Genomic DNA, 125,470 nt, shown 5'->3' with positions numbered 1-125,470 from the left:
GCCAGGCTCTTTCCCCTTCTATACCACTGCCTAGTTCCTTACAGTAGTCTAGCAGCACTCAGAACGCGTCCACAAATTGGAAAATTGCACTAGAAAGCACGTCATCACTTTGAAACACTAAACAAAAGCAATATGTTAAAAATCCTGCCTCAGGAAGAAAAACATCAGTAACAAACAATTTTGAGGCTGATTCCTACGTTAGGGGCTTCGACTTAAGCCATCGGCGTTACCGTTGAGACTCCCCTTTTTGTAACGCACCTCAAAGGAATATTGTTGCAAAGCGAGGCTCCAGCGCAGGAGGCGGCCATTTTTGGGAGAGATGGTCTGCAGCCATTGGAGAGGGCAGTGATCCGTCTCAATGATAAACCTCGAGCCGGCTAGATAGCATGACAATTTCTGAACGGCCCACACGAGACACGCACACTCTTTCTCGGTGGCGCTATACGCCTGCTCACGACTGGTCAGCTTACGACTAGCATACAGGACGTGGTGTTCTACTTCTCCATTTTCCCGTTGGCACAGTACAACGCCCTTGCCTCGCTCACTAGCATCGCACTGAACAACGAACCCTTTTGTATAGTCTGGCGATCGTAGCACAGGCTGGCTTGTTAGGGCACTCTTTAGGGCGCTAAAAGCTCTTTCCTTTGTCTCGTCCCAGACGACTGTTTGCGGCTCTGTCTTTCTTAGAGCATCTGTCAGGGGAGCCGCGATATCAGAGTACCTGGGGAGGTACCTCTGATAGTAGCCGGCGACACCTAAGAACGACCGAATATCGGTCTTCGTGCGCGGTTGCGGGAAGTCTCGCACAGCGGCCACCTTTATTTCAGAGGGGCGGCGACGACCCTGACCAATCACGTGACCGAGGTAGACAACCTCGGCCTGTCCTAACTGGCACTTAGGAGCCTTGACTGTCAAGCCCGCTTCGCGCAGGCGGGTTAGCACTGCCCGCAAGTGTGCCATATGCTCAGACCAGGATGCGGAGAATATCGCTACGTCGTCTAGATACGGTAAAGCGAATTCTTGCTGTCCCCGCAACACTTTATCCATGAGGCTTGAAAAACAGTATGGCGCGTTCTTCAAACCAAAACTCAACACTTTAGGACGGAATGTTCCCATTGGTGAAATGAACGCCGCATACCTACTAGCCTCTTCTGTAAGTGGAACCTGCCAATAACCCCTGACAAGATCTAGGGTTGAAATAAACTGAGCGCTACTAACTTTCTCAAGGCGCTCCTCCATGTTAGGGATCGGATAAATTTGATCCTTAGTGATGGAATTAAGCCTGCGGTAGTCGACGCAAGGACGAGGTTCCTTGCCCGGTACCTCAACTAAAATCAAAGGGGAGGTATAATCACTCTCACTAGCCTCAATAACACCGAGCTGTAGCATTTTCTTTACCTCAGCCTCCATAATATCGTGCTGGCGGGGTGACACCCGATACGCCTTGGATCGTACTGGCTCAGGGGAGGTAAGTTCTATATCATGAGTAAGTACAGAAGTCCTACCAGGCCTCTCAGAGAACAGACCTTGAAACTCTTGTAAGAGCTGGTGTAGTTCGGTTTTCTGCTCAGGCGACAGCGGTGCTTTACTGATAAGGTCACTAATGACTTGACCGGTGTCTTCCCTGTTCGTCACTGAGCCTAGTTCCGGAAGCTCGACCGGAAGCTCTTCAGGAACGTTTACCATCATGCACACCACTGCTTCCCTTTGTCTATAAGGTTTGAGCAGATTACAGTGGTAAACTTGCTGTGCTTTCCGCTTTCCTGGCAGACTCACCACGTAGTTAACGTGCGACAGTTTTTGAACAATCCGTGCTGGGCCCTCCCACTGCACGTCGAGTTTGTTTTTTAGCGATGTGCGCAATATCATGACCTCATCGCCCACCTCAAAACGACGGGCCCTGGCTGTCCGATCATAATAAACCTTGGCCCTCTGCTGGGCCTTTGCCATTGCTTCACCTGACAACTCCTGTGCCCTTCTTAAGCGTTCGAGGAGCTTAAGCACGTACTCCACCACGACTGGGTCATCGCCCCTGCCTTCCCACGATTCTCGAAGCATGCGAAGCGGAGACCGCAACGAGCGACCGTACACCAGCTCAGCTGGCGAAAACCCCGTAGCCGCATGCGGCGCGGTCCGTAATGCAAACATCACCCCAGGCAGACACAGCTCCCAGTCAGTTTGATGTTCAAAACACAATGCTCTCAACACGCGCTTCATGACGGAGTGGAGCTTCTCAACGGAATTCGACTGTGGGTGGTACACTGAGCTGTGTAACAGCTTTACCCCACACCTTTCGAGAAAAGTTGTCGTCAAAGCGCTAGTAAACACTGTGCCCTGATCTGATTGGATTTCCGCAGGAAAACCAACTCGCGCAAATATGGACAGTAGTGCATTGACTATCTCAACTGAGCTGAGTTCTTTAAGCGGCACTGCTTCAGGGAACTTTGTCGCTGGGCAGATCACAGTCAAAATGTGTCTGTACCCCGTGGCTGTTACCGGCAGAGGTCCCACTGTATCAATAACGAGCCGTCTAAAAGGCTCCGTAATGATAGGTACCAATCTCAACGGCGCCCTCGATTTGTCCCCTGGTTTGCCCACCCGCTGACAGGTGTCACATGTCCTCACGAAATGGTCTGCGTCCCGAAAACACCCTGGCCAATAGTACTCTTGCAAGAGACGGTCCTTAGTTTTCTTAACTCCTAGGTGTCCGGACCACGAACCCCCGTGCGACAAGCGCAACAGATCCTGACGATAGCATTGATGAACGATCAGCTGATCGAACTCCACTCCCCTGCGGTCTAGATACTTCCGGTACAGGAGCCCACCTCTTTCCACAAAGCGAGCATTTTTCTTGGCGATACCTTCCTTGACAATGCAGCGTATGTTTTCTAGGCTGCCATCCTTCTTTTGCTCGGCTATCAAAGCCGACCGGCTCACTTTTAGCAACCTATTAAGTCCGTCTGACGTAGGCGCGATGAGCAAATCTGCAGATAGTTCTTCTAACTTTCCCGTGTCGGGCATTTCCTCTCCAGTATCTGGTGCCTTCAACGCTACAGGCTCAATTTTATTCAGTTCAGGCGTGCTCTGAATATCAGCTTGCTGCCCCTCTGACCCTTTCTCATTGTTCGACAACGTCGGCCCCGCAACTACCGCCTTTGCAGCGAGCTCCCGAACCTTCGATCTGGTTAAGGCCTGAACGCTAGCCTCACCAAACAAAAGCCCCTTCTCGCGCAGGAGGTGATCGGACCTGTTCGAAAATAGGTACGGGTACTGGGGGGGCAGCATAGATGACACTGCGGCCTCCGTCTCAAGTGCTCCGAAAGGTCCTTCAATAAGCACTTTTGCTACGGGCAGACACACACTATGAGCTTCCACGGCTTGCTTGATCCATGCGCACTCGCCCGTGAACATATGGGGTTCTACGTAAGAGGGGTGAACTACATCCATTGTAGCTGCGGAATCGCGAAGCACTCGGCACTCTTTCCCGTTCACGAGGAGGTCTCGCATGTAAGGCTCGAGAAGCTTCATGTTCTCGTCAGTGCTGCATAATGACAAAAACACAACTTTTGGTTTTGTTTCCGGACACTGCGCCGAAAAGTGACCCGGCTTCTGGCACGTATAACACACGCGCGCTTGCCTCGTCTCGAACCGCTTTCTGCGTTCGGCTTCGGCTGCCGCCGTCTCCTTAGGTTCGGTCGGACTGCTTTCACTCGCATCCGCACTACGTGTGTTCCCCTTTGCTCTCATGGGTGTGAACTTTGGCCTCTCAAACTTGGAGCCAAATTCACCTTTTTGACCGTCCTTAGCTCCGCGAGCCCGACGCGTCACAAACTCCTCGGCTAGCTCGGCGGCTTTAGCCACTGTACTAACGTCTGGCCTATCCAAGACCCAGTACCGCACGTTCTCAGGTAACCGACTATAAAACTGTTCTAGCCCGAAACACTGCAGAACTTTCCCGTGGTCACCAAACGCTTTCTCTTCTTTGAGCCACTCCTGCATGTTTGACATAAGCCTGTAGGCAAACTCTGTATATGACTCACTTTTGCCTTTCTCATTTTCCCGAAACTTCCGACGGAACGCCTCCGCTGACAGCCTGTACTTCTTTAGCAGACTCGATTTCACTTTGTCGAAATCCTCTGCCTCCTCTCTATTCAAGCGAGCGACTACGTCGGCCGCCTCGCCGGGTAACAAAGTGAGCAAGCGCTGTGGCCACGTTTCCCGAGAGAACCCCTGCTTCTCGTACGTTCGCTCAAAGTTAACCAGGAACAAACCAATGTCCTCTCCAAGCTTAAACGGCCGCATCAGGTCAGTCATTTTGAACGATACTCGTTCTCGTGCACCGTGTGCCTGACTTCCATTACGAGCGCGTTCCATCTCTACCTCAAGACGCTTCATTTCCAAAGCGTGTTGACGGTCGCGCTCTTCTTTTTTCTCTTGTTGCTCTCGCTCTTTTTGTTCTTTAAGTTCGCGCTCCTGTTTCTCTTTTTGCTCTTTAAGTTCGCGCTCCTGTCTTTTTGCCCTCTCCTCAATGGTCTCAAGGCATTCCGACAGCTCGTCATCCTCAGCCTCTAACTCAAGAATAGCCCTTAGCAGTTCTGGTTTTCTGAGTTTGTCTGAGACATCCAGACCCAACTCTCTTGCAAGCTCCAGCAATTTCGGTTTGCGCAACGACTTCAAATCCATGGCTGCTCTGAATGCTGCTTTCTCTACTGCCTATTATTGTCTTGCCGCAAACTAACCCGGCAGCAACGACAACCACAATTACCAGCTCTGTTTCTGACACTAACAAAAAGCCTGGCAAAACTCAGAAGAAGAAAGTCCCGCTCTCACCAAACCTCGCAGCCAAGAATTCAGCGCAGTCGTTCCGCTGCAGGCAACCAGTCATCACACAGGGCTCGTTGCACTGCTCCCGGATGGTCGTTGTGCTGCTCAGCATACAGTCAACTGCATATCGTCGCTGCTGGCCTCCGTTGTCGCGATCTCACCGCTGGCAGACAGTTGTTGGGACCTCGGCGCTGACACCCGTTGTTGCACCTGGGTCGCAAGCCCCAAGGGTAGCGTTGGCCTGGCGGCCTGGGGCACAACTGGAAGCATCCGAAGGTCCCGGCAAAGCATGAGTCGACTGGTAACAGAACAACTTGTTTATTCTAGCATCGCATAAGAGTGGGTGGTCAGGCCGACCGAAGTAGAGAGACGGGAGAGCACGTTACTCAACAGAAGAAATCGGAGCCTCTCTCTTGGCGTCCGGGGCAGCTGCTTTTATACTCTCGCAGTTGAGGGCAAGAAGGAACGCCTCTATAGACGCGCACGTGACTGTGCCGCTCGGGAACGTTGGGAAGAGTAGGTGACGCAGCCGCCGGGCCGGCGCCGCTCGGCACGTTGGGAAGAGTAGGTGACGCAGCCGCCGGGCCGGCGCCGCTCAGACCTCCTCGCCTCACAGTTGGGGGAGCTCCTCTCCCCGGCTGCCGCGCTTTGACAGGCGTGGGCACCAACATGCACACACACACACACGCACACCGAAGACACGTGGCATTGGAACATGCCTGGACGCGCGTGGCGGGGAGGCGTAGCCGCGACGCCGAACGGGCCAAAATGTCTGCCGCTTTGACCGAAGCCCCAGCGTCCGTTGCATCCGCGCCGGCTATACCGCGCGTCGTAGGCGAAACGTAAAAACAGCTCCGATAAGTGCGTTTTGGCAAGAAAGTTTGGCAGCTATCCATACCACTTCAATCTTCGTATTGTGTGGGACCAGTGTATACTAAACGCCCGTTTTAGCAGAAGTGCCACTTCTTCCCCTCTTGAACAGCGACAGTGACGGACTTATCTAGAGGCACTTGTGCTGTGACCTCGACTCTCTTGAAAGCGGGGGCCCTATGAGAGGATGGGCGTGCGGGGTTTAGTTTGAAATTTTAGCTGTGTTCGTGCCGTGCAGCCATTTTCTAATTTGCAGAGAGCACTGCGATCCACCGCACTTGTCACTTTGCAAGCTGTGTTCTTAAGTGTGTGAAATCAAACTTGTAATAGGCTATGTCAGCAGGAGAGAGGGTAGGGTGTGGGGAGCCGTTCTCATGCGTTCGCAGGTATGTTATGTCAGAGTGTTCTGTGAAATGAGGCTAAAAACGTTATGGGGTTTACTATGTCCGGAACTGGACATTGGGTAATGAGAGATGCTGCAGTGCACGTCTCACAACTAACTTTTACCATCTGGGTGTAGCATGCACTGAAAGCATGCTAAATTAGTATTCTTGCATTGTGCTTCCATTGAAATACACCTGCAACAGCCAGGGATAAATGATTAAAAAGGCATAGTGTTATTCCTGTCATTATGGGCCTACTCTTATTTTGAGTGCATATATTTCGCGCAGGCGGGTCCATGCAATAGCGCAGAGGTTTAAAGGATAAAGATAAGGTATGGCTCTTGTTATCCACTCTTCTATTTCCTTTTGTAATGTGAAATTGACATATTTCAACGGAAAGTGATACTTCTTGTGCTAAGGTTGTCATTTCATTTCCATCAGTTTTATTTTACTCTTGTATCAGGCTCTAAGGGTGCGCCGCGTTGCAAAAAGTTTGTTTGTAAACTTTAATGGGTAGTTCGCTACATGTAAGTGTTTGTTCCCTTTCGTGTCCTTAAGTGGTGCTGCTTGCAATGAATGCTACCAACTAGCCTATCTTGTCATCCTAATAACTTTATGCAGTCAGTAGCGTAGCCATGTTTATATGGAGACATGACAATCGGAACTTTTGTTTCACGCTGGTCACGTGTAATTCTTTTTCTTTTTGAGGATGGTTTTGTGATAGGCACTGCTAGAACTTCAATTTTCTGACCCTTAAATTATTCCGCTTGAGCTCACTGTTGCCATGGCTGTGCCCTTACCCGGACTGGAAAAATTAAACTGTCATTGTTCGTTTCGCATCAAATACTTTAAATAATTCGTAACAAAAGGTACGGTAAGCATTCGGATGTATCCACGCTTTGAAACCAGTGAGGTGTGACATCAAAATAAAAGAGTGTTTATTTGTGTACAATTGTTGTAGGAAATCCTTATATTGTGCTGTACACTTATGTACAATATTATGCAATGACATGTTGCTTCCAGCCAGATGGTCGAATAGGAGCCTTTTTTTTCTTTTTAATTCTTATTTTTGTAGTGCCCACAAGCTTTGAAACTATTCAGGTCTGACATTTGCATTTCGTAAAATATATAATAAAATCCTGAAATAGCATTTGCATTTATTATGCAATTTTCAGCACGGACATGTTTCAGCTGAACAGTGCCTTAACTCCTTGATGGACAGAGAGACGTATTGTTCTCACTTTTCTGGGCAACTTTACTGCCTTTTTGTGGTGAAATACAACTACGATTGTATTTTTCTGTGTTCTTTCTAGATCTTGTCAGAAATTGTGTGTTTTTTTGTTAAATTTCGTATAGATGAACAAGACGGTATGGTTGCACTGATTACTTGGCTAATTCCTTTACTGCTGTGCTTTTTTTTATACTTTCACCAATTTATTCGTTAAATTTCTTGCTCTAGACGCTGGAAATAGCCAAGCCTGTTTTCCGCATAAGACAGGGCGTATTATTTTATTTATTTGAATTTTTTAAATAGTTTTAGACCTCTGGGTGTGCCAATGAAATGGTTACCTTTTTATCTTCGTTTGTTGCTAGGCTCTCTTATTGTTATTTTGCTATTTCCTATGTTTGCTTTCATCTCCTTAGTGTGGAAAAGATATATATTGAAGAGAAAGCCTTGAGGAGGCTTGTTTATGCATACAGTGCTTGATGCAAAACAATGTTCGGCATTTTCATGTTGTCCAAGTGCCTTGAACTTAGAAGATGGGAGAGTTCAGGATTGCCATTACCTGGCGAATTTATTGCAGCTACCACTAGATGAAACTGCACAACATGAACCCCGTACAACTTCTTGTGTTATGAACTATCCAGTAGCACCACCACATCGCAGTAGACTACTTTGTAAATAAAACTGCGACTGTGCAAAGCAGCAAACAATAGATCACTTGTACATGTTCTTGTTATCTAAAAGTTAACATCAGCCATAATGGTAAATGTTTATTTGCAGGAATCAACCGCAACGTTACACATTTTGGTACTTTGCCAATAATTTATAGCTCCAATAATTCTGCTCGAGATGATTCGATAACTGCGTAGCTTCTCCCTACACTAATGGGGCTTTTAACATTTCGCTATCGTTCTCTTAGCGCTTGCAATACAGTATTTCTGATTGCCATTTCTTTTCAGTGTTTTCAGTGCCAATAAAGCACTGAAAACAGCAACATAAGCTGTTGTTCATTTGTTATAACAAGCTTCTTTTCTGCAATTACATCAACCCGACACAAAATCAGTAAAATCTAGGGATGTTCGCGCATTGAATCGATTATTTCCAATACCTAAGCAAACTGAAGTAGTATCAGTGTTGCACGGAGTCGCTTTGGCAAAACAAGCTTACTTCCGTTAATTCAAACATGTGATACTGTTACTCTAGAAGTCTGGTCAAATGAGAAGGTTGCATATATGAAACAATTGGCACCTGATTGCAGCTGGTGCTTCATGACACCGATAGTAATTAGAAAAAGAACACCACACGCATGTTGTAGTGTCGAGTTACTTGAAGGAACTAAGTGTAGTACTACAACACGGCACGCCTATTTAGAGGGGCTCTGAACAACTCGTCGGGCTTGGTGAAATAGCATAGTCCGCGGGTAGCACACGCTTTTTTGAACATCTCAGCCAAGTTTTGCTGTCGTACGCGGTGCTTTGAGCCCGCAAGCGGAACGCGAAGTGACTTTTCTGTCAAATGCTCTCTTTTGAACAGAATCCTGCTCTTCATGTTCTCTGACGTAGTAGTTCTGCGGAAGCCCGCAAGGTGGAGAGAAGTAATGAATAAATAGGAGTCTCGGGTTCGAATCCCGGACCAGGACGACTTTTTCTTCAACTATGAAGCTTTTCTTTCGAGGAACCCGTATGGGTTTTCTTTGTAGCAATTGCTACGAGCGGGTGGATGTCTGATTTTCCCTTTATTCATTACTTCTCTCCACCTTGCGGGTTTCCGCCGAACCACTACGTCAAACACTTGCCTTTGCTTCGTGTTGTCGACAAATTCGACTTCGCCCTGCCATCTGCTAGCCGCCTGGTTAGCTCAGATTGTAGAGCGGCTGCCCCGGAAAGGCGGCGGTCCCGGCTTCTAGCCCCGGACCAGGACGAATTTTTCAAATTTGAAGCTTTTCTTTCGAGCAATCCGTATGGGGTTTCCTTTGTAGCGACTGCTACGAAGGCGTTTGGCTTACGTTTAGCGCTGTCGTAGGCACCGAAATCGGAAGTCGTGGTGTCTACGTTACCATCCAAAATGAAATTTTAACTGCGCACACGGTGACATTCACAAGGCGGAACGTTGTCGGCACACCCCACTCCGCCGTAGCCTTCGCAGTGCAAGGCATTGAAAAAAGAGTGGAAACACAACGTAGGCCGTGTTGGATTACCAATAACTCCGCTTTTGCTGAACGCATGGAGTACTTCTTGCGCAAACTTTTTCTGAAATAGCCTATTTTCACTTCAAATGCCTGTCTCCACTTCAACAAAAAGTGGTTCAGGGCCGCTTTAAAGAAATACAAACATGGTGAGGTTGACCCAACAGTAAGTCGCTGCGCCTACTTATTTGATGAATGGAAATAATTGCGGAAGTGACTTGGTCCATACATCTGCGCATAATATGCTGCCTCTGATTAGCAACTGCAGCCGCTCTGCGGCAAATTCACTCTGATGGGTCTTTATGTGCATCAGACTTTCTTCCTATCTACTGCAACAACGCTTGTCAGCCCTGTTAGAATTCGGTAGAAATAAGTATTTGACAACCTCAGATAAACGTCAAATCGAATAGCATTTCAAAGACTTGCACACCCAATAGAACGAAATGTTCAGAAATACACACAATCACATATTCAGAAAAAGATGCCCTGCGTGAGAATAGCCCATCAATACCAATACAGGAAAAAGATTACATGCAAAACGCATTCCAAGCACACATGCAAGACAAGCACAGACAGACAGATAGCCCAGGAAAATGCGTGAAGTGCCCTAAGAATGCTAACGCACCAAAAACCTTACAATCAACATAGAAATATAACGGGAACAAAGAGTTGACTGTTATTCACAGACGTCCCCGTATCACCAGGACAAGCTTTTGTCTTTCACTTGTTGCCATGTCGGACTGCTCTTGCTGTAAAATTGGCTGTACCAATTTCTGAATTCCTTGATGTTGTTATCTTCATCCAACAAAGCAGGCTCCTTAAAGGTCTTCTGATTCCATACAGCGACGTCTCTGTCCATCTGCGAATGAAGTTACGAGGAGGATTTGTAGTCCTGCGAGCAGCGAAGACATGTGTAAGAGTTTCATTAACTGACTAGCCGTTGAAGTGAAAATGCAAGCGCTGGTTTGTTACTTGGGACACGTGCTCCAGTTATACAGTTGGGGGAATTCCCATACATTGACTTTATGCGGCGTCTGTACATGAGCTACTGTAAGCCCTCTCGTGGTTGCTTTCGGATGCATGTGAAGAATACTACTGCCTGCTACCAAATTATGCTATCTTCAACTTGCGCTCAGTCAAAGTGAGCCATGAAAGTGCCATAGAGTTCCATAGAAATGATTACAGCTCTTATTATAAATGCTGTTAAGTGCAAGTAAGTCCAAGTTATAACGCATTCAATTGCAAACACAAATTCAAGGAGTTACTTTACAATCTGCGCTATTGTTTGAAAATTATGCTCCTTAAGTCTGCACTCTAATGATACATGGTATTTTTAATTTAATTACCTTTTTATTCGAGCCCTCGGGGCAGTTTTATATACGGCTCATTTGGAGACAGTCACATTTCAATGCACCCCAAATTTTTTTTATCTTGAAAATCGCGCCTAATTCCAGATGTTCACAATCTAATTACAACACTCAATCCAAGCAATAGTAGTCATGTGAGTTTGTAAGAACCATGTGAGGCCTTCTTCAACAACGCGCGCACCACACTCATATAGATTTTTTATAAAAAAGTTGTTAGTGTAGCGTAAGGGGTAATTTTGCAGGTTAGTTTCACGTCAAGGCAGACATACTTCAGTTTCAGTTTTTTATTCTGTAAATACAATGCATTGGTAAGACACAATATACAGACGAGGGTCCCAAAGTCAAAGACTGCAACGTCGGGACCCTCGGTCAATAACAATGTAGAGATGCATTAAAGAAGAGCAAGCTAATTAAAACAAACAAACACAATCGCGAAAATACAACCTAGAAAAATAATATAAATGAAAACAAATTGTATGTATATAAGCCTATACTGTATAAAAAAAACTGTCAATACATACAAATGACAAATATAGTGTAATGAATGACGTAAACTTAGTGACACATATAAAACAGCTTAAAGGCATGACTAAATGTATGAAAGCATGAAGATTTAACGCTAACGGGTAAACCAATCCACAGCTTTAGAGCAGCGAATGATGATGTCATTTTTCCATAACTAGAATGAACCACAGGTAGTAGAAAATTAGTTATGTGCCGCTAATAACGTGCGAGAAGAATAATTAACGAGCAAAATTAATTTAACCATTTTTATGGTCCTCGCCTCAGGGCAGTTCATATGGGAAAGTTAGAGGCAGTTACACCTTATATGTGTGTGTGACAACTTTATTGAATATCCTGAAAATTGATGGCCTGGGTTTTCAGTCACTAGGAGCCACCCATCTATAACAACCGAGGCACAGACTTACCATGTTGCTGATACCATGTTCTGCAGCGTGACACCAAAGCCAAGACAAGAGCCCAGGTCTCCCATAAGAGCGGTGAACAATGCGCGTTCGAAATGGAGCCTCCGGCGTCGCCGAAACCACCGCAACGAATTCTCCGAAAATGTTGCGGACCGTGACAATGGTCAGAGCCGGGCCTACCTGCCTCACGACGCCTCGACATTGAGCGAACTTGGGCTTCCATCCCATCAGCGACATTTGTATGGACAACGACGCGGAGACCTCCTCACCGGCCACTGCGAATTTCGCGTCCCACTTGAGCTCCATGAGGCGACACAGCCACGAATCTCTGGGTCGACTCGTGAATTCCTGCATGAAACGCAGATAGCGTTTGTTACAGAGAACATGATAAGAAGACCAGTAGACGGCGTATATATCGGGGGGCGCTCCAAGCGCATTTCTGCCGTCGCCCTGAAATTTCGTATAAAGTCCAAGGGCGATAAAATCGTCGTCGCACGCCGTATGCTGTATGCGTGAGTGAAAGCTTGCGAGGGTTAGCTGGCGATTGCGCCTCAATCTTGCGCACGAGAGAAAGGAAAGCGGGGAGGGAGCGCTCCCTCTTCTGTCGCGCTCAAGGCTCCGGGAGGAGGGTAGGGAGGGGGGGCGCGCTCTGCTCCAGGTGGCTGTATCTTGAAAACCAGCTGCGACGGGGACAATATACGCCGTATGTGGGAGGGCGAGGGGGGGGGGGGGGGGCTGCGTTCTACTGCGGGCGGCGCGGGCGGCGGCGCGCGCACAGACCTCTGTAGCTTCAAAGCTTTCTGCGACGGGGACAGAGTCCACCACGCGCTGCGTTTTCGCGGCTTAATTTGCGTTCGCAGCCATACTTCTGTTCCGGATACGGTGCAAGTAGCGCAGCCAGCAGAATTAGGCACCAAATCCAGCAAAAAGTGACAGCAATATGAAAATGCATATGCCAGACTCGCTGGCTGCTCTTTTTGGTATTTTTCGTGATTGGTGGAACGCCTCATCAATTCACTTATCGAAGAATTGTGCGCAATGCATCGCCACTAATCAGAGTCGACTGCCTGTTCTGCTGCGGCGTTATAGAAGCAATCTTTAGAGCAGCCATGGGACATTACCGCCATAAACAGAGAATAGGGGAATATGTTACGCTGGTATAGCAATCACCTGTTTAATGTGTTGAAGTAAACACCATATTCACAATTTCCAGCCCATGTAGAACCCAGTACCTCGATGTTATGTCGCAACAAGCGGCAGCATGCAACAATTCTGAACGTGTCGAATGCGTTCGAACGGGTCGTGTGGCAAAGAAAGCTTGGTCTTAGCATTTGAGAACCTCTAAACGACCTACTAGTGAAACTGTAATCTCAGAAGAAAAGTTTTGATTGAAATAGACAAACACGCCAGTTACTGTTTACTGTAGTCAACCTTTCGAACAAAGAGTCAGTGCTCTAAAAGAAGCTATAACAACGGCCTCACCAATCGCCCCATCAAGAGCCAATGTAAGCACTGGTGCGCCTGCTATCAAGCGGCCCGTGTTCGCATGCATGCAAGGCTACTACGTGTCCTACCTGTCTTTTTCTTTGCTCGCAAGTGTTTACAATATTCTCTTGCCGCTGCCGAACGCTCCTACCATGCACCGCCGTGTATTTCTAAAATGCAACATAGCAAACGAGATAATGCCTTCCTGTTGACCCCTCTACATTTTCTCTTATTAACATGGTAATAATGATTTTTTGACATCATCTTCGAAACGGGACGGCGACAAGAAATCACCAAGGCTGCTTTAGGTATTCAGGTTTTAGTACATATAGTGCTGTCAAGCATTTTGCCCATCTCTCCTTGATCTTTCCTTTCTTCGTTAAAACCTCTCTATATAACGACCCCCGCTCTGTCTATCTCTTTGTTACTTTTTATCTACTGGCGGTAGTCTGAACTAAAGTCCGTTTATGAGCTTTAAAAGCTAAGTACCGAAAATGTTTGCGGTGCCGCCGACGCCCTTTATCGGACAGCGCCCACTTCCCGCTGGAAGCTGCTTCCGTCCGCCATGTTCTTCCTGGGCCACTCCAGCTGCTGAATTAGGCGACGCTAGCACGCTTGTTTTCTTGCTTGTACAGTTGTGTCGGCTGCAGATTTGCAGCGAAGGTTACTTCTACATATCTGTCGCTGTTTACTAAATGTCTGCGCACCTTTCCCGATGCTTCTTGCTGACTGCTGCTGCGGTGATTCATAGTTCGCCTCAAGACAATTATTTACGCATATTAAATCACAGATAGCACAACTGCGGGCGCAATGCACGTTTCGAAAACCCAGCATCAGTCTGAATAGCGCCAACCAGATTCAGCTATGACCGGCAAATTCGGCTTTGTGATCGTGGGTTCGTTCCCGAGCGGGAAGGACGCGTAATCGCGCAGCGCGACATCCTACTTAAAATCGCTTAGTTGAGCTATTGTTGAATATTTAAACAGCAGTGTACAGGAGATTTGATAGTGGTTTTATTAGAGTACAAAACGAAAGGGAAAGACGTTGCCGGCCGCGGCAATTGCTATCTGAGGTTGTGCGCACACAAGCTGGCGGCCAGAATAAATAAAAGGGATAGGGAAAAGATGGCAAGGAGAGAGACTGAAGAAGGCGAGCAAGGACAGGGAAGAGCGACGCGCTCTGCTTACTAAGTACGAAAATAAGTTTGCACCGCTTGCATGCGAGTGTTAAGGCCCAGTTCTGAATTGTACCACGGGCGAGTGACCATTGCAAACATCTCCAATAACACACCTCTTATACAAAGCTGCAGGCGCATTACTGAATTGTAGTACGTACGAGCGACTGATCGAAACATCGGCAATAACACTCTGCATATACAAAGATGCGCGCGTGCACTCTTCTCTCGCTAACTAGGCAGCCGCACTACGACTACGCAGTTTCATCGCTCGCACCGTCTACAACAAAACAGCACGTAGATAACAACTGGAACGTATTACTGGCACGTTTCCCTTCTTGTCAGTACCTAACTCATTTGCCACGTTTCTTTACTGCCTCTCACAGCAAAGCCGTGACTGCAAATGCTGCGTTAATGTGCATACAGCGCGTACAACCGCGGCGCCGGAGCGCGTTAAGAAAAACATGGCAGCCGACTCGAGCCGCAAGGGAAAGCGTAGTAGGAGAGGAGGAACTTTTCGCTACTTAGCAAAACCCGATCTAGGGATTTTAGTCTAAACGTCTCTTGCTTACCTCGACCGCTGACCGAACGGTCAGCCGCGGGCGGCTGACGGTTCGGCGCTGCCTAGGTGACTCGCGTGAGGGGAAACTGAACGGAAACTGACCGCGCGTTTCGAACAACCATCTCCGATCGCTCACTAAATAAAGTTCGCGTCAGCTTTCAATCCCAACACTTGTGGAAAATGGACGTTCCCTACGTGTACTGCTAAGTGAACATATCGGCATTCCATTATGACGCGCTGAAACGTACCTGGACCCTTGCTGCAGTCGCAAATGCCTCATCCCGTTTCGAATAATTGATCCTGTATGTTTTCGTCTTCGGGCAGCACGGGCGTCAAATAGCGAGGCACTTCCCGTTGTATTGTCGTAGAAATTTCCTCCTCTCCTTTTTCTTGAGTATTTGTAAATTTTCAGTCACTTTTTTGTTTCCATCGTTTGCATCCAGCTTACTATATCTCTTTCTCTCGCTTTCTACTCATGAGTCCAATATGTCCATTTACACTTCCACTTACCCTGTACTTGGTTGCCAGCTTTCTTGACCTCTTCCTCCATGCTGAGATACGTGTGCACTTTAGCCTTCGACTTCTTTTCATCCATATTCCTGAGTCTTTCTTCAAAGCTAATTCTGCTCTGCCCTTCTTTGGCTACAAAAGAGGACCAACCCATGGAACCCTGCGCTGCCTCATGTGTGGTTTTAGCGTGGGCCCCCGATGTAAGTCGGCCCACCGAGCTTTGGTTACTTCCCAACCACGACAATATCTCTGACTTTAATCACAAAATGTGATTCGCAAGCATTTAGCGCTGACACTATTACTCCTTTCCGAATTTCTCGCACCAGCTCATCTTTATTGTAGGCCCAAAATGTTCTATGTTTCATTATACCTGCACTCCTCTTCCTCTTCATCATCATATTATGTATGCGGATATACGGGTATATGTTTCTTTCGTTTATGAATACACCCAACTATTTTATCTTAGACGGCTCATGGAACGAAAAATCCGGTAACCGGCGTTACGTTATGACAGGCGTTATGGCACCAAAATTCATGGCATCAAAATTCGGAGGGAGTCGAGCTCAATACCTGTGCTGTGAATTAGGATGAAATTAATTAAGACCCACAACCTTTAGTGGCAGTCGAACCCATGACCTTTGGTGTTAATCAGGGCGAATTAGGCCATCAATTTCTTTATAAGAAAGCGTGCAACCGAGGCGAAGGAGAAGCATTAGCACGACCTGTGGTGTTAAGGCAAATTTATTTAAGGCACTAGGACCAGCGACCTTTGGTGAGAGTCGAACCTTCAACCTTCGCTGGAACCAAAATTGAATGGCACGAAAATTGGTCGTCCCACCATTGACTCCCGAGCGAACGACCATTGATAGAAGTCGAACACCGGACATTTGGTGTTAATCAAGACAAAGTTAAGGCACAGTTAATTAAGATATAGTTAATTAAGGCACACGCACTCACGACCATTTGCGGGGGTCAAAACCACAAGCTTTGGTGTTTAAAAAGGTAAACTTAATTAAGCCACTCCAACCCACTACCTTTGGGGGACTCGATCCCGCGACCTTTGAGGGGACCAAAATCCAATAGCACCAAAATTGATGGCGCCACCATTGATGGCCGAAATCACGACCACTGGGAGGGAGTTGAACCTACGAGCTTTGGTGTTTGATAAGGCAAACTTAATTAAAACACAGTTAATTAAGATAGAGGCAATTAAGGCACTCGAAGCCACGACCTTTGGTGGGAGAACACAAGTTATAAGAAGTAACAACGCATTCGAATGAGAATGTCAAGCAACTTCATTAATCTCTCGTGAGCGCTCAGGCTTTCGCCTTCATCCTCTTTAGCGTATGCATATACAGTGCTAAAAAGCGGGCACGTCCTGTGCTACGGGGGCTTAACGGAGAGACGAGAACTAGGAGTCGGATTCCTGACTAATAAGAATATAGCTGGTAACATACAGGAGTTCTATAGCATTAACGAGAGGGTGGCAGGTCTTGTTGTGAAACTCAATAAGAGGTACAAAATGAAGGTTATACAGGTCTACGCCCCTATATCCAGTCATGATGACCAGGAAGTCGAAAGCTTCTATGTAGACGTGGAATCGGCGATGGGTAAAGTCGAAACAAAATACACTATACTGATGGGCGACTTCAATGTCAGGGTAGGCAAGAAACAGGCTGGAGACAAGGCAGTGGGGGAATATGGCATAGGCTCTAGAAAAAGCAGGGGAGAGTTATTAGTAGAGTTTGCGGAACAGAATAATATGCGGATAATGAATACCTTCTTCCGCAAGCGCGATAGCCGAAAGTGGACGTGGAGGAGCCCGAACGGCGAGACTAGAAATGAAGTAGACTTCATACTCTGCGCTAACCCTGGTATCATACAAGATGTTGACGTGCTCAGCAAGGTGCGCTGCAGTGACCATAGGATGGTAAGAACTCGAATTAGCCTAGACCTGAGGAGAGAACGGAAGAAACTGGTATATAAGAAGCCGATAAATCAGTTAGCGGTAAGAAGGAAAATAGACGAATTCCAGATCAAGCTACAAAACAGGTATTCGGCTTTAACTCAGGAAGAAGACCTTAGTGTTGAAGCAATGAACGACAATCTTGTGGGCATCATTAAGGAGTGTGCAATAGAAGTCGGTGGTAACTCCGTTAGACAGGATACCAGCAAGCTGTCGCAGGAGACGAAAGATCTGATCAAGAAACGCCAATGTATGAAAGCCTCTAAACCTACAGCTAGAATAGAACTGGCAGAACTTTCGAAGTTAATCAACAAGCGTAAGACAGCTGACATAAGGAAGTATAATATGGATAGAATTTAACAGGCTCTCAGGAACAGAGGAAGCCTAAAAGCAGCGAAGAAGAAACTAGGAATTGGCAAGAATCAGATGTATGCGTAAAGAGACAAAGCCGGCAATATCATTAGTAATATGGATGAGATAGTTCAAGTGGCTGAGGAGTTCTATAGAGATCTATACAGTACCAGTGGCACCCACGACGATAATGAAAGAGAGAAAACTCTAGAGGAATTCGAAATCCCACAGGTAACCCCGGAAGAAGTAAAGAAAGCCTTGGGAGCTATGCGAAGGGGGAAGGCAGCGGGGGAGGATCAGGTAACAGCAGATTTGTTGAAGGATGGTGGGCAGATTGTTCTAGAGAAACTGGCCACCCTGTATACGCAATGCCTCATGACTTCGAGCGTACCGGAATCTTGGAAAAACGCTAACATAATCCTAATCCATAAGAAAGGGGACGCCAAAGACTTGAAAAATTATAGACCGATCAGCTTACTGCTCGTTGCCTACAAAGTATTTACTAAGGCAATTGCAAATAGAATCAGGAGCACCTTGGATTTCCGTTGCGATTCGCTGATGATATTGCCTTGCTTAGTAACTCAGGCGACCAACTGCAATGCATGCTCACTGACCTGGAGAGGCAACGCCGAGGGGTGGGTCTAAAAATTAATCTGCAGAAAACTAAAGTAATGTTTAACAGTCTCAGAAGAGAACGGCAGTTTACGATAGGTAGAGAGGCACTGGAAGTGGTAAGGGAATACATCTACTTAGGACAGGTAGTGACTGCGGATCTGGATCATGAGACTGAAATAATCAGAAGAATGAGAATGGGCTGGGGTGCGTTTGGCAAGCATTCTCAGATCATGAACAGCAGATTGCTATTATCCCTCAAGAGAAAGGTTTATAACAGCTGTGTCTTACCAGTACTCACGTACGGGACAGAAACCTGGAGGCTTACGAAAAGGGTTCTATTTAAATTCAGGACGACGCAACGAGCTATGGAAAGAAGAATGATAGGTGTAACGTTAAGGGATAAGAAAAGGGCAGATTGGGTGAGGGAACAAACGCGAGTTAATGATATCTTAGTTGAAATCAAGAAAATGAAATGGGCGTGGGCAGGACACGTAATGAGGAGGGAAGATAACCGATGGTCATTAAGAGTTACCGAATGGATTCGAAGGGAAGGGAAGCGTAGCAAAATATTATGGGGTTTTACGTGCCAAAACCACTTTCTGATTATGAGGCACGCCGTAGTGGAGGACTCCGGAAATTTTGACCACCTGGGGTTCTTTAACGTGCACCTAAATATAAGTACACGGATGTTTTCGCCCCCATCGAAATGCGGCCGCCGTGGCCGGGATTCGATCCTGCGACCTCGTGCTCAGCAGCCTAACACCATAGCCACTGAGCAACCACGGCGGGTGAAGCGTAGCAGAGGGCGGCAGAAAGTTAGGTGGGCGGATGAGTTAAAGAAGTTTGCAGGGACAACATGGCCACAATTAGTACATGACCGGGGTAGTTGGAGAAGTATGGGAGAGGCCTTTGCCCTGCAGTGGGCGTAACCAGGCTGATGATTATGATGATGATGATGAAAGTTACTCACTTTTTATTCTTTCACTAAGGGGATAACTTCCTGTTGAATTTACCACGTCATTAGTCGTCTCTTCATTGAAGATCATAATTCCCGATTTCTCTGTGCTAAACATAAGGCCTAGATTTGAAGCTCCGTTCTGACTTATATTTGCAACTCTCTGTAAATCCCTTGCATCGTCTGCTAGTAGCGCTATGTCATCCGGATACATAAGACAAGGGACCCTCTGTTGCACCCTTTGCCCATTGCCCACCGCTGTGAGATAAATCAGAAGTTGATTCGCTGTTTTCCAGTCGTCTTTCTATGCCCTTAACACAAAGCGTTAACAACAGCGGAGATAGAAAGGAACCTTGCTTCAATCATCGGTGAATTTCCAGAACTTTATTACATTACCGACCTTCCCATGCGATTTATACTCGGTTGTCTATACATCTCCCTAAGTAGCTTCAAGAAATAGTCTTCTATACCCCCATGCTTGAAAATATCACGTAGAAATTCCGAGTCTATGTTGTCGTAAGCTCCCGTAATATCTATAAATGCTATCCATAAAGTTGATTCTGAGCTACTGAAAACTTTATGCACTGATTCAGTACAAAGATACCATCCTCTAAGCGTCTGCCTGGCCTGAAGCAATTCTGTAGTTACACAATTCTCTAAGCGTCTGCCTGGCCTGAAGCAATTCCGTAGTTACCCAATTTATGACTGTTCTCCACCGACTTCAACAACATTAATTTTATTGTTCGCATTGCCAATCTGTATATCACCAACGTTATTGTAACTGGTCTGTACGAGCTCGCCATATCCTTATCACTTTACTTTTATAAATAAGGTTCATTCTGCTCTCACTTTCGCGACGGCACTAGTCAGCTGGGCATTGCTGCGTTGCATAGCCCGAAACGTTGGTGTCTATAGCGGGCGTATAGCGTTTTGGAGCAGTCGCACTTTCTGTCACTCATGCATTGTGCCATGGTGCGCCTATGTGTTTCGAGGCCTTCCACGGTGTTACGCACCTGTAGAGACAACAGGCAAGTGGCTGCGTGCAGGCAGTTTAGGTGAACTCCGTCGGCCACCTTCTGGGCAATGTCCTGGATGTGACCCGAACAGAGCGCCTCATAGCGTGCCATCTGTCGCATCGTGCCGTTGGCCACATCAGTCGGAGCGTCAATCATCCACGAGGGTTCCTCTCCGTCCGCATGGAACCAGACGACAATGAGGCCGCACGATTCTCGACAAGTCCATGCTTTCACCGACACGAATGACGGCGCTGAAACAAGCGAGTAAGTCATGAGTATGATCGACCGCTCTTCAGTCGAAGAAAGTGAGCGACCTATCGGCTTTCTTTCTAAACCGCTTTCACGGATGCTTCGTTACTACTGATCCAACCCAATTGCACGCACGCGATATGGCGGTGTTCTTAAGCAGCATTTTGAAACCTCGGCTTGTATAATGCCACAATTCACCTCGCTCGAGGAATTCGCCCATCGCTAACGGCCTGCGCACTCTGGTGATAATGTAGGCGGAGCGCCACTCAGACGATTGGCGAAACGTGAAAAGGAAAGGAACTGGAATAGAATCGTTACATCATTCTGGACCTGCATGTATTCTGCGGCTATCACTCTGAAAACTTTAGCTCCTACATGAATGCACCTATACGTGGTCCCTATGCTTATATGGCAAAACTTTTAAAGATAGCAATGTATGACGTTTTCTTCAGCCGTGCTTCACATGAATAAGTCACGCAACTCTAATTTCCGAAGGTTTATACAGCATGAAGTTAAAGAAACAGTGATATTGTTTATAAGTAAGGGCTCCAGATCTCACTTTTCCTGGCATACGGTACATATGCGCATGCTCCGTTGTTTCCTCGGAACCTCCACCCATGGAACGGGCACTCGATGCAATCCCCTACCACGCGCCCCAATACCCCCAGGTGGGCGCCCAGGTGCGGGCAGTAAGCGTCCAGAACGTGCGCAACGCCGTCCGCGGTGCGGAACGCCACCAGCTCCTGGCCTGCGAATAAAAAAAAAGGAGCTCGAGCAGAATAGCTACCTGTGGTACAGAAATAATTGCAGAAGAATTGCCTGTGGAACAAGGTATGTTTATAGGTATGCCTAGGCAGAACATTTATTTGCATCCGTCCAGATTTTTGTGCACGCCATCTAGCCACCGTACAAGGCCGCTTTGCTATAATATTCTATACGCATGTTATGAAGCAAATATATTTGAGTGCTTCTGAATTCGACAAAGGGGTGAACACTGCAGAAATCAAAATGTCAATTTGCATGCGCCATGCTACCTTTCCAGCGGTATTCACATCATCCCGTTTGAGCACCGTTCTCCTCTCTCGTTTGCCATGAACTTCGTAATCGTAGTGGGAAATTACGCAGCAGGTAATGACCACTTGACAGATGATAGTAGAAAAGCATTCGCCAAACAGCATTAGTCGAACGCACAAATAATGCTTGCTACCGCCTCCAGCTCTTCCCATCGTTCGCATTACCGCTGCTTTGTCCTGCGGTGCCCGCGCACTCCTTTAAAACGAGGCTTTCTTTGGCTATCGTCCTGGGTTTGCCATCATTGCTGGCTCGTTCACTCCACATCTCCTCGGATATAAAGTAGCGAACAAAAAAATGATATTTTGCATTTGGATACTGTGTGCTTACTGTTAAAGGGACTGGGAACCAATTTTTATAGTGCCCGTGTTTCTTTGTTTTTTATTGCAACAGGAAGCTTACTGGCCACAGTGTCCAATCCTACAGCCTAACGTAGGAAAACGCCGTGCAAAATTTTTTATCAGATTTTTCCGATCTGCCTAGAGGGTGTAGTCGTGATGCACAAACATGCCAGAAACAGTGACAGGTGAGCTACATAACGATTATACGCCGCCATTGGCGGGAAGCAGACAAGTGCGGCTCTAACTGTAAGAAAGTAATGTTACAGTGAAGCTCTCTATGGCTAGGACCCCAGGATTTCTTCGTGGCGTAGCGTCGAGAGAAAAACTATCATCATCTATGGCTCATCCCCCAAATGCAATGGCTCAGATCCCCGTAAGGCAGAGGATACAAGCACTCAGCAAAGCGAAGTGAACAGTGCATACATTCTTCGTAATCACGCACGCAACATACAGAACAGCATATATTTCAATAAAGAACAAGCTCCAAAACAAGCATCCTAACTACATAATTGATAATACGGTGCTCCTGCGCCTACATGGAATACGAAGCACTTAGCGCTCTCCGCATACGTTTGCCCTTAAAGATTACTGTTGCGCAAGCTGCCACGGCGACGGCAACTTGACTGCAGCACACGAAGCAAGGAGTGACGTAACGACACTTTCTTACGTAAAAGAAGAACCGGCCTAGCAACTGATTTGTGTTCTAACAGTGCTATGGGAGGGCCACGTATGGTGAGGACTCCTGGACAGCAGCGCGCATACGAGGCGCGGCCGAATTTCTCTTCTCCCTGGTCCACTCTTTGTAGGTGCAAGAAGTCGCGGCGCATGCCAAGTCGCAGGCCATCAAAATGTCTTACTCTAATAATTAGATAAAGTACATCCCAATGCCCCAACCCGAATAGTTTCAATCTATATCGCAATGGGTACGATAGTTTTAGTTGTGGTTTACAGCTTCGCTGTAACCATCTTCGCAACGTGCATTGGTGGCCATTTTTTTTTGCTTATGAAGTCGATGTTCCTGCCTTTCATGCTTTGTGAAGCATGAAACTCTCTCACTGAAACACGCATGAAACACTCTCACATTTACAATAAGAGGTGGTGTCCGAATATACGCCTCAGCGACGGCTCCCTCCAACTAACAGAAACCGATACCGAAGGCCATGCTTTTGCTCGCTGCATGCACCAGGCTTTCTTTAGCCAAGCCAAGCTAAGCGGTAGGATATGACAGTAGTGCTATAATTGCAGTGCTGGCACCTACTCACGTCACTACTCGTCCAATGCATTTTCTATCTCAAAGAGACCACAGAACAAGGGGTACTAACTCGCAAACTAGGGCGCGCACAACAACCCTCACGTGCACCGCGGTGCATTGTACAGCTGTGTCAGCTCTGACTCCACTCGTTGGTACCAAAGCAGCGTTGCTCGCTAGCGTTAACTTTCTTTTACTTCGAAATACGTGTAGAATGAAGCGCAAACGCTTAATAATATCCGAAGTGCAATCTTAAGCAAAAAGTATGCTGTACTTTATAACAGCGGACTTATATATATACTCATATACTACATCCTAAGCACCAAGATTTCACCACCAGGAAATTATACGTAATTCCTACATAGCGCACAACGCGCTGGATTCTTATCACTATGAATCATGGTCATTTCATTTCCATCAACACACTTCGGATGCTCCTTCTATCCATCTGTCATAGTAAGGTTTCATGAGCACAAAATGTACGTGCTATGTCAGTTTGCATTGTCTTGAACACTCCAGTCTGGCAGGCTTCTTTTCATAAATAAGGTCACTATGTCGGCGAACTACTTCATAGGGCTCCAAATATCGGCAAAGAAGTTTTTCGAACAGCCCACGACGCCGTGCACGAGGTGCAAATCCCCACTTTCTCATCCGGCACATGCTTCGTTTCACGATGTCTCCAGTTGTAATGTCTTGCGTTGATCCGTTGTTAATGACGTAGTTGGTATCTAGACAACTGGCGGGCTTCCTCGGCTCTTCGAAAGAATTCGTCTAAATCTGGAGTGTAATCACCTTCATCTATCGGCAGCATAGCATCCAATGTTGCAGTAACTGCACGGCCGTATAAAAGCTGGAATTGTGTGGCTCTAGTCTCTTGTACGCCCGTATTATAGGCAAAGGTGACGTAGGATAAAATTCCATCCCGCATCTTATGTTCAACATCGATATACATAGAGAGCGTGTCAGCGAAAGTTCGATTCAGGCGCTCACTTCGGCTATTGCTTTGCAAATGTCAGGTGGTAGTTTTCCTATGGTGCGTATTAGTCAGCCGCAGGATGCATTGTTCCGCTGTGATGGCTCTTCCGCGATCAGTAAAGACGACGGTTGGAACGCCATGCAAGAGAAGTATGTTGTTTCCGAAAAACTTGGCAAATTCAGCCACCATCCCTCGGTGCAGGGAAAAAATTGTTGTGGGATTTTCCGTGCCAAAGATACGTTCTGATTATGAGGCACGCCGTAGTGGGAGACTCCGAAAATTTGAACCACCTGGGGTTCTTTAACGTGTACCTCAATCTAAGTAGACTGCTGTTTTCGAATTTCGCGCCCATCGAAATGTCGCTGCCTTGGCCGGAATTCGATCCCGCGACCTCGTGCTTAGCAGCCCAACACCATGCATAGCCACTAAGCAACCACGGTGGGTTCGGTGCAGGGAGCCGGTTTCAGCGTATCTGGCTAAGTTTATCTGTAACAATCATGATACACTTTTTCCCAAGTGAAGAGATGTAGGGAAACTTTCTTGGCACACCAAGAAAGTCGATTCCAACTTGTTGAAATGTTTCTTTCGGCTGATCTACATGTTGTTGAAGGCCTGCCGGTTTCACAGACGGCGATTTCGCTTTCGACATTCGCGCAAGACTTAAGATAATGCTTCACTGAAGCCAACCATTTGGGCCAATAATAATTCAAAGTAATCCTGGCGAATGCTCGACTCACGCTCAAATTTCCAGATGTGGGTGCATCGTGACTTTCTTGGGAAATTTCTTGCCGCATATATAGTTGTAGGCACTACAAACAAAACCTTTTCGCTTTTTGGCTGAAGTTCCTCTTGTATAGGACCTTCCCTCCGAGGCAGAACGATGACAGGCCTCTGGAGAAAATTTGGGGTACTTGGATGTGGAATCCTTCAAATCGTTTAATGAGTGGTAGTAATTGTTCGTCAGCGCGTCGACTTTTCGCGATTTGTGTCGTTTCGACAATGCCTAAGAACGGAAAGTCATTTCCTTGTGATAGTGCTGCGTCTACAGGTGCGCGTAACAAGCTGTCGCCATCGGTGTGGTTTCCTCCAAATCTGTATACCACCGTGATGTCATAATCTTGCACTCGGAGGCTCCATCTCGCTATTCATCCAAATGGATCCTCGAGGTTCACCAGCCAGCAAATTGAATGGTGATCACTGACTGCTTTGAATGGTTTGCCGTGTAGGTATGTACGAAATTTACTTATGGGCCAGAAAGTTAGGCATTCTTTTTCTGTTGTTGGATAGTTGGTCTCTGATATCGATAAGGTCTGGCTACCGTAGGCTATAACCTATTCGCTATTTTGCCACTGGACAAGGATGGCACCGAGGACGACATTACTGGCGTCCGTGTGCATTTCCGCGTCAATTCTCTCGTCAGAATGAGCAAAGATTTGAGGCGCTTGCAGGCGTTTTCTTAACTCAATAAAGGCGCTCTGTTCCTCACTTTCCCACACGAAGGATATGTCTTTGTTTTAAGTTTTCTTAGACGTGCCGCTATTTTTGAAAAAAAAATTTTGACGAATCACCTATAGTAAGCGCATAGACCCAAAAAAGCGTCGTTCTTACTTTTTGTCTTTGGCCACTAAGAACCTTGAGACGGCCGCTATCTTTTCGGGATACGGTCGAACAGCTTGAGCGCTGATGACCTGTCCAAAGGATGGAAGTTCTTCAAAGCCGGATTGGCACTTTTCCGGCTTGATTGTTACGTTCGCCGAACGGATTGCCTCTAACACAACTCCAGTCGCTCCATGTGCTGCTCGAATATTGCGGAAAAGATGACCACTAGGCATACTAAGCGAGGCTGACATTTCCAGCTGGAAAGTCAGCCTCAGTATCCATCATGAGCTGCAACGTTGCCGGCGCAGAAGAGAGACCAAGTGGGGAAGTCCTTGAATTCAGAGTCCATCTGGGATGACAAGTGCAGTCTTCTCGCGGTCTCGATCATCCACTTCAATTTGCCGATATCCGCCTTTCAGGCATATGGAGGAGGAAGATTTTGCACATCGTAGCCGACCTAAAGCCTAGCCCTGCTTAAGGAGACGCGTGGGCTTGGCGAACAGTAACGGATAGGGTATGGCGACCGTGGTTAGTGATGACGAGGTGAGCTGAAACTCTGACGCCTACATAAGTATTATTCGATATCGGATGGTTTTTCGCCCTTCTGGGGGCATAATGACTACATGGAAAATCCCCTAAGACAAGCTTGATGGCATGGGCGAAACAAGTGCAGGTGACCAGCCTCCCCACAGTGAAGACACAGAGACCTACGGTCGGCGTCACGCCACACGTCCCTTTTTCTGGGTGCGCGGTATGATTTCGATCACCACACGAGCGATCTGCGTGGTACTTCATTGAATGCAGGCTACGTGACAATATATTGTCGGCTCACATGTATCTCTAAAGCACACCGGCGTGTTGATGGAATGATGAATTATATTGTCACGGTGCACCGAATGGGAGATGCGAGGTCACGTATTACAAAAACAGCCTGATTAGAATATCAAGCATAGAGCCGTCTTTTTCGTCTTTGGACCTTCCACAGTATACAAGACGGAGTTAGGTAAAACTCCCCGTCTTCGCCTTTGTCGATTGCATAGAGCGAATATGGCAATATTTAATGGATTCTTTCATTTACATTATTTTCCTTGATAAAGTCATTGCCCCTTCTTGGCCAATCCTCCAGAATTACGTATCTAACACATGAAAACAAGAGGTACAGATTTTTTAAATGTTGCTAGACAAGCATAGTACTTTTCCGCACATTCAGCTGTCATCACCATTCTTCCCTCGAGAAGCATCATACATCGTGATAGTCCTCGTGGCATCGTTCTGCAGACGTCTCACACAGTGCGTCCGACTCATTGGAAGTTTGCATTTCGAGTAGCATGTGAACGATGTAGTGCATAAACATAAAAATTGTATGATAAGAAAGTTGTGACCTTTGTGGTGAGTAAACAAAAACAGTGCATAACATTAAACGTTGCGTGGGATGAAAGTAAATAAAATTGTACGCAACACCGTTAGTTGTAAAACATCCAATTAACAGCTTTAGAAAAGCTTCGCTTCACTTAGATTGCAACTTCTGCACTAGGTCTGCGTATTTATCTCTCCTCAGCTCATTGCGCAAACCTTTTAAATTATGGGGTTTTACATGCCAAAACCACTTTCTGATTATGAGGCACGTCGTAGTGGAAGACCTCGGAAATTTCAACCACCTGGGGATCTTTAACGTGCAACTAAATCTTAGTACGCGGGTGTTTTCGCATTTCGCCCCCATCGAAATGCGGCCGCCATGGCCGGGATTCGATCCCGGGACCTCGTGCTCAGCATGCCAACATCACATTGCGCAAACCTGACACATGAGGCAATTCACATTTCGCCGTGTATTGATAGCAGTCATTAGCCATGCTTACATGGATGCAACAGTGGCGCATAGCATCGCATCGTATTTCTAGCACATCGCATCCAAGCAAAATGCGGTAATGCGCCGGGGAGGCGAATCGCATTGATATACTTCGATATGGTAGATCGAGTCTGGGTAAGTCAACTCACACGGTTCTGGCGTATCGCATTGAGGGAAAGGGCACACATTGATACAACGGGCAGCGTGTGCTCTCCTCCGCATTCACCGCCGAAACGCCCTATAGCGGACAGTTTCAGGCTTGTTTCAAACGAAAGGGGATGCTTTACATGTAAAGGCTGTCGCATAGCAATATTTCTAAAGTCCGTCACGAGAACCATTTCACACGGAATGCACAGCAATCTCGACGTGCCCCAGAGAGCTCTCATAAGCATGGCACGCTTATTTACACGTGAAATACTGCCAATTCCACGACTGACGCGACCAAACAATCAACGCCACAGGCTATAACAACCGTGATTCCCTCATTAAATCTGTTCAGGACGCTTACACTTACCAAATGCATGCAGCGGCATTACGTCGTTGACACCAAGCTCCGACGACTCTAGCACCGGAATCCAACCATTTGGGAAAACTGGCGGCAGATGTTCGCTATCGGCAATGTGATTGCGCCTCCAATGTTTACTGCGTCTCTGGAATTACGAGTTTATACTAATTGTTAGCTTATGTTTAACACTTACATGCAGATATAGTGGGCTGGCGGAGGTACCGACATACGGCAGATTATACTTAGCAATGCGCAACATTTCACCAGAACCACAGTAATGTTCAGCGAAAATGACAGTTAGATCGCAAAGCAATCTGCCGGCCACGAAAGAAAACGTTGGTGTAATTTGTATAACATTCTCGGTTTATCCCACATGTAAATGTGAAGTTCACACTCGTAGCGCAGCAATAAACGCATAGTCTGCAGAAAAAACAACTATCAGCAGTTTCGACCAATGATCGAATCAGTGACAACGATAGCTTGCGCAACCCTGGAGAGGTGCCATAGCGAATCTTCCAATCTATATTCCTTGGTTTCGCTTTTCACTTGAAGAGTGTTTAGAATAGCCGACTCGTGAAGGGTCTATTTGTACTGAGCAAGAGAACTGAGTGCACAGTGGTTTGTTGTACTGCCGCCCCCCCCCCGCCCCTTTATTCTTTGAATAGCAAAATCCCTATCTACTTGGCCCTTCTGTACCCTTCCCCCTCCCTTCCAGAGTAGCACATACGGGCCGGTAAAGATCTCTGCTTTTGAATGAAGAGCTCTCTCTATCTCTTTCTCAAGCAACTAAGTTTGCTCTCACCAGAGGAGCAGTGCGACCGGAGGCACGTAGCAAAATGGATAGCAGCCTCTGATTGGGTGAAGATGGTCGTGACGTCTACACTGGTGTATCCAAAATCTGCATGCTCCTGATTAGAACGCAATGCGGTGCCGTGCGCAAGCCAGTACTAGTATGGTACTAGAGAGCATATACAGTAACTCTAGCCACACCGAGGCATACTATTGGTTCACGTCTGGCAGCACCACCGTTAGGTCAAGAACGCCCACTTTCTGGTGAAATAAATATTTTGTCTGTGCAAATTACATAATTTCAAGACACTCAAGTATGAATTTTACAACTCTGTAACTCATCATTAAAATACGGCGTTATAACTCTGTAAACCGCACCCAGAGTAGACAAAATTGATGATTGCAGACCACGCAGATATATACGAATAAGTTGTGAGCTGAAGTTTTGGAAAACTGTCGTGAATATCGGAGCAATGTTACGTAGGGGGTCAATTATTATATCAAATGTGTACGCTCCAAATGCTCCAACAGATGCAGTTCACATAAATGCAATGTCCGTGTTTGGTGCAGTGGTACGTTTTTGTCAATGCCTCCTTTACTAGATGCCCGCCGCGTTGCTCGCTTTCCCATTGTGGCGGCGGTTCCCTTAGTTGAAATTAGTTCAGCATAAATTCCGTGAGGCGACGCTCGTTACCTTTTCAACTTCCGGCGGATGTGGCAGCGGCGGCTGAATGCATCCGCCGGCGCGTTATATGGTTATATGCACGGGCTTCTGTTAGCAAGCGTTATCGCGGGCCTCCGAGACTGTGACAGATGCCATGTTAATCTCAGAGGCCGCAGCACGTGATTGCAAGTTGCAGGCGTTCGCCATGAGAGGCGCTCGTTGCCTTTTCGCGGAGGAGAGAAAAGGGAGAGGGCCCGGATCCGAGCTACCCAAGGAGGATATATAAAATTTCCTCCTGGGAGCTACCGGACAACGCGGCAGGCATCTAGTAAAGGAGGCATTGTTTTTGTAAACTTCATATCACAATTTCTTTTTGTTTAACAACTATCGAGAATTCCTGTGAAATATTCCAAGCCATGAATCAAAATTCTGCTTCTGATTCAAAATTCTCATTCCCTCGAATTTGACTTTTTCTCTCAAATTACAACAAATATAATTCGAATCAGTCCAGGGGTCGCTTCATCAAATCATTCCTGCGTTTCACGTGTATTTGAATTAATTAAATTATGGGCTTTTGCGGGCCAAAACCGCGGTCTGATTGTGAGGCACGTCGTAGTGGGGAACTCCGGAAATTTGGATTACCTGGGGTTGTTTAACGTGCACCTAAATCTAAGCACACGGGTTTTTTCGCATTTCGCGCCCATCGAGATGCGGCTGCCGTGGCTGGGATTCAATCCCGCGTCCTCGTGCTTAGCAGCCCAACCTTATAGCCACTAAGCAACCACCGTGGGTACATGTATTTGAGTAGGCAAAGTGGAGTTAAGGATAGTAATCGGAGCCAAACAAAAATTTCATACAAGGAATAACCCATTCTTATGGAGCTCATTTTCTTTAATGCAATACAAAGCTGCAATGGTGCAATGGTAAGAATGTCGAACCATGATGCGGCACCACAGAAAACGCGGTAGGACATTTTATATCAGAATTTTCTATATGCATTGAGGATGTAGTCGTTCACTGGAAGCATGCTAGAAACAGTGATAGATGAGCGCGATAGCAATTATACGCCGGCATTGGTCGAAGGCATACAACAAGCGTGGTCGGAGCTGTGAGAAAGTGTTATTTTGTTCATCAAGCCCACGTTCCTGCGATTCATGTTTCCCTAAGTGTTAAATTTTAACGCGATAGCGTTGAAGGCCCCGTGTCGCAGAAAACCCGGCGTCCAGCTTCGGATGTCGTTGCAGCTAAAGGAATTTCTAACCATGCGGACCCAGGCCCTCCATGTGGCGCAGGGAAGTTGTCGAACTAATTGAACTTCTTAAGCTAAAATACGTAGAAAAATCGTAAAGTATGATTTACACACATCCTACAGAGATGTTATGGTCGGATTGTCATTTGAATATACGACAAAACTTAATTGTGTTACGCGAAAACTAAGAACATACACAAACCACTTTTTCAGCGCCTTTACCCTCTATAGCGGCCATGGCCTTCCCGATTTGCTCGCGAAGTCTCAAAGGCCATAAAGCGGCGCCCTTGTTCCTTGCAACACTTCCAGATGGCGCTCGCCTCCGCTGCATCGCGGCCCACGCAAGAGGCAGCGTTTCTACCAGAAGGCTCGCCTTCGTGCCTAGCGTTCGCCGCCAGCGCTTCCCGGTAAACATCACGGTTACATAAGCTGTAGTTGCCAAATGGCATGAGAAACAGTCAGGGATCTTTTAATGCTATCGCGTTCCACTCTTAAAGGTGAAGCTAGGCCAAGCTAATGCGTCCTCCAAATTTTTCTTTAGTAATAGGTACGTGTTTCATGGTTTCCTGTTGAACAACTTTGGTCATTAATAAGTCAAGGACGTTTTTAGCCAAGCCAAGTTCTCTAAAGTGAAACGACGCTTTTACACGTAATACGCAGTTAAGCGAGCTGTCGTAGCCGCGCATGCGCTTTTGATTTCCAAAGCACGTCGTCTCTCGAAAATATAAGTGAGCTGGAGCAAAGGATTCTATTAGTTCGCATGCATGCTCAGACTTTCGCGCTTACAACAGCAATCATGTGCGCCACCAAGTGTTGAGTGACGCGAGCGCCGCTCCTTAGCATGTACATGTTTTTTTTTCGTGATACGTATGGAATAATGCACAAAGGCATAATAATATACGAACTGCAATTGTAAGCAACAAGTACGTGGTGCAAAATAACAGTCGACGTATGTACTCTAGTAATCTCATATACTACATCCGAAGTACCAAGAGTTCACCGCCAGTTCGCGCCACTTAATGGCTTTCAAGACTTTCTTTGGCAATTTAAAATGTAATTCCAATTAAATCGCCAAAAGCACGATTGATTCTATCAATATAAATCAAGGTCCCTTCATTTGCATGAACGTTTCACAACATATTCTTTCCAGTTGTCAGTTCCTTTAAAGCACATATTTTTTTTATTATCATCGACGATTTCCAAATTTTCTCAGCTCTGGTGAGTAGAGCACATGTAGAAACGAGGATATAAACCTAGGACGCGCATGCATGAAAAGACGCTTACAAGATGTAGAGAAATAGACCGGCAGCTCATCCTGTTTTGTACCTCTTTCGGTGCGCGTACCCGGTTAGCAATGGTGCATGTGTTAGCCATCCATGAACCACCAATGATGCCATGAAGAAGTCTGGTAAGCTTACCTTGCTAAATTTTTTGGAAGCATGACGTGGCAATATAATCCACCATGCACCGCACATCAACGCAACCACGGATACCGCAACTCCGATCTTCCATGTTTGCGGCCACAGCCAGACCACAACTCCGTTTCTGTTCATATCGTAGCGTCTTCAAGCGCGCTGTCGAGCAGAAGGTGACCTGCAGATCATACACCACTGCAGACATAAGTATAATAGCAAGCAACTAAATACACTCTCAAATGAGATTATGGCCTTTGGAGCCGAGTTATCGGCTCCGAGATCAAGCGGTGCGGGGGCGCGCCATCCTGTCTCTGAGGCTGTGGCTGCGTTTTTTGTTGGTCTTAGAGTCATGGTTCACAACAGCGGCACTGTAAGACACAAAGAATGTGCTACTGGTACTACTGAGCTCAAGCGGAGAAACCGCTGATTTCATGCACAAAATCTCACAGCTAACTAATTAATAGGGAAAAATGCAGCTTACGGAGTTGGTATTGAGAGATACCCGTGCTTGTAGAAACGTGAGCTAGCGGGGTTAACATGGAAAGCCACCTAGCCACGGCCCTTGGGCTCACCATACTAGATGAAGCGGGCCAATCCCAACAAAAAGACCACTCCACCAACGGCTTCATTTCTATAGTTAAATACTTCTCAAAGCAACGTTTCATGTCAGCTAGACTATAATGGCTACGAGTCAACAGCCTCTTTGAGCGACTGTATAGTTCCGTTGTGCACCTCAGGACGAAGCGACACCACCAGTGTTTTTATTTCTCCTTTCATTCTTTCTTCTCCTAAGTCCCGTTATCTTGCGTAGAGTAGGAAACTGGAGGTGCGTTTTGTTTTCCTCCCTGCTTCCCTTCACTAATCTTTTTCTCTAGGTGAAAGGGAATATAGCTAACGCCACCTTGCTAGGATCCAGTTTACCTAGTTTCACGCGGAGGTGTTCCAGAATGTACTTAGAATTGCACGATTTGAATTATTCTGGCCATCGCTGAGCGGAAACCACAGTGGAGAAAAAGAAACATCATCATAATCAGCTTATTTTATATCCACTGCAGGACGAAGGCCTCTCCCTGCGATCTCCAATTACTCTTGTTCTGCGCCGGCTGATTCCAACAGGCAACTGCGAATTACCTCATTTCATCGCTCCACCTAGTCTTCTGCCGTTCTTCTCTTCTCTTTCTCTTGGGACCCATTCTGTAACCATAATGGTCCACCGTTATCTAACCTACACATTACATGACCTGCCCAGCTCCATTTTTTTTTTCTCTTAATGTCAATTGTAATATCGGCTATCCCCGTTTGCTTTCTCACCCACACCGCCCTCTTTCTGTCTCTTAACGTTACGCTTAATATTGTTCGTTCCCTCGCTCTTTGCACGATCCTGAACTTGTTCTCAAGCTTCTTTGTCCGTCTCCAAGTTTCTTGCCAACATGTTATCTTTGGTAAATTGATTGTACGCCTTTATTTTCAATGGTAACGGTAACCTTCCAGTCAGGATCTGACAATGTCTGCCTTTTGCGCTCCAACCCATTTTTATTCTTCTCTAAATTTCCTGGTCATGATCAGGGTCTCCTGTGAGTAATTGACCTAGGTAAACATATTCCTTCACAGACTCTAGAAGCTCACTGGCGATCCTGAACTCTTGATCCCTTGGCCCGCTATTGATCATTGTCTTTGACTTCTTCATATTAATCTTCAATGCCCCTCTTACACTCTCTTTTAAGATCTTCAATCATTTGTTGTAACTCGTCCCCAGTGTTGCTGAACAAGACAATGTCTTCTGCAAGCGGAAGGTTGCTGAGATATTCGCCGTTGATCCTTACTCCTAAGCCTCCCCAGTTTAATAGCTTGAGTACTTCTTCGAAGCATGCAGTGAATAGCCATGGACAGATTGTGCCTTTTTGTCTGACCCCTTTCTCTATAGGTATCTTTCTACTTTTGTTTTGGAGAATTAGGGTAGCTCTGAAGATATTTTTCAAGATACTTACGTAAGCCTCTAGTGCTCCTTAATTATGTATTGCCTCTAGACTGCTGGTATCTCTACTGAATCAAATGATTTTTCGTAAGCTATGAAAGCCATATAGAGAGGCTGATTGCACTCTGCAAATTTCTCAATTACCTGATTCCCTGATAACCTGATTTATTACCTGGATGTGATACATTGCACAGTGTCCCTTCCTGAAGCCACCATGTTCTCTTGGTTGACTGAAGCCAAGTATTGTCCTTATTCTATTATAAATTATCTTGCTGTATATTGTATACGATACTGGAAGTGAGCTAATAGGCCTAGAATTTTTCAATTGTTTAGCGTCTCCCTTTGTGTGGATTAGTATCATATTGGCATTCTTCCAGTTCTCTGCTACCTTTGAAGTCGATAGGCACTTCGTATAAAGGGCCGCCAGTGTTTCAAGCATTATGTGTCCGTTATCTTTGATTCAAACGACTGTTATTCCATCTTCTCCTGCCACTTTTCCACGTTTCACATCTTGCAAGGCTCATCTAACTACATCGCTGGTTATAGAAGGAGCATCTGTAACCTGTTCGTTACTACCTCGAATGGAGGTATTGTGCCTGCTCTGGGTACTGCACAGGTCAGTATAGAATTCTTCCGCTGCTTTTACTATAACTTCATGATTGCTGATGATATTACCCTGATTAACTTTCAGTGCATACATCTTGGTTTGTCTTATGCCAAATTTCCTTTTCAGTGATTTTATACTGCGTACATTTTTTACTGCTTCCTCAGTCTTTCTCGCGTTATACTCTTGAATATCCCTTATTTTCTCCTTGTTGATCAGTTATGACAGTTCCGCGAATTCTATCCGCTCTCTTGAGTTGGACAGTTTCATTCTTTGTCGTTTCTTTATTAACTAAACATGAGGATATGATTAAAATAAACCATAACGCCTACAAAACAACCAAGCAAGATAGCAGGACTAATTTAAACATTCATGATGCTCTAAATGTTCTCACACAGGTAAGCAAAAAAAATGCACCGACGATTACAATACTCCGTAATACGAAATTTAAGCGCAGTTCTACACATGTTTTCCTTTTGCGATATATTGGCTGGCACATACAATCTGTCTCTTGCAGTACGTTGCAAACGGAGCGAAGTGTGACGCGACTGTCTCGTTAATCGGGAGACCACGACGGGAGCGCACGGGTGACTGTGAATGTGTGCGATTCACAGCTGCAGCCGCAGACTGGCTTCCGCTCATGCAGCGCGTCGTTTCCATATATGGTATCCTGCGACGCGCTCGCCGCATGCCATTGGTGAACAGACGACAGTGCACTCCTCTGGCCCCATCTCGTAGTGGTCGTCGCAAGTGTTGCGCGGAACTATGCTTTTGTTCTCACGCTGCGCACCGTGTTAGAAAATTAAAGTATGGTGTTTTACGAGCCAAAACCACGATATGATTAAGAGGCACGCCGTAATAGGGGACTCCAGAAATTTGGACCACCTAGGGTTCTTTAACGTGCACCCAAGTCGAAGTACAGGGGTGTTTCCGCCCTCATCGAAACCCGGCCGCCATGGCTGGGATTAAATCCAGCGACCTCCTCGTGATTAGCAGCCCAGCACCATAGCCATGGAGCAACCACGGCCGGGTCGCTTCGTGTTCGCTTTCATCTTTCGCTGTGCTACATCGAGGGACAACGCCGATGCTCGCCGAAGGAACGGTCGCCTAAGAGTTGCGCCCTAATGTAAGCTGCGTGATTGGCCACAATTGCTTGTCAAGCATCTTGCTGCTGCAAGACTTCGGTCGCCTGATGATAAGCCGCTTCTTGCTCTTGGGAATTATCCGCAGCTCGACCATAGCGTCGCAAGAGGAGTGGGTGAAGTTATTCTTGCCTTCAGCCCCCTATTTGCTGGACCAGCGAACACCACAGGCTGGAAGGTAGGACGGAGGTTGGATCGTTTCGAACAAGCTCCCAAGCAGTTATTTCTGGTCCCGCTTACTCTTGAAGCTCGGGCTCGCAGCCCGACAGCGTCGATTCTCCGCCCGGCACCTCAGTAGTCTTGATGATGATGTTGACGTTCTGCTTTAATGTCGCGTAAACACTAAGCGGGATAGGCCAAGAATCAGACGGCAGGAATTAGCTTCAGAGAGTTCCTATTACAAGAGGAGAAATTGAAATTAAAATGAAATACAAAAGGAAATATAGGAAAGACTAGAATAGTACGCGAGTGAGAAGTCAGACTAACTGAATGAAAAATGTGAGAGAGTTAATAGGAGAGTACAAAGGAGAGTATAAACACAACCGCCAGTCTTCTTAAAGCCTTGTTTTTCTTCCTTCTTATCTCTCTTCAAGAATCCATGTGATTGACTGTTGGTATAAGTGCCGCGGCCGGCGAGCTCGCACCGTATATAGCCGCTCTTTCAAATGCGTAAGCATTTTTATGCTTACACAACGAGAAAACCCATCCATCCCTCACGTAAAGCGATTCGCTATGAAGAAATTAATGTTGACGAGGTTTGCAGCATTCAAAACAAATAACTAAAATCTAGTGATTGTTGGTAGCGAATTCTTTATTTAGGCCGTCGATTTTTTAATAAAGCTTGTTGAACATCGCACATCTAGAGAAAACGAAACTAACAAATTTACAACTCCGTAACTCAGAGACGAAAACAGATAGCACAATTCTGTAAATTAAATTGATAGTACATCTAAAGCAGACAAAATTATTGCCAAATTGGTGCCACCGCTGTCAAATTGACCCTTAATGGCTTAGTTGGACTTTTGCAAAGCCATTATAAACAATGTAACATATCCACGTAAGATATAAATTGATACAGCAAATCCACTTGAATTATCCACTTGAATGATCTAACGAATGCAGCAGACAGTACTGCGATATATCTGTTTTTAGTGCAGAGCTACGAAATTAAACGTCGTGCTTTCATTTTTTTAAATCTTACCTTCTTTTGGAAGTTCTTTTTGAAACAATCGGGCCCTAAATCAAAATACCGCTTGCAACACTCGCTGTAATTTACCTTTATTTTTCGAATGCAACAAATTTCATTAAAGTAGGCCCAGTGGTTTGCCGGGAAAAGCGTTTCTGCGTTTTACTTCTACTTGAATAGGCGGTATCGGAGTTCGGCACGAGCTATAGGTTTAGCTGGGGGCTCCTATCTACATACATGCGAAATCGGCAATAATTTTTCATAGCAACCCGTGCATCAACTCTTATGAGTTATGTTGAATTTAAAAGAAAACGTTAAAATGTACCGATTTTGGAAAGCGATATTTTATTTAAGCGGCCTACTTGCTTTACGTAATTTTTTGTTAATTCCAAAGTTTTAAGACAGAACTTGACGTGTGGAATTCAACCTCAGACACTAAAAACGATATCGCAATTCTGTAAACTGCACTAAATAATACAGCTAAAGTGGACAGCAATAATATATCATATGCCACCCTGAAGTATACCACTACCTTGTGTTTGAATCCCACCGATTGCAACGGTTGTTGTGGTCGCACCGATGGTACGACCTGTTGGGAACTCGGCGCTGACGCCCGTTGTTGCACCTGGGTCGCAAGCCCCAAGGGTAGCGTTGGCCTGGCGGCCTGGGGTACAACTGGAAGCATCCGAAGGTCCCGCAAAGCATGAGTCGACTGGTAACAACAAAACAACTTGTTTATTTTAACATCGCAAAGAGTTGGCGGTCAGGTTGACCGAAGTAGAGAGACGGGAGTGCACTTTACTCAACAGAAGAAATCGGAGCCCTCTTTTTGGCGTCCGGGGGCAGCTGTTTTTATACTCTCGCAGTTGAGGGCAAGAAGGAACCCCTCAATAGACGAGCACGTGATTGTACAATGGGATAAGGTGACGCATACTGTCGTAGCGCCGCCGGTCGGGCACAAAGACTGGGAGGAGAAGGTAACTCCTACTGTCGTAGCGCCTCCGGTCGGGCACAATGGCTGGGAGGAGAAGGTGACTTCTGCTGTCGTATCGCCTCCGGTCGGACACAATGGCTGGGAGGAGAAGGTGACCCCCTGCTGTCGTATCGCCTCCGGACGGGCACAATGGCTGGGAGGAGAAGGTGACCCCCTGCTGTCGTATCGCCTCCGGACGGGCACAATGGCTGGGAGGAGAAGGTGACCCCCTGCTGTCGTAGCGCCGCCGGTCGGGCACAATGGCACATACACTCACACACGCACATGAAGACACGTGGCATCGGAACATGCCTGGACGCGCTTGGCGGGGAGCGTAGCGGCGACGCCGAACGGGCCAAAATGTCTGCCGCTTTGTTGCAGTCGCGCCGGCTAAACCGCGCTCATAACCGAAGTCGGGCGTCCCTCGACGTTTCTTGAGCGCAGCGCACAGAGAAGGCCTCGTTCTCTCGTTCAGGTTCGCACGGGACACTGCAAAGTGACTTCGGGAGAGTTCACATTTTTGTTCTCGTTCCCGGCAAGCGTTAGAACTACGCTGAAACTCAACCGCTCAGTCAGCAAGCACGGCACAACCCTCACTAAGCCCTGCCAGGCTCTTTCCCCTTTTTATACCACTGCCTAGTTCCTTACAGTAGTCTAGCATCACTCAGAACGCGTCCACAAATTGGAAAATTGCACTAGAAAGCATATCATCACTTTGAAACACTAAACAAAAGCAATATGTTAAAAAATCCTGCCTCAGGAAGAAAACATCAGTAACAAACAATTTTGAGGCTGATTCCTACGTTAGGGGCTTCGACTTAAGCCATCGGCGTTACCGTTGAGACTCCCCTTTTTGTAACGCACCTCAAAGGAATATTGTTGCAAAGCGAGGCTCCAGCGCAGGAGGCGGCCATTTTTGGGAGAGATGGTCTGCAGCCATTGGAGAGGGCAGTGATCCGTCTCAATGATAAACCTCGAGCCGGCTAGATAGCATGACAATTTCTGAACGGCCCACACGAGACATGCACACTCTTTCTCGGTGGCGCTATACGCCTGCTCACGACTGGTCAGCTTACGACTAGCATACAGGACGGGGTGTTCTACTTCTCCATTTTCCCGTTGGCACAGTACAACGCCCATGCCTCGCTCACTAGCATCGCACTGAACAACGAACCCTTTTGTATAGTCTGGCGATCGTAGCACAGGCTGGCTTGTTAGGGCACTCTTTAGGGCGCTAAAAGCTCTTTCCTTTGTCTCGTCCCAGACGACTGTTTGAGGCTCTGTCTTTCTTAGAGCATCCGTCAGGGGAGCCGCGATATCAGAGTACCTGGGGATGTACCTCTGATAGTAGCCGGCGATACCTAAGAATGACCGAATATCGGTCTTCGTGCGCGGTTGCGGGAAGTCTCGCACAGCGGCCACCTTTATTTCAGAGGGGCGGCGACGACCCTGACCAATCACGTGACCGAGGTAGACAACCTCGGCCTGTGCTAACTGGCACTTAGGAGCCTTGACTGTCAAGCCCGCTTCGCGCAGGCGGGTTAGCACTGCCCGCAAGTGTGCCATATGCTCAGACCAGGATGCGGAGAATATCGCTACGTCGTCTAGATACGGTAAAGCGAATTCTTGCTGTCCCCGCAACACTTTATCCATGAGGCTTGAAAAACAGTATGGCGCGTTCTTCAAACCAAAACTCAACACTTTAGGACGGAATGTTCCCATTGGTGAAATGAACGCCGCATACCTACTAGCCTCTTCTGTAAGTGGAACCTGCCAATAACCCCTGACAAGATCTAGGGTGGAAATAAACTGAGCGCTACTAACTTTCTCAAGGCGCTCCTCGATGTTAGGGATCGGATAAATTTGATCCTTAGTGATGGAATTAAGCCTGCGGTAGTCGACGCAAGGACGAGGTTCCTTGCCCGGTACCTCAACTAAAACCAAAGGGGAGGTATAATCACTCTCACCTGCCTCAATAACACCGAGCTGTAGCATTTTCTTTACCTCAGCCTCCATAATATCGCTCTGGCGGGGTGACACCCGGTACGCCTTGGATCGTACTGGCTCTGGGGAGGTAAGTTCTATGTCATGAGTAAGGACAGAAGTCCTACCAGGCCTCTCAGAGAACAGACCTTGAAACTCTTGTAAGAGCTGGTGTAGTTCGGTTTTCTGCTCACGCGACAGCGATGCTCCACTGACTAAGTCACAAATGACTTGACCGGTGTCTTTCCTGTTCGTCACTGAGCCTAGTCCCGGAAGCTCGACCGGAAGCTCTTCAGCAACGTTTACCATCATGCACACCACTGCTTCCCTTTGTCTATAAGGTTTGAGCAGATTACAGTGGTAAACTTGCTGTGCTTTCCGCTTTCCTGGCAGACTTACCACGTAGTTAACGTCCGACAGTTTCTGAACAATTCGTGCTGGGCCCTCCCACTGCACGTCTAGTTTGTTGTTTAGCGATGTGCGCAATATCATGACCTCATCGCCCACCTCAAAACGACGGGCCCTGGCTGTCCGATCATAATAAACCTTGGCCCTCTGCTGGGCCTTTGCCATTGCTTCACCTGACAACTCCTGTGCCCTTCTTAAGCGTTCGAGGAGCTTAAGCACGTACTCCACCACGACTGGGTCGTCGCCCCTGCCTTCCCACGATTCTCGAAGCATGCGAAGCGGAGACCGAAGCGAGCGACCGTACACCAGCTCAGCTGGCGAAAACCCCGTAGCCGCATGCGGCGCGGTCCTTAATGCAAACATCACCCCAGGCAGACACAGCTCCCAGTCAGTTTGATGTTCAAAACACAATGCTCTCAACACGCGCTTCATGACGGAGTGGAGCTTCTCAACGGAATTCGGCTGTGGGTGGTACACTGAGCTGTGTAGCAGCTTTACCCCACACCTTTCGAGAAAAGTTGTCGTCAAAGCGCTAGTAAACACTGTGCCCTGATCTGATTGGATTTCCGCAGGAAAACCAACTCGCGCAAATATGGACAGTAGTGCATTGACTATCTCAACTGAGCTGAGTTCTTTAAGCGGCACTGCTTCAGGGAACTTTGTCGCTGGGCAGATCACAGTCAAAATGTGTCTGTACCCCGTGGCTGTTACCGGCAGAGGTCCCACTGTATCAATAACGAGCCGTCTAAAAGGCTCGGTAATGATAGGTACCAATTTCAACGGCGCCCTTGATTTGTCCCCTGGTTTGCCCACCCGCTGACAAGTGTCACATGTCCTCACGAAATGGTCTGCGTCCCGAAAACACCCTGGCCAATAGTACTCTTGCAAGAGACGGTCCTTAGTTTTCTTAACTCCAAGGTGTCCGGACCACGAACCCCCATGCGTCAAGCGCAACAGATCCTGACGATAGCATTGAGGCACGATCAGCTGATCGAACTCCACTCCTCTGCGGTCTAGATACTTCCGGTACAGGACTCCACCTCTTTCCACAAAACGCGCATTTTTCCTGGCGATACCTTCCTTGACATTGCAGCGAATGTTTTCTAGGCTGCCATCCTTCTTTTGCTCGGCTATCAAAGCCGACCGGCTGACTTTTAGCAACCTATCAAGTCCGTCTGACGTAGGCGCGATGAGCAAATCTGTAGATAGCTCTTCTAACTTTCCCTTATCGGGCATTTCCTCTCCAGTATCTGGCGCCTTCAACGCTACAGACTCAATTTTATTCAGTTCGGGCGTGCTCTGAATATCAGCTTGCTGCGCCTCTGACCCTTTTTCGTTGTTTGATAACGTCGGCCCCGCAACTACCGCCTTTGCAGCGAGCTCCCGAACCTTCGACCTGGTTAAGGCCTGAACGCTAGCCTCACCAAAGAAAAGCCCCTTCTCGCGCAGGAGGTGATCGGACCTGTTCGAAAATAGGTACGGGTACTGGGGGGGCAGCATAGATGACACTGCGGCCTCCGTCTCAAGCGCTCCGAAAGGTCCTTCAATAAGCACTTTTGCTACCGGCAGACACACGCTATGAGCTTCCACGGCTTGCTTGATCCATGCGCACTCGCCCGTGAACATATCGGGTTCTACGTAGGACGGGTGAACTACATCCATCGTAGCTGCGGAATCGCGAAGCACTCGGCACTCTTTCCCGTTCACGAGGAGGTCTCGCATGTAAGGCTCGAGAAGCTTCATGTTCTCGTCAGTGCTGCATAATGAAAAAAACACAACTTTTGGTGTTGTTTCCGGACACTGCGCCGAAAAGTGACCCGGCTTCTGGCACGTATAACAAACGCGCGCTCGCCTCATCTCGAACCGCTTTCTGCGTTTGGCTGCCGCCGTCTCTTTACGTTTGGTCGGACTGCTTTCACTCGCATCCTCACTACGCGTGTCCCCCTTTGCTCTCATGGGTGTGAACTTCGGCCTCTCAAACTTCGAGCCAAATTCACCCTTTTGACCGTCCTTAGCTCCGCGAGCCCGACGCGTCACAAACTCCTCGGCTAGCTCAGCGGCTTTAGCCACCGTACAAACGTCTGGCCTATCCAAGACCCAGTACCTCACGTTCTCAGGTAATTGACTATAAAACTGTTCCAGCCCGAAACACTGCAGAACTTTATCGTGGTCACCAAACGCTTTCTCTTCTTTGAGCCACTCCTGCATGTTTGACATAAGCCTGTACGCAAACTCTGTATATGACTCACTTTTGCCTTTCTCATTTTCCCGAAACTTCCGACGGAACGCCTCCGCTGACAGCCGGTACTTTTTTAGAAGACTCGATTTCACTGTGTCGAAATCCTCTGCCTCCTCTCTATCCAAGCGAGCGACTACGTCGGCCGCCTCGCCGGGTAACAAAGTGAGCAAGCGCTGTGGCCACGTTTCCCGAGAGAACCCCTGCTTCTCGCACGTTCGCTCAAAGTTAACCAGGAACAAACCAATGTCCTCTCCAAGCTTAAACGGCCGCATCAGGTCAGTCATTTTGAACAATACGCGTTCTCCTGCACCGTGTGCCTGACTTCCATTACGAGCGCGTTCCATCTCTACCTCGAGACGCTTCATTTCCAAAGCGTGTTGACGCTCTTCTTTTTCTTTCTGTTCTTTAAGTTCGCGCTCCTGTTTCTCTTTTTGCTCTCTAAGTTCGCGCTCATGTCTCTCTTTTTGCTCTTTAAGTTCGCGCTCATGTTTCTCTTTTTGCTCTTTAAGTTCGCGCTCCTGTCTTTTTGACCTCTCCTCAATAGTCTCAAGGCATTCCGACAGCTCGTCATCCTCAGCCTCTAACTCAAGAATAGCCTTTAGCAGTTCTGGTTTTCTGAGTTTGTCCGAGACATCCAGACCCAACTCTCTTGCAAGCTCCAACAATTTCGGTTTGCGCAACGACTTCAAATCCATGGCTGCTCTGAATGCTGCCTTCTCTACTGCTTACTATTGTCTTGCCGCAAACTAACCCGGCAGCAACGACAACCACAATTACCAGCTCTGTTTCTGACAGTAACAAAAGCCTGGCAAAGCTCAGAAGAAGAAAGTCCCGCACTCACCAAACCTCGCAGCCAAGAGTCCAGCGCAGTCGTTCCGCTGCAGGCAACCAGTCATCACACAGGGCTCGTTGCACTGCTCCCGGATCGTTGTTGAACTGCTCAGCATACAGTCAACTGCATCTCTTCGCTGCTGGCCTCCGTTGTCGCGATCTCACCGCTGGCAGACAGTTGTTTGAATCCCACCGATGGCAACGGTTGTTGTGGTCGCACCGATGGTACGACCTGTTGGGAACTCGGCGCTGACGCCCGTTGTTGCACCTGGGTCGCAAGCCCCAAGGGTAGCGTTGGCCTGGCGGCCTGGGGTACAACTGGAAGCATCCGAAGGTCCCGGCAAAGCATGAGTCGACTGGTAACAACAAAACAACTTGTTTATTTTAACATCGCAAAGAGTTGGCGGTCAGGTTGACCGAAGTAGAGAGACGGGAGTGCACTTTACTCAACAGAAGAAATCGGAGCCCTCTTTTTGGCGTCCGGGGGCAGCTGTTTTTATACTCTCGCAGTTGAGGGCAAGAAGGAACCCCTCAATAGACGAGCACGTGATTGTACAATGGGATAAGGTGACGCATACTGTCGTAGCGCCGCCGGTCGGGCACAAAGACTGGGAGGAGAAGGTAACTCCTACTGTCGTAGCGCCTCCGGTCGGGCACAATGGCTGGGAGGAGAAGGTGACTTCTGCTGTCGTATCGCCTCCGGTCGGACACAATGGCTGGGAGGAGAAGGTGACCCCCTGCTGTCGTATCGCCTCCGGACGGGCACAATGGCTGGGAGGAGAAGGTGACCCCCTGCTGTCGTATCGCCTCCGGACGGGCACAATGGCTGGGAGGAGAAGGTGACCCCCTGCTGTCGTAGCGCCGCCGGTCGGGCACAATGGCACATACACTCACACACGCACATGAAGACACGTGGCATCGGAACATGCCTGGACGCGCTTGGCGGGGAGCGTAGCGGCGACGCCGAACGGGCCAAAATGGCTGCCGCTTTGTTGCAGTCGCGCCGGCTAAACCGCGCGTCGTAGGCGAAACGTAACACTTGTGAACATTGTATTTGCCAAACCCTTCCAAACATTGTAACCAATTCACACGAGTTGTAAATTCGTGCATAGAATTTCTCCGTTTTTGATGTTCCAATGGATGCAGTTTATAGAAAAGCGTATCTGTTTCGCAGGGGTAAGTTGCAGATTTGCAAACTTCATGCTTCTTTTCTGCAAGTTTACCGATTTCCTGAAATTGTAGTGAAAAATTCCATTCTCTAAATCAAAATTATATTTGCTATAGTGACTGCAATTTTACTTTCTCTCTTAAATGCAACAAATTTCATTCAAATCGGTTGGGCGGTTTTCTCATAAAAGCATTCCTGCGTTTTACATCTATTTGAGTAGCCGGCATCGGAGATAGGCCCGAGCTAAATCTTCTCGTTCAACAGTGGGTCACGGCGGTTCTATAGAAAATCCATGAAACAGAAGCCTGACGTATCCGCAAGCCCGTGGCCACTGTGGTGTGGAAATTAAAAAAAACGCTCAAGAAAAAACATTCATCGCAAGCGTCCCAGGGGCCGTTATCCAATCCAGACATCTATCTGGAATAAAGACCAACTGTTTGGCCAGGTGTCCAAGATCGTCGATTCATTGATAGTAGAGCAAGTAGTTGGCCATCTTTGAGATAACGCTGATACATAAGCGCACTCGTTTCCAGGTGCCGAGGGGAAGAGACATTCCCAGGGTGAGTGAGTGAGTGAGTGAGTCAGTCAGTCAGTCAGTCAGTGCGCGCGCGCGTGTGTGTGTGTGTGTGTGTGCGTGTGCGTGCGTGTGCGTGCGTGTGTGTGTGTGTGTGTGTGTGTGTGTGTGTGTGTGTGTGTGTGTGTGTGTGTGTGTGTGTGTGTGTGTGTGTGTGTGTGTGTGTGTGTGTGTGTGTGTGTGTGTGCGCGCTTCTTCTTATTGTGTTTTATTTAGTTCTGCGGCATGGCATACGTCATGGCGCGATTTTCGAAATCTTTAAGGTCGGTACGCCACGTCGTTGCAAAAAAGTGAAATTGAACGAAATGCCTCTAATTCCTGGGTACGTGGTCTGTCGAGCGCTTCACAGACCTCGTCTGATAATGTTGCCATTAATGGCATGAAGTCGGTTCTTAAACATTCAATATCACATGTCTCTTCCCCCATCAAACTTTCATAACAAGACTCAAATGCGTGCTCTACTGCTTCAACATCACTAAAGACTTTCCCGTGATACCTTATTTATTTTATTTCTTTATAAACCGCATATTTCTTCTCGTCGCTTATTGCTCGGTTTGCCCCATAAACCCTCGGCCCATCTATAAACTATCGGCCCGTGCCCTTGATACCGCACCCCCGGTACTTTTGTTCATCCAAAACTTCAAGCTCAGCGTTCTGTGATTTGTTTAGAAAATAATCCCCGCGTAGAGCTTTCTGCACAGAGCATGTATTTTAACCTAAGATGCAATTCCTCCTCACGCTCTTTTTCTTTATGCTGGACTACGCATGCTCTTTCGATTGCGGTGAAATTAAGGTCTCTTTTGAAGAGTTCCCATTGTGCAATGAATACGCAGTTGTGCATGCTACCCATCCGTTTCTGCTAAGCGGCGCAAAACCACGCGTCTATCGTGTTTCGCAACCATAGTAACGCGGAGGCGCAGGTGGCGTGACTTCGCTACCGTAGCAAACATGCCGAGCGTCAGCGGCAGAACAGCGTGCTAGAAGGGGCGAGTGTGTTCAGGGGCGGCACGGGCCAAGCATTGCAGTGAGGCCGACAGTGTGCATGAGTCCGGCACGCGGATGCCAGCCTATGTGACATCAGGACCGCCGCCAACATCCGTCATTTCTGCTGCTGTCAGCCGTGCTGGTCGGGCGCCGCTAGCGTGTGCGTTCAATTTTGCGTGGTTTGTGATTTTTTGTATTTTATGTAGTTCAAACGACGTATTCGTTTAAAAGGAAACCTTGCTTTTTCCTCAGGTGTTCCCGTTTAAGTTATACACAGCGGTTGTCGCCGCAATATAAAGTATGCAATGACTTGTTTGTATCCAACTTTAAATGAAACTTATAATTATTAAATAATGAAAAACTAATGTAAAATAAATCAGTTCATAAATAATTAATTACATACGGATTAATTAAATAAATAATAAATCTAAGCGTTCTCTTGGCTTGTATTGCTCATATTACATAAAAATTCAGCAATATGGAAAATAATTTTGTTATTAATTTTGTTCTCTCGAATAGAGTGTTGACCGTGGGAGTTTTAGAAATTAAGGGGTCAGTCTCTTGGTAGAATGTCAGTGCATTGTTTGAGTGATATCTGCATACGAAGGAGTAAGTTTTCATTGATAAATTTTTTCATGTGTGGCACGTGATTGTAAGAATCGCATGCACATTTCCACCGTTGTTGATTTTCTGCAGCCTAACTACGTATAAGCAACAATTGTGACTTCTACGGCTAACTGTTGTATAACACTTGATTTCATACTACCAAATTTTATGTAACGAGTTGGCTCGCTCACCTTTTTGCTATGCTTAGCCTATCTTAGAGCCCCTCACGCAATACTCCACCTCGGAGCTTGTGAAGACCTTGAATAAATAAAAAATTAAGTTACAAACCTTCACAAGTGCAACCGGCGCCACGAGCAGTCGTTACAGAGCGTCTCGGGGGAAACACGGCGGCTTTCATACATGGATGGATGGATGGATGTTATGAGCGTTCCCTTTGGAACGGGGCGGTGGGTTGTGCCACCAAGCTCTTGTTATTATACTGCCTAATGTCCTACCTAGGTCAAACAATAAAAAACAGAGAAAAAAAAACACCATGAACTACCACGCCCAAATTTTCTGATCCCCTATTTCGAACTGTGCTTTTGTACTTCTCCGTTTTTTGTCGTTTCCCTACTTTTCTTCCACCAATCCTCCAATCGCCTCTTACTAATGCCTATTGCGGACATGTTTACTTTTAAACTGCTCTCGCTGAACCCAAGTGCTTCAAGGAGGCCAGTGGCGTCTAAATCGACCGTTGGGTAGACGTCTTCACAACCCACGTTGAGCGGCACCACCTGGTGACGTTTATAAAAGGAGCATCAGGCACGGGCCCACCTTGAACGCACTACCCCCTTCGAGTACACTGTAGCGGCAGTATAGGTTATAGCACAAACAACTTGAGGAAGCACTTGGGACGAGCGGGGAACAACAGCATCAAGAGTTAATGGATGATGATGTTGACCAAGAGCTACAGCAACGGCAGCAGAAGAAAGAAGCTCATGCTGTCCTACAGCGACGCTACGGGCCGCATGACAGCATTGTCTAATTGAATGATTTATTTATTGAATGATTTCTTTCTTAACAGCGACATAAATCGAAGCAAAAGCAAAAGGCTATACAGCCTGACGGAGGCTTTTGCTCAGAGATACAGTTCGGCACGCATACATAATACAAGTAGGTAAACATCAAGAATATACAATAATTAAAATCAGGTAATTATTCAACAATCTAAATTGTCTTTATAGATATAAAGAATAATAAAAAATATCAACACAGAGCGCAAAACAGAAGCAAGTCGGCATAGATACACCATCACAAGCGGCAACAGAAAATGGTAGGCGACCCTAATCTTTGACTTAGGTGTCTCTTAGCGGCGCTCGCACCTTGACGTTGGTGTTCTATAGGTGAAATTGAGGCGAACGCAACACACGAACCGAACTCGGAAGCAACTGTTTGCTATTAATTAACCGATTAAGTATAAAGAAGAACATTATGGGGTTTTACGTGCCAAAACCACTTTCTGATTATGACGCACGGGGTAGTGGAGGACTCCGGAAATTTCGAACACCTGGGGATCTTTAACGTGCACCTAAATATAAGCACAGGGGTATTTTCGCCTCCGTCGGAATGCGGCCGCCATGGCCGGGATTCGATCCTGCGACCTCGCGCTCAGCAGCCCAACACCATAGCCACTGAGCAACCACGGCGGGTAGCCGATTAAGTATCGTGCCACCTTCTTGTGTGTGACCTAGTGACGTCCTTACTTCCGCTTTCTACTTCCGGGTTTCCAGGAATTTAGCCAAAGTCGTGCTCAAGTGGCGAGTGTCTAAAGCCTTCGATTCTGTGATTTGGCGTGCGGTAATTAGCAATTTCTAATTAAATATAATTATTTCAGAGACTTCAGTAACCCAATTCGTAACTAAACCTCTGCTCTGATATCATATATATAATGAAACCCATGAATTCTGTACTGCACTATTTTTTCTCTTTTTGCGAACTTATTAGGTGTTTCGTCCCATCGTCTCAGTGATTTCTAATTAATTCTAATTATTCCAGACGCTTCAGTAACTAAACTTGTAACTAAACTTATGCTTTGATATCATATGTATAACGAAAGCCATGAATTTCGTACGGTACAATTTTTTTCTATATTTTGCTGATTTATTTTGAATTTCCTCTCAGGTCGTCTCAGGAGGGGAAACGGAAGTGATGCGCAAGAAACAACTGTGTCACTCGATGCTCGTGCCACTAAAAAGAAACAAATGTGCGCTCAAAAGTAAAATAAAACACAATGTGAACAATGAGCAAGATGAAAATCGAGACAAATGGAGGTTTAATCAACACTAAAACTGCACTTAGACATGATCAATGCACTTTTCTAGAAGAACTTGTTTAAACCTATTTTTGGAATTTTTTTTATTTAGGTCTGAAATGTTGTCAAGCTTATTGAGCAGACTATGTATTTGGTGTTGCATGTGCTGCTGTTCATAGGTAGTTATAATTTTGGGGGTTCCTATACTTTGTGTACGGAAGCAGTATTGAACACATGGAAAACTGTACATGGGGTATAGCTTGTTGTTTTGGGAATACAAAACCTGCTTGAGATAATAGAGTTGGTTAGCTTGCAATGTGAAATGGTTTGAAAATAGCGGATGCGTGCTGAGACCTTGCGAGTGACCATAATATCCCTCAAGTTTTCGTAGTGCCGTTTTTTTTTTTTTTTGTAAAGGGAGTAATGGAGTATAATTCTGTGCACTCATTGTGCCCCATATCAACACGTAGTAACTGATCCGGGAATAGAATACTGTATAATATAACGCTTTCGTGAGCCAAAGTAGTAATTACGGAATTTGTAAATTTTGACTTTGTACACTGAATTTGTATATACATCCGACCCTTTTACTTAATTCTACAGCTAATTTATTTTTATGATCATTCCAGGGCAAGTCTTCCTGGAACCACAAGCCCAGAAATTTCTGCACCTTAACTTGCTGCAGCGTCTGGCTCTCAAAGGAAACACTTAAGCTTATATTTCGTTGCTTATTGATAGGTGGAAATAATATGTATTCAGTTTTACTCGCGTTTAGCCGCAAATTGTTTCCTTTAAGGCAACCAGACAGATTACTTAGATACGTGTTGACTCGCCCCTCAAGGTAGGACAATGAAGCTCCAACATAAACCTATTAGCGTCATCGGCATGAGGAATTAATTTAGGAGAATCCGGTATATGACACAGGTCATTTATGTAAATTATGAGTCGCAGTGGTCTCGTGGGACACCTTTATTAAACTTAGCCCGCGAGGATGTCTCCTGATTAATAACTACATATTGGTAATGGTCTGTCAAGTAATTTTCTAGTAACCTATTGGCAATACCACGGACGCCGTAATTACCAATTTTTCTAGAGGAATGTTATCACACACGGTATCCAATGCTATATGGAAAGCAACAAACAGTCCGAGCGTGTATAGTTCTCCCTCAAAATTATGTAGTATTTCATTTTTACAGCGAAGCTGTATACCTCTACCATCCAAGGAATTTTTCGTGTCGTTGTAATTAAAAAACTGCCCATAGGTGGGCCGATCCCGGAGATAGTGCAACACCGGCCCGACCAGCGGCGGAGGTGAAGCAGGCGTTAAGCGCTCCCCATACGTGGGCCGATGCCGAAGATAGTGCAATACCGGCACGACCAGCGGCGGAGGTGAAGCAGGCGTTAAGCACTCCCCATACGTGGGCCGATCCCGAAGCTAGTGCAATGCCGGCCCGACCAGCGGCGGAGGTAAAGCAGGCGTTAAGCACTCCCCATACGTGGGCCGATCCCGAAGGTAGGGCAATGCCGGCCCGACCAGCGGCGGAGGTAAAGCAGGCGTTAAGCACTCCCCATACGTGGGCCGATCCCGAAGATAGTGCAATACCGGCACGACCAGCGGCGGAGGTGAAGCAGGCGTTAAGCACTCCCCATACGTGGGCCGATCCCGAAGCTAGTGCAATGCCGGCCCGACCAGCGGCGGAGGTGAAGCAGGCGTGAAGCACTCCCGATACGTGGGCCGATCCCGAAGATAGTGCAATACCGGCACGACCCGCGGCGGAGGTGAAGCAGGCGTTAAGCACTCCCCATACGTGGGCCGATACCGAAGATAGTGCAATGCCGGGCCGACTTGCGGCGGAGGTGCAGTTCAGAATTAAGGGGGCCACATACACAGCTTCGCTGGTCATCCTTCTTAATTAACAGAGTGGAAGGAGCACTGAGGTTTTTTTATATCGGGCAATGCATGCTTGGTGGACTTGTCTTTCTGAAAGCCAAACTGGGCCTCACTTATGATATTGTACCTAATGAAAAACTTCTGTAATCTAAAATTAATAGTACTTTCAAAGACCTTGGACAGATTTGGGAGCACCGATACTGATCGGTAATTAGCGATTTCTTGGTCATTACCACATTTAAAGACCGGGCACACACGAACTACATTTAATTGACCACGAAAAAAACGACAGTAGGGAAGGTTAAATTAATAATGTGTGAGAACGCGGGCGATATCACATCAGCAACGTATTTTATTGGCATAGGTTTAATTCCATGATGTGCGACAGAATGTTTTTTAATCTTCGTTATTAATTCTGCACTTTCACGACATGAAATAGTATTCAAAACTATGGAGTTAGGTAAAACACGGCCATTTAACGATAATTTTGGATCATCGTCAGCACATATCTCATCGCCATCATAACTTGTAACGAAGTAATTATTCATTGCAGTTGCAACCTGCCTTATGCCAAGGCCGCTAGAGTTTGCCAGAATGTTAGGGATGTGGTTTTGTTTTATGCGACAGGAAAGATTTCTAACGTCGTACCAAGTTCTCCTGGGATAATTACTTATTTTACAAAATAAATTCTCATGATATCAGAACATAGCATACCTTAGTTCACCATTTAGGTGGTTTCCGTACTTTTTGAACTCAATGAATAAATTCACGCCGCGTGTCCTTACGAATTCGTGGTACATATTGTTCTTTGTTATTTTTTTAAAGGCACACTAAAGGAAAATACTAAGTCGAGGTGGACAATTTAAATATCATTTCAGAGACTTCGCAACGCTTGTTTCATGCCAAAAAAGACTTCGTTTACGAGGAAATGGCACCTGAAGGGCTCGAATAGCTTTTTCGAAATTGAAATCTCCCGCCACCGAACCGGCGTAGTGGTAACGTCACATACGCCATACAAAGCGAGCCAAGACAGAGCGGCGGATTCGCCACTGCAGTTGCTTTTTGGTCAAGCGGCGTAGACCGTTCCGGCACTCCGCGACATCACATGGAAGTTGAATTCTCTGCTACTTAAAGTTTGTGCGAGCTTCGCGAGCCAGCAAAACCAGCGCAGCACTACGCGATAACGAAACCACTGAAAGGCGAAAGCGTTGGCGGCGCTGAGTCGAGCGAAAACGAAACGTTCAGACCGCCCACATCATTTTCAGGGTTATCACAGTGAGTTCTTTTTTCTAAAGGTGAAATAGATCTGGACAAGCAGCATTTTTTTCGTCTAATACTACAATAAAGGATGTTTTGTGCGACGAGTGGTTGAGTACTAGTGATAGAATTTAACTGAGGAGTGGTTTTGTCATCGGGTAAGTACTTGAATGTCCCGGGGGAGTCTCTAATCGTGTCCGGCACTTACCTCAATTTCTCGATTAGTAAGGCTCTGTGCGCGGTAATATTGATGCCTTAGAGACTCCCGAGCATTAATCTATCACTTTAGCTTGACTTAGTATTTGCCTTTAGTGTCCCTTTAAGTAAGGTATCAGTGATCCATGCTTTTCTAATTTTATGACGTTATACGTTCTCCAGAGATGCCGAGAAAGCTTCATCATAACATTTCATAAGTTTAGAGATTAGTAGGTGCTAAGCCAAGTTAGGATTCCTTTCTCTGAACGCGTGATTACAATCTGTTTGAATAACCCGATGCCGGAATATTTCTAGTTTCCTAACGCTGATCTGACATGACCGCACTTTTTCATTAGCTTCGCGACCATCATAGGAAGAAGGAAGGACACAAAATATCGGCAAATGATCGCTTACGTCTACTGCCCACGCTCCAGCAGCGCAATGCATCGGTTGTATGTTCATTAAACATATATCATGTAAAGTCGCAGTCTGTGCAGTCAGAGGGGTTGCCTTAGAAATTACGTTTTTCTAAGCAAAATAATTTGCTCGTACAGTTAACTGACATGACGCTGCATCCTGTGATAACGTATCGATATTTACGTCACCCATTACCACAAATGAAAAGACAGTGTAACACAAGTATTCCAGAGCGTATATATTCCACGAAGTTAGCAAACCCATATTTACTCCCTGAGGGTGGTCTATAAACGAACGCAGCAAATGCTTTATCTGGGCATATCATAAGACACTCTACAACTTCGTTAATAATAGAAAATTGTGAGATAATTTCGTATTTGAATGATTGCTTAACCTAAACAGCCGGACCGCCTCCTCTTCCTAACGGATGCAGTAAGTCGTTGTAAATATAGTCTTAAAGTTATGGTGGAACTTCGCTTACAAATAGCCATGTTTGCGAGAACAAAGTAAGTCAAAACTAAATGAAAAGGGGCCAAATATATCAAGGATCATATCTGTCTTGTTGTGCATACTGCGGGAGTTTAGATAAAAGTCCTTTATGCGCCTGCGCGCATCCCGAAGTAGTCTGTTTAAAGAACAGTTATCATGATAATCATCGCTAGGCACTGCGCTAACAGTGTTCATGAAACTTACGCGAGCGTCTGTCAGTTTGGCTTCTTCCCATACTCCGTTTATTCTCCAGCAGTTTTTCCCGCTTCTGCGGTCATCTTATCGAGGTCGTTTGCGTTTCTCATTTACAGTACAGGTGAGCCCTCGCTTCTACGCGCAAAGACCTTGCCCCAGGATGTGCAAACTTTCCACCGCATTTCCTTCTTTCTCGGTATAGCTCACCCAAGAAGCTGGTCTAATTACCATAACGACGTTGCAACCGCGTTTCTCTATACGAGTTTCGCGGCGTTTCTCGCAATTATGCCACCCACAGCAGCATACAACGAGGAAAACCGGGCCAATTTTTTTTTTTTAACCAGTGGCCGTCCACCGCTCCATACACGCGCACATTAGTATTTATACATGGCCCATCTAAACGTGCAAAGATATCCTAAATGTCATATATTAAGAAAATTGCTCCAGCGGTATATGTATGCAGTTTCATATTTAGTTGATATTTAGATACACGGATATCAAAAACACATCTCTTTGGACTCCAGGACTAAAAGCTGCAATCAGCAGCTTGACAAAAAAAAAGTTATGCTTGATCCCTCTTTCAATGGAATCGGTAGAACACGAAAGTAAAACATGTCTTCCCCGAAACAAGCTGTATCACCCCCCAGCGTGGCTTAGCGGCTATGCTGTTGCACTGCTAAGCACAAGGTGACGGGATCAAATGCCGGTCGCGGCGGCCGTATTTCGATGGGAGCGGAATGAAAAAAAAAAAAAGAGCCCGTCTCCCATGCATTGGGGGCACGTTAAAGATCCCCTGGTGGTGAACATTAATCAGGAGTCCCCACTACGGCGTGTCTCATAATCGAATCGCGGTTTTCGCACCCGAAACCCCAGAATTCAATTCAAAACAGAAGCTGTTGCATGTTTGCTTCGTGAACTCACAGTTCGCTGCAGCGAAAGGCGAACGATTTGCGGGTCGGCGGCCGTGTCGCAAGTTTACTTAAAGGGACACTAAAGAGAAAAATGATTTCTTCCGCATCATTAAATTACCCTTCTACAACACCAAAAACACCAACCTTACCACGATAAGACGTTTAGTAAGCTATAAAAAGCGCAAAAGCGAAATACAGATGGCGACGCTTCCTTGAAGTTCCCGCACCAGGTCGATGTGACGTCATGGATGTTGATAGCGTCTTCTAGGGCCTATTTATTTATTTCGTGGTACAGATTTACTGTGTTGTGTTCTAAAGGAATCAAATATTAAACATGACAAGTTTGGGGAACCTTGAGCCAAGGCGGACTAAATACAGAAAACATCCTTTTGAATCCTTGACCTCACACTGATGTACGAGCGTCGGGGTTTCGGCGCGAAATTGAAATACTGATACCTTGACCTTCATTTCCTCATCTAATATTCAAACAATTATTTTGAAAGGACCGCCTGCAGAGTTCTCAAACAATGTCTTATCAGTCTAAACTGATTTATTATTTTGCTTTAGTGTCCCTTTAACGCGCGACGTCCTGTTGGCGAGCGGCGTCCTGCCACCGAATCGTTTCGCCTAAGGTAGGAGCATTTTGGTCCGGCTTCGAATATGGTGTCTTGGGCAGCCAGTTCAGTTGCGACGCGCTGAGCTTCAGTAATACGAGCGGCAGAATTCGCAGAGTGCGCCACGAACATGCGAACGCGGTCTGCTTCACTCTGGCGTGTCTCTCGCAGGACCAAAGCGAGGTTCGCCCTGGTAGAAACGACGTACGGCGCCAAGGACAAGGATTGAGACAGACGACACAAAACGCGCTGCCTTCCAACACTATTTTATTGCCACTGCCAATTCATCTGTATATATACATGAGGGGGCATGCGCAGAAAATGAAAAGCGGACAAAAGCAGTGCCCATTTGGGCGTAAACTGCTGGCACTGCGACTGCGTGCCCCTCTTTGAAAGTACGGAAGTTTTGGCGAGACAGAGATTGCAGCTCGCGTGGGAAATAATCGAAGCAGATTTTATCAGAAAACCAATCAGTTTGTGCGTTAGTTAACCTTCTATCGCACTGACACCTTGTGAAGATATGTATCCGAACATATATAGCGCTAGTAATCTGCGCTTCTTCCCGTGACCGTGTACTTAGCCCAAATGACTTGCTTTAGAGCACCTCTATACTAAGTTCTTTCGCTAACGTACAATAACAGTTTAGTTTCCTGTAATTATATCAAGTATATCAAAATGTTGCCCGTATATGATTGTCCCGCTTGAAATATTTTCGACTATAACGCTTTCGAGCACATGTTAAGGATTGTTTAAAAAACCACTTATTCATCAACACATATTTTACTTCGCCCAGACATTAACCATAATGCCCCCTTCCTCGCTCTCTCACCGGCCTCTCTCTCTCATCTCTCTCTATCTCTATCTCTCTCATTTTTATTAATTTTGAACTCGGTTGCCTGCAGACTTCTTCTAGAGCTGTGGTATAAATGCTGTGTTGTTCGTAAAACTCATTTATGGAGCTCCAGATCGCATGCATGCGCAATTTATTGTGAAGGCCGTAATTAGTCCCCACAGTTTGAACTATTTCTGCGCATTATTCATAACGGACCCCTTATTTTCCCCAAATATAAACAAGGTGCCCTGTTTTGGTTAACCGATGAGGGAGGAGAAACAAACTACTAACCTCGTATGGCATGAAATTAGGGAGACAAACGAGGTCTCAGTAATAATTTGCAAAACTTTTGTTTAAGGCAGAAACCTGAGAGTTTCGCAACACATTATACTTCAAATTCTCTATGTCGGAATTGGAAATAGGTGTCTCCTGCAGTTTCTTTAGGAATCTCGGAAACATTTCGAATAACGGCAGTATCACACCCTGGAAAGCTTTAATAAGTCACTTTCTACAAAGGGTGCGATTTACCTACATAGAATAAACATTTATCGCTTGTCACTCACATGCTTCCCCCTTCACCAAAATATAAATGCGTCTCGTATAGCTCACCGAGGAGACAGGGGAAAAATATCTGCAAGACTGGCATACGCAACAGGAAGAAAGCAGATTACAATTCAATTCCTTGTAATTGTAGTTCATTAAATGCACTTCATTGAAAAATTTGCTTCATTAGGGTAGCAATTACTGCCCCACGAAAGTGACTGAGAAATTATACAAATCTAATCGATTCCTGCAACGTAACTTTCCTCCGAGCTTTTAACATTGCACTTATACAGTAAATAGAACAAGCTGGCCTTTGCGTCCTCTGCAGCCCTTCACATATTGTTTACCTTCACTAACAAATGCTTTTGTCTTTCTTTCTTTAGTTTGTGTCGGTCCTCTTCCCTCGCTTTCTTGTGAAGGTATCATGGGCAACGCTTAACGCTTGCTCGATACGCGCACTGGAGGGAAGGGTAGTGTTGTAATATACGAACACCATGCGCACTAGGGTTACTCAATGCCGTGATGCTCGGGAGTGGGTCGTCTATGAAGCACACCGCTTCATTGTTGCAGGGGCTCAAACAAGGCGCTCCGGGCAGGGACAGTGAAAAGCTGAAAATATTGGACGTTAATGATTGCCTGGTATTAAGGTCCGACGTGGCCGTCACTACCGAAACATACCAGCAACGGTTCATTAACACGGCCAACACACGGTGGAACGTTATCAGATGAGGAAGTAAAGACGGAACAGCCGGGTTTGTCTGTCTGAACATGCACAGGCTGCTGCGCTGCACCACAGCAGGCTCTGCGGCTATGAAGAAATGAAGAAAGTATTTGAATTGCAGCGCGTTACTGAGTAAAAAGGTAATCAATCAATTACAAAACCTCCAGTAAACTATCATTGACAAAAAGGTATGGGGTTTTACACCGTAGTGGGGAACTCCGGAAATGTGGACCGCCTGGGGTTCTTTAAGGAGCACCTAAATCTAAGAACACCGGTGTTTTCGCATTTCGCCCGCATCGAAGTGCGGCCGCCGTGGCAGGGATTCTATCCCGTGACATCGTGCTTAGCAGTCCAACACCACAGCCACTAAGCATCCACGGCGGGTAAATTATCATTAATTACAAGTCATGATTACGTGTAATTCATTACGTGAACGTCTGGCAACTATACATGCCTTGCATAACTCACAAAAACTGAAAGTGATTATTCAATATATATTTTTAAAGCACATAAGTACCATACACAGTTTTAACTTTTAGTACACGTCACCCTTAAAGTGGCCCCTACTTCCACAAAATATTGAATCTCTGGTATCTTTTGGTACTGCGAGAAAAGCGGGGAAACTTTTGAAGAGTTTCATATAACACCTTTAACGAGGCTGAAACCGAGCGCTTAATTGTTACTCACATCTCAAGCTTTGCCTTCCTATTGTCCTTAATATTCCCAATTGTTTCTAAAAATATAAATTTCGGGAGTGTTTTAGTTCTGTCAGAAAACGGTTAAGACTGGTATATAATGTTTGCGAACACCACTAGTCGCATTAACGCCTTCGTTGCAAAGAAAAAAAAAGACATGTGCTCGTGTCACTCTTTTGTAGAAACAGTCTAAAAATAAAACTGACAGACGACATCATAAGCGACGCCTGTCCATGAATAAAAATTCGTCACTGTTGTGACACAATTGCACAATCAAATTCGACACAATCATCAATTACACAATCAAATTCTACAGTCACGGGTGTAATAGGCTTTAAGAGCTTTTCGATGGCGGTAAGAGATCGAAATTGCAACGCTATGTCGACTATCTCTGGACACGGATTCAATAGTTCCAGTATTTGATAATACGACGATCTAAACGCGCATAAAAAAAGTTGCAGTAGACGGAGCCTCGCTCTCCACTGCTCAATGTGTAAATATGCCCCAAATTATAAGGACACAATAGTGGCGGCATGCCGTAACGAAAGGCTCAGAAGAATGGTTGTAGAAGCGTAAAGTATATGCTCTCAGGAAAAGGCGGAATAGTTCAGCGCCGATTGCGCTAGCCGACCGGCAATTGTCTTTTCTGGCCGGCCAGCCAAAATCCGAGTAGCCGGTTCCAATGATTAGCGCCTAGACAAGGTGCGAACTGATGACGACGCACGTGTCAAGCAGCCTTTACGCACGTTCGCCATACTTTTGTCTACAAATTTCTGGGTTTCGTTTTCGATTTGCCCATCTTTCCTGTGCTGCACGTATGTTGTCCGCATTGGCGATTCTGCTGACGATTTCGCTACTCGAGTGTTCTTTTCTAATAACTCAGATGATAGAAGCGCTTGATGGTCCTTACTCGTGCTCACGTTTTGGATCTGTCTTAAGGATTCTATGCTGTATTCTAATTATGCTATTACAACTAGCGCCAACGCAGCCCTTAATCGATTTCACGCCATACGACACGTAATTGTTGGGCGCGGCTGATTAAAATACTTTATCTGGAACCACCCTCGCGATTAGGTTAAACACCTGGCATTATTCAAGCAGCAATAGCTAAACCTTCTTACGGGGGAACTGCCCAGCACCAGCCTTCCCCTATGAAAATGGTCATTGCCTTTATGTTTCCTTTATGTTTCCTTCTTGTGCCCTATGTGACCTTTATGATTCCATGTCCTTTGTGTGACCTCCGGGACGCCAACTTTGTGTGTACCACATGTTTACTCATCCTAACGTATACCTCGAGGAAGTGACCTTTATTATGCCTCTAGGATGTGTCCTTTATGTTTACGGCAGGATGTTAACTGGGTGTGTACTATGTGTTACCTGAGTGTACACTTGAGGGCACATGTAGGTGACATAGAGTGCACATAACAACTGTCTGTACATATAATACAGGCAGATATATCTGTACTTTGTGACAGCCGTTGATACACTCTGCAGAGTCATTGTAAGTACTAAATCTTGACTTATCCTTTCCTTTGCCGCAAGAAAACAACCCTTATATATAATTATTGTAGTATGTGCCCTTTGTGTTTACGGCGGGATGTTACCTAAGTGTGCACTTCAGTGCACACGAAGGTAACATAGAGCATTAACCTATATATGGTGCATGCACTCTTTATATGCTACCTACATGTGCACTTGAGTGCACATGTAGGTAACAGAATGTGCGCAGTAAGCATCTTTTGCGAATAGTACTGTTAGAGCTATCTGTACTGTATGTTAGTCACTGGCAGATTCAAGGAAAAGGCACTGCTTGCCCCCCTCGCACTACATGCCGACCGGCACTGATTGTGGCTATATTGTGCGGAAAATCGAGCATGCCATGAAATAGGATGGTGTATATAATGATTTATGCCATGCATTCTCTTAATATATAAAGTATGTCTTACTTTTTCAACCTGCTATTCTCCAGTAGCAAGTCATATGGAGAAATCTGCAGTATTTAACCTAATATGCAAGAATTTCAGGAAAGTTTTGCGCCAGCTAGGCTACCAAATATAGTTGATTGAGTGTAGACGGTACTCATAGCAGGCGTCTTTCAGATGCTCCGCTTCTCCTCCAGTTTGGGAAATAATGTACTTAATTTATATATATATATATATATATATATATATATATATATATATACATATATATATATATATATATATATATATATATATATATATATATGAGCACTATGTTACCTGTGTGGGCACTCTATGTTACCTGGCTGTGTACTTACTTCCTCGAGTGCACATCCAGGTAACATAGAGTGCGCTCAGTGATTACCTTTTAAACATGCTACAGATAGATCGTCTACCTGAAAGATGTATTAACTTTAACTACTGGCGTATCAAAGTACACAAAAAAAATGGGGGGTGCACCTGCCTTCCCCTCCCTATCTATCTTGGCCGTATTGATCACCACGCACCATCAACAGTACCTACGTAACTGTACATCAAAGCCTCATGCAGCGAATAATCCCTCACGACAAATAACAATTGCACGGCGGCTGGAGACGCGGTTGCACGACGCGCAGTGTTCGATGGCTTGCGCTACATGAACCGCAAAAGAGGCGGACGCCTCCGCGGCCAATCTGCCGCTTTGCTAGTGAGCGTATATGATTATACGACCATTTAAGCAGCTGTTCTCGTCGCTTTCGCGCTGACCACAAGTACGAGTAACTGCTGTGTCGATACTAGCACGCGTAGAAGAAGGGCAGCGCGGATCCCATAAATGCTTGCAAGCCAGCCATCGCCACAATTTGTTGCCTTTATTCCTTACGCTACGGGAAATATGGTTCCACCTATTCAAGATAAGGCCTGACATTCTCAAGCACACGCCACTGGACGCCATAAGAAGCGTGTATGTGTAGCGATTCCGAATTTCTGATCGGTGGGTGTCACAGTTATCGCGGCTGCCCGCACGCCGTGCGCCATCCAAAGAAGACGGAGCTGCGCATGGTGCGCGCTGATTGGCTCGTGTCCGCCGGCAAAGGTTCGCGCATAGTTCGTCTAAAATCTCTTTATATACTTTTAAAAAACAAGGCAGCGCACCAAGACACTTTAAACTCAATAATTTGTGTTTAAATACGAGCCTTCTTTCCAGATACGTTTTTTTTAAATCTCGAAGGCCGTGCTTTTTCAAAATGTACGCCCTAAAAGGAAATGCAGATCTCGGAGGCTAAATTCACTTGTTAACCGCAGTGCGGCGCTGCCGCGGTGTGACGGTTGATGGCGAGCTGGGCCACGTTGTGTTGCTGTGAGCGGTGAGAGTGCGCGTTGCAGTTACAAGGTAATTTAATCATATTTTCGAAGTGCCTAAACAAACTGATCCGTACCGTGTGCATTAACCATCAGGAAGCCTCTGGACTCGTGTAACGCCATTAGTTCGCCTTATGTTTCCTGTGATACGCCAGTGTCTTATGTGTACTACAGCGCCCGTCCGAGCTGCCTTTGTTCTCGCCTGTCCGCGTTCGCTCGTGGAATACCTGGTACTGTGGCTTCGAATTATGGTGCGTGGAAGAATTTGTTGAAAGTTGTGCTTTCGTGCGCTGGTGTTTATCGGCAATTCGACAGTGTTCGCGCCGGAAAGAGCGTCGTCGCGTGGTGCCTGCGAGACGAAGGAGCCGTTTGCTGACCACATTGAAGGTAAGCAGGTCTGACGCTTGCGCGCATTCTCGCAGCTTTTGGTTCATGTAGTAAGCTTTGTGGAACGACAACAGAACACTTTCTGAGCGTACGTTGACCATGTTGCTGTGCACATTTAGCAAAGCGTTTCACGAGGGGAGTTTCCGTGAAATGTATTATTTCTTACCGCTGACTTGCTTTATGGAGTGATGTGCTACCACCGCTTATTGTTGGGACTTAATGGGCAAATATTTACGTGAACGCTGAAAGTTACTGCTTTCTCGGTAGTTTCCCGGCAAGAAATTCTTCCGTAGATATGGATTTCCGCAAGTTACGTGTGTAATGCATGTCGATGTGTCACGGGCATCGCGAGTTGGCACGCGACTGCGATGTTTGACGCTTGAACAGATATTAGCTTGTGTGAAGATTATTTTATTGATGCAGTTCAGATTGAAGTCCAGCTTCGCGAGAACTTGTCTGCATTGTTTGTGTTCTTCGACGTGCTCGTGTATTTGTCTTTTATATTGTAGGGCAAATATAGACCGACATTACAACAGCGAAATTTCTTTTTAATCGAGGCATGTCAATCACACGCTCGTTTTCATTAATATTTTCATCCGAAGAACAGGATGTCAGTGCCTGCGATTGTTAAAGACAGTGGCTTGTAGCACTGCCTAATAAGGGATGCGATTTTTTTGCGATGCTTTCCGCTCGCTGTTTGCCACTCTTATAACCCACCTTGCACGGCTGGCTGTACTAGTTAATAAGGATAGCGGAATGTCGGTCAGATCAATGAGCAAGAGGAGTAGCATCGGAAAAGGGATCGCTACAAAATCGCGGCCTAGGTTTTAGACCCTTCGTAATAGATTGTTCGTTTGATTTACTAGATATTTAAGTTTTTGTGATAATTTCCCAGGTAGTCTGATGTTTGCTGCTGGTTTTATTTCCGCCTGAATTTTACCATATAACAGTGTAACCACTTGAGATATAACTACGAGACATCTGTACAAGCAGGCACACAAAGATTTGTTAGCCAGTAGCCTACTCCTAAAGGTCATGTACTACTTAGCAGCTGCTGCAGAAATGTTTAAAAGAATTTGTGAGCAGTTTAATACCTGAGTGGACTGGCAGCTCAGTCTGTTTCAAACAACAATTAGTTGTAAGCTTCTGTGTTGCCCTGACGTTTTTATGAGCTGTTTTTGACTGCTCCACGTTTCTTAGCTGTGTGCATACAGGCCAGGCTGTTCTTGCTTATATGAATATCTTTGAATAAGTGAAAAAGATTGACTTTTGTTTTGTTTTTCAGGTGCCTTGTGAGCTCTCACCCAAGCACCACATTCCAGAGGTCTGCTGTGAGCAGACGTGGCAAACTGTAGTAACATCCAGATAGTCCAATAAACTGTTCGTAGTTTCAGACAAACCTTTGCAAAGTATAGTCAAAACTTTCTTTTAAAAGTGCAAGCACTGATCCAACCTGATCTTTCTATCCAAACATTACATTTTATATTAGTAACAAAGACATAACTAGAACAGCAGCACTGCAGTGACGAACGTACAGTGGTACTCCAAGTGTTATACTGAAATAATCTATGAAGTCTAATTACTTTGTAATTTTAGAACAAATTGGCATGAATTTCTGTGCCATAGCAGAGTTGTAATCCGCGCGCTGCTTCATGTAGGGAACAGTAACCTTACAATGAAAACCAATGCGAATCTTTTTAACTCAGGAAATGTTTATGAAAATAAAATGTGCACACGGAACTCTTCATCTATGCATGTCTACGTAAAATACAGGATTTAACCACTGCGGCCACAAAAAGGATGCATAAAGGTAGGACACACGAAGGAAACATAAAAGCAGTGGCCAAATTTCAACATGGAGGAAACATAAAGTACGTAACATAAGGGATACATAAAGGGAGGACACATGAAGGAAACTTAAAAGCAGTGGCCAAATTTCAACATGGAGGAAACATAAAGTACGGTCACATATGGGATACATAAAGGGAGGACATATGACGGAAACATAAAAGCAGTGGCCAAATTTCAACATGGAGGAAACATAAAGGACATTTCCTCATGTGAACTGCGGGAAACATACAGTAAACATAAAGTGCATAACCATTTTCATAAGGGTTCTGGGCAGTGGGGAAGTGTACAGCGCATCCCGCGCGTCGCCCGCCACAGCGCGTCGCGGCTATAGGCACGAAAGACAATCCTCTCTGGCGAAGCAGGCGATACGTAATAACGAAATGAATGGATACATCTCCGTAATCTTTATTTTTCTTCCTCAACACTCAACACTTCTCTGTCTGCCTTGTACCGCTACCTGTGCCTGTAACAGATCCGTTTGTATCGATCTTTGCCCTGTTTATATATATATATATATATATATATATATATATATATATATATATATATATATATATATATATATATATATATACCAATGCTCCAACCGTACCTTTCGTATCTCGACTGGTGACCGGTTGATGCTTCCATTCACTTTAAATGCAAGCGCTTCTGGGTGAAGCCCTTCGCATTCCACTAAGACGTGCTGATTGGTCTCCAGATTCTTGATGCAGCATACACGTGCTTCAACTTAGTGCGAATATTTGCTCCGGAATGTTTTTGTCCTTGGGCAACCAGCTCGAGCCTCAAATAGCAAGGCCTTTTATGCTATCGTATCGATTTTCCCTCGTAATTTCTTGCTTTCATTCTTGCAATTCACCGTGGTCTTTTAAGTTTCCATTCTTTGCATACAATTCGCTGTCTCTGTTTCTCTCACTTTCTTTCTGATGTGCCCTGGTTGTCTATTTACACTTCCAATTACCTTGTACTTGGTTGCTAACTTTCTTGACCTCTTCCTACATTCTGTGTACACACTTTTCAGGTACAAATACTTGTGTACTTTAGTCGGCCATTTATTTTCATCTACGTTCCTGAGTGTTTATTCAAAACTAAATTTGCTCTGCGCTTCTCTTACTTCAGAAGACGCCCAACCCATGTCACTCTGCACTGCCTCATTTGTGGTTTTACCGCGGGCCCCCAAAGCCAAGCGGCCTACCAATCTTTGGATAACTTCCAACAGCGATAAGATATCCTATTTTAAGCACAGAATGGCATTTTCGAACGTTAGCGCTGGCACCATTACTCTTCTCTAGATACCACGCACCACCTCATACTTATTGCAGCCCCAAAGTGATCTGTTTCATTATTGCAGCATTCCGCTTCCCCTTTATTTTCAGATTATCTTGGTGGGCGCTTGAGTAACTATTCCCTTCATTTATGTATATGCCGAGGTAATTATTTACTTATATTACTTGACTTAATTACTTATTATTACTTACTTATTTACTTAAATATATTACTTGACTATGAGTAAGACTTGCTGTTGAATTTATACCACGTAATTACTCGTCTAATGTATCATAATTCCCGATTTCTCTGTTTTAAACTTAAGCCCTGGATTTGACGCTGCGTGGTCACAGATATTCGCAAGCGTCCGTAAATCTCTGGCATTGTCCGCTCGTAGCACTATGTCATCCGTATACATCAGGCCGGGGAGTTTATGTTGCCCCATTTGTACGTTACGCCCATGTAGGGTAAATCAATCCCCAAGTCACCGTTTTCCAGTCGTATTTCCGTGCCCTTAACATAAAGTGTGAACAACAATTGAGACAGAGGACATCCTTGCTTCAGTCTTTGGTGAATTTTCACCACTCCGTTACATTTTCAACCTTCCCATATACCTTGTATTTGGTCATCGCTATATACCTCGATAAGCAGCTCCACGAAATCGTCATCAATCTCTTAGTGCTTAAGAATATCCCCTAACAATTCGCTGTCTACGTCGTCATAGGCTACTTTGATATCTAGAAAGGCCATCGATAAAGGTCTGTTCTGAGCTACTGAGGTCTCGATGCCCCGAGTAGTACAAACATATCCACTAAGCGTCTGCCTGGCCTGAACCCATTTTGCAGTTCCCCCAGTACATCATCTTTCTGCACCCTCTTCGACATTTCCAGTTTTATGGCTGGTATTACCATTGCATATATCATCGACGTTACTGTAAGTGGCATGTACAAGTTCGCCTTATCCTTATCACCTCTGGCTTTGTCAACGAGGTTCATCTTGTTTTCACGCCATACAACCGGAACTTTCTTCGTTCTAATCACTTGCTCTATGGCATTAGTCAGCAATGTCTTCCTCTTTGGACCGAGGTTTTTAAATAACTGTATAGGGATTTCATCGAGTCCTGCTGCCGTGTTATTAGAGACATTTTCTTCTTCTTTCTTCCAGTAAATGTTTTCTACGCTCAACTTGGTTGTCTCAGGCTTCTCTGTTGATTGCTGAACCTGTTTGAGCCTGAATTAGGCTTTATTATGTGCCGAAGGTGTACCTGCACCTGCTACGGCATCTGCTACAGGTTTACTTTGATAACTGTTTTTTGGAAGAGGTTGATTCTGCAAAATATCTAGGCGTTACATTACACTGTAAGCTCTCGCGATCTCCAATTATCTCTGTCCTGCGCCAACCGATTCCAGATAGCCCCTGAGAATTTCTTAATTTCATCACCCACCTAATCTTCCGCCGTCCTCGACTGCGCTTCCCTTCTTTTGGCACTCATTTTGTAACCCTAATGGTACATTGGTTATCTAACCTACGCATTACATGACCCGCCCAGCTCCATTTCTGTCTCCTAATGTCAATGAGAATATCGGCTATCCCTGTTTGGTCTCTGATCCACGCCACTCTCTTCCTGTCTCCTAACGTTACGCCTAACATACTTCGTCCCATCGCTCTTTGCCTAGTCCTCAGCTTATTCTCACGCTCTTTGTCACTCTCCAAGTTTCCGCCCCATACGTCAGCAGAGGCAAAATGCGCTGCTTGTACACCTTCCTTTCCAATGATAATGGTAAGCTTCGAGTCAGGAGCTCACAATGTCTGCCGTCTGCGCTCCAACCCATTTTTATTCTTCTATGAATTTCCTTCTCATGATCAGGGTTCCCTGTGAGTAATTGACCTAAGTAAATGCACTCCTTCACAGACTCTAGAGGCTGACTGGCGATCCTGAACTCTTGTTCCCTCGCCCGGCTATTCATCATTATCTTTGTCTTCTACATATTATTCTTAACCCCCCTCTTACTCTCTTTCTGTTAAGGTCCTCAATCATTTGTTGTAACTCGTCTCCAGTGTTGCTGAACAGGACAATGTCATCTGCAAACCAAAGGTTGCTGAGATATTCGTCGTTGATCCTTATTCCTAAGACTTCCCAGTTTAATGGCTTGAATACTTCTTCCAAGCATGCAGTGAATAGCATTGGAGAGATTGTTTCTCCTTGTCTGACCCCTTTCTTTACAGGTATTTGAAGTTTGAAGTGTATTTGTCCTGCCTGCTTACAGCCAGGACAAGTCTTCCTACTTTTCTTGTGGAGAATTAAGGTAGCTGTGTAATATCTGTAGATATTTTCCAAGTTATTTACGTAAGCGGCCTGCACTCCTCGATTACGTAAAGCCTCTATGACTGCTGGTATCTCTACTGAATCAAATACCTTTTCGTAATCTATGAAACCTATCAGTAGTCTGCGTATAATTGGCAACATCATGCTTTTCATGATGCATGCATCATCATGCATCACGACCATTTCGATACCCCGTCTTAAAAAATTACGTATTGCCCTATTTTTCACTGTCATCGAACATACTATTGTGAATCGTGGGGTTCTATACAGTTCGGTCTCATTTAGGGCCCATCATGCCCCTCCTAGAAGGGGCTTTACGCATTATGATGTTCCGTACTGTTCCTCACTCCAACAAATATTTTTTCATGAGCTTCGAATACACCAATTCATGTCTGACTTTGAATTAATGGCGTTAAGAACCAGTGACATTTTATACAATAATCATTCATTACGCATTGCCCTGTTTACTGTACCAACGAGTAACACTTTAGAAACGCAAACAAGATACATTTTATTTTGTCTGCCACGCGCAACGTATACGGCAAAGGTGTTTTAGAACATTATGAGGCAAATATACAGAAAGCAATACCAGTTGACATTAAAATAGCGACCTTTTCTGAAGTAATAAAGATTATATTTGGCAAAAAATTGATGCCATTAATGTTACCTATGGCAATCGTAGTGTTCTTGTATATGAAACTGTTTTATTTATTATTCTTTGTTTTGTTTGTTTTTGCATGTTTTTGTTTTTTGGATCTCTATTTTGGCTCTATTTTGATGCGAATGTTATATGACTGATTTCTTAAATGTGGTTTAGTTACGTTAATCACTTGAATGTGTTATATACTCAATCTGTTGCTTAATCTTATATGTGATGTGCTGCAAATTGTGTGTGATCATGAGCCTCCACTAGATACAGCTATTGGCCCAAACAGTTCTCTGGCGTATTTTGCTTTTGCTTTGATCGAATAAAATAACATGAAAATTGCTGGCCAATAAAAGCCTGGTTTGCGCCTGCCCAACCACTGTACGCGTTTGACGTAGTAGTTCTGCGGAAACCCGCAAGGTGGAGAGAAGTAATTAATAAAGGGAAAATCAGACATCCACCCGTTCGTAGCAGTTGCTACAAATGGAACCCATACGGGTTCCTCGAAAGAAAAGCCTCATCGTTGGAGAAAAATTCGTCCTGGTCCGGGACTCGAACCCGGGACCACCGCCTTCCGCAGAACTACTACGTCAAACTCTTGCCTTTGCTTCGTGTTGTCGACAAATTCGACTTCGCCCTGCCATCTGCTACCCGCCTGGTTAGCTCAGATGGTAGAGCGGCTGCCCCGGAAAGGCGGTGGTCCCGGGTTCGAGTCTCGGACCAGGACGAATTTTTCTTCAACGATGAGGCTTTTCTTTCGAGGAACCGGTATGGGTTCCATTTGTAGCAATTGCTAGGAACGGGTGGATATCTGATTTTCCCTTTATTCACTGTACGCGTTCTATGCCACCCAACTGAGTTTTGAGATGGCTACAAAAGGAACCTCTGCGATTTTTTTTTTTTCATATGCAGCGCAGTCCTCACGATCTGATCGGGGGAGGAGGCCTCCACTAAGATTGTGCAGCGTCATTCTATTATTCATTTTATCAACTACGCCTACGAGCTCGGCATTTGTGTTAGAGAGGCTCTTTAGAACCTGTATGGAATCGGCGACAGAGTTAAGGTGGCGCCCGAAATCAGATGGACAAGACATGTTCTGTTCGAGAACGCAATCGCAGACGTTATACTAGCGAAATATCTTAATGCGAAAACAACATATGCTCCTTGAAGCGGAAAATCTGGCGTCCGGCGTTAACATCCGACAGTACGAAAACCCACGTGACCAAGTGATGACGTCACGCTCCCGGCGCTGTACCTGCTGCGACTCACACTGCGAAATCCCACGGTGAACAGCCATGGCGTCGGACGAACAGCGTGGTCCATACCCAAAAAATCGACTTTGCCCAAATTCGAAGCTTGAGTTGACCCACGTTCAAAATCGACCTGGCCAACTTCCAAAATTGACTTGGCCCAATCTGGGTCGCCCACGCTCACAATAGACTTTGCCCAATTCAAGCACATGACCACGTGAAAAATATCGCGCGGAAGAGTCTACAGCTTTCGCATTCCATGTCCGTAAGGATACTAAAGTGCATCTGTAACTTTTCTTGATTTCTTCAAGCGCGCTCGTCTCCCTGTACAATTCCTTCACCAGTGGAACGACCAGGGTTTTACTCGACGTACCCCGCGCAATGCAACAAGAGAGCAAGACACGACAACAACAGCAAATATGGCTTGGGACTCGCGACACCGAACAAGCTCCGCACCATTTCCAAACCGTTCTGAGCGGATGTGCACGACAATGATTCTCGGGAGGAATGAACCGACACGCGGACGCGGACGCTAGGTACACACAGCACCTATTTACACAACAGTGAAAGGGGGAATTTCTGACGAGAAAGATACAGGTCCATAGGAGAAAAGAAACCAATTCGCCTACCTACAACATTCAAAGGCACAGCTTTTCACGATCTGTTTGATGCCGCAAATCCTGAGCGGCAGCAGTTGCCTCTCATGTAGTCTCCAGTGGCGCTGCCGTTATCTTACGTCAGAGAATAGCTTGGTAATGTACGACCGAGGCTTGAGCACTTGTTCCTCGCTGTGCAGCGGTTGCAGCACGTGTCCGACGACGGGACAGGAAACGGCGGATGACTTCACTAAAGGCAAAGGCCCAGCTTAGCACGATCTGTTGGATGCCGCAAATCCCAAGCGACTGCACCTGCTGCACTTGCCTTTTACATAGTCTCCGGTGGCGCTGCCATCCTGTTACGTAATAATCTTGCTAACGCAGGAGCGACTCTTGCGAACTTGTTCCTTGTTGTGTAACGGTTGCAAGTTGCAACATATGTCCAACGATGCGGCAGGAAACAGAAACAGTCTACGAAATCCAAAGGCACAGCTTAGCACAATCTGCAGATCCAACGCACATCTGGGAATTTACGTGGAGCGAAGCTTTCGTGAAGCGGTTAATCGAACGCTATAAATGTGCTGATTTCATTCCCTGTGTCTGCGGCGTAGAGGAAACTGGTGCGCGCGCATGTGCTCTCGCGCACTTGCGCTATGCAATGTGACACGCGCGGATGCGCGGCGATCTTGTCCGTGACTTACACAACCCCTACGCCGCATTGCGCTGTCACATCACGCAAAAGAACGCCCCACCACGGACAAGATTGCACGTATCAGGCGCCCAAGCGTGGATCTTGCGAGAGAGAGAGAGACGAAGGGGAAAATGCGTGCGGATGCGTGCGAGCTACTGGGGCCGATACGCGACACGTTGGGCACAGGCGACATCTGCCGCCAGCGTTTGACTCTAGCCTTACTATAGTACGAAGTCCTCATTGAAGATGGCGCAGGCGGACCACATAAAGCGTCAATATTTTAAACCTTGGTTGTTTCAACAATGCTTGCTTGGCATGCTCGTGCGTGAATTCGTGTGAATGTGAAAAGTGACATGTAGAAGGTAGCATGCGTAATGGTTCTCACACTTGAATACGCCATGTTTTCCTTCGACCGCGCGCTATTCAGTCGGAAACTCAATTAGCAGTACGAGATCTGTCCAGGAATCTTGCGAACTATGAAAATATAAACCTTTCGCGTTTATTTAAACATTCTGTCGTCTTTCAAGAAATTCACTCCTGACTGTAGAAAAGACCCACGGTGAATGACACCTTCAGAACTTACAAAACAGACATTGATGGTCCTCCGACAGGGACTTGACAGGAACAAGGCTTCTCTTAAGTTACTTCACTTGCACTTCTCAAGATAAGCTAGCCAGTGGTCTTTTCAACATATTATTTCAATGTAAAATACTTTTCAAGTCATGCGCAGAACTACAGACACGTCTTGTGAACCTACAACTTACGCATTTACACCTAGCAAAAATAAAAATCGACTAGCGCGTTCAAGACAAGTTTGCACAAACGTAACACAAGAAATGGTGGTATAGAGTATACCAAGTCGCAGCGGATATTTAGAGTACCAAAGGTATGCCGCTACAGGTCTGTAAAGATGCATCACGTTCCGTTTTTGGCTGCTGTCTGTTCTACAATTAATTCACGAATATACCCGACACATTTGGCATGTTTTGTCCGTCAACGCCAGAATATGCACTGAAACCATGCGTCTGTATAAGAGCATACTGAAAATGCGCTGCTAGTGTAACCTTGTGTTCCATATGTCATGTATGTCAGGCGGAGTAGGCTAACGCAAGACATGGATAATAAAGAACGTTGGTAAAGCCTTTCGTCGTGCCGTAGATATAAAATAAGCTGATCACAGTATATGATCAGTGACAACGACCATGTGGTACACCGGCAACAAAAGTGTTGGTCACTTCTCATCGGTATCAACCCTATGTTACTTTCAATCTCGATTGAACAATTGCGAAGCTTAAGATTTGGGCTCGTTGGTTGGTCATTATCAAATTAACAGCGTGAATATATAGAACTTGGATAAAAGAAAGAAATGAACATGGCGCTATCTTGCTACTGGTTTATTCCTTTCGAAGCTGACGCTTTTACGCGATTTAAACAACACCAACGACGACGACGAACACAACGGAGAAGAAGAAAACAAATAAATAAGAAATGAAATACGAAAAGAAATGTTGCTCGAACAACGCAGTTTTACGCAGGTGTCTCGCCAAACAGCGGTGCTTCTTCCGAGAGACGATGCTAATGAAAGGCGTCGTCCCTTTCTAGTCTAGCGGTTCTTGTGAACTCGCATAGTTCTCGATAGCCGCGTAAAGTCCGGGGACTACAGTTTAGGGAGACTGCAACACTGCACTTTCTGGTTGGGATGACGTGGTCAAATCTATGTCATATTATACGTTCGCTAACAGAGTCTTCACGAACTTTTCTTTCCTCTGCGAAAAAAGACATTGCACATTTGTTCGCACATTGCACATTACACAATTTTGTTTTTGATGTGCCTTGTAGGTCACATGCGGATTCGGGTGGTCACTGTGATTACTGATCAGGCCGTGGTCATTGTAATAATGATCACGTTACATATGAAGTGCAAACTTGTACATTGTATTAAAAACAGGAATTCATATATTCACCGAATACAAGCAAACTATGATCAATATCTTTTGAATAAAATAGCAAAGTGAACAGCTATAGCCGGACTGTATGATACAGATAACTTATTTCAATTATTACAGAGTATATGAGGTGTATCATTTCATGATGCTCCTTGTCGGCGTATGCCGCGCTGGCTTCTGTCATCGTCTAAACAAGATACAGTCTGTGCAAATGACCTCGGGCATTTTTTTATTTTACTCACGTCCAAAAACTTTGATACCACAAGTTTTGGGCAGGGAATAAACTCTGTTTTCCCTTTATAATGCATTTCAGCTGATTACGCGTCTCTGACGCCAATTAGCGCCAACCGCAGTACGCCAATGCTACGGCTTCCGAGAATAGATCGCCCTATGCCCTGTGTGGGAGGCTCAGAAAAGGGCGTGCCGATATCTCGGGGGATGATGTAAAAACGTGGCACTTTCAGTACCTCGGCTAAGTGTTTCGTAGGCGGAAAGCGCTTTGGAAAAGTCGGACACATCTGCTTCACTTTTTTACATGTACACCAAAGGAGTGCTAACCTACAGCTTGCAGCTGCTGAAACATTTAATTTCCGTTATCTTCAGTCCATGTGCCATGAATGCATTACGTGACGGAGTCAGAAGTATCCCGGTGAGGTTTGGACAGCGCCTATTTCCCTTCTAAGCACGTGCTTTTAAGGAAGCACATAAAAGGAAAGGGGAGAGAGGGGAAAGGTAGGGAGACGTAAGTCTCCGGTTCGCTAACCTGCTAGGGAAAAGAGGGTTGGAAGGAAGGGAGGAGAAGAGAGAAACAAAAAGCAATAAAATTAGTCACTCTACTATAGGCGCTCACTAAGCCCGGCAAGTCGCAAAAAGCCCAAGAATGCCTTAAAGTCTTCTGATGGGATGTCGAGTCCCGTATGTTAAAGGATTATCTGTTCCAACAGTGCTCGGTCGTTGAACTTGTTGATTACAGTGCAGAGTGAGCGTTTCCATGCACAATAATACTACGTGCACTGCTACAGAATACGGCTGATGGTTTCCTCTTCACTGCAATGGTCACAGGCTGTGATGCCGGCCATTCTAGGCCAACACTCTTTAAAAGAAGGTTGTTAGAAGTTAGTAACCGCCGCAGTTACTAACCTCCGATGGACCTTTATTACCTTTTTACTACATATATTTACTAACATAAGTGACCCATGCAAGTACATGGGGGTTGTTAGTAAAGCATACTTTCTTTCATTATGTTGGATTAACAGTTATGCGCTACGTTGTTGCACGAATGTGTGCAGACAGTACGCTATAAAAAAATTTTCGTAGAATCTCCTCAGGTAGTTATCTGAATGATGCGTAAGCATTTCGTAGTAACGACGCGGTGTTTTGTGGTCGTGCGCTGGCGTGCTTGGCACGATTGCGAGAGCGACCGTGAAAGAATCCTGAAACGGAGAAGCGCGGCTTCAACACCTAACTGTTAATTGAGATCCGCACGAGACGACGTGGAAGAGACGAGTAGAAGCAATGTTCACTAGTGTTATAGAGAGTCCGCAGCGGATGCGCACGTGGGGTGAAATGAAGGTTGTATAGGAGATGAAGGAAATGTATGCAGCTTTCCTTGGAACGTCGGTATCGGGCGGCGTCGGCACAACGTCGTTCCCCTTGTTCGTTTCGTTCGGCAGCGTGTTGCTGTAGTTGCCCGCTCTGCGCAGCGTCGTTCATTTGTTTCTGGTGTAATCTGTATTCACGCTGATATTCTGCATTCCTGCATTTCCGTTCTTCTTCACTAAGCGGGTGCGGTCGTCTTGGCGCCATTACAGTAAATGCGACAGCGCTGCGGCGACGCGAACTGTTGCGGAAGGCGGTACAACGTGAACTGATGACGCAAGCATACTGCAGGTGGCGGTGCCGGGTGCGCTGATGACCTTCCGATTCGAAGCCACGGCTGGTCCACAGTTCTCGTGCGTGTTGTGATTGTGCCCGTCACGTGGTCCCAGAGACGCACTCGTGCCACTGCTTGCGCGATGTTACGTTTCGCCTACGACGCGCGGTAAAGCCGGCGAGGATACAACAGACGCCAGGGCTTCGTTCAAAGCGGCAGACATTTTGGCCCGTTCGGCGCCGCCGCTACGCCTCCCTGCCAAGCGCGTCCAGGCATGTTCCGATGCCACGTGTCTTCATGTGCGTGTGTGAGTGTATGTGCATATTGGTGCCCACGCTTGTCGAAGCGCGGCAGCCGGGGAGAGGAGCTCCCAACAACTGTGAAGCAAGGGGGTCCGAGCGGCGCCGACACGACGGCTGCTCGTCCTTCTCTTCCCATTGGGCCCACGCTTGTCGAAGCGCGGCAGCCGGGGAGAGGAGCTCCCAACAACTGTGAAGCAAGGGGGGTCCGAGCGGCGCCGACACGACGGCTGCTCCTCCTTCTCTTCCCATTGTGCCCACGCTTGTCGAAGCGCGGCAGCCGGGGAGAGGAGCTCCCAACAACTGTGAAGCAAGGGGGGTCCGAGTGGCGCCGACACGACGCTGCGTCACCTTATCCCATTGTGCCCGAGCGGCACAGTCACGTGCTCGTCTATAGAGGGGTTCCTTCTTGCCCTCAACTGCGAGAGTATAAAAGCAGCTGCCCCCGGACGCCAAGAGGGGCTCCGATTTCTTCTGTTGAGTAAAGTGCACTCCCGTCTCTCTACTTCGGTCAACCTGACCGCCAACTCTTTGCGATGTTAGAATAAACAAGTTGTTTTGTTGTTACCAGTCGACTCATGCTTTGCCGGGACCTTCGGATGCTTCCAGTTGTACCCCAGGCCGCCAGGCCAACGCTACCCTTGGGGCTTGCGACCCAGGTGCAACAACGGGCGTCAGCGCCGAGTTCCCAACAACTCGCGCCAGCGGTGCGAATACAACAGCGATCGTCGTCGCCTTCTTCCACAGCTGGCTGGCTCAATATTGAAAGCGATTGTCTTACGCGAAGGAGGGAGGGACAGACAGCTTTCTCTTGAGGGACCATAGAAATGTTTACGCTTTTAAAATTTGCGCCCAGAAGTTTGATTATTAATCTTAATACACAGATGCGCGCCAGTGCAAACTGTGATTCCCCAAGGTACAGTTAAAAATAATCCTGAAATCCTTCATAACGCAAATGTTGCGTAGTAACTTCGTTGTTGTTCCGTATACGAAACAACAACGAGAACAGCACATATATGTGTGCTGTTCTCGTTTACCGTTCATTGATGACTTTCAATGCACAGTTAAGGCCCGTCCACGCTAGCGGCAAACATACCTTAACGGCGAGCCAGTCTCCGGTGCCGTAGAACGTCTGCCGCGCGAGAGGTGTCCAAAGCAGACGGCAGTTCTGCCGGAGCACAGCCCGCCGCACGAACGACGGGCAAATCGACGACCGCAAGGATGCGCGCCTCCGCCACCAGCGTCGCAAGCATATTTTGATTCTGTTGCAAGCAAAATAATTTCCGCCAGATAAAGTAATGCGCAAATCGTACATATTATGAAGCACAATATCCCCTGTCAAACGTGAACACGAATGAGAGCTCAGATACTTGTCGAGCTCGGCTGCAGTGCGCGGCTACCGACGGCAGACGATCGACTCGGCTGTGCTCGCATCGCAGCCGGTGGCGGCACCGCTCATATTAGCGCATTTTCTTCTTTATGTATTATTATTATAAAGAGCGACAACAACGGTAAGAAAATATTGCGGCTTGTAAGTGTCGGTGATTCATTCCGAAGCGCCGTCAGCTTTAGCTTTGAAGAGGAGAAGGCCTAGCGACGATATCGGCGGCCGCCGAGCGATCAGCCGCGGTGAAGCTGCCGTCGGTGCCAGAGTCGGTCGCTCATTGGCCACTTCGCTGTACGGCTGCCGCACAATTGGGTCCCGGCCCCATCCTCTCTATGGCAAAGAAAACTTGCCGTTCGCTAGCAAAAGCACCGTCGCACGGCAGTCCGCGAACTGCAAACCGCGTGCGGCGCGTTGCCGTGCCGGTAACGTGAACGGGCCTTTATCCGAAGCTGTACCATAATGTGGTCCCTCATAAGCTTGACCATTTCCTATGTACCATGGCGAATGTATATGAAAAAAAAAAGAGTTGGTTTTCATTTGTTTACCTTGTTATGCTTTTACGATGCATCGAATTAATATGGCAATGACAGTTTTAAACCGATCATGTCCCCGCTGTACTGCTGGTAATTATAATGCAGTTCTGTTAGTAGAAGTTGCTACGCCCTGTAGTTGGTAAGTTAGGCAATTTTTCTCTATAGTCTCCTTAGGAACGGTTACTACCATTTTGTAGTTAGTAAAATAACTAAAACTACCGTTACTGCTTGCAGTTACTACCTAGGTAGTCACCATTCTGGAAAACGTTTACCGTCTTAAAGTCAGTAACTACAACGGCCGTTTTTCTAAGTGTATAGGCATTGGTGAACGGCATACGCAACCATAGTCTACATAAAACGCTCGCGTCTTTTCGGGGAAGTCCTGATGGTACCTGAAGGCTTAAGTTAGGTTCGGGGAATGTAGTCACGTATGTATAAAGTTGGACCCCTTATAATCAGATAGCATGCATTGACGGGCAGATATACTAAGTTTTCTTGTTCCGTGCGTCTTTAAAAGCGGGACTGATAAATAATGGGCTAATGAAGAACTTTCATCTGCACGTTCATCACCGATGATACCACGATAACTTCATTAATCCCTGAAAAATGATGTGGTGTCCCTCCTCAGCTAACTGGTCTATCACTTTCTGCACTACCAAATACCAGTTTCTCATGTGGGCCGCGACGCAAGGTTGACAATAAACTGTGCAGCGCCGCGTTCGAGTCGGAAAAAGTTGACCATTTGCGTAGTTCTTCACACTGAATAAAACGCACTGTGACACGAAGGGTGGCAGTTCTGCAGCTGCCAATTTTTTCCTCTTGAGAGATTTTGAAATTCCTGGGGCGGCTTTCGTTAGTATGATAACAGCTGCGGTTGAGCTCTTTCTTTTTTCAAATCAAATCAAATCTTTATTTCAACAATCAGATGTCGGGGGACACAGTCAAAAAGCCACAATTGACTTGACAGAGGACAGTGGCCCATAAACATGGCAAGTGGGGCATGCGAGTATATATTGTTTTGAATGCGTATACACGGTAGCGTACATGATACATACAGAATACGCACATATCGCACATATGCCTATGTATAATATGTCGAGCAGGTTCAAGTATATTGCTATAGGATGAAGAAAATATAAGGACGAAAGAAAAAATACAGTAGCAAACATACCTTAGCAAGATTGGTATACCATACCAACACTCCTTATACTATACATTTACTATACACATAAAAAATGACACTTCTTCGAGTTGAGCACCAAACCCGCTTTCTCCAAGCAGTCTAGCACAAGATCGAGACGTGCGTTGTGCTCACTGAACGTGCGCCCGAAAATCACTACATCGTCTAGATAGCACATGCATACTTCCCACTTCAAACCACGCAGGATGTTGTCCATGAAGCGCTCGAAAGTTGCAGGCGCATTACAGAGCCCGAACGGCATCACATTAAATTCAACATTAAATTCAAAAAGTCCACCTGGTGTTACAAATGCCGTTTTCTCCTTGTCTGCCTTGTGCATAGGAATCTGCCAGTACCCCGACCTCAAGTCAACAGACGAAAAGTAAGACGCTGATGAGAGGCAGTCGATAGCATCATCAATACGCGGAAGAGGATATACGTCCTTTTTAGTGATTGTGTTGAGGCGGCGGTAGCCAACACAAAATCGCCATGTGCCATCTTTCTTTCTAACCAGAATCACTGGCGCTGCCCACGGACTACAGGATTCTTGGATTACATTCTTCTTTAGCATTTCGTGGACTTGGTCGTTGATCACCTTGCGTTCCGATGGTGAGACTCTGTATGGTTTCTGTCGCAAAGGTTGGGCAGATCCCGTATCTATGCGATGGTGTATACGAGAAGGAGGAAACAATGCTGGCCCCTCTTGCTGGAAAAAGTCAAACAGTCGGGCATGTTTTAGCAGAATATTCGCCACTTCGTGATGCTGCTCAGTGCTGAGTGACTTGTTTACCATAGTCGGAAATGAGGAGTGCGCCGCAGGGCAGGCATTAACGAAATGGCGCTCATCCGCAGAATCAAGGGCCTCTGTAAGAATGGCGAGCGATAGCACTTGATCTTCATGGTAGGCGGCAAGTTTCAGACCCTGTGGTAGTATTGCAGGTTCACTCGAACAGTTTACGGCCATAAGTTAGTGCGTCCCTGAACAACTGACAGCGTACAATACGGTATCAGTACATTCCTCTTGATGCAACTCAGATGAACGGGCTCCACGATAGCGTCAAACATTCCATCGGTGATAGGGAAACAGGCAACTGAAACACACGTTGCGGATAACGGAGGCACAACTGTATCCCGGGATACACAAAGCACACTTTCACGATACGGTGGGCCGTCCATAAACGCAGCAGAAAAGCTCGTACCTACGCTGACTTCACCCGTTTTGCAGTCGACGGTGGCACCACACAGTTTCAAAAAATCAAGGCCCAGGATTACGTCATGCGTAGAATGAGGTAGGACAGCGAACTCCGCGTTAAATATTTGACCACCCAAGGTAACGTCTACATTACACACGCCCACAGGATACAACAACTCCCCACTCACTCCGCGAAACGTATCGGCACGGTCCCAGCGAAACATCACTTTTCGTCCTAGGAGGCTTTTGAACGCAAGACTCATCACTGAAATGGTTGCTCCCGTGTCCACTAAGGCCATGGATGAAACCCCGTCAATTAATACAGACACATTATTCCTAAACATACAGATGGTTGGAGGTATATCTGTCGACATGGAAGATTGTCCTGCGACCTCAGCTCTAACGGCCGCGCTGGCTAGTTTTCCGGAGGTGGCGACGGGTATCGACGCCGCGGAGAGGGCGATCGGCTTACACGAGGAGCGGGTGGTGGTGTCAAGCTGCGATCGGATGCTGGAGAACGGTTCCGCAGCGGCTCCGGGTGCTGGTGAGGCAAGCTTCCTAAATATGTGTGCGAGTGCAAATATGTTTCGCCCAGAGGAGCACGGTACCGCCTAGACATCGTCGATCGGTCGAACCTCGGTGGTTGGCGGCGATTGCAGTACCTGGCAATGTGACCCAAGTCACCACAGCTGTAACACACAGGTAAACGACGATCGATGAACTGCCCTTCGAAGCGCTCAGCCGTGGGGGGTCGTGTAACAGAGCGAAGCGGCTGAGCCTGCTGCACAGGAGGAACGGTGGCTCTGCGTGCAAACCTGCTGGGGCGAGGGTGTTCTGCAGGTCGGTGTTCGGGCGTAAATGTGCCCTCATGTGGCCATGGAGCTCCTCTGTGGTTGACGTCTGTGACACATACCGCCGGTTGCCAGGAAGCGCAGGGTGCGGCAGGCGCCATGTGTTGCGGGTAATAAGCATCAGGTTGTCGTATGACGTCGCGCGCAAGTTCCTGGTGCCGCAGCAGTTCTTCACGCACGATCTGCCGTATAGTAGACGAAAGATCGGCGGACCAGCTCTCATCGACGCTGGCAACGGTTGTCACATTCGCCAGGCGTCCAAATTTTGGCACAATGCGACGTGTTTTCAACATCTCAAACGTACGGCAATGACGCACGACATATGAGACGGAATCAACGTGTTCCCGGCTTGAAATTTTCTACATCTTCTGCTATTCCTTTGAGGAGATGTCCGACTCGGTCTTCCTCAGACGTCTGCGAATTTACGATTTTGCACAGCTTGAGGATTTCCTCTGTGTATATAGTGCATGTTTCTCCATGAGCTTGAGCTCTTTGAGCTAGTGTTCTCTCGGCGCGTTTCTGTTTGGTGTAGGAGTCGCCAAAACACTTCTTAATTTCCTCAACGAAGCGCTCCCACGTTGTTAGGGAGTCTTCGTGGTTTTCATACCACATCAGCGCTGTCTCACTCAGAAAGAGTGCGACATATTCAAGCTGAGTGACAGAATCCCAACGGTTGTAGCGGCTCACCCTTGCGTAGTGCGTCAGCCACTCGTCGACGTCTTCGTCCACTTTTCCCTCGAACGAGCGTGGTTCCATGTAGTGCTGCAAAGGTCCAACTGGCGCTGACCTTTGAGCAGGTGAAACTAGAGCTGGCATTTGTCCACCTCCGTCCTGAGCCATAGGGAAAGTCGTTGGCAAGAGACCGGCAAGAAGACGGCTCCGGCGAAGTTCTAGATGTTGCGACTCCGTGGTACGTTGTGTCGTACCCCGCACCTCCAGCACTCTGTTACGCCCACAAAAGGCGTTACTTTGAAGCCGGGTAGCGTCAGATGCGATGGCCTTGATCAGCTGAGCGCCTGTTGAGATTCAGCTAGCCAGCCACCCGTCGTCTTCTTCATTCACCACTCTTCGGTGCCCCCGCATACTGTTTGTTGAGGCGTGAACCCACTATGCACGTAAGAGCGTCACAATATTTATTTAGAGATACCTTATGGGCCCATAGGTCATTGTGCAATGGGGGTTTAGTCATTACAATCAAAGCACAAACAACCTCATAAGTAACAGGGTTACAAATCAAGTAAACAAGAAAACGCAACGCAACAAAACAAATTGGAAAAATACCTTGTAAAATGAACACCAACAAAAAGAAAGAAGGTTCCAACTCAAGTAAACAATCACAACTTAACAGAATACATTTGCGAAATAAGCACTAAAAGCGAGTTTGACTGCAAGTGAAGAAGAAAGCGCAACACATCGCAAAATAAACAAAGCAAAAGCTTGAACGACGAAACCATGTTTCAGCGCTATTGCAACAAATGTACCTCAAGCTTGTGGCAAAACGTACTCAGGTCATTACCAACGGCGATATCATCGGGAAGAGTATTCCACATGCGAATAGCTTGTGGAAGCTCGGATGTGTTAAGAGTTTTCTTGTTACCAAACATGCGCGTGAAGCTGAGGTGATTACGTAGCCTGCGTGATATGTAAAGGGGGCGTTCAAGGTGTAATGAAGATATTTTATTGCTGTAGATGTACTTGTGAAACAGGCACAGGGGAGACATTTGACGGCGAATGGGCAATGGTTGAAGGAAATGATCGAGTTGAAGCTGACTCACACTGGAATAATTGTCATGGTTCATTGAAATATAACGGGCGGCTCTGTCCTGAACTGCTTCAAGCATGTTAATTTGATAATGATCGGAAGAGGGCCAAACAGATGAGGCATATTCAAATTGTGGGCGGACGAAAGTTCGATAGGATTATTTTTGAATATTAGAGGGACAATGGGGGGGGGGACGGAGGTTGCAGCGTAAATACCCTAATGGTCTTGAGGCTTTCACGCAGGCAGCAGTGATTTGATCAAACCATGAGAGGTCTGGTGTATGGTAAATGCCGAGATGTGTATAAGAAGATGTCTGAGACAGCTTGTCGCCTTGTATGAGGTAGGAAAAATTAGAAACTTCATGCTTACATCCAAAAGAAATAATTTTACATTTGTTAGTGTGCAGGGTCACGAGCCAAGTTGTACGCCAGTTAGAGGTAATGTTAAGATCGTCTTGAAGGATCAGGTGGTCGTCGGAAAAGTTTATTGGTCTGTATAGCATGCAGTAATCAGCAGAGATTCTAATACGTGACGATATGTTATTTGGCAGGTCATTTAAGCAGATCGAGAAAAGTAGCGGGCCTACACTCTTAGCACGGTAACGTTTATTAGAGGGGTATATTCTCACAGATTTGTGCACCTTTAACTTACAAGTTACACATCAACCTTTACAAATTTAACTTCTATTAAAGGTAAGAAAGCGTGCACCTCAACTAGAGGTTACAACACTTTAACCTCTAGTATAGGCATACAGTTTTGAGTGCCTTTGCCTAAATATAAAGGCTACATTTACAATATACCGGTTGAACGATTAAAATGTTTACACAAAGCGGCTTGCAGGAGGTCCCAGATGGACACCGTGCTGCGCATGCTCCGTATATAGAGCCGGTGTCGCCTAGCAACGGGGACGCGGCTCTTCTTTCTTTCGGGCTTCTTTCTGCGGTATGCTTCATAAAAGCCCGTTGCTCTACGCATGCTCCGCCCAGGCAGTTGTCGCCTAGCAACCGAGGCGCGTCTCTTCCTTCTTTCGCGCTTCTTTCTGCGTGCGCCTCTTCTTTCTTGCGCGCTTCTTTCCGGGGCCGGATTAAGCAGACTACAATCGTGCGCGGAGAAATGTGAGCCTTCGCGGAGGAAGCCCCTCGGCCAGTCCTTTCCGGACGCTGCCTTTACATACGCTTGCGCTTCGAAATAGTTCACGTGTCCACCTCGTGCGGTTTTCGGGACAAAGGGTGTCCCTGTGTCTCTCTCAACCTAAGTGAAAAAAGAAAAGAAACATTGCGTTTTGCAGGCAACCTAGACCTTACGCATACCGCAACATCTCTTGTTTGACCTAAAAATATTAAGACAAAATGCAGCCTACTACCCCAAAAAGTACAACAAAAGTGAGCGCGGGAGCTAGAGAAATTTCTTTACTTTCGAATAGTATATTCTAAGTGACAGACTCATATTCTTTTGGACTACAGTTCTGTAGCTGCTAATCAATAAATGAGGCAAATTTTCGCTTTGCCAACTACAAGTGTTCAGACCTGTGGCTCACGCTGTTGCGGTTTTTATCCTCCTGCACATGCGTTTGTTTACTCGGTGGATTGTTCCTAAGGTATCATTTAGCATTCGAAAATGAAAAAATGCTGAATGATACCCTTGGTACAATCCACACAGTAAACGTAAATGCATGCGCAGGAGAAAAACAGCAACAGCACGGGTAAAGGGCCTGAACACTTGCCGTTTTGCGTAAGCAAAGCAAAAAATTTGCTGCATTTATTGCTAAACAGCTACACAATTATACCCAAAAACAGTATGCGTCTGTCACTTACTATGCCATTCGTAAGTAGAGATATGTACTCCCGCGCTCCTCCTTGTTGTGCTTTTTGATAGCTAGAGAATTTTTTGACTAGATATCATCGCAGTCGAAGAGATGTTACGGCTTGCGTAAGTTGAGTTGCCAGCAAAACGCAGTTTTTTTTTCTTTTTTTTTTGCTTAGACTGACAGAGACACAGGGACACCCTTTCCTGTGGAAACCACACGAGGTGGACAGGTGAACTATTTCGAAGCGCAACCACGTGTAAAGACCGTGTCCAAAAAGGACTGGCCGAGTGGCGTCCTCCGCGAGGGCTCACGTTTCTCCGCGCATGGTTGTCGGCTGCTTAATCCGACTGCGAAAAGAAGCGCGCAAGAAAGAAGAGGCGCAAGCAGAGAGAACCGCAAAAGAAGGAAATGACGCACCTCTGCTGTTTGGCGGCAGCCAGCTCGGTGTACCATGCGGAGATTTGGCCTTTCTGGAACAAAACCCAAGGTGGCGCCTCCCCGTTGCTAGGCCGCACCCTGCTCGTCGGACCATGTAAAGAGCGGGGCCCACATGAAATTCTCTGAAAAAAAAAGAAACGCTCAACTGAATGTGGTATCAAAAGTTTACTTTCATTTAAATCACTTAAATCGTTATACTTCAGCCAACAAAGGGCTACTATGATACTAGTATACTAGTATCCCTTGGGATTTCTGACAAAATGAAACTCCCCGTGCGACACATTTTGAGCAAATATGTAACGGTAATGTTCCCAAAAATACAGTTCAAAACACAATTTGAACGCCTGAGGAGGAGGCACCGTTAGCTTGTATAAATAATTTGAGTATAAATTGACAGTTCCACATGGCAGTATAAGGTTAACTTCAGAATGCAACATCTTTATTTGAAAATACAACATAGAATACACCACAAATACAGCAGGCCTTGCTGGCACATGACTAGATCTGAAAATTTAAGACAATACTATCACTAGCATCATATCACAGGAATTTAAAAAATCATATCACCGTGTTTCAGCCATGCTTGTCGTCAATGAATTCGTTAACTGTCCATGTAAAAACTTGTACTGCTGTCAGGAAGCAAGAAAACGAGGCAAAGATTAGTACATGTGATTGCAGGCCCAAAAACTGGACACTTGTGTTCAGATCCACATTGGACACTACATAAAAAAAGCTTTACACATCCTGTGCAGCATTAGAGCAGGTCAATAAAGACGCTTCCAATGCAATGTGGCCAATGCAAAAAATATACAAAGCATTGGCTATAGGTGAACCTAAAAAAGGAGACTGGACCACAAGGCCATGCATGCATGCAGCCCATCTATACCTGAGCAACGTTTGCTTAGTGTTAGCATTGGGCACCACTGGCATCAAAACACAACTTGTTGCTCTTACAAACACCAGACAAAGCTTAACCAGGAGATGTGCAAAGTGCTGGCTTGTAGAGCCAAATGACAAAAGGCTGGAAGTGGTGATGCTTACAGCATAGTGAGCTCTCAGTTTAGATCCTTGTGACAATACAAACATGAAATTTTTTAAATTAAAATTACTACAAGACACATTTTACTGTCTAGCTAACAATTTCAAGGATGGGATTCAAGCTTCTTGAATGCACTACCTATTTAAAATCAATATTGAAAAAGGTCATTAGGACACTACTATGCATAGTACTGCACAATTATTCTATCATCTAGAGGCTAGCAGTTAGAATAACTCAGTGACAAAGCAAGGCCGCCATAATTCACATTGCACGAATTTAAGAATTTTGAGCAGCTAAATAAAATACTTGTACACAAGAGTAAGTGCCACTTGCATGAATGGATGTATTACCTCAGTAATTTTCAATAAAACAGTTATAAAAAAGGCATGCAAATGTAATGCACAAAATGATGCATCTATTCACCACCTCCTGGCAACAAGTGAACATTGATGCAAAGTGAAAATTGTTAACTAGACTTTGAGTCAAATCACATTCTTTTTCTTCAGAAGGGCAAAGAAACACTTCAATCTGTCATTTATGAGCCCTCTAGGTACAACATTGCTGGGAAGCACAAGTTTCTGCATCAGCGCCAGGAATGGTGCAAATACATATGGATGATCGAGGTTCTTGATGTAGTAGGTTAAAATACAATAAATTACAGCTAGCTCCAGGCTGCCGTTCGAGACCCAGATTATTTCTTGCCTGCTGCCAGCATAAACACACGTATGCTCGCTGCATGTGTAGACGTGGGGAGCTGCAATCTGGATATCACCACTGGGCAATGGAGCCTACAAAGACAGTTAGAGCCTATAAACATTCGCCTATCAAACATTAAATATGCACAGTATAATGTGAACTGATGAAGTAAAATTTATAAAAAACGTGCAGTACTGCAGAGCACAACTCAACCCCAAAGAGCCCAACCATTCTACATCAAGGAAAATTAGAACTGGCTCACCTTTAGCTCTCATTATAGTAAGCATGCAGGAAAAAGCAATGAAATGTTATTTTACTAAAAGTAATCAGTATAATACTAATTTTCGCTTGTTTGCTTAACTATATACAACTGAAATCTCACTAAAGGATAATAGGAACGCTCCTGGAGGCTTTTCATAAGTTCTTGCTGGAAAGGGCTCACAGACGCCACTCCTGCGTCCCTACTATGTACACGTACAATGTAATTTCTCGTACATTGCGTACATTATATACATTACGTACTCAACCACTCCCTGGCGCCGCGTGCAGGTCAGCGACAGCAGCAGCAGTGGAAAAGTCGAGGGAAGTGGCAAAGAAAGCTTCGCTTTAAAATATTTGATACACTATGCAATCAAAAAAGCTTTGGCTAGCATTCCACATTATACTAACCATATTGCACCGAGGACAGACTAGATGTGCAAGCTTCCACAATTTCATCTGACACTGAGTCCTCGAACACGGTGCCTGGCACATTGCATTGCGCCTTTGCCTCGGCTGCATTTTTCGTTTCTGAAATTATAGACGCAACGAAAGAACATCATTAGTGTTTACAAAGTAATGCAGAGCGCATTGCAGAGCTCTAGGCGAAAAAAAAAAACGCGTACATAAGCAAAATTCGTGCTAAAGCTATACAACATGTATTCTCCGGAACAACGCTGTATATAATTATACATCATTGTGCGAAATTTGAATGCAAGATGTAAGAGAAGGGGTGACGTTTCGGTAAAAAGAGAATTGTGTATTCTTCGCAGTTAGTCAATGCTAACCACCAATTCCCATGTTAAATTATTGGCCCGTTTGACTAAAAGAAAATAGAAAAAACACGCATTTTCACCCAAAAAGCGAAGCACTAATAGCGATAGCAAAGCATTAGACCACTACTCAAACTAAGGTACGTAGTTTTACCTGCCGTAACAGCAATCATTAGCTTACTAATAACCATGGTGTCACGCGAGCACAGGCATAAATGAACATATCTCATTTGACGACCGCGAACAATCGCTGTCAAGTTGGCTTGAAGAACGCAGAGGGGAGCGAACGTTTGTTTTGTTGCTCCCTTCAACGCGTCTCCGAACTTTTGAGATTACGCGACCTCCAGCAGTACGCGCACCGAAAGAAAGCGGAAATGCAACCACGAGCCGCCTCGGCTTGCCCGACCTCTGCACACACCGGAGATTACCTCCAGGCCAGGGCGCGGGCAGTCACGCACCACCACAGCATGGCTAACGTAGGGTGCGCGAGGCAAGTTCTACAATACTGAACGATTTCTGTCAACTACGTCAGCCCAAAGCACGGTGTCAGTACAAGAAACGTATTGCTAAGGTCATTTAGTTGCCCTGACACAACTCATCCCGCCGACAAGCTCAATATTTTAGAAAGGTCTAATCCAATATTTGCACAAAATGACATCAGATTTAGCTCGATGTAAATCGAAGAGCATAAAGAAGCAAATATGTCAACAATAACTTTTTTCAGAAACACTTACGCGCAGCGAGAGCGTGCACTATGTCAAATGTTGAATTGCGAACTATAAAGAATTCACGTACTATCCACCTAAAAATAATTAAAAGCAAAAATTCTGCTTACCGAGATCACATATTTTTCCGTGTGCGTTTGGGACTTGGTCACAATATTCACACCTCACCAGGTTGTCACTTTCCGACAGGCGCAGAATAGTGTATCGCTTGCACTCACAACCCGGCTCGTTGCAGCGACCGCACAACACACCGAAAAGGTCTCTGCTGCACAAAGGCATGAGGGTTCCCAGCAACTTCCCAGTAGAAGCGGTAATGACTACTGCAGGCTACAAGTGGTGGCAGCAGACAATGGTGATCGGATAGTATCCAAACAAGTCAAATATAATGGCCGTCTCAGAACGACAACTACAACAACGACAGGACGACAGCGCGCTAACCACTCCCACCGGCTCCGAGCCTCCCGCTCTCGCTTAAAATCTTCCCAGCGTGCAACTCGAGTCACCTAGATTGGACCGAGGAGGAGAGATGATAGCACCGTGGATGGCCGCACTCCAGTGTGGCTGATGCCTGCTCGCTTCCGCCATGTTAGAAAGAGGCACTTAGAGGCACAAGCAAAAATGAAAACAAAAACGAAAACAAGCAATGAATTACAGAAATAAATGTCAGAGGTGCCAGTGATGTTATCGGTGTGATGGTAGAAGCATTTTGTGTTTGGACAGTGGCAAAGATTTCATTTCTCAGTTGGCGGCTTCACACATTTAACGCTCTTTTCATCTGTCTATGCCTCCTAAAAAGACAACGGAGCGGACGGCGCTCGCTTTTATGTGAGTGTAGCGGCATCCTGTTGATTTCACTGAACGTTTGGCGCGTTTCGGGTCTGCTGTAACTTAAGTTTGCTGTCGTTGTAGCGCTAATCTTCGGCACAGCTTAATATGCCCAAAGAAAGCTGGCAGTGGAATCAGTTGGTACAATTTTTATTAGAAAACATCCCAAGTGCAATGCAGAATGGTTTACTGACATGTAGGTTGTTGTCTATTTCAAAGCAGTTACGCCGGTCGCCTAGCGCGTACCGCATCCCCAGCTCCCTCGCCGCGCGTTTATACTTATGTACGCACTCTGCCTAGCTGGTACCACGTGTGGGCATGGTTTTCTTAGGCACACGCTTCTTGCACACTAACTATTAACCTCATCTTGAGCGCTTATGGTTGAAGCATGGGAAATTTTTGGTTGACAGCTTCAAGGCAGTGCAGGGAATGAAACGAACCCGGTCAAAGGCAGAAAATGTATGCAGACAACTGAAAGGTTCTGCACAGGGACATTTTAGTAGACAAGTTGAATTATATTGATATGTGATAGAACCATCCAATGTTTTCAACAACCTTTTACTGAAAGACCCATCGCGTTCGTGTGCTTTTCTTCAACGGTTCTTTCTCGCCTCGTACATGAAATTTGTTAAAAAATATTCATTGTTCTAAAGAAACTCGCCCACTTTTGTTTCTCGTGTTGAAATACCGATGTTACATGCCTGTCTCATGGTGGCTAGAATGCGTGCGAGAGCAGGGAGCTTCCGCGACGTTCGACCGCTGGGTTTCGGCAGGCAGTGCACGCCACATCATTCGATGACACAGTCTTCGTTGCTGATATTTCAAATAACGCTGGTGCGCCAAGTATGGAGGGTCGTCAAAGAACAGCGCGCGGATGAACGCGCAAGTGCGATCGTGCAAGATTTCTTTTTTGTTTTTATATCGTGAAAAATGTAACTGCTTGGCTGACAGAAATTAAGACCGAATGCAGCCCGAACTGCCGAAGTCCTACGTTTGTAATAACCAGATCATAAATGCAGAACACGAACACATTAGAATACATTTATCAGCAAACGTCCAATCCATGATGTAGGTCTCCTCACTGATGCGCTGCAGTGTTCTTTAGAGGTTAAAATCTAAAGGTTACAAGGCGCCTTGCGCTGAATTAACCTCTAAATCCGTCAATTTTGACTCTTGTAACCTATAGATATAGCTATACGTAACAACATTTAATTAAAACATCAACATATTTTGCATGTAACGTTTATTTTATAAGTTACTTGTGATTACAGGTTACCATAAAAGGTACCGTGCTAAGAGTGTAGAACACTGCCCTGTGGAACGCCAGGAGAGACGAAGGAAGAGTGAGATGAATAATTATTAACCGTCGGGACCTGCTTGCGAAGCGAAAGGAAATTCCTAAGCCGTGATAAACTGAGGGAAACTATTCGGAGGGCAGATAATTTATAAATAAGGCGGCAGTGGGCGATCATATCGGTACTACCAATACAAATACGATAACAATACAATATCAATGCCAATACTATACAGTGCTATAAGTATACTATACCAATACTACACCAATACATTCTTAGCACGGTAACGTTTATTAAAGGGGCCTATTCTCACAGATTTGTGCACCTTTAACCTATAAGTTCAACATCAACCTTTACAAATTTAACTTCTATTAAAGGTAAGTAGGCGTGCACCTAAACAAGAGGTTACAACACTTTAACCTCTAGTATAGGCATACAGTATTGAGCGCCTTTGCCTAAACATTGAGCTTACTTGCCACCGTATACCGGTTGAACCATTAAAATGTTTACACAAAGCGGCTTGCTGGAGGTCCCAGATGGACCTCCAGCAAGCCGCGACTGAAATTAACAAAAACACTAATATCAAGCTGGTTTAGTAACCTCGTACCCTTTATGTTATAGGTTACTTCCAAATAAAGGTAAACTTAAACGTTACCGTGCTATGAGTGTACCAGTACAATCTCTATACAATACCGATACCAATGCTATAGTAATATGCATATCATATTACACAACTACCAAACCAACTACCATACCATAGCAAAAATTACCATGACAACGTGTAAGAGAAACAATAAAATATTTACCATTTATGGTTATATTTACGATAGAATTGTATCATTCAGCTAACAAAATTTATACACTTATTTTATGTCATTAGGTTTGTTACCCGCATGCATATTGTCGGCTTCAGTGTGGCTGTTGAATAATTTGGGGAGTTGAGAGCGTAGCATTTGTTCACCGTAATTGGTTCTGAATCGAGGAATGCACCAGTAATCATGATTGCGCGATAATGATAATGATAATGACTCACACTGAGCTGATACCGTTTTGCAGAAAGAGGCACGTGGTCTCTTCGTAGGTAGAGAAGATAGACAGTGACGAAGCATGCGGGCACGATGTTGTATGTGTGCCCATAGCATTTAAACTGTGGTATACATCGTGATGCGGTAATATAGAGCAATCGAATAGTTCCCGCCATTGATGCGCTTCGAGGAAGGATTAGATAAATATGAGGAGCCTAAGCCTGAATACCTTGGATCACAAGTAGGCTTCTTTTGGTTGCGTTGGCTAGGACGAGCAAGCTGCATCGCAGAAAGCAAAGAAAAGGTGCCATATAAAACTGCAGCATCGCTCTCACAGACATTCCCCATCTCTTCCTGGCAAGGTACTTGAAAAGATGACCGATACGTGACAGCCGCTTCTTCGTCTACGACATATGAGGGCTCCACGAGAGATCTGTATCAATAATGAGACTTACAAATTTGTATGTCCTTCCATACTGTATCGTTTACCCATTGAGGGATATATGGTAATATGTCATGGGCTTACGCATGAATGCCGCAAGTGCCCATTTCTTAGTTGATACTTTGAGGCCTTGGTTGCGTAGGTAGTTTGTCGTCTAAGTTGCAGCTTTCCGGAACCTTGCGTGCACTTGCAGACCTGTTATACCAGACGCCCTAATACAGATATCCGCATACAAAGATAATGAAACTGTCTGTTAAAGGCGATCAAGGGGACCAACCAGTACGTGCTAGATTGAACAGCGTAGAGCTGAGTACACCGCCTTCGGGGCACGCCACTGCCGGCGTAATGCGCTGTAATATACATAGGGCCATCCTTGCCACCAACAAAGAAATATCTCAGAGAGAGACAACTGTACAGTCAGCGAAACCTCCGACTACCCACTCCTATGGCTTACAGAGCATCCAGAATTGCTTCATGTGTGACGTTGTCGTACGCCTCTTTGACGTGGAGGAATTAAGAAGCGCAGGGAAACCTAAAGGCTTTTTGGTGCTCTATGTACGTTACCAGGTCCATGACATTACCAACAGACGAACGGCCATGCCGGAACCTGCCATGGCCTCTAGATGTAGACATTGTGGTGTTCAAGATACCATTCCAGCAGTGCAAGGATCATCCTTTCCATTACCTTACCCATACAGCAGGGTAATGAGAATGAGTGGTATGACGAATGGTCCAAAAGCGACTTGCCAGGCTTCAGAAGTGGAACTAAACGACTAATCTCCCAGCCTAGTGGAACCATGCAATGTCGCCAGCCTTCATTGTAGATATTAAGTCAGACACATTGCGCCTGCTAACCAATATAGCACAGGGATCTGAATGAAATTTCGTCACATACGCACAGAGCTTAGCGGGTGTTAAGTGCGCATCAGCTATAAGCGGCCGAGAGTTCGCGCCAGCCATCCCACAGCCACCTTTTTTCCTCTCGGTATGATGTGCAGTCGTTTGCATGAATTCTCTGAAGGTCAACACCTTCGCCTCAACAAATGTCCGATTGAACGAAATGGGGTGATGCACCTGCCTGGAGCCCCATCTTCGTTTGCATTGTTCTCCTGGGCTGGGAGAAGCACGAATGATGCGGTACCCTACTCTGACAATTAATCAATTGTGAAAGCAATGGGTTCAACGGGTATGCGCGCATACATTCTCTCTTCTGGCGAGTGCGTATTTACAGGGTGTCCCAGCTAACGTTAGCCGAGCTCTTAAAAACGTCGCAGTTTCGCCCGAAAGGCGAAGGAAGCATCGATTGCGATAGCAAATTAGCGGACAGCTATACGATGTAAGAACAGCAGTTTTATCGTCCGAATAAACTTGTAAACGTGGACATACTAACTAAATTAACAAGCATGGTGTCACGCGCGAACAAGCAACGATAATCATATTTCTCACTCGATGACCGCGCAAATTCGCCGTAAAAACGCTGGAGTGAGGAAGCGCAGCAGCAGCAGCGAGCGATGTTGCGTGCTCCAGGGTAGCGTACCGTACTGCTGCCGAGAAGTGGCGGCGCCTGCCTATCGAAGCTCGACCGACATTACTTATTGGGTAGCGTGGCGTTGTCGGCGGGCTGCAGGCATCCGGTAGATCATGGCGACCAAGCAGGGGCGAGACGATTTGCTAGTGCGAAACTTGCACGGTTTATTCAAAAGTAGTTGAAAGAAAATAAGAAAAGCATGAAGTATGAAGTATCAAGTATGAAGTATATCAAAGTACATTTCGGAGCCCCTTAAATAGGCTCTCTACAAGTGTGGGCGGGATCTTGCTTCCGTCGAATGACACGTGACAGGCACGGAGAGAGGTCGCCCGTGGGCTCCGGCTCAGGGGGTAGGATGAATGACCTCTCCGGCGCCGTGGGGTCCGGCCAAGAGAAGGTGAAGGGGATGAGGTAAGCACACACGATGCCACGACCATGAGAGGAGGGGATGGGGATGAGGTCGCCCGTGGGCTCCGGCTCAGAGGGTAGGGTGAATGACCTGTCGCCACGTGGTGTCAGACGCCAACCCTAACAGCGAATTAACCTTCGTGCTGCGTCTCAACTAAGCCGCGAAAACACTGCGCATGGCGGAATTTCTCGCCGTCGCAGATCGCTTTCAAGATAACAGCGACCCGGGCGCGTATAAGGAAAACATATCCCCTGGCCGCCGGACGGATGGAGGTGTCAGAGCTGCGCGCCTATTGGATCTCGCCACAGGCCACTTCCGCTAGCATGGCAGCACCCAGGGTCGCGGCCTTCGACGTTGCCTTCGATATTTCAGTTTCTTTACGCTGCGACACTGGGCTGTCGCCGCGTTGAACGCGATGCAGTAGTGGGCACTGACACCCATTTGGTGATAGGAGCACGCATCACTTGCGTTGTGGTCTATCCGAGGCACGTGGAGCAACCTGAAATGCTTCCAGAAACGCCTGTGCAATGTTGCGCAAGGGTTGTGGCCTTTGACAACACCACGCCTCGCTGCGGAAAGCCGCGTCGCTACGTTTTCAACGACGCTGAAAAAGCATTCATGCGGAATGTGGACACGCGCCACATCGAAAAGGAAAAAGACGGCGGCGGCATTCCTTAGCACGAGCTTCTTTAACAGGTCCGGTAACATCTGTGGTGCCGGCCACTGCGCACATCACTGCAGCCAGATATAGGCAGTTTTCTTTGACCGAAGACAAAAAAGGCGTGTCATAAGAAAAATCTACAGATTTCATGCATCTAAATTATTCTTGCAACCGACAATGGTGTCCTAACCGGCAATTCGAAGTATCATTTAAAAGGCTGCGTTGCCGTATTGCAACACTTTATTTTTACTTGCACAGATGTGGTCAGGCGGTATCCCCTTTGTACTACCTCTGCAATGAGTGGGAATCCATCTATCATTTTTTTATGATCCTGTCGGCGGTTTTCTACTCATAGATGGATGGATGGAAACAACTTTATTTTGAATCCGACAAATTTGACGACCCGGGCTCAGGTCTCCCATGAGGGGACTTCGAGGCCTTGCCTCGTCGCCGCCTCTCGGGCTTGCTGGACAGCCCACTCTTGTGTCTTGAGGTTTGAGCTGCGCAGAGCGGCGGCCCACTTCGACGCAAGAGCCTCCGGAGCTACTGTCATTGTAGCTGATGTAACACGACACTCCCACAACATATGTGACAGCGTCGCTCTAGTTTCCTGACATAATTTTCAAAGAGCAGTCGGGTATTGCGCGGGGAAAATGTGCTGCAATCGCACCGAACTGGGGAAGGTTTGTGTTTGCAATTGTCGCCAGACGACTGCCAGGCGACGTTTCAGCGTGGGGTGAGGTGGGGGCAGCAACCGCCTGCCTAGCTGGTAGTGCTTGGTGATGTCATTGTACCTGACCAAGCGTTCTCGCGCGTTTTGAACCAGGAGTTCCGAACCTGAAGAGGCGGTCTCCGATTCCGCGCGGCGTGTCAGTTCTTGCGCAGAGCGGTGTGCTACCTCGTTCAAGTTAGGGGGGCCCTCATCGGGGGGGGGGGGGGGGAGGGGGCGGCGACGTGTGCTGGAAACCACATGATCGCGGTGCTATCGAAGCGCTGTCGAACAGCTTTCCTTAGAATCTGGAGAGCTTCGGAGGAAATACGCCCCCGCGCCGCGCGTAGTTGCGAACTGCGCATTGTGAGTCGCTAAAAACTACCTCGCAGAGGGGGTCGGTAAGCGCAAGCGCAATCGCTACCTCTTCCGCTGTTTCGGGGAATTCCGTTGCGACACTACACACGTGCGTAAGCCTGGAGATAACGTCTACGATTACAGCCGTGAACCGGTGTTCTCGTGTGTATTCTGCGGCGTCTACAAAGCGCGTAGTCCTCTTCCCACCCAAGGAGTGCAGCAGTGCCTTGGCACGGGCCTGGCGTCGGCCCCGATTAAATTCGGGGTGCATGTTTCGAAAGATAGGGGCGACAATCAGCGTGTCGCTGAGGTCGGGTGGAATGACCTGTTTCTGACCGTGTTGGACGTGATAATTGAAGCTCAGTTTCTGCAGGATGTACCGGCCCGTGGCTGTCAGAGACATGCGTTCGAGTTGAGAGGCCCTTTGCGCATCCACGATTTCCTCAAGCGTGTTGTATGCCCCCAGCTGTAGCAGACGAGCAGTGCTTGTGGACTCCGGAAGTCCAAGGGCGATCTTGCAAGTCTTGCGTATAAGGGTGCTGATGTTCTCCCTTTCGGTGACATTCCAGTTGTGGAAGCCAGCCACACAAGTGATGTGACTGATTGCGAAAGAGTGTATGAGGCGCATGACACTGTCCTCCTTCATGCCCGTGTGCTTGTTTGTAATGCGTTTGATCAGGCGGGTAGCCGCTGTAACTTTGCCTTCGATTTTGTGAATAGCTTCTATGTTTGATCCGTTGGCTGTTATATGCATGACTAGGATGCGTATCTTCGGGACTCGGGGAATGCAGGAGCCGTCTTGCGTATAGACGATTATGTCGTCCCATTGGCGCGATTCGGCTGTAGGCTTGGGGCGGTAAACGAGCAGCTCCTATTTGAGTGGAGATAGTCGGAGACCTGTGTCTTGGAGGTAGGTTTCGACTGCAGAGACCGCTGCTTGTAAGGTGCATTCTATCTGACCGTCGCTGCCTTTGTTGACCCACAGGGTGATGTCATCTATATACCAGGCGTGATGGAGTCTATCGATCTCGTCGAGGTATGCCGGGAGACCCAGCATCGCGAGGTTGAAAAAGGAGCGGGGATATGACCGACCCTTGAGGAGTGCCGGTGCTTCTTAGTGCATGTTCGTCAGATGTCATGCTGCCGACCGCGAGGCGCGACAGGAAATCCCTGACGTAGTTGTAGCTTCGCTCACTCAAGTTGAGCTTGTTTATGCGGCTCAGGATTGCTGCATGTGCTACATTGCCAAATGCCTTTTCCAGATCTAGGCCGAGGATGGCCCGGTTGCCACTAGTTGGGTCATTGATAATCTGGTGGTAGAGCTGTAGCATGACGTCTTGAGTGGAGAGGTGTGACCGGAAGCCCACCATAGTGGGAGCGTAGGCTCCAGTGTCCTCGAGGTGGTGGTTGGTGCGGGAGAGGAACGCGTGCTCCATCACCTTGCCAACGCAGGATGTGAGGGATATGGGCCGCAAGTGATCGAGGCTGGACGGCTTGCCTGGCTTCGGTATCAGGACTGCCTTAGAGCGTTTCCACGCCTCTGGGATGCGACCTGCTCGCCAGCATTTGTTGATGTATGCCGTAAGAGCTAGCGGTTATCGAGGCATCATCGAGGTTTCGTAGAGTCTTGTTCGTAACCTTGTCGGGACCAGGTGCTGATTTGCCATTAAGGTCGTGGAGAGCTGCGCGGATTTCTGACTCGTGAAATTCTTCATCGAGTGTCAAATTTGTCTCTCCAGTGTAATCTCCGTGTTGAACATCGGGCCGTTGAGGGAAGTACTTGGCTAGCAGGCGTGTCACGAGCTGGTGATCACTCGTGGTAGCCTGTTCCTTGTGCAAAAGGCGTTGCAGGTTCGCTCACTGAGCAGACTTGCTCTGCGTTTCCCCCAAGAGGTGACGAAGGAGACGCCACGTGCTGCCATTGTGGAGCTGCCCATCGACTGCGTTACAGATGTCATACCACTGTTGGCGGCTTAAGGTCCGGCAATGTTCTTCCAACTCACCGAAAACGATGTCTAGAAATTCCGCTCCGAAATCTAGGACTGCCTTTAAGCAGTGCTGTTATACTCTCCCTTGGAGCGACGGTATTAGGATACAGCCACAGGAACGCTTGCCTAGCCATTTTTAATTTACAATGTGACACAAGAAGACTACCTTATTAACATTTCGTAGCTTCTATATTTGATTTACTTCTTCGTCGTTTTAGAAAATTTGAAAAGGGAAAAACCAAATTCACAGTTAAATTGTTATTAATACTATAATTCAAAATTTAACCTTCTCATGCTTAAAGGGACCCTGGAACGCTTTTGACAATTTTCTACAAACGTACTGAGTCGTTAGAGTAGGTCCTTCTGATAATTAATTCACACATCTAAGTGCTCCGCGTAAAGCGTGTAATTTATTATAAGGTTTTAAAAATGCACATCGCTGCCGATCGCAGCACAGTGCTCGGCTGAATTTTAAGCCGCCCCTACCCATATGACCGAAATCACCCAAATGACGTCAGTGGGGCGAGCTATCCGTTTGGCTGACCAGGGCACGTGATAAATAATTTTTCCAACTTTATGGTAAACAAATGATCTTCGTAATAGTTGCAATGTTAGTTAATTTGTTTTTATAAAAAGAAAGTAACATAAAGAGAATGCACAAGAACAATTTTTCAGTACACTTAAGCACTTCCGGCACACAGCAAGTGTCGTCTGCCTGTGTTACAACGTGCTCCATTTTGACAAGAGCTCCGCGGTCAGAGTCGGACTCAGTTTTTTCGCGAGCACTATGAGTCGACTTTGTTGCCTTGTGGACTGCAAACGTAGCGACTGGCAATATGTCAAGCTGCGACATCGTGTCCCTCTGCAAGGCAGCGTACGAGCGAACTGGCTGCTGCGCATCGGACTGCCGCTATCCGATCGGCGCCAGGATTTGCGCGTTTGTGGCCGTCACTTTACACCGGAAGATTACTAACGCAATAGCGTTTCACAAGTCCGGTATTAGGGCAAACGGAAGCGCAAGGGGACAGGGTATGGCCGCTTGAATGTGCCGTAAAGGGATGAGCCATGAGATGAGCAGAAGGGCAAAGTGAATGGTCTGCGCGGTGCAGCCATCTGGTGGCACAGAGCTCAACCATACACAGTAGCAGCAACGAAGTGTATTCTTCTTTGCTGGTGGTGTGTATTTTTCGCAGGAGTGTAATCATCAACACGTTGTTTTCATAAATGTTTAAAATGTTTTACACTTGTAGAAGAGTTGACTGTTGGGCTAGTTGGTCGTCCATATTTGAAGTAGTAGCTTAGCGCAAATAAAACCACGGACACAAGGAAGGGTGTTCCTTGTGTCCGTGGTTTTATTTGCGCTAAGCTACTAGTTCAACGTTTTACACTTGGTAAGAGCAATATTAGCGCTTTGTTTGGCTGGTTTAAGGGAAGCTGAAAGGTTTTCCAGAAAAAATGAGTGAACATCTGTACATAATGGTTTTCAACCCTCCGAATTCGAATATCGTATCGAAATTGAGCGAAAGAAAGCGCAAATATATTTTATTTCGACGAAAAGTGCAGCAGCGGACACGCCCAGCTCGCGTGTCTCGTTTCCGCCTGTGATTGGTCGGGCGCCTCGTGACGTCAACACTAGCGTTCGTCCGAACCGACCGCTGCCGCTACACATGAAGCGCGGTGCCAGGTGGTTTGGTGCTGTTTTTCTGAGACGGTAATGGAAAATTTAGAGAGACTGCGTTTTTCTGAGGAGTTCGGCGTTACTCCCTGCATGTACGAGCCGATTGCGAAGAGCCGGCCTCTCGAAGAAGCAAACGATGCTTGTGCGAGCAGGCTTTCGACGCGAACGAAAGCGAGGTCTTGGGATCTCCTCGTGTTGGAAATGCTCTTTGGTGAGTATGTTTTTTGCAAAGCGATCTAGTGATCTCGCCGATCTTTCGCCGATCTAGTGAGCTCGTTTCCGGTCAAACAACTGTAGTGTTGTGTTCCTGCATGCCTCCTCGTGGAACGTAAGCGGGGATGCGATCGTCGGCATTTGTGCGCTGTCCAAAGCTGTCGGCAATCTACAAAGACGGTTTAAACGCGTGAAAAGCTTCCCGGTTCATGCAGTACGTGCAGTGACCTTCATCTGTGCGCCATCCGCACACTACTCGTAACCGAAGTCGTAAAGGCGGTGAATTCCGTCGGCTACGTGAGACGGTCGGTTTCTCGCTGTGCGCGAGAGAAGGGGGGAGCGTAGCGTCCTGGCGTGCGCCGGCTTTCCAGCACATGCAAACTCTACATTTGCACTGCGTTATGGTAGCTGCATGCAGGCTGTTTTACAACACACGTGCAAATAGAAAATTCGCGGCGCTTTGCGATGATACCTGCGTCAAGGGCGGGAGATAAACATGCACCTTCCGTTCAGCGTGCTAACACGAAGGAGCTCGCAGTAAATCAAAATCCAGGTTTGGGCGAGTTCGTGTATTCATAAGGCCTTCCAACACCAGTTATCATCAGTCAGTCCGCACTCGTGCCACCTTTGTTTCCGTTGCTCCGATCTTTTCGCGTAATGAAGTAATGGAAGACAACATCGTCGCGGCCGCTGGTGTTCGTGCAACCGTAGGCTGCACAGAAAGCCGGCATGATCGGCTCACCACTTCAGTTGATGCTGCGCACGTTGACTACCACTCTACATACACGCAGACGCACCAACAAAGGAATGCGCGGTCGATCGAAGCAGATTACGATGGCACGCACGCAGAAACAAGCACGGTCGCGGAGGCTGCGAAGGAAAGGAATACTAGTGTTGACGTCACAACACCGCGGTTTCCGGTCTCCGCTCGCATCGTCAGCGTCAACAGCAGCGCGCGGCATTCGACGGGGGGCGGAGCTACAGCGCAATTTTAACCGACGATTACGTCGCTCCTAATTGAAAAAAAAACCCAAATTTTACCTACATGGTTTATAAGGTTCCCGCATCCGTATATGAGCGTCTTATTGAATTCGACAGACTCTTCAGCTTCCCTTTAAGCGCTGCGCCAACAAGTGTCTGGACCGTGCAGACCGATCAGGCCGCTCACGTACGTTTACGCTAAAGTTCCTTCATCAGCTTGAGTTTATGCCTCCAGTCATTTGCCGAAATGACCAGCTTGCCTGTGGTTACCGGAATACCAGACACGTTCAGCGCTACGACAGAATGCTCGCAACGCACGCTGCTTCGATAGCTCTCGCTTGGGGTAGCTCCATTAATACGTAACGCTTGACTTAAATTGTGGTGCGAATGTTCTACTTAAGCTGTACCCTACGCGTCTACAAAATTTGTCCGCACCGTTTCAGGGGTCCTTTAATATATGCTTTACTTTATGTATTTCAGTAATAAATTCTTGTTACTACTCCTATCAATGCAAGGCTGACTATCGTATTAAACGTTACTCGATCTGATTTATTAATAGTTTATTTCGCATTTTAGATTATTAATTTGTTTTCCTTTTTCTATCACTTAATTATTAACTAATTTGTATTATGTTTCAGTCATATTACCACCCCATTCATGGCCTATCCCCCGTAGTGGGTTTGTGCCATTAACTGAGGCTTCATCATCATCATCATCATCATCATCATTTGTTGAGGCCACAGCAATAACGACGACACGGTAAGCTTTTGTTGAAGTTCAGAGTGCATATTTTCGAGAACACTAGTACGATCAGGTAAGACTTAACGTCGCATACGCTACGCTGATCGCGCACTTGTCCTGAATAATTCGACGCCACACAGAGTGACTGAGTGCATGACACGTGGAATGAGAAGCGCGCATATATTTGTAGATGTGCATCCATAAGCCTTCAAAACATGCTTCAAGCCATATGCACTTTCCTGCTACCACGCATGCGGCTTAATTGATTGATTGATTGAAACTTTTATTAGAAGGGATGGCCCGTGGCCTAAGATAGGGGTAAGGGATCAGGTGAAAGGAAGGATGCCTGCCTCCTTCGCAAAGGACAGCAAAGCGTTAATTCTTCTGGTGGCATCTGCTTGCGGTGCGACCCAGTCTTCGTACGATCCCACCTTTAGAGGTCGGGTGTGCTTGTCACTGAGGGTGGCTGTAGCAGGACAGGACCAGATCAGATGTTTGAGATCAACGTTGATTGCAGGGCAGTTGGGGCGTTCCACTTGTGTGCCTCTCCATTTGCTCAGAACATGCGGTGTAATAGATGCCTTAGCTCTTGTTGCTTTGTGGATGAGAACCTGGGCTGTTCTGGGAAGGCGAGTGGGAATGGGAGGAAGGATGCTAGGAATGGGGGGGGGGGGGCTCCGGTAGTAGAGCCTTCCTCTCGTGTTTCAACCGGGCAATCTGGTGATCTGGTACAACGACGGATGACGGGGAGCTATAGGTGTGGTCCAGCAGGGACGGGCTCACTTCAGTGCTGCGATGGCGGTCTTCTCTAATTTTCTCGCCTGCAGCTTCATTTGCAGCCCCGTTCCCCGCTTCCCTCATGTTGTGCGGCTTAGCCAAGCCTGGGCGTGTTTCGCGTCCAAGCCTTGGGGTGGTGCCACCATCGAAACGACGACAGCGCACCGCCGGCAGCGGTAATCGAAGCGCCAGCTAAGCCTTTATTGTGTAAACTTTATTTGCAACACTTCAAAACAATACCTATACAAAAACCTTTCTATTTTAAAATATAAACTTTTTGAAGGAAATTCAGCCTAAACACTGAGAAGTTTTATTTCGTCACTTCTCGAATCGATAACTGCAAGAGAGAGAGTAGGCATTCCTGACCATAAGAAGAACACCCGCGACACACTTCGCCCTTATGAGAGCTACGTGTTTATGCTCAAATGAAGCTGCAGTTTATCAATATTGTGAACGAAGTGGCGTGACATCTGCAGCTTCAAAAGTAGAGGAACTTTAGCAACATACCAACCTGCGACGGCTCTATGCGGTCGGATGTGTTTCTTCATTTAGCGGCGGACAGCCTGCGTTCACCAGAAATGTGTGGCGGTACTGTACGTAGCATCTTCTTGCACATAAACAATTATGCATGTTACGCTGCAGTATATCTTCTGAAACGCTATTCACGTGCCTTTTATTTCATGTAAACGTCGATGCTGTTACAATAAAGGTGCTTGTTTGCAGCAAGTTGGTGTGATGAGCGTTGTGATTTCGCTCAGCCAATGCAGCATCGCCAGCCTTCAAAGGTCAATGTACAAACTCATTCTGAGTTCGAAATAAATAAATATATATATATATATATATATATATATATATATGTGAACGAGGTAAAATTAAAATAAACCTGGCCAAAGCAAGCGGGCAGCGCTACAGCGATAGGCGAAGCGGACGACGCCGGTGTCGGTTGCCTGCTATGCCTTACTACTCACCAGCGTCATTGCGCTTTCGATACACATTTAACTTTCTAAGCAATTAGAAATTATTCAAACGTCGCCTGTCCTTTCTAAATGTAAATTTAAGTAAACATTTTTCTGCTATCAGTGCAACTACCGTTAGAATCCAGGTGGCGCTAGCGTCGCATGCAAAAGCCGGCCCCATTGGCCCTATGTGAATGTCACGGGCTTGGCTTAGCTATGACACCCCATTCTTCGCGGGATGCGATTTACTTATACCCGCTATGCGTGAAGGATAAGCGCGTGGCCAACACGTAACTACCTCACCTTTTATTGGAATAAAGCGTAGATCAATGGGGAAACCCTACTAAAACACAGAGCTCGCTACGATACTTCAGTTATGAAAAAAGAAAACGGTAACTTTTGATGGTTTTAATGCACGGCACTTGTGTAATGCAGCAAAGCATTCAATGTATTGCAGTGAAGCGAGTGATAATTGTTGCGCATACGTAGTGTAAGCAACGCGTTATTATAAAACTTTAAACCTCACTGGGCCGCGCTTCTAGCCTTATTATTATCTCAGGTGCTCACCTGAGGCCTCTGCGCTGATGCACACAGTGTGTTGCAGTGAAGCGAAGAGAGAATTCGTTATAAAAACTCGAAACACCACTGGGCCGCGGTTGTAGTTATTATTTCAGGCGCGCACCTGAAGCCTTCTTCTGCCAGCATTATTTCTGTTCGCTTGCTATACAAGTTTACCGCAATACATACAAGTATTATAGAGAAGCTTCTTAAAGCACTTTTACCATAATGAAATGCGTATAACCTCCTCCCTCCCTCCTAAAAAAACAAGAATAATAGCTACCTGATCCCAAATGACGTAAAGAAGCGTCCATGAAATGGGAGCAGAAACAGGCGCGTAGTCTTCAGAATTCGTCCCTGATCTTCTAAATATACGAGCATGTCTTGGTTTTATTTGCATTGTTTAGGCACAATTTTTCGAAACCAATGCTTATTCAAACAAGGCCTATAATCTGAATGAGTGTAGATGATTCTATAATGCCGTGCGGTTACGAGCACAAGCAGAGATACTTGATCCGCATTTGGTACGCTAACCAGTGACTTCAGATAAAACACCTGACAAAATAAAGCAAGGGGAGAGCTTATCCACTTGATCGTAGCATATTGGTTCTACGCTTCGTCTTATAACTCGGACATCACTGAACTAGCCTAGAAGAAACAGTGTAATGAGCGGGAAGTACTTCTCCATTTGTTCATAATTCTCAAGGCATCCTGAAGTAAGCTTGAGTTCATTATATGTGCGTGGAGAAGTGCGGTATATGAGAATGATTTCATCCGAATGTATAGCGCTGCAGAGCGTTGTCCTAATGAGCAACAGTAGACTGGCGTGTTGTTATTGTGCTATCAAGCCTACTTCACGATTTAGACTATAAAAAGACGTACAAAAAGAAACGCATTTCATGATGGTGAATGTGCTTTAAGAAGCTTCTCCACAATACTTAGATGTACTGCGATGACATTGTTTAGCAAGGGAAAAGGAAAACAATACCGGCCGACGAAGGCCTCAGGTTGCGCACCTGAGATAATAATAACAACTACAACCGTGGCCCAGTGGGGTTTCTAGTTTTTATAACAAATTCTCTCTTCGTTTCACTGCAACACACTGTGTGCTTCAGCGCGGAGGCCTCATGTGAGCACTTGAGATAATAATAAAGGCTAGAAGCGTGGCCCAGTGAGGTTTAGCTTTTATAACACGTTGCGTCCGCTACGTATGCGCGAGAATTTTCCCTCGCTTCACTGCAATACACTGAATGCTTCGCTGCATTACACAAGTGTCGTGCGCCAAAGCCATCAAAAATTCCGTTTTTTTTTTTTTCTGACTGAAGGATCGTAGCAAGCTCGGTGTTTTAGAAGAGTTTCCCCATTGATCTACGCTTTATTCCAATAAAAGGCAAGGCAATTACGTGTTGGCCACGCGCCTGTCCTTCACGCGCTGGTATAGGAAAATCATATCCCGCGTAGAAGGGCGGGGGGGTAAGAGCTAAACCCCACGCACGGCAGCCGGAAAGTGTTTAGGGTTTGAAGCATGCTTCGATAGCTTACGGACGTACATCTGCAAATATATGCACCATTCTCATTCCGTGTGTCATTCACTCAGTCACTCTGTGTGGCGTCGAATTATTTAGGACAAGTGCGCGATTCGCGTAATGTATGCGCCTTACCTGATCGTACTAGCGTTCTCGGAAATATTCCCTCTGAACTGCAACAAAAACTTACCGCGTCGTCGTAATTACTGTGGCCTCACACATGGCTCCATGATCATTCCGCCGCCGTCATCTTGCTTTTCGATGTGGCGCGTGTCCACGTTCCGCATGAATGCTTTTTCAGCGTCGTTGAAAACGGAGCGACGCGGCTTTCGGCAACGAGGCGTGGCGTTGTCAAGGGCCTACACACAACCCTTGTGCAATGTTGCACAGGCGTTTCTTGAAGCATTTCACGTTGCTTCACGTGCCTCAGATTACACCGCAATGGAAGTGATACGTGATCCTATCACGACATGGGCGTCAGTGCCCACTACTGTATCTCGTTCACCGTGGCGGCAGCCCAGCGTCTGAGCGTAAACAAACTTAAATCTCGGAGGCAACGTCGGAGGCCGCGGCCCTGGGTGCCCCCATGCTAGCGGAAGTGGCCTGCGCTGAGGTCCAATAGGCGCGCAGCTCTGAGCCCCGGCGGCCAGGGCCAGGGTCAGGGATTGCGGCCAGGATTTTCCGTTAGGCACTCGGGCTAACGCACGCGGCCGCCTCGGCCGCCCAAAGTAGAACCCCCCTCCCTACTCCCCCCCCCCCCAGAACCTTCCGCGCGACGCAAGACGGCGCGTTTCCTCCCCACGTTGTTTGCGCGAGATTGAGTCCTGATCACCGACTCATCCTCGAACGCTTTCACTCGCACATACAGTATACGGCGCGTGGCGGCGATTTTACCGCCCTTGGACTTTATACGGAAGCTCACGGTGACGCCGACGGCAGAAATGCGCCTAGAGTGTCCATATAATTGCTTTCGCAATAAAATAAGATATAGAAGATACGAGTACGCAACCAATGGTGTTCTGTCAGCAGTGACCTACCGCACCAGGAGTATTTTTTCACAATTTAACTATCAATAACTAACTATATCAGAATAACTAACGAACTTTCTAATTACTGAATTGAGGGCCAGAAGTTTGAAAGAAAAGTAATAATTGCGTTTTGAAACACCCGATTCAATTGTTTCCAGTGTTGTGTATCTCGCGTAATTATTTCTCCCGCGTTATAAAGAAAACGGACGAAATATGAAAATAGTTGGACGATTACGGCGTCCGCGCACCACGACACCTGCGGTTCCAGGCGTTGGTCGGAAGAATTAACACTGCTCAATGCTGTGCGACCATTCATGGGAGAACGTACAACGTTTTAAGCTCTTGACCTATGTTTGAAGAGCAAAAATGTGCCTTGAACGCCGCATTGATGATACTTAATAATCGTCCTTTTAGCATAGTAAAGTTGCTTGGGCCATGGAAAAATGCATCATTACAGCCATCAGCTCTGCAAGCTCTAATAACCTTCTTTACTGAAAATGACGTCGTATATAGATGTATTAACATTTTGTACGTCCTTGTGTGTTTACGTTATGTCGCGGAATTCTGTTGTTTTCTGTGTGTGCTGCATGCAGCATTTATTTGTGTACTGTTTTTATTTTCCATATTGCATGTATGCATGTTTACGAGATGTGCATTATTGCCAGATTGTTTGTTTCCGTTTCATATCACCTCATATTATCATCCTTTGCCAATTGGACAATCTACTGTTTGCGGCGAAGCCTGATACTTACACTGAGAGAAACATGATAATAAAGAGATGTCACTTATAAGCGGCGCCAGCTACTCTTTTTAAGTAGAACAGATACATACTAAAAATGAAAGAACAAGCCTGGCTAGCACGAAGTGCAGTGCGACGACCAAATTGATGCTTCCAAACTTCTATTTAACAGTAACGCGTAGTGACGTAGCACATAACTATGTGCAACTAAGCCGAGTAGTAATCGGCGACGTGGCGAAAAATGAAGGCTCTGGCGTGGCACTCCAAGAAATTTCCTTTAACACAAAACAATAATGTATGTTAGTCGTAAATGCTCAGCTGCCTCTTTTATACTAAATTTGCGATGCTGCTTTGAAAGCCGCCAGTTTCGACAAAATTATAAAGTAACGTTGCAGGCTTACTACTTGGTTAAAAGGATAGTCGAGTCCCTAGCGTATGCCATGACGGTACTGGTGAAGTCCGCTTCTTAAGAGGAAGCTTTAGCTCGAGAGGTCCTACCTAAATACATGGGAACTGAGAAATCGTTTTTCTCGGCAACCACTGCATCAGTTTTTATGAGGTTTGTTGCATTTAAAAGGAGTTAATCTCTGTTACTCGTAAAGCGGATTTTCAATTTACACCATCAATTTCTTTAAACTTGAAAACTATAAAATTTCATAAAGATCTGTAAATTCATAAAACTCTAACTCAGCATTAACAAAAGATATCACATTTCTCTCAATTGCACCTAAATTAAATCTGAAGTAGTCAAAATTGGTGTGTTGGAAATGATAGAGGGTATGCATACCAGACAGAAATATGCCACTAACTTGTCAGTCAGACATTTACCATATACCAGGCTTTACCACAGAAACCACACATGTTTCCAACTCGCGGCCGCTAGAGGCGTTGGTTACTGTTGTGGTTTGCGTTCAGAATTTGCGCCGTGCTCGCCTGATAAATGATAAGCCCATGCAATGATCTACTCACTTCGATGCTGATCTCTCTTTCGATATAGTCGCCTATATCAAAGTATAGTAGAACGTCTGTTTCAGTTCAAAATCAAGCGCTGAGAGTGCTACATAGATTTAAAAGCCCGACGTTTCCAATAAAAGAAAGAAAATCATGTTGACAGACTAAAAGTCCCATCATCATAAGCTTGCTCCCCCGCAATTTCACCCTCACCCCCTTTTCCCAAAACTCTTGAACATGAAGAAACAAAATATTACAGGTCGAAAGGAAGATTTGGGCCGCAACGATAGCTAATAAAAAAGAAGGTACAGAAAAAAAAAACGGGTGCGCGGGGGGGGGGGGGGGGGGGAGTCAAGCAAAGTGACACGCGTGCACAGGCGCGCCAAGGTGAAGCCGTGAGTGACATGCGAGAGTGGCGAGTCGTCAAGAATTTCTCAGTTTGTTTAGCCGAGCTGAGAGAGTGAGGGCTGGCGGAGGTTGACAACCAAAGAGAAGGGAACGAGCGAGCACCGCGGCGAGTATCCGATCGTCATCGCCCAGATGCGTTGCCGGGGCAGCGAGGGCACCAGCGACAGCCCCGACGCGAGAGACGCATCCTCAGGCGCCGCGCTTCAGGGCCAGAGCTTGGCCCGCGGGGCGACAGTCTCGCATCCCCCTTGCGCGCAGTGACAAGCGAGCGGCTGCGTCGATGGGACGCGTTTGCAGTCGGCCGTCAAACTGAGCGCCACGTACCGCATGCTAGCGCCCACAGCTGCAGCGAACTGCCCTATCGCGCTGTTCCTCGAGGTTTCCATTCGGGAGCGAGAAGCAGTGCCACCGGTGCGAGACGAACAAGAAGTAGCAGCTGCTGGCGTTCTCTTGACACCCGTAGGCATGTCCTCTATCAAATAGTTTTTGCCGTGTAAAGAGCTATAGTGACTGCTTTCAAAGTACCCAATCTCCGGAGAACTGCCGGTCCCGTCAAAATCTCAATGGTGAGAACGCTGCAAACTGCAGACCACTTTAGTGATCTTATGTATAGCTCGGGCGGTGGGCACGATCGAAATGGTCAAACAAACTCGAGGGCACGGCTGTTACGTTAAGGCAGTATTTACTAAGGGTTTGTCTCGGGAGATTTGTACAAATACTGTTGAGCGACTCCCACACAAATACTTTTCTCAAAGGCCACACGAACCTCGGCGACTAGCAACTGCCATATTTCTTGGCATTCATGCCAGAGCTCCATCTTTTTTGTTGTTTGCCAGGCTCGCACAGACCGTGCCGTAGTCGGGAACACGAAACCACACTATCACACACAGTGAGAGCAACCTCTCGCGCGCCGCCTTCCGACAGGACCTCAGCACCTGTAATGCGACTACGCGTCACGACTCCGAGCGGAGAGCGCGACGCTTGCAAAGGGGAAAGCGCGGCACGGCCGCAGCTCCCAGCACGTCCATCATCCTGAAACGCCGCTGTCCCCCCCGCGGGCTCGGGGGTACTCGCTGGCGCGCGCGAGCACGCGCGCGCGTGCGTGCGTCCGGAATCTTCCGGTGTCGCCGTCCGAGACGACGGGAAGCTCGCACTTCGCGTCGGCGGCCCGTTCGGGTTACCACATCTGGTGGCCAGACGTCCGCGGAGCCACAACAAGACGCGGGGCCGCTTTCTCGCCCGCGGACTCCGAGGAACTCGGCCCCGAGCGGGCTGCCCGTGAGCGCGGATGAATAATCGCGACTCCCCGCTTGAATTGGCAGCGCTGTTTCATGCTTGCGACCCCTCGTGATCTATGACGCTCTACCGGGCCTTGCCACGGGCGCTGAGCCGAGACGGTGCGGCCGCGCTTCGCCGAAGCCGTGCGGCTGCGCCCTGTGCGGCCCTACCGCAGTCGCTTGCGTAAGCGCGCGCTCCCTAGTGATGGGTGGCCCCCAGGAGCCCGGCACTGAAAGGCGGATTGCCCTGGCGACGGATTCAAAGGGAGTTATTTGGGAAAAGAGTGCACAGACGTAATGAAGGGAGAGCGAGAGCGCGCAGGCCCTGTAGCCTCTAGGGAAAAGTTGTCGTGTAAACTCGTGTTACTTCCAACTACACTTGGAAAGATGCACTTTCGATATAACGATCAAATGGCTGCAAAAGTGGACAGAAATTAACCAGAATGCATCCATAGTGGCGATATTATGCTTGACAAAATAACAATGTGTATGTTGAGCATCTGCTAGCCATACAAAACTCTTTTCAAGCTTTTCTTAGAAAGCACGAGGAGGTCGTTGTCCATAGGCAGACCTATAACCTTGGAACTGCCGTTGGCAGTTGCTTCGCGTGAGCAGTGCCTTATGAGGGTAAATGACGCGCCAACCAATACCTATGCGTCACCACATGAGTTTTCGCTCACGTATTTTTTAAATTGCCAAGATGCATTCCTCCTGCTCTGCGGTATGCAAACATAACGGCGGAAAGTGAACTTCTTAATGCATCACATCAGAGCGAGAAAAAAGTTCTGTAGTGGGAAAGAGCAAGCGCCAGCCATAAGGTGATGACTCCTACCTGCAGCAGCTGATGCGCCCTTGTCTTGTCTGCCTGAAGAAGTGGAAGGAAAAAAAGAGAAGTAAGGAAAGGCAGTGTACTAAACTATCCAGCTGTCTGGTTGCGCAACGATCAGTGCGGGCAGCGCCCCGATCGATTTGATTTTAGACATGGCACGCATAAACAAATAGGGCTCTTAACACCCATAGTACGCTGCCAGCGAGACAGTGCAATATAGCAGTGAATCATCTGGAAACTGTGAAATGCGCGCTAGCAAGGGTCGTATAACACTCTAGTTCGTTCCCTTGCGCTGCCAAAATCGGTAAGCATGATGTTCTAGGATAATCGGATGCAGACTGAAGTACAAGAATTCGTCGATCCTCTATCACTCTTGCAGCGGCAGGTTGAAAGCGCTATTTGTCCGTACGTCGCGTGTACAAGAGCATTGTGATCAGAGCCCGAAAGCGGATAGTGTGGCGATGTTTTTTTATACGTATATTTCACGCGTTTTCCCTCGGACCCGGTTAAAATTATGCCTTTATAAGCAGCGAGATAGAAAAGTGCTGAATGGGATGTTTCGAAGGATACGCAAGGAGTTTCCTATTCAATCTTATTCCCTATTTAAGACGTGCGAAGTAAATAATCTTGACCAGTTACGCAATTAGGCAGGACCAGAGAGGCCAATGACATGCTTAAAGTCACACCTTACTGCATTGCGCCAGAAGAGCTTTAACCTTGGCTAAAATTAACCGAGACACTTTGTACTGACAGCGAGAGAGAAAGCAAGGAGAAGAAAGGCAGGCTAGTCAAACAGACGAGCTTACGGTTTGCTACCCTACACTGTGGGGTAAGGGAAACAGGGAATAGAAAGAGGGAACGCTGGGCGCACGCGGGATGATTCGCAGGGCTATAAACGGCCACTCAGGCCGGTGCGCTTCAAGAACCGCACCAGTGCACCGATAGTATTTTGAGCCAGTGATGGATGTGGTCCCGGTGCGAGCATCCTTGACTCGGAAAATGGCCCCGAGCCCATTCGGTTTAAGGTTGCCCTGTAGACGTCTTGTGTGTACGTGGGTGCTGCATATAGTGACACTCGTGAGGGTGTGCACCTAATAGGCGGCCTTAGTTAGCGGCGATTACAGGAGTGCGACAATTGCGGCACATCCCACTCGCTTACGCACGACCTCAATACGCTATACGCCAACAGCTCATTAAATTCATTGGGGAAGGTGAAGATTTTCCTTCTTTATTACTTCGCAAAGATGACGGCAATCTTCTCAGCATGGAGGAAGGAAATAATAGGAGGGAGCAATCCGCGATGCGATTGAAGCCGATGTGGCGGCCCAACACGAGGTAAAAACGTCAGAGCGCGCGTTATGTTTTAGTATTACCGGTTGATTTCTTTCTTTTTTTTCGATACACATTCGAAACCATTTGACTCTTCAAATAAACAAAGACATGGCTACCGCCACAGCACTTTCACTTAATGCCGCGCTCAAGTTTCTGGATTGTGGCAGCGAATCGCGGTGTTGCGCTATACGTGTCCGTTCGGCGAGCCGAATCAGAGAGAAAGCCTCTGAAGCGTGTAGGGAGTTGAAGGCTAATGTTGCAGGCCTCTCCGAAAGGTGCGCGGCGTTGCTGCACTGCTGACTGCTTTTGCGGTACGTGTGCACAGCGCTGCGGTTCGTGTCGCAGTAAATTTCATAGTAATGTCTGTTGTCATTTAAGAAGCTAAGCACGCATATCCTTCACTTATAAAAGGAGGCTAAAAACTGTTTTGTAAGCTGGTCAGTTCTCGTGTGAGCAGTGCACCTTTCTCTTTAGTTCGCCGATACATGTTATAAGTTTTCCCCGCCGTGGGTGCTTAGTGGCTATGTTGGGCTGTTAAGTACGAGATGGCAAGATCGAATTCCGACCACGGCTGCCGCATTTCGACGGGGGCGAAAAGCGAAAGCACATGCGTACTTAGATTTAGGTGAACGTTTAAGAACTCCGAGTGGCCCGAATTATTCCGGAGTCCTCATCTGTGGCGTGCTTATTAATGAGATCGTGGTTTTGGCAAGTAAAGCCGCACGAATTTTTGCAATAAGATCGTATACCTTCGATGACCTACGACTTGTTCGTGTTCGTGTTCGCAGTACGCACTGTTCGAAGCAGGGCCAGTGCTTGGGAACATAGCGGTGACCGCATCACCAGGCCGTATATGGCTCTCAAAACTCCAAAAGCTGGAACAAGCGCTGTTTACAGTTGCTGCTGCTTTTCTTGGGAGCAGATAAATTTACAACGCATCGCGTTTCACGTGAAAACCGCATAGCACGTGCGTAGCACATGCAGCTCACCGTTTCTTGGGGGAGTCGGCGTCATCTGAGGCAGTAAGCTCCATCGCGTTCGGCCTGCAAAGATGACTCCGCTCCCGCAATGCGATCCATCTCATGCATGCAAACCCTCATGCGTAAGCTGCCACTGATCCAGCGACAATGCAAATCAATAAAGCTGACACAACAGGGCAAAGTATACACACGGGCAAGGCCTCGGTCAAAAGTGTGGTAAATACATATCGCTTATTATCGCTCAGAACGGTCTGTTTACTTGGCCGAAGTATATAACCTGTAGCCTAAATGCGCTGACTTTGGATTGTGAACCTCTCACAACTCGCCCAAAGTGCGGAACACATGCCTTGCAGGAAGCGACCGAAGCGGAACAAGCATTCAGAAAAAAATGTGACCAGAGATGCAGGCAGAGAAGCTGAGCAGCCACGGAAGCCTCCATCTGAGCAGCTAGCAGCTGCCGGCCGAGCGCGCACCGAATAAAAACTACCAGTAACCAAACGTCTCGGCAAATCTCGAATTTCCTCCATAATCTCGACGTGAAAGGTGACGTGTTAGGCCACCACTGCGGCTACACGGACCGTTCGCTTGCCAAGGCTGGCTGCGTGACATAATGCTCCATCCTATCTTTTTCTTTTCTCCATGCTCCTCAGTAACCAAGTTGGAGCTGCGTCCGCAACGTCACGGTTTAGTGAGAGGCATAGGCGAAAAGTTTTCATTCTTCCGGTGGGGGTCTGGGGCTCGACCAGCTTCGCGCGGACCCCACCCATCACACGCACCTAAAATTGCTTGTGATCTCGAAGGATTGTTCACTGAAGTGAAGGCCTCGTTCAAGTAATACAAGACCTCAAGTAGGAGACAGTTTCTTTTCACAGCCTGAGTTCCCTCGCACCAGCAAGATAATAACCTTCCTTCGCGTAATTGTCTTATACTTAATATTGTCTTATCAATAATACTGATTCGCCTTTCGGGCTAAACTGTGGCTTCTTTTTGCTTTTTTTTTCTGTGAGTTGCATAGGGGCGGCTGCGCTTGACTCCTATTGATTCCGATTTCGAGTGAATCCGGCTTGACCTCATTTCGGTCACTGAGTTAATTATATATGTTTATGACCTCTGCATTGAAGTGCCGATATGTTTCCATCGCGAATGAATGTTGTAAATTATTAGAAGAGCTTTTTTTTTAGTCATTAGCATTGCTTATTGGAAACAGAAGCATTACTGAGATACATATCCTCCTCGTGCATTTCACAAGCGATTGATAAAAGACTCTGCCGAAGGGGAAGAAAAATAATTGTTAAGAAATAATTGTTAGTTGGCTACCTCCTTATTTAAAAATATAATAAACTTTGTTCTGCGTATGTGTACTTAAACACATTGTGTCTGTGCAGGGTGTTCCCAGTGGAAGTTAAAAAAACGGGGAAGTGAGAAAATATGCATGAGGTAGCCGCCGCTGATGCTTCTAATGCGCTTGTCCTCCTATTGTCAGGATTTTCAGAAATAAAGCGAAAGTCTGAATCGAAAGCCGTGCACGTCCTTGCGAACAATGATACAGTAAGCTTTCAGCTGCGATAATTTTTTTAGTGAAGAGGTAGAGACAGTACAAAAGAAACCTCAAATGGCGTGGGTAACAGAACTCTCGTAATAATACATTAGGGGGAAGGGGGGACGCTATGGCATCGCCGGGGAGGGGGCGCTCTGTCCCCCCCCCCCCTGGAAATCTTCGGAGGGGGCTCAGGCCCCGGAGGCTCCCTTCCCCCCGCCCCCCCTTAGTAGGCGCCTATGCAGAGAGAGATACCTGGAGATGTGGGCCTGGCTATGCGCTATAGCATGGTGCTCCAGATGACAAGGGGGATGCATGAAACGGCGCACTCATACATAGCACACAGGCAAACATATACAAGTAACTAGCACGAGCACATATGGTAACAGGCAACTAAAGTGTCTCGTTCGAACCGGCGTCCCGGAAGAAGAATGATACAGCGCTTTCATTGCGAGCAAACTAACTACAGCGTTGCTGCAACAGATTCAAGAATGTGGTCCAACTCCAAAGCAGTTCCACGTAAACTTAAAACAGATTTCAGGGCGGCTTTTATGGTCGCAAAGCGCACGCATACGCACAAAATAGGATATACGCCTCGATACACATTGCATACACTACACAGGGGTGATATTCCCAAGTGCATTTTACGCAAGTGCTTTATTTGGTTAGGCGGCACATAAGCAAATAAAGTGCAGGTATGTACGGTGATTCCTTTGTAAGGCCGCGTGGCATGCGAAAATCACGTTTTGAGCAAACATTTCAGATGGATCCGCACTGTCACTGCGCATCACACTAGACGCAGTGGACTCTCAAGATGCAGAGCATCTGCTCACAGACCTCAAAACATTCGAGAAGTATTTGTCAAGAAGTGAAGCTTCCTTTTCGAGTCTGACTCGCGGCTTGCATGTCAGGAGCCTGTCAACTGTAGCTCCCAGAAGCTTTCCACTTATGACTTCAGATAACCAGTCCCGAGTGCTTGCAACCTTTAGCACATCGTGGGAAACGTCACGCCTCGTAAAGGAAAACGCAGAAAACGTCTCAAGAGGGAATTTCAAGGTCACACTGCATGAGGAACTTCCCGATTGCGTTGATGGCCTTGTGTAGTTTTGCACTCAGCGCAAACATGTCCCGCCCTGGAGACCATATATATGTCATCTGCATAAACAGGGTAGGGAGTTAAGAGTTTGCGGCACCCAAAGCAAGAGGACGCAAAGCGCAGGACTTCCAAGAAAATGCGAAAGGGGTACAAAAGGGGTACAAAAGAACGCCAGCAGGGCGTGGCGCTTTGGGAACGCAAAGACGCGTGATTGCGCTATTTCTAAGACTCCTTGATATCTGCCGAACATCGAGTGCTCTTCTCCAAGCCCAACAAGAAAATTAACAAATAATGTCGGCATTAGAATACCGCCCTAAGGTACACCATACTGAACTATGTGCGCCATGAAATCTCCGTCATATTGTCACCATGCAGACTTATCTGTTTATAATGTAGCCACACGTCGAATTGTAAATGCAACGTACCACTTGCACTGAGGGATTTCAATGCTGTAAGAGTAGCCCCATGCGCCAAATTACCAGAAGCTCCTTTGATGTAAGAAAACACAGATACAGAGGTAATAGGTGTCGCTGTGTTTTCTTTGCTATTAGGGCGATAACCTTTTCGACGCTCAGCTGCTGCAGTCTTTCCTCAAACCTGGCATCTACTGCACATATACGTTTACCGTTTTTATGTCCCCGTAAAAATACAGAAGGATGATCTTCTCCATAAGGTTTCCAATGCAGCTAATGAGCGTGATTTGGCGATAAGAGACGTTTTATGTCCCTCACAGTTCTAAACGTCAAGAGCTAGCGTTACTCTAAAAGTGCCTATTTATATTGTTTTTGTGGGCAGGTAAAGACAGGTATACGTAAGTAAATATTAGCACACTCAGGGAGAATAAATTGAAGGTGACGTTCGCAAATTTTCAATGAAATTAGAGCAGTCGCATTAATTGCAGATATGGGCTAACAAGGCCAAGCAAAGCGCGAGTGTCCGCCGAGCGGTTTTCAGCGCAGAAATAATTCTGAGCGTTCCACGCGCGAATACAGTTTCTCAGCTGTCTTGGACATCAGTCAACAAAGTGTCGTCGTCGTGCCGTCGTGGTCCTTGCCATAGTGCTGCTGTCGAGCGATCATCGTCGTGCCGTCGCCGTCGCAGTAATATCGTTGTCATCAGGTCAACGTTGCCGTCATCGCCGTTGTCATTTTGCCAACGACGACGGCACATGACAACTTTCGCCTCAGTTGGTGAAGTGCCCCTCTGGTGCCTGATGCCATATACGTAATGAGGGGGGGGGGGGCATTTCTTCTTAGAGAGGACCACATTTCGCCCCACACTATCAGGACGTACTTCTTCGAACAGAAGCTAGGTACACAATTTCTAGCAGATGGGAGTGCTTTGCATATTCGTTGCCTTCAACTATATGTATGACCTGACGAGCTTTCCACTAAAGCACCTTGTGAAAACTAGGTGCTGAATAAATTTTCGTTAAATATTCCTTGCGCTACTGGTTATCACACAAATCCTTACATCTGTCGCTGACTAGAAACGACGTGTTACAAAAAAAGAATAGCCTCTATATCTGCTCGTCTGTGCTTACTAACCACTTCCTGGAACACCAGCTATATAAATATATATATATATATATATATATATATATATATATATATATATATATAGATATAGATATCGTACAGAAGCTCAAGTACATCTTACCTAAATTTCAGAATACGGTCGCCTACAAACAGATAGCATAAATGCCTTTTTACACTCTCCGAAAAATATTTGCAGAGTAAAATGTTATTCCACTGTTACTTTCTTCTTTTACTAGTGCGCCTATTGTTGAACCTGTTCTTTGTATATGTACGTGGTGGTTGAACCATGGCGTCTCTCCACTCCTGTAAAATCCTGATTCGAACCAAGTATTTAATTGTGTATATATATATATATATATATGTGTGTGTGTGTGTGTGTGTGTGTGTGTGTGTGTGTGTGTGTGTGTGTGTGTGTGTGTGTTAGAGGGTGTTGGCGCATGGGAAGCTTCTTGGAATCGATATTCACGTGGTGTGCAATTGACAAAAGATGCGTCTCGTAAGCCCCCACATATGCACGTTCTTCATACCATCTATACTATACTCTAACACAAAATTACACCCTTTGGGTTGTATCTTGCCACACAACAATAAGCGTCATCTGTCTTGCCCGCATTTCCTTTCTTTAACGCTGCGTGCCCGGTACTTCCCAGTGAAGAACGGCATGCGCGCTATCAGCATGACATAGCATTCCCGACAGGAAAGTACGGGCGCGGTGTTTTCAAGAAAGGAAACGCAAGCAAACGTAGATGGCGATTATTGTTGTGTGGCAGATACACACCCAAAGGGTGTACCTTTCTCTAAGGGTTTACAGTGACCTTGACGTGTTGTGTCAACAGTCGAATTTATAATGCTCTTCCCGCGCAAAAGTGATTTATTTCGGTCATCGCAGGCTGGGGCTGTTCGTCAATGAGTGGCATCCGCCCACTCAGCAGTATGGGCTACGTCAAAAATGCTTAATCTTCTTTCAAAGCTTATCAAATGCGAATTGTGCGAAGCGAGTCACATAATACAGTCATAATGTCATCATCATCATCATCATCATCAGCCTGGTTACGCCCACTGCAGGGCAAAGGCCTCTCCCATACTTCTCCAACAACCCCGGTCATGTACTAATTGTGGCCATGCCGTCCCTGCAAACTTCTTAATCTCATCCGCCCACCTAACTTTCTGCCGCCCCCTGCTACGCTTCCCTTCCCTTGGGATCCAGTCCGTAACCCTTAATGACCATCGGTTATCTTCCCTCCTCATTACGTGTCCTGCCCATGCCCATTTCTTTTTCTTGATTTCAACTAAGATGTCATTAACTCGCGTTTGTTCCCTCATCCAATCTGCTCTTTTCTTATCCCTTAACGTTACACCTATCATTCTTCTTTCCATAGCTCGTTGTGTCGTCCTCAATTTGAGTAGAACCCTTTTCGTAAGCCTCCAGGTTTCTGCCCCGTAGGTGAGTACTGGTAAGACACTGCTATTATATACTTTTCTCTTGAGGGATAACGGCAACCTGCTGTTCATGATTTGGGAATGCCTGCCAAACGCACTCCAGCCCATTCTTATTCTTCTGATTATTTCCGTCTCATGATCCGGATCCGCCGTCACTACCTGCCCTAAGTAGATGTATTCCCTTACGACTTCCAGTGCCTCGCTGCCTATTGTAAATTGCTGTTCTCTCCCGAGACTGTTAAGCATTACTTTAGTTTTCTGCATATTAATTTTTAGACCCACTCTTCTGCTTTGCCTCTCCAGGTCAGTGAGCATGCATTGCAATTGGTCCCCTGAATTACTAAGCAAGGCAATATCATCAGCGAATCGCAAGTTACTAAGGTATTCTCCATTAACTTTTATCCCCAATTCTTCCCAATCCAGGTCTCTGAATACCTCCTGTAAACACGCTGTGAATAGCATTGGAGATATCGTATCTCCCTGCCTGACGCCTTTCTTTATTGGGATTTTGTTGCTTGCTTTATGGAGGACTACGGTGGCTGTGGAGTCGCTATAGATATCTTCCAGTATTTTTACATATGGCTCATCTACACCCTGATTCCGTAATGCCTCCATGACTGCTGAGGTTTCGACTGAATCAAACGCTTTCTCGTAATCAATGAAAGCTATATATAAGGGTTGGTTATGTTCTGCACATTTCTCTATCACTTGATTGATAGTGTGAATATGGTCTATTGTTGAGTAGCCTTTACGGAATCCTGCCTGGTCCTTTGGTTGACAGAAGTCTAAGGTGTTCCTGATTCTATTTGCAATTACCTTAGTAAATACTTTGTAGGCAACGGACAGTAAGCTGATCGGTCTATAATTTTTCAAGTCTTTGGCGTCCCCTTTCTTATGGATTAGGATTATGTTAGCGTTCTTCCAAGATTCCGGTACGCTCGAGGTCATGAGGCATTGCGTATACAGGGTGGCCAGTTTCTCTAGAACAATCTGTCCACCATCCTTCAACAAATCTGCTGTTACCTGATCCTCCCCAGCTGCCTTCCCCCTTTGCATATCTCCTAAGGCTTTCTTTACTTCTTCCGGCGGTACCTTCGGGATTTCGAATTCCTCTAGACTATTTTCTCTTCCTTTATCGTCGTGGGTGCCACTGGTACTGTATAAATCTCTATAGAACTCCTCAGCCACTTGAACTATCTCATCCATATTAGTAATGATATTGCCGGCTTTGTCTCTTAACGCATACATCTGATTCTTGCCAATTCCTAGTTTCTTCTTCACTGTTTTTAGGCTTCCTCCGCTCCTGAGAGCATGTTCAATTCTATCCATATTATACTTCCTTATGTCAGCTGTCTTACGCTTGTTGATTAACTTCGAAAGTTCTGCCAGTTCTATTCTAGCTGTAGGGTTAGATGCTTTCATACATTGGCGTTTCTTGATCAGATCTTTCGTCTCCTGCGATAGTTTGCTGGTATCCTGCCTAACGGAGTTACCAGCGACTTCCATTGCACACTCCTTAATGATGCCCACAAGATTGTCGTTTATTGCTTCAACACTAAGGTCCTCTTCCTGAGTTAAAGCTGAATACCTGTTCTGTAGCTTGATCTGGAATTCCTCTATTTTCCCTCTTACCGCTAACTCATTGATCGGCTTCTTATGTACCAGTTTCTTCCGTTCCCTCCTCAGGTCTAGGCTAATTCGAGTTCTTACCATCCTGTGGTCACTGCAGCGCACCTTGCCGAGCACGTCCACATCTTGTATGATGCCAGGGTTAGCGCAGAGTATGAAGTCTATTTCATTTCTAGTCTCGCCGTTCGGGCTCCTCCACGTCCACTTTCGGCTATCCCGCTTGCGGAAGAAGGTATTCATTATCCTCATATTATTCTTTTCCGCCATAATGTACAGGTGAGTGAATGATTTAAAATGCATGTTAATAATGTGCTTCTCGTCTACCCGATTGATTATCATCGCCCCCCGTGGTGGCCTAGTGGTTTGGGCGTTGCGCTGCTAAGCCTGACGACGCGGGATTGATTCATGGTCGCGGAAGCCTAATTTCGACGAAGGCGAAATGTAAAAACGCCCGTGTATCATGCATTTGGTGCTCGTTAAAGAACCCCAGGTCGTCAAAATTAATACGGAGTGGCCTACTACGGCGAGCCTCATAATCATACCCTGGTTTTGGCAAGCAAGACGCCAGAATTTTCAAAATTCATGATCGTCACGAAAAGAGAAGAAACAATGGAAGTATTCCGAAGTATGAGACTTAGATGAAACAAGTCCTTGAGCTCAGCTTTTATAGCATTTCAATTGCAGCCGCGGCGCACCTTCCCTCACTTTCGTTTACCCAATGTCAATCGCACACGGTTGAGGAATCAATGGACGTTTAGCAAACGCCATCTCCCGTATACGTCTCCGTCAGCAATCACTGTTAACGTGCCGCTCGGTACCGCACCTGTCATCCAGGAGCTATAGCGCTAGTTAACTTGCGCTTGCGTCCCTGCTGCAATCGCGACTGCTGTGCCGCACAAAAAAAGAAGCCAAACTTAGAACGACACAAATATCTAAAGCTCTACGACCAGGTCCCACGGGGAAGTCAAACCCGTCGCCGCGAGGGGCGCCAGCGCGTGGATCCTCGAGGCTCAACGAGAGAGCAGCGGGGGCGAGAGGCGTGGGCGTCATGACAGCTCGACAAGCGGCAACTTTGGTGGCGGAAAACAAACATTCGGACGGGGACACGTCATTCCGCGACGCGCAGGTCCTATATGCGCGCTTCGATCCCGGCGCCGAGCGGGACGAAATTCGCGGAAAAGACCCGGACAGAATGACCCAGCGAAAACAAAAGAACGCGGGGACGGGTTCCGAAAAGGCGAATGCGAGCGAAGTCAGAGAAGTACAATGAAGGCAAGAAAAGAAAAAAAGAGCATAAGAGTGTGGGGCGGTTGCGAGCGGGAGGCAGCAGGCAGCTCGGGGCACGCACGCGCGCAGACACCCAAAGAAACACGGCCCGGCGCCTGCCCTGCACTGGCTGTGTAAACAGGCGACAGGAAGAGCCAACCTGGGCAGAAAAGCGCGCTGCAACGGCTGAGGTCTGGGACGCGCTAAACAAACTGGCCTGTCTGCGAGCCAGTCAATGCTGTCAGGAGGATTCACGCGCGCTGCAAAGGATAACTATCCGCACGTGCACCGGAGGGGCGAGGAAGCACGGCGCCCTTCCGCCCCTGAGTCCCCCTCTTCCACCTGTGCCACCGAGGGAAGAGGTTGGCTCGGAAGCTTACTTGAGGAAGAAGGCCAGGAAACAAAACTTACAACCCCCCCCCCGCCCCCCCCCCCCCAGTACACGCGTCTACTAACGGGTCCCTCCTACACACGAGCGTCCGAATATCAGGGCGCGTTTCCTCTATGTCTACTGATTACCTGAAAAGACTCTTGCGGCGTGACAGCTCGCAAGATGAAATTACTAATTTCTCAACGGTGATCCTATATTCCCTATGCCGCTTACACCTGAGTGAGAACGAGGTTATGTGTTCGTTGAACGCGAGTTTAAATCCCGGAAGTTGTCGAGCCATACATGCGTGTTATGGCGATCTTGCGAGGCTATCGTTTCCTTCTTGATTTCTTCTTTTTCTTGTTTGTGTTTTTGCAGTGGTAGGCTGTTTTGTGCTCTCATGTGCCTCGAAGTGACGAAGGGTGGTGGTCAGAACTGAAGTCAGGAGCCCAGGTATTATTACAGCACGCGCTTTCGAAATAGTGAAGTAAGTGTTGAACGCAACAGATATGATCCATTCAGGTGCAGCCACAGTGTTCACGTAGATTAATCACAAGATCATAATGAGTTCACAGGTTTAATCCAACAGACATAAGGATAAATAAGGTTCCAATAAGACACTGAAGTTGTGACTGTGGTGTAGATTCATACAGGACAGCGCGTTTATTCGTTTCAGTGAGATTTAGCATGCTAAAGAAAATAAATGGAGTCATCGTAACCGGAAACTAATCATCAAGTGGGTACGGGGCTCATTATGTGCTAGCTTGCTTGCTTGCTTGCTTGATTTATTGCGCTTCTTATGAATTATTTCTTTGGATACACATTGCACGTCTAGTTTGTCTTAAGTCCAACATAAACTTTTCACGCCTACATCTTTCTGGCCTCGTGAGAATACTTAAATGCGCCTTGATAATGGTCTTCTTACGAGGTCATTTTTTGCAGGTTGGCTCAAAACGACGTCTGTTGTCTTTTTTTTTTTTTTAAATCGGAAAAAGCTTCACATTCCATGCTGAACAATGCAGCACCCTCCATAGCCTCAGAACCATGCATCTTTTCCGTAACTCCAACATCGGACAAATCATTTCTTGAGTTCACTCGAAAGATCAACTTTTTCTCGAAATAAAGACGCGGATTCTGCATTATGCAGATCTATCCGGGCAGAGTACTGCGCAAAATGGCAGCATGGAACATGTACGCTGTAGCTGTTTCCCGCGTCACGATATTAAGAAATTTCTGAAGTGCCGTACATCTTTTTTTCACTTCAGGACAGCCAGCCGCACTCCTTGTTCAATGCGGGATTACACCCAGCGGAGAGGGGCGGGAGTGGTATTATAGAAGCTGTGCGTACCAGACCGGACTAAAACAGCCTGTAACATGCTAGCGTGAGCTCGACTTATGCGCGTAACTACGCGATCGCCTGAAACCGCTTGCCGGCTGAATGGACAACTGCACGCCCTTGTCTTCAACGGCCTGCCCATATACTATATAGGGCCTGCGTAAACCCCGGAAGGGTTGTAAAAACAAACACGGGGCTCAAAGCACCCCCATGGCAGGCGACGACCGGCTGACAAGGGAACCCGCTGACGTCCGATGCAGTGTAACAGAACCTCTGCTTCGCTGTCTAGTACGCATCGTACGCATATTGTACAGGCCTTCTTTGTTCATTCGCCCTTTATGTCTTTCATTCCGTACTTCCTTCTTCATTCGCTCCTTCATTTTCACTATTTTCCCCATCGGTTTACCTTCTTTTCTCTGTCGGTTTCGCTTCTTTATTTTCTTTCGGTCTTTGAAGTTCCGTTATTTCTCTTTAATTTTTGTTGTTTCTACTTTGTTTTCTTCTTGTGAATTTTCTTTCTAGCCTTTATTTATTTCTTTGCATCCAATTTATGCTACCGTAGACTTTCGCTGTCGCTTTATATCGGCTACAAAGTGAGCGATTGTACCATTTGGTTCTTTCAAGTTTGTTTTGTGGCTGATGTTTTTGTTGTCGTTGTCCATGAGGGGGGGGGGGGGGAGGGGGGGAGCGGCGGAGTTGTGCGGCATTACTATATATGCATACAGACATTGTCTCAAATAAACATCCCCACGACATTTGAAAGGAATTACAAAGGGCTTTACATGCATGAACCGCGCTGCATGCCGCTCGGATATTTTTAATCCGCGATATATTATCTTTTAGTGTGATAAGGAGTTATATTTAGCTGCTTGAAGTTTTCATAAACAGCTGATCGGGAATATGCGATAAGGATATCATTGCACTCTTTTTGTTTCTGTGGACGTTGAATATATGCGTAATCCCGTGAACTCCAGATATGGATAAATAGACATGCTTATCGTAGTGTCTACAGCGTACAATGTCTGGAAAAGCGACTGTGAGACATTTGGGGCTGTAATTCGTGAAGATTCATTTCTTAGCATCCGCCCACTTGGTATCCATTTCCGACAACAGCGGAGACGCAACTTCGTGCGATCCTTTTACGAAGGAAAAACAAATGGGAAACGAATGGGATATTTAGATATGGCGGCCTCTGGTATAGCAATGCCACAGTTAGGGCGTTGGCCCACCACTAAGTTACTGATTTATTTCAATCGAGAGGACATTTAGTTGGACTGCCTGTATCATTTAGAAAATTGTTTTAGAGCGCTTCGGAAGCCGTGTGTTACAGCAACTGAGTTTTACGGCGAGCATCAGCTAAAATTAATAGCAACAAATTTACGCGTCTAGGGTGGTGCAAACGTATACGCTGCACTCATATTATTTGGCTGCGATAGAGGGGTTTTGTGATACGAACCTACGACAACATTTCGACAAATGACCTGACGAGACGCTACAGGTTTGTGCTGAGGATAAATTTACAGGGTTCACGGGGTTTGGCTGCCTAGTCTGATGCCCCTCCTAGTTTTGATCGTGTATTTCAAGTTCGTCTGGGCTTCCTGAACCTGGAGTAACACTATCGGCACATTTTTTAGGCGTGCCGTTTGTTTTAGTAGAGCTAGAGATAAGTTCTGCAATCCAGTTGCATTTTCGCGAACCATACGTTTTCATAAATTCTTTCTTGATTTTTCATATGCCAGGAAACCGACACTCATTCGCTGCCTTGGAATGCTGTTGTTCTTGAAAGTCGTCTTTTCCGTATACGAGTTACAAGAGAAATGCACCTGACAGTTAGTAGCCCTATTTCATGGTTTACAACGGCAAAATTAGTGATAATTGTTACAGCTGTGGGCTTAAAGAACATGCGTGAGGCACCGACAACATGGGTGCCTGCTACGGATTTTGCTTCGGGTTTAACTTCTTTTGAAAACCTTGCTGAAGATAAACCACCTGTGTGTTTTGGTCCACTCGTCCTGTAATATGTCATCGTCATATGTCATATGAAGTAGCATATGGAGTAGCCCCCAGAACATTGCAATATAGTCGAGCCATCAGTATATAGACGTCTGTGTAATTCGTGTCGTTTTTTTTTCTTTTTGCTGCAACGCATTTGTACAAGCAGAGTAAACTTACTTGTTTGAGTGCATATGATAGTACGTAACGCATTTTCCGACGTCCTGGAACTGCGAGCTGTTCTCGTGGATTTCTCAAACACCATAAGGGAAAGATTGGCAGGCACGAGAGATTGGCCCACGAGATGCAAGTATGGACGCTCCATTCTCTATGGAAGAGTTGGAAGCTGCTATGGCGCTATGCAGGTGTTCGTCTTCACCAGGGCCCGATGGCATAACATATACTGCTTTGCGCCACCTAGGCAGAGAAGCACGAAGAGAACTCCTCAGCCTTTTTAATAGTTCATGGCAAGGTGGTGTCGTCCCACAGGAATGGAAACGCAGCCGCCTGGTACCGCTTCTAAAAGCAGGAAAGTCACCGCTCGAACTGGCATCCTATCGGTCTATAGCTCTTGCAAGCTGCGTCAGGAAGCTCATGGAACGTATGATCCTCATGCGTCTCGAATGGTACCTTGAACACCACAAAATTTACCCTGACTCTATGGCGGGATTTCGACGCGGTCGTTCATCGATTGACAGTGTCAACGATCTAGTATCTTCTGTGGAACAACAAAAATCTCGGAAGCGATTATCAGTAGCACTCTTTCTTGACGTGAAAGGCGCTTACGACAACGTTTCCCATCAAACCATTCTAGACGCACCTTTGACAATTGGACTAGGAGGGCGAGTATATCGATGGGTCAGTAACTACTTGACACAAAGGTCCTTGTTCGTACATACGGAAGATGGTCCGACTACCGACCACTACACATGCCGAGGCGTTCCCCAAGGCTATGTTCTAAGCCCTATTCTTTTCAACCTCGCGCTTCTTGGGCTAGCCGAATCCCTACCGGAAACAGTGAGTGTTTCAATCTACGCCGACGACATCTACATCTGGACATCAGCGGTCACTCGCCTGCAGGTTCGCGCATGGCTACAGAAAGCAGCAACATAGGCATCTGACTACCTTCACACACAAGGCCTTACCATCTCAACAGAAAAATGTGCGGTAGTCGCTTTTACGCGAAAAGCGATGATTTTTTATCCAGTATGCATCAATCGTCAGCCTATCTCCTATAAGAGAAATAATTGGTTTTTGGGCGTCATTGTAGGCCGGGACCTCACTTGGAGCCCTCATGTTGCCCACTTAAAGAAGAAGCTCACATCTATTGTTCACGTCTTCAAGTTCATCGCCGGCAAAACAGGGGGATCGTCAGTGAGCTCCATGCTACAGTTATATCGAGCACTGTTCATCGGATTCCTACGCTATAGCTTCCCCGTGCTTGCTAAAACATGCAAGTCAAATCTTCGAGAACTTCAGAACGTGCAGGCGCAGGCACTGCGTGTTTGCCTAGGCCTTCCGCGCAGCGCCTGAACACCTGGAACCATTATAATCGCTCAAGACCATCCGATCACAACTTACATTAGCACCGAAACGCTTAGAGCCCATGTTCGTCATATTTCACGGATGCAGTCAAGCTCTCTTGCATGGCTGCCAGAACGACGACCACAGGCGTCCTTCTCCAACAAGGTCAGCATCCATCGTGCCTCCTTACCATCGGGTTTCACACCCTCAGCACGTTCAACCTCAGCTTTGTGGTGTTTAAAACAACCTCAAGTGCGTCTTACGGTTCCAGGGATAAGAAAGAACACCGACCTGCCTACCTTGGCCTTGAAGCAAGCAGCAATGGTTTGTTTGCACACTCTCTACTTTGATCGAGTCCACATGTATACGGATGGCTCTTCCACTCAGACCAGCTCCACCGGCGC

The 125,470-nt window shown here is 46.5% G+C and overlaps 1 protein-coding gene across 2 annotated transcripts; it reads right to left on the bottom strand.

Annotated features, from left to right (window-relative positions):
* Positions 1-9,299: 9,299 nt before the first annotated feature.
* Positions 9,300-70,414, bottom strand: LOC142584833 (cholesterol 7-desaturase nvd-like). Of its 2 annotated transcripts, XM_075695128.1 has the most exons (7): positions 69,709-70,414; positions 32,371-32,545; positions 28,260-28,395; positions 21,223-21,411; positions 20,412-20,665; positions 11,784-12,128; positions 9,300-10,346 (listed from the first exon to the last, which is right to left on the bottom strand). In XM_075695128.1, the coding sequence occupies exons 2-7, from the start codon at positions 32,503-32,505 to the stop codon at positions 10,185-10,187; spliced, it is 1,221 nt and encodes a 406-aa protein (XP_075551243.1). In that variant the 5' UTR covers positions 32,506-32,545; positions 69,709-70,414; the 3' UTR covers positions 9,300-10,184. The 2 variants fall into 2 exon arrangements, with proteins under 2 accessions (XP_075551243.1, XP_075551251.1); XM_075695136.1 differs by lacking the exon at positions 11,784-12,128.
* Positions 70,415-125,470: the final 55,056 nt, after the last annotated feature.

This window comes from Dermacentor variabilis, chromosome 1 (genome assembly GCF_050947875.1).
Source record: "Dermacentor variabilis isolate Ectoservices chromosome 1, ASM5094787v1, whole genome shotgun sequence".
NCBI lineage: Eukaryota > Metazoa > Arthropoda > Arachnida > Ixodida > Ixodidae > Dermacentor > Dermacentor variabilis.
This window is presented reverse-complemented; position numbering and strand designations above follow the sequence as displayed.

Coding starts and splice junctions, on each gene's coding strand:
- LOC142584833 (XM_075695128.1), bottom strand. CDS start 32,505: ATGAACAGAAACGGAGTTGTGGTCTGGCTGTGGCCGCAAACATGGAAG. Junction 20,666..21,222: donor TGTACCGTATGCCAGGAAAA/GTGAGATCTGGA, acceptor CGCTTGTTTCAG/CGCCGTCATTCGTGTCGGTG. Junction 10,347..11,783: donor AACATGGTATCAGCAACATG/GTAAGTCTGTGC, acceptor CTTCATTCGCAG/ATGGACAGAGACGTCGCTGT.